This window comes from Plasmodium coatneyi, chromosome 2 (assembly GCF_001680005.1).
Source record: "Plasmodium coatneyi strain Hackeri chromosome 2, complete sequence".
Taxonomy (NCBI): Eukaryota; Apicomplexa; class Aconoidasida; order Haemosporida; family Plasmodiidae; genus Plasmodium; species Plasmodium coatneyi.
The window spans coordinates 28,526-150,225 of record NC_033557.1 but is presented as its reverse complement, the minus strand read 5'-3'; the positions used below and the strand labels follow the sequence as shown (position 1 = coordinate 150,225).

General features: G+C 34.3%; 17 protein-coding genes and 2 non-coding genes across 19 annotated transcripts; 12 read left to right on the top strand and 7 right to left on the bottom strand.

Moving 5' to 3' along the window:
* Nucleotides 1-7,129: 7,129 nt before the first annotated feature.
* On the top strand, nucleotides 7,130-10,249 carry PCOAH_00002460 (Uncharacterized protein; the record flags this gene model as incomplete). Its single annotated transcript, XM_020057061.1, has 1 exon — nucleotides 7,130-10,249. One exon carries the CDS (start codon nucleotides 7,130-7,132, stop codon nucleotides 10,247-10,249), a length of 3,120 nt encoding a protein of 1,039 aa, XP_019912760.1.
* A 2,919-nt stretch (nucleotides 10,250-13,168) lies between these two features.
* On the top strand, nucleotides 13,169-14,079 carry PCOAH_00002450 (Uncharacterized protein; the record flags this gene model as incomplete). Its single annotated transcript, XM_020057060.1, has 3 exons — nucleotides 13,169-13,348; nucleotides 13,599-13,739; nucleotides 13,924-14,079. The coding sequence occupies 3 exons, from the start codon at nucleotides 13,169-13,171 to the stop codon at nucleotides 14,077-14,079; spliced, it is 477 nt and encodes a 158-aa protein (XP_019912649.1).
* Nucleotides 14,080-15,395: 1,316 nt separating this feature from the next.
* On the bottom strand, nucleotides 15,396-23,990 carry PCOAH_00002440 (Uncharacterized protein; the record flags this gene model as incomplete). The annotated part of the gene is made up of 1 exon (XM_020057059.1): nucleotides 15,396-23,990. The coding sequence occupies one exon, from the start codon at nucleotides 23,988-23,990 to the stop codon at nucleotides 15,396-15,398; it is 8,595 nt and encodes a 2,864-aa protein (XP_019912629.1).
* A 2,956-nt stretch (nucleotides 23,991-26,946) lies between these two features.
* On the top strand, nucleotides 26,947-27,019 carry Val_TAC (the record flags this gene model as incomplete). Its single annotated transcript has 1 exon — nucleotides 26,947-27,019. It is a non-coding gene; the product is annotated as a tRNA-Val (tRNA).
* Nucleotides 27,020-28,031: 1,012 nt separating this feature from the next.
* On the bottom strand, nucleotides 28,032-28,103 carry Thr_TGT (the record flags this gene model as incomplete). Its single annotated transcript has 1 exon — nucleotides 28,032-28,103. It is a non-coding gene; the product is annotated as a tRNA-Thr (tRNA).
* A 1,938-nt stretch (nucleotides 28,104-30,041) lies between these two features.
* Nucleotides 30,042-30,620, top strand: PCOAH_00002410 (Uncharacterized protein; the record flags this gene model as incomplete). The annotated part of the gene is made up of 2 exons (XM_020057058.1): nucleotides 30,042-30,344; nucleotides 30,540-30,620. 2 exons carry the CDS (start codon nucleotides 30,042-30,044, stop codon nucleotides 30,618-30,620), a joined length of 384 nt encoding a protein of 127 aa, XP_019912744.1.
* Nucleotides 30,621-31,980: 1,360 nt separating this feature from the next.
* On the bottom strand, nucleotides 31,981-32,769 carry PCOAH_00002400 (Uncharacterized protein; the record flags this gene model as incomplete). Its single annotated transcript, XM_020057057.1, has 1 exon — nucleotides 31,981-32,769. One exon carries the CDS (start codon nucleotides 32,767-32,769, stop codon nucleotides 31,981-31,983), a length of 789 nt encoding a protein of 262 aa, XP_019912725.1.
* Nucleotides 32,770-35,727: 2,958 nt separating this feature from the next.
* Nucleotides 35,728-37,646, top strand: PCOAH_00002390 (Uncharacterized protein; the record flags this gene model as incomplete). The annotated part of the gene is made up of 2 exons (XM_020057056.1): nucleotides 35,728-35,844; nucleotides 36,138-37,646. 2 exons carry the CDS (start codon nucleotides 35,728-35,730, stop codon nucleotides 37,644-37,646), a joined length of 1,626 nt encoding a protein of 541 aa, XP_019912759.1.
* Nucleotides 37,647-39,663: 2,017 nt separating this feature from the next.
* On the top strand, nucleotides 39,664-40,189 carry PCOAH_00002380 (Mitochondrial import inner membrane translocase subunit; the record flags this gene model as incomplete). Its single annotated transcript, XM_020057055.1, has 2 exons — nucleotides 39,664-39,717; nucleotides 39,989-40,189. The coding sequence occupies 2 exons, from the start codon at nucleotides 39,664-39,666 to the stop codon at nucleotides 40,187-40,189; spliced, it is 255 nt and encodes an 84-aa protein (XP_019912607.1).
* A 2,080-nt stretch (nucleotides 40,190-42,269) lies between these two features.
* Nucleotides 42,270-45,022, top strand: PCOAH_00002370 (Uncharacterized protein; the record flags this gene model as incomplete). Its single annotated transcript, XM_020057054.1, has 2 exons — nucleotides 42,270-42,473; nucleotides 42,701-45,022. 2 exons carry the CDS (start codon nucleotides 42,270-42,272, stop codon nucleotides 45,020-45,022), a joined length of 2,526 nt encoding a protein of 841 aa, XP_019912641.1.
* A 3,269-nt stretch (nucleotides 45,023-48,291) lies between these two features.
* PCOAH_00002360 (Heat shock protein) lies at nucleotides 48,292-50,219 on the bottom strand (the record flags this gene model as incomplete). Its single annotated transcript, XM_020057053.1, has 4 exons — nucleotides 48,292-48,857; nucleotides 49,134-49,578; nucleotides 49,787-49,927; nucleotides 50,109-50,219. 4 exons carry the CDS (start codon nucleotides 50,217-50,219, stop codon nucleotides 48,292-48,294), a joined length of 1,263 nt encoding a protein of 420 aa, XP_019912659.1.
* A 3,903-nt stretch (nucleotides 50,220-54,122) lies between these two features.
* PCOAH_00002350 (Uncharacterized protein) lies at nucleotides 54,123-55,328 on the bottom strand (the record flags this gene model as incomplete). Its single annotated transcript, XM_020057052.1, has 2 exons — nucleotides 54,123-55,082; nucleotides 55,242-55,328. 2 exons carry the CDS (start codon nucleotides 55,326-55,328, stop codon nucleotides 54,123-54,125), a joined length of 1,047 nt encoding a protein of 348 aa, XP_019912680.1.
* A 1,599-nt stretch (nucleotides 55,329-56,927) lies between these two features.
* Nucleotides 56,928-57,303, bottom strand: PCOAH_00002340 (hypothetical protein; the record flags this gene model as incomplete). The annotated part of the gene is made up of 3 exons (XM_020057051.1): nucleotides 56,928-57,015; nucleotides 57,076-57,161; nucleotides 57,226-57,303. 3 exons carry the CDS (start codon nucleotides 57,301-57,303, stop codon nucleotides 56,928-56,930), a joined length of 252 nt encoding a protein of 83 aa, XP_019912701.1.
* Nucleotides 57,304-63,930: 6,627 nt separating this feature from the next.
* Nucleotides 63,931-65,779, top strand: PCOAH_00002330 (Lysophospholipase-like protein; the record flags this gene model as incomplete). Its single annotated transcript, XM_020057050.1, has 2 exons — nucleotides 63,931-64,044; nucleotides 64,274-65,779. The coding sequence occupies 2 exons, from the start codon at nucleotides 63,931-63,933 to the stop codon at nucleotides 65,777-65,779; spliced, it is 1,620 nt and encodes a 539-aa protein (XP_019912731.1).
* Nucleotides 65,780-66,560: 781 nt separating this feature from the next.
* On the top strand, nucleotides 66,561-67,644 carry PCOAH_00002320 (Uncharacterized protein; the record flags this gene model as incomplete). The annotated part of the gene is made up of 3 exons (XM_020057049.1): nucleotides 66,561-66,755; nucleotides 66,945-67,028; nucleotides 67,066-67,644. 3 exons carry the CDS (start codon nucleotides 66,561-66,563, stop codon nucleotides 67,642-67,644), a joined length of 858 nt encoding a protein of 285 aa, XP_019912750.1.
* A 5,100-nt stretch (nucleotides 67,645-72,744) lies between these two features.
* On the top strand, nucleotides 72,745-74,375 carry PCOAH_00002310 (Uncharacterized protein; the record flags this gene model as incomplete). Its single annotated transcript, XM_020057048.1, has 2 exons — nucleotides 72,745-72,864; nucleotides 73,311-74,375. The coding sequence occupies 2 exons, from the start codon at nucleotides 72,745-72,747 to the stop codon at nucleotides 74,373-74,375; spliced, it is 1,185 nt and encodes a 394-aa protein (XP_019912771.1).
* A 7,800-nt stretch (nucleotides 74,376-82,175) lies between these two features.
* PCOAH_00002300 (SICA-like antigen) lies at nucleotides 82,176-84,661 on the top strand (the record flags this gene model as incomplete). Its single annotated transcript, XM_020057047.1, has 4 exons — nucleotides 82,176-82,250; nucleotides 82,383-83,325; nucleotides 83,463-83,688; nucleotides 84,175-84,661. 4 exons carry the CDS (start codon nucleotides 82,176-82,178, stop codon nucleotides 84,659-84,661), a joined length of 1,731 nt encoding a protein of 576 aa, XP_019912619.1.
* A 15,181-nt stretch (nucleotides 84,662-99,842) lies between these two features.
* PCOAH_00002290 (SICA antigen) lies at nucleotides 99,843-100,127 on the bottom strand (the record flags this gene model as incomplete). Its single annotated transcript, XM_020057046.1, has 1 exon — nucleotides 99,843-100,127. One exon carries the CDS (start codon nucleotides 100,125-100,127, stop codon nucleotides 99,843-99,845), a length of 285 nt encoding a protein of 94 aa, XP_019912690.1.
* Nucleotides 100,128-116,586: 16,459 nt separating this feature from the next.
* On the top strand, nucleotides 116,587-117,523 carry PCOAH_00002280 (Variable surface protein Vir7-like protein; the record flags this gene model as incomplete). The annotated part of the gene is made up of 2 exons (XM_020057045.1): nucleotides 116,587-116,613; nucleotides 116,729-117,523. 2 exons carry the CDS (start codon nucleotides 116,587-116,589, stop codon nucleotides 117,521-117,523), a joined length of 822 nt encoding a protein of 273 aa, XP_019912655.1.
* Between the last annotated feature and the right edge of the window lie 4,177 nt (nucleotides 117,524-121,700).

Here is a 121,700-nt window from a genome sequence, read left to right as displayed (position 1 = left end):
TCACAGTTTTTACGATTCCTTTGACTTAATTTTCTTCGTTTAAAATGTTTGAAACATCCATATATGATACCAAATGCGGAATAATTTATATTTGTTCACGTTACGGTGAATGGGTGTGGCATAGTACAAAATGCATTTTTTTTTCTGTAATGTAAAAATGGAGGGAAATGCTTCTATTCTTTCGAGAAATTCTTACATTCTCGATTTCGAAATTGAGATAAAATGAAGGAACAAAGTAGAGCGGAAAACAAATGAGGAGCAAACCAACTTAACTCCTTTTGAAGGTTCCAAAATGTTGGCTGAGTAAAAGAAAAAAAAAATACACACCGCGTAAAAGGGCAACAATGGAAAGAAGAGAAGTTGCTTGCTAACAACTGAAAAGTGAGGCCAAGTGGTGTAATTTTATTTTTACTTATAAATTTATCATTTAAAAGGAGTTAATTCGTTGAAGAATTATTTTAATTTTGGAAAACCAGGGATGTTTGAAAATATACGTATTCACCACGGAGGGGAAAAATCCGCATAACTGCAACACTTTGGAATATTGAAAAAGGGGAAAGAAAAAAAAAATAAATGTTCTCTGCTAATACCTCTTTTACGTAACAGTTAGGTAAGTAGCAATTGTGTACATTGAAAATGTGGAAACGTTTTTTAACAACGTCGTACGATTTAAGAAAGCGCGCACTTTTCCTTTTTAAATTCCTTTTGCTTACGCGAAGAAGGAAAGTATGTGACATATTCGCTGGGGTAAATGGGCCTGTGTGGGGGGTTGTTAATTGGACGCCCTTGTTTTTGCACGAAGCATACTTCAACATTGTTAGGGCAAAGTTATGGTCTTTAATTTTATAAATAAAACTGCCGTTTTTGTGTTGTGTACGGGGGTGAGCAATTCTATGGGGAATGCGCGGAAAGGGCGAACCATGAATAAAAGGGAAAAAACAGAAAAGGAAGAAAATAGAAAAAAATGAAATTTAAAAAATGAAAAAAAATGACGAGTGGTACTTTTTGTAGTATACATATACAGGCATAATTGTGCCTTTTTTTTTGAAACATAGTTAACGCGGTAAATGCGGATTGTATTGCGGTTCCATCAACGCAGCTAATGTGAAGCTTCAATTTGGAGAAGCCATAAAGGACAAGAAAAGGTGTGTTGGGAAGCATGTTTTTTTACGTTCGTAGCTATTACTTCATATCCTCATATGTGTGTTGTTCATTGGAAAATTGGCATATGTGCATATAGGAAAGAGTGTGGTGCGCGCTTTTCTCAATACGATTTCGTATTGATTGGTTATATACGTGTATGTACATACAAGTACACATTTTTATTTATGACAGTTGGCTAATAACGCATTATGCACAGTTTGTTTTTCATTCGCGCTTAGAAAAATATCATTTCACGTAAGGTGTAAAATAGAAAACCCTATGTGCGCACGTTGCGCTGGTGAAATTTTCCTCGTAAAAGAAAAAGGCCCTTCCATTTTGACAACGATTCATTTTAAACACAATGGGGCCAGTTTATGGTGCACAAAATTTTCATCATTTTAACTCATTCAGTTTATTTAACATATATTTGCTATTAACCACTTGTGAGCGCAACAATGCGAAGATTTTAAAAAATTGATCCAAATAAAATTGAAGGAAAAGCATTTTCCTTTTAGAACAATTTAACGGAAAGGAGCATTTCCGATAAGGAAAGAAAAAAATGTTCGCGCAAAAATGTGAAGGGAACTCGTGACGAGTGCCACTCTGCTTTTGTGCACACGCCGCGTTAATATCCAACTGTAAACATTTGAAAAATGTACCTTTTTTTTTTTTTTTTTAAATCTTGCGCTGTAGTAGTTCGCTCTGACAAATTGTCCCTTTTGTGTAACGTTGTTCGGGGCATAAGATTTTGAGCCACACACAATCATACTATTTGGAAAAGATCCCCGGATTTTCATAAAAGGTGTAACAGGGGTATGAGAATGGGACTGGAACCACGCGGGGGGGTGTAGGTGTGTGCACAATTTGAGAGCCGTGTAGGGACAATGGAAGAAGCAAGTGTAAAAAAGCGGAATAAAAGGGACTCACAGATTTTCTATGGTGAAGTAAAACATGTTCCCCTTCTTTTTTCTTATGTGAAGCGCAAAAGTGGGGGGCGATAAAAGGCAGAGCAACTCACAAAGGCTGACATTTGGGAAAAGCATTTTTATACACTTTAAAAAAAAGAAAAAAAATATATTTCCCTTTATTGTAACTTTATTTATTTTTTCCTTTTCTTGCTTTCATCAGTGGCTTAAAAAAAAAAAAAAAAAAGGCACAATAAAAGATTAACTGCGTGGAACAATCAGTTTTTGTTCTATACAAAACTTGTGTTGTGGGACTAAGGAGTTACATCTGTTCGAAATGTTAAAATTGCACAAAATGTACAAAATGCTGGGTTTAAAAAAGTACAATACAGCTCTGCAAAATTTGCACTTGTAATTTAATTACAGGAGTATGTGGTGTAAATATTGGAACAGATGTGCGCGTGTAGTGTGATCTCTCGCAGGTAAAAATGAACAAAGGTATATATATAGAGCTATCATTTATATACACAAGGGTACGTACACTTATGTGTACATATTACACTTGCGAACACAGGCACCCGCCAAATTTGATCTTTCACTTGAAGCCCGTTCACGAATTGTATGGTAACTTAAACTTACACCTGTTTATTTATTATATCATGTAGGAGTTTGCCAGGAAAAAAAAAAAAAAAAAACTTCGCTTTTTCGTAGTGACAAGCTTTTAAACTTGTACGAAGGAACAGAAATGAATATATACACATAATGGTTTTTTTTTTTTTTTTTTTTTTTTTTTCCTTTTTTAACCACTACACTTTTTGCATGTTACACATGAACAACAGAAGAAGGGATTTTCTTCTTAGTTCCTCCTTTTTGCACTTTGTTTTTTTCGTTCTTTTTTAACTGATGATCTTGAAATGAACTGTTACACTCATGTTACAACAAGCACCTTAATTGTTTTTTTTTTTTTTTTTTTTTTCTCGCTGTTTTATTGTGGTTAAAAAAGCACAAATAACAACTTCATTCTCACATCCATCAAGCCAAGAACACAAGAGCACAAGAACACATAACACATAAACACAAAAAAAAAAAAAAAAAGGTAATTGTGTATTATAAAATCCGCTTTTTCCTATAATTTTACTTTTTTACAAAAGGAAATTTTTTTTTACCTTTTTTAATTTTACTTGATTTCTTCTGTTTTAACATTTACTATATATGTATAATGTATACACCTATATACATTACACTGTGAAAAAAGCGTAACTTTATTTGCGTTTTGAAAAAAGAGTGAAAACACATATGTTCTTTATCTTTTTGGGATTACATCCCTTCTTGTGTATTTATGAACTTGTTACATTTTTTATGAAGGAATTAATTTTTTTTATTGATATTGGAAGTGTGAAATGTGAATTATTGCAAAAAAGAATAAACGCTCATATATTTATATAAAATATTGTGATGTGAAAAAAAAAAAAAGAAGCAAAAATATATACATTTGTAACTGTGATCATTCTGACGAATGTTAAAATTTTTGTATAGAGCTTTTACAAATTTCCGTAAAATTTTGAAGTGCAGAAAAAATAGCCAACGAGGCGTGGGCTCTTTACCCCCTTTCCTTTTCTCATTAAACTGAGTGCTTATGTATACATAATTTTTATGTGAAATGTACTTGATAAATTATGTATATTGTGTATATTTTATGTATATGCATTTTTTTTTTTTATTCCTATTTTCTATAATATTGCATATGTGAGTTTTATGTTTTTATGCTTACATGTAACATATAGCATACCGTGTTGAGTGAAATTTAATGCATTCTTATACAGGGTATAGAAGTAACCCTTGTGTTTATACCTTTGAGCAGTAGCACCTTCGACCAAGTGGGAAGATATACCATACGTATTTTACACGTATATATGCACAAAGTTGGCACGTGTTACATACCTATATAATTTGGTATATGTATGAGCGACCCCTTGGAATCGCGTTTGTATATAATACACGTTCCCATTTATGCCTGCGCAATGCATCCTCATGAGCATATATAGGCTGTGTCATCACTTGTAGAACGTGTGATGATGGAAAAAAATTGTCATTTTCATTCTTGAGAGGAAAAAAACGCAAAGGTGAATTTTCACTCGAGAAGGAAGAAAGGTGTTGTGAAGATGTGAACGCACATGCAAATATGCTCATGTAGAAAAATAAGTTTTTGAAAGCATCTCCATGTGCTATGGTATACATTTTTGCGTACACTTTTGCTACATTTTTGTAATACACTTTTTTAACATACCTTTTGAATTTTTTTTAAACGTACATTTATTTTTACTTTTTTCTGTATGTGCCATTACAACTTATTAATAATTTTCACCATTTTGATAAAAGCATAAAGGGCCAAAAGAGAAAGATTAAAATTGTGAGTTTATACGTGTATATTCACCTTTTACATAAATGTATGTTGAACTTGTGCATCCCCCCTTTTTCTGGTCATTTTTATTCGCTTTTAAGTACTTTCACATATTTTTATTTCCTACGAACAATTTGTTTTTCATTGTTCTCCTATGTTTTTATGTATTCATCAACTTTTTACTTTATTTAATTTTACACGAATTACACTTTTCACCATTCACTGAACTTGTACTTTAAGGGATAAATTTTGTTTTTCATTTTACTTTTAAAACACGAACGCTTCCATTTCATTTCCCTTTTTTTTTTTTTTTTTTAAGGCTTTTAATTACATCCCTTATTTATGTAATTTCCGACAAAGGAGAGTAAAAGAATTAAAAGACCTGACCATTCATGACTTTAAATATTTTTTTTAAAGGAAGCATAGATAGATTGCTTATCAGTATACGTGTGCGAATGGTTTAATCATACATTTGTGTACGCGTGTGAGGTTATGAGAGTATGCATATGCACAACTTGCATAGGTGTAAGCTCATTTTCATGCGTTGGTGATCTAGAATATATGTGCGCGTGTTTACACATTTGTACAATTACGCCTGCGTATTTTTCATTTAAGTCGGATTGTTTTGAAATATTTTTAAGTTAACTTTTTTGAATTTTACCTGCCTATTCATAATTTGAATGTATTTTCAAATTTTTAACACATTCATGTATTATGTGTAGGCGTTTCTCATGTACGAATTAAAGAAAATCTTGTCCTATTATGCGAAAGTTTTTTAATTTTCCAATTTTTTTTTAATTATTTTTAAAGGATTTTATGAAAATTTCACATTTCCTTTTATTAATTTTATATTACACCTGAGAAGAGATAAGAAGTGTAGCATAGATTTTTGAAAACGCTTATAGACGAGGAGATGTAACTAGCAGTGCACTTTTTTTAACCGTGTATACACTTCCTTCCGTGCTCATATTTCTTCACGTATTGATAAGCAAGTTCCTTTGGGCCAACACATGTGTGTATTGTACTGCTTTGCTTTGTGTTACACTCTATTGTGTTAGGTCGCGTGTGCATGTTTATGGATCAAGCGAACATATCCTTAGGGGTAGATCTGCATGTTTACGAATTACACGAATACCTTCATAAGTCATAGCTGCATACGTACACACACATTACAACCTGTTTTAAAAACCCTAATTTGCCGCAAATCCTGTTATTCATTTTCTTCAGCTTTTACGCGAGGAGTTTTAATTAAATATGCGAATCATGCTATGACGTTTGGTTGTGTATAAGCAGTGCATGACAATTTGCATAAGAGCTAGAACAAAATCGTGCCTATCTGTGTTTCCATATATATGTAACATTTTACACATCAAAAAGGAGAAGGAAAAAAATGGAAAATACCATCCCCTATTAGTGAGTAACCTCCTCCCCTTTCCCCGGGCCTATTCTTTAATTTATTCATTCGTTACCACCTTCTTATTTATTCTTCCTATTTATGCTAAATTAATTTGTTTTTTTATTAATTTTTTTTTTTTTTTTGTTTTTTAAATTCTTGTTATGAATTCCGTGTGGATCCCAAATAGCATTATACGCGAGTGTAGCCGTTTATTCTTGGAGTAAATCCACGTAAATGCATATGTGCATGTGCGAACTGTGCACGTGTATGAATGTGTATGTGTTCTCATGTATACACACATATATGGTCGTTATGCTCATGAATTTAACGCCTTACATATAGGTTGCCTATATGTTAATTTATGCGTCCAGCCGGATCCAACACATACTTGGGCCGCTGCGTATATACAGTAATATATAAAATAGATGCATAATACACTTGCCTGTTTTGACCGAGAATAGGTGTATGTAGCTGTGGGTATACAAACTTGCATATATATACACACATATATATATATACATATATATGTATGCATATATATGTGTGTGTGAACCCGTGCGGAAGTGTGTTATCATTTCATTTTATGGCGTGAAGCAACCTCTGAGAGAGTGCTCCTAGTTGTGTAACTTGTTTTTTTAAAAAAAAGCTTTTAAATCGTGGAGAATATTTCGAGGGGCATTTGGAAATGGCCCACTAGAGGGTTGTGCAAATGAGGAGTGTGTACCTACGTATGCATATATACTTATATAATTGTGTGTACATTCGTATGTTCATACACGTGTAACCATTCGTACCGTTGCGACGACAGCCCCTGTTATTTATACACCAAGCCGAAAGTGAGAAACGAACACATTAGCAGCGGAAGATGGTTTTTTCAGATCATTTATGATTCCTTCAGTTAACCCCCCAATAGGAAAGTGTCAAATAAGAAAGAGCACATTCGCTCGTGTAAATTGAAAGTGCCTTATTAATTAAGTTTAATTTGTGCATTTTTGTATTTACTCGCCAGTTCGTTTATTCATTTTTTTCAATTTGCCTTTTAATTGTTCTTCACCTTATTTTAACGCATAGCAGATCGTTTTTATGCCTTTTACTTTGTCGTAATTAATTTTACTGAAGTATCGCAGCATTAGGGAGACCCCCCTCGTGTCCATACGTGTGAAAAAATAAGCACACCTATATGTATATAGGTATGCTTATCACGTACCCACATTTTGGTATACGTTTGTACATGCTTGCACCGCTACCTGACCCATTGTGAGCACAAGGAAAAGACCGCCAACGATGATACTGCTGAGACAAAATAATCTGGACCCATTTGAGAGGGCTCAGGAGTTAGCGAGCTTAAAAAAATTGGAGGAAGAAGAAGAAAAAAAAAAGCTGAACGCTAATTTTCAGAGTGTAAACATACTAGATATTAAGAAGGAGGAATTCAAAACCATTTCCATACCTTTTGTTTTATATTACTTTTTTAAATGTTATTCTGAGTTTAATTTAAAAAATGGAAGACAGAGTTCGCAGTATTCATTAGTCATTGACGGGGACGTGTACCTGGGCTATGAGGTGATACCCTCCGTCGTTGTTTTGGTTAGGGATGACCGTGAGTGTGATGAATTCTTTGTAAATAAAAACAACGCAACCGATGTGGGGGTACCTTTAACGGAAAGGTTTCCCAACAAAGTCTATGTCAGAAAATGCAAGGAAAGTAACAAGAGTGAAGTTTTAGGAGAATGTGTTTCTATGGAAAGTGTGTACCACCCGTTTGAACAGAATCATAGCAATAATAGTAGCCACTCGCTCAGTGGTGACGAACGTTTGAGTGGAAAAGATGAAACGCGCACGAAGGAGGAGACGAACGAGGTGCCAAGTGTGCACATACAGGATGGGAATCTTCCTTGTGCACCACGGATAGGAGTGGAAATGGCTGATTGTTACTCAGGCTGCTATTACGTAGATCAGTTCAGATCATACCTATTTGTTATGTTTGATGAGTTGAGCCAAAAAATGATAATAAGCGTATTCCCAGTGGAAAAGTATGGGTTCGATAGAAGCAAAAGTTTTGTTCTCAGATTCAGCGAGCACGAAGATTTAATAAGAAAGGCCATGGGAAAAAGGAGAGCTGGAACTGGTTCACCATATTTTGTGACAAATGTGCATGGGGATGGTTGCCCAAGTGGGGAGGTGAAGGATAACAACAAAGGGGAAGACATTTTGGAAGAGCTCTTCTCTAACTATTTTTCTTACCTAAGAAGGGAATTAACCTTGTCTGGTAGGGACATAATGCAAGGTGAATGTGCGTCTGGAGGATACGAGGAAGAATTTTTTGGCAGCGGGGAAAACAGAGACAACAACGATAATTCTAGTGCGTACAACCACAACGGGTACAATTCCAACGGGTATAACCACAACGGGTACAACTCCAACGGGTACAACAGCAACAACAGTAACGACTACAACAGCAATAGTGACAACAACAACAGTTATTACAATAACGGAAGCAGCAACAATGGAAGTAGTAACAGTGGGGACAACAACAGTGGCGGTAATAACGGGGGAAATAACAACAACGGAGGAAGTAATAACAACGGAAGTGACGATAATGATGAGAATGAAGATAGTAATGAGAATGATGACAGTCATGAGAATGAAGAGACGAACGAAAATGAGGAAACCAACGAAAACGAGGAGTACAATAGTAATAACGAAAACAATAGCAACGATAATTACAAGTTTGTGGATAATTACGCCTGCATGGATATGGAAGCAAAGAAGGATTTAACTGGGGAATTTTTAAACTCCAGTAAGTATACAAATAATACTAATAAAAGTGAAATAAGCACAAATTATTTTGAAAATAGCTGCAACATTAGTGCGAATAATAGTAATAACGGGTGTTATGAGGAGAACAGTAATTTATACCTAAACAATGAGGAGGGTATGACACTTACAAGTATTCACCTTCAAAATGGGCAACATGTTAATGGGGAGGATGGCGTAGCGCTGTATGACAATATCGGAGGAGGAAACAACTTAGATCACGAAAACAGCAATAGTGATAATGTGTATAAAAATATTCGAAGTTATATGGAAAACTACATGGATAATAATAATGTGCATGTAATAAATGCTTGTAAAAGAGACTCTTGCAGTACGAATGAAGAGCAGATTTCCAACAACTCCCTTAATGATAGTACCAACTTGGTGTACCATAGTGAGGGACTAAACGTGAAGGACGAAATGAACGAAGCATACGAACCGAACTTCCTGTCTCATAAGAGGAACAGTAACCTAGATGGAGATCACAAACATTTGGACACCGGGGTGCAGAAAAAAATTAACAAAAAAAGGAGTAAAACGAAAATGGAAAAGAACAATAAAAATCTGGACGATGAGAAAAAGGAAGTCCTCACTAAGGTGTCCCAAATAACCAGAGTGGGTGGAGTGTGCTTTGATAAGAATAGACAAAGATGGATTGCGCACTGGAAAATTGATGGAAAATATCATAAGCATTATTTTCCAATAAGTCAATACGGATTTGAAAATGCTCGAGAAAGAGCCATCAGTTGTAGAAAGCAAGCAGAGAAACTTTTCAACTTGCCAGAAATACAACCACGAAGTAGGTGGAACCAAGTAAAAACGAATGGAACGTCTCACATTAAGAAGGTAGCCAAGTTACCAAGATGCGAAGGCGTTGCGTATGATGAGTTGTCGCAAAGTTGGGTTAGTACCTTTGTTGTACATAAGAAGTTTTCCATCGAGGATTTGGGTTTTTACGAAGCGAGGGATAAAGCCATTTACTGTAGGAAAGCTTTCGAAAAGGTAAATATACAGGACGATTATGAGTTTTTGCTTAAGGATAGACTAGGAATTAGTAATGAAGAAAAGGAAGAACTCGGTGCCCTTTTCAACATTGATAAAAGTGCACTAGAAAAATTGGACGTGGCAAATAACGGCGGGGGGGACAGTAAGGTAAAAAAAAACGTGGAGAAAATAAAGGTGAAGGAGAACAATGACTACTCGTTAGAGAATAGCAATGGAGAAAACATGAATGGTGGTGCCTACCCGGATGTCAAAATATCCAACGAGCAATATTTAAAAATAACACAGGAAGCCATCGAAATGATTTTAAGCAACATAAAACATAAGTCCCTACCGGAAATTAAGATGAAACTAATTGACAAAGAGAAATTTGAGAATTATAACACCCTGCTAGATAAGCACTTCAAATTTATTACGTCTGTGAAGAATATCTCACAACTGCAGCCGTACATATCCCTTTTCCACAAATTTATTATTTACCACACGCTTCCTCATAACATATCGTTAAGGAAGCAGCTCTTTATTATTGAGGCGTTAGAGTGGTCCTCCTTTTTTTCGGGCGCTGCCAGCCAGAAGGTTGACTAACACGTGGTGTAAAGCCATTTGGGTTAGTTCCCCGGAGGGCGTCCCCTTTTTTTTTTTCTGCACGCATAGGTATATGCCAGTGTACGTATGGTGCGTACCAACGTATCAGCTTACCGGCGTACATAAGTACATGCTTTTTATGCACACATACAGTGCCAAGGTGCTGCACACTTTCCCATTTTAAGCGCGTGAGAGAGTTTGAGCAATTTAAGAGACGAGCACCGCCCCAAGAAAAGGGGCATACGCCCCACATATTTGAGAAGACCCCAAAAAATAGAAAAAGCAAAAAAGTAGGAAAAACAAAAATGAAATGTAAAACGCGAAAAATGGGAAAAACGCAGCATAAAAAAGTATATACACACTTTGTTTAAAGTCTTTTAATGTTTTTAAATCACCCTTTATGTATCTGTTGTAAATATTTTTTTTTAAAAAATTTTGCCAGTACATATAATTAAATTGTAAAAGGGGGAAACAGGTATTATAATATACTTGTACATGCGCATAGATACATGTGGATATGCTTGTGTGTACGTATGTGTATTTAAGAAGAAACCTCCCTTTCCCCCTTTTCTTATTTTTAAGTCAATCCATGAACTTTTTTTTTTTAACCATATATGTAAAAAAGTATGTTGTTTTATTGTAAATTATTATTACACTGATAATTTTTTTAGGATAACTTTTTACATATTTCTTTATCCTTACACATATGAGAGTTTATTTTCAAAGTTTTTTTTATTTTTTTTTATCCCTTTTTCATCAAACTTTGAAAATCTTTCAGTATAATAAATTAAGCTAATTAAAATTATAAGCGAGTAACACGAGGAAGTATTATACAGGCATGTAACTGTTTAGGGCGAGCGTATGCAGACAAGTGTGGGGGAAACTATTATAGCATAGCAGTCTAGGCAACATCACCAGGGGTGGAAAATGTAGGTTTTCGTGCAGTTGCAAAGAGGGAAGTATATACACATGGGGAATTTTTGGAGGAAGCGCATGGAGCATGCTCAGTTTAATGCGTTTTTTTTTTTTTTTTTTTAACCCTTGTTGATTTTTTCACCCATCAGAGGGCCAAAAATGCGACCACCCTAAACCGTGGAACAGTTCATGCGTAAAATTTTGTTCGCACGTAAAGCTGACCATTTTGCGAAGGAAAAGAAGGAAAAAAAAAAACGAAAAAGGAAAAAGTTAGCCATATTTTATATGTACACATTTACGCATTTATTTATCCGCCCAAACGCTCGTTGGCCCATCCGTCTACAGAATGGTGTCCCGTTTGCACACCATTTTTTTCGTGTCGATTTTTGAATTTCTTTTTACACCACTTTAATGTTGCATTTGCTGATATAAAAATAATTACGAAAATGGAAACAAATAAATATGCGTAGCTGCAGAACGTTTGACTTTCTTTTTATTTACGACGGAAATGATATGTTTAAATAGAATTATGTTTTCCTCTTCTTTTTTTGTGTTGTGCGCCATTTTGGCATTCAAAAGAGCTGTTTAAGTGTTTAATAAATAAAGTACGCCCAATTTTCCTGTTATCATCGTTTTTTAAAAAGTATAGAAAACTGAAAGAAAAGGAATGTGGAAAATAGCACTTTGGAATTTTTTTTTTTTTTTTTCTTCCTTTTTGTGTGCATATATATACGCATACGTACGAGTTGCATATACACACATTTACGGTTGTTCTTACCTTCATTTTTTCCCCTTCCCCTTTTTAGCGAACCAGCAAAATGGCAATCTGCTGCAGGAATGTGATAAACCAGGTGAAAGGTACAAATTGACAAAATTGAAAAAAAAAAAAAAATTCTCGTAAGAAGGCTGCACATAATGCTATGGGGGTATATATGTGCATATATACGTACACATTTTTGCCACTCGTATAGTAATAATAGGCTCAAAAAAAAAAAAAAAAAAAAAAAAAAAGAATTTATAAAATTGTGGCAAAATTTTTTGAATTTTTCTTTTTTTTTTTATTCTCTTCAGATTCCTTCTCTGCCAAATACGGTATAAAACGCTTTATATAACACAAAATTGTATATGTAAAGAGCAAGCAAAAAAAAAAAAAAAAAGATGACGTAAATGCAAAATTATAAATGTATGCACTTTTTAATTCCTTTAATGAAAAAGGGTTAGAAACAGGAGGCAGTTAGGTGAGCCTCGATATTGGTGTGCATAAATATGTATATATTTTCACGTTTTCATGTTTTTGCATACCAGTAGTTATATCAGTCCATGTGTAATCCACGTGCACACAAGTGAGTATTTGCGGCACGTCAAGCAGCGTAGGAGGCTGAATTTGTAAATTCAGAAATAATACTCCACAGAAATGATGTAAACACTCAAGTGTAATTTTTTTATATATATCATAAAAGTGTTTAAGAACGCATGACGAAGTAGATGAATAGAAATTTTACGATATTTTCACTTGCACCTCTTTTTGTGGCATTTAAAATTTAGGAAGTTTCTTTGTTGTCTTATGTTCATATTTCCAGATTTAATCTTTCCCATTTCTGCTCGGGCAGTTGTGTACTGTATTTATGAACTTTATTTTATCTGTGTACATTTTTACCTGCATTAGCAGTTTAGTGTGTGAACAAAATTTGGGGCTTCTGTCCAATTTGATATATATTTTTTTTTATTCTTCACGCAATTTGAAAATTCACTTTAGGTAACAACCCCTACATTTGCCTTTTCGTCTATGATTAATACGAATTTTGTATAAGTGTTTGCGCGGAAAAAAAAAAAGAAAGAACCCAGTTTTACACGTTTTCATATGTGTGTACAATTATAAGAGTGGACGAAGGCATAAAGTGATAAATTGCCTTGTAGTTTTATGCATTCCTTAGAGAGAAAAACAAACGAGCAGAACATATAGTCCACATAACGTAAGAAACATTTTTCCTAACTTTGTGCATCATGGCAGATGACAAAGGAGCATATTTAACTTTTGACAATGCGTCCAATGGATCGTTATTCATTGTGTGGAAAAAAGAGAAAGTGGACGGCGCCCTTATGTTTATAAAACCAACAAAAGCCGTGCCTGAGTTTAAATTCACTAGCAACAGCGGGAAGTCAGAGCTTATCAGGAATTTACAAGTAATAACTTAAATGTGGCGAAAATGGGATGACGGCGAAAATTGGGGAGATCTGCTACTTCATTTTTTAGAATCGTTGCCTTTTTTGTTATTCCTCGTTTGTCCGCGTTTTTAACGAGCCCTTTTTGCTTTCTCCCCAATTTCTTACTTCCTTCATTTACTTCATTAACTTCATTTACTTCATTAACTTCATTTACTTCTTTTACTTCCCTTTTTTTATGTCCCTTTTTTTTTTCCTTTTTCCTTTTCAGTCTGACAAGAAGCTGTTCTATTCGGGGGTTTGCCAGTTCATCAAAAAAGCGAAGGAGATCAATGGAGAGGTGACTTTGTTGGCGCACTTTAATGACACTTTCCCGATAAAAGTGAATGTCTATTTTTTAAAAGGGAACAATGTAAGTTTTGAGAAGTGAAGAAACACAGCTGTGTTGTCATTTGGGAAATGCATTCTACGTGAGGGCATTAAGGCAGAGCGCCTACGTGTATGTGTATGTGTATTCGCTTGCTTCTTCACAAATGGACAGCATAGTCACACTGTTCATTGTCGCCTTTTTTTTTCATCCTATTACAAAATGGCAGGTTGTGCCCCTTAGCGTCGATGTGTCTTTCGATCTAGATGGAGTCGATGCAGTGAGCGTTTTACCACACGGATCGAGTTCGTTGCAAGTCAAAACGATGAAGAAGGATATGTTTGTGAGTAGAGGAAATACAGAGGGAGCTAGCATTTGCTTCTAGGTGATAAATCAAACACCTTTTTTGAGGCAATTTTTTTTTTTCTTTAAATACACTACTTATGTACTTGCAAATTTTGTCAAAATAACTGGCGTAAAAAGAATAAAGCAAATTATGACACGTAAAAAAGACTTAGTTTTGCGGGAGTCCAATTTTAATGTTGTCATTCTATATTTTACTATATTGTGTATTGCGGGTGGGCATACAAATATAGCGCAGAATAGGGTAAACATAATGGGGACATATTCGGGGGAAGAGCAAGCGGAGCACAACTTTTTGGGTGGATGCTCATGAGGCGAAATTCCACATGGTTCTTCTCTTCCTCCGAATGCTCCAGTTGTTACTGTCCAGGTGAAGCTTATTCGCAAAAATGGGAGGGGTGAATATGCCGATAATAAAAATGCTTGTCTTTTTTTTTGTTTCAACTTTGAGTTCGTTCACAATTCATCATAAAGAGAAGGTGTGCAGTTGCTCAGTGGAGGTCGTGCGCACTTTGGTAATTACAACCACCACGTAATGGACCCAAAAGGAGCCGCTTTTCAAATGTTTGACATGTGTAAAATGGAGGCGGATGAAGGGCTAATAAAATTTAGGGGTATTCTGATTAGGGCATTTTTTTTCATATAAATGCACTCAAAACGTTGAGCTCATTTGGGTGCTGCATACGCGATGGCTGTGGTTAAAACGTTTGGTGAATATTTCCGTGTGGTTCGATCATTAAATGTAGAAGTTCCTATTACAGTTAAGAAGTCATATTAAAAAATGGTAAAATTTGTGAATTAAAAAATTAAAATGTGGAAAGTGACAAGGAATCAATTTGTCATTCTGCATAACGCACATAAGGATCACATAAGTGGTGCACACTGAAAAGGTGAAGATTTAGGCAGGAACATCGTTAGTTTGGGGGAATGTATTTATGTGCGTGTGCACAAATGGGTATTCGTTTACGCCAGGTAAAAGAGAAGCATAAAAAATGGGAGACAAAGTAAAAGGTGGTTAAGCAAATAACTACACGTAGGATAAAGGTAAAGCGGGTAAACATTAAAAGGAAAAAAAAAAAAAAAAAAATAATAAAATAAAGGATATGAAAAATTATTAAACATAAAAACGTCATGACAAGGGATGAGAGAAGAATATGTGCACGCCTGTACACACTAAATGATAACACTCAAGGGATAATTCGCGAATGAGACATTCGAAAAATTAATTTCATAAGCTTCCAAATGTGTGAAATTGTAATTTTCCTTTGCAAAAGTTTTGCATTTTTTTTTTTTATCTATCTTTTAAGATAGGTTAAAATTTTAGAACAAAACATTTTCTTATAAGGGGTTGCTTTGTTTTTCTCTTAAATTATATTTCCTGTTCGATTGTGTAGTTTGTTTTTTAGCTGCATTCTTACGAGTGCTACATTGGTAGGTATTTAACTTAGCACAGCCATTTTTTTTGTTAATCTTAAAGGGCATCTTCGATTCTGTACTCTTGTCCTCCTTATTTTCGTTTTGCACCGCGTTGCTGTCATTAATTTTCTTGTTGCTCCGTTCAAGGAAATAAGAAACGAATTCTCCTTTTCCTCTGTAAATAATGCACGTCAGTTTGGCGAACCCTTTTTTCCTGGCCAATTTGTGGACGCATATTTTAGGTATTTTGATTACGCCTTTTGCAGTATTATACTTGACCAGTCCGCTCCAGTCATTTTTGAAATTTCGCGGGGAGCACGCAGGGTTACGGGTGCTAAGCGTTTCTGCACTTTTTAAAATATTTTCCATTTCGGCGTCTTTGCGTGGGTCGCTTCTAGTTGCGGTTCCCCTTTCCTTTTTTGCCTCCTTTCCCATTGGGGAACTGACGTCATCACGACATTCGCTTTTATTGGCCACTTGGTTATTCGCTAGTCTGTCTGAAGTACGCCTTGTTCTTGGCATGTGGTTCCTGTTCATCCGTTCTGTTTTGCCACTTCTCATTATTATTCGTTTTTTGTAGGGGGAAAAGTCTTCCAATGGGTCATCATTTGGATCGTCACTTGGGTCGTCATTCGGATCATCATTCGGATCATCACTTGGACTATCATTTAGATTACCCTTCCCATTTTTGAGTATTTTCCGTGCACTATTTTGTGATAAGAAATCTGCGTAATCACATTCATTTATAATTTTATTGTACAAATCGTATAAGGAGTACACCCTTTTTACATTTGGTGTAATGGTTTTTTCTTTTCTTAGAGTTAAATATCCCTTGACTACTTTCTGTTCGGAGGTTAATTTGTTTACACAATTTAATTCGTTTATTTTTCCCTTTTGGGGATCTTCTATGGAAATCTTTTTATCGCTACGTAAGTTGATATGTTTCGTAATCCCCACGTTACTGCTATTTTGCGTTTCGTCTTTCCCCAAGTGTAGAGTAAACTGTTCGTTTTTATTTATCAGAGAAAGATCTTTACCGTCTTCATTTTCGCTTTCGCTCCTTATGGTGCTGTTCAGATGATCCCTTTTGTTACTTAACGGGATGCCTATTTCATATTGCGTTGCATCACTATACCTCTTTGTGAAACTTAGCGAAGGTGCCCTGTTGTTATGATCAAAATATTTTCCTTCTTCACCTGTTGTGTTGTTTATGTATTCATTTAGTGGGAGGTCACTTCTTTTTGAGTTCCTTTTAATGGGTTCTCCAAAATTGCCTTTTTTATATTCCTCATCCTGCGTGTCTAGTGCCCTATGAAGTTTCTCATCCAGTGAATATGTCTTCATCAAACTTTCGGAAATACTAATCAGATCATTAGGGTTAACAATTTTATCTTCACAATCTTCCATTCGGAACATCGATACGTTTTCATTATTGTCTTCATTTTCGTAAAAGTTGTGCACCTTTTGGTAATCCGCAGAGTCGCTTAGTTTCCTGTTTTGGTACTTCTTCGCAGGTGCCTTTTCGTCACTAACTTGGGCGCTAATTTGGGATATTAATTGTGCGTTCAATTGTGAGTTTAGCTTGTTTTCACTGCCTTTTCCAAAGGTTGTCTTCCCCCGGGCACATTCCCACGCCCCGAGGTCGCTCCGCTGGTACATCTGCTGTTGCTGTGCCTGCAGCGCTGCGGCCATTTCAAGCAGTTCCTCCACTGCGTCTTCTCTTTTTTTGCGTTTCCTCCCCCTCCTATTTTTGACAACCGTGTTGTTCACTAAATGAGGATGATCTTCGCACTGTATATTATTCTTCAGCGCAGAATTGTCCTGATGACACGGATTTAACAGCGCCGACTCCATTAGCGAAGATGTTACGTCATGTGCAGTTTTGCTGTCACTCTCACTGTATAGAATTTTACCCTCACTTTTTATTTCTCTCCTAATTTGCTGTAAAAATGCAACTGCTTTTCTCTGAGCCGTCATGGAGCCATATATATCAGCACTGAACACCTTCACCTGGATCTTCCCCATATAGTTGTAGCAGATAATATATTTTCTCCCTTTCGTGAGTAAGTTGCTTATATTTTTATTCGTTGATAAAAATTTTTTATTTTTTAAAAAATTCATGTTATGTTGCTTTTTGTGGTTGCCTCTGTTGATTCCTCTGGTGCCTCCTTTGGTAACACCCTTGCTCGCTTTTTTGAGAGTCCTCTTATGCATCTGTTTGTTGCTTCCTTTGCCGGTTTTCTTGCTGGCACCTTTGTGAACGCCCTTACTTTTTCCTCTTCCGGTGGAAATATTTCTCATTTTATTCGCCTTTTTACCACTCTTTCTGTAGCTACTCACTTGGTCCAGTAGCATTTCCCCTTCGTCATCGTCATGGTCATCGTCTTCTTCCTGGTCTTCATAGAAGCTCTCACTTTTTTTGGTACTCATAATGGAGTTCCCTTCTGACATAGTATTATGCTTCGGTTTTCCCTTAGTTCTGCTCCACTTTCTATGTTTAGATATTCTCCTTCTGGTGCCTTTTCTCTTCTCATTGCAAACGCACACGTCTTCATCGTCAGTGTTGTCAAAATCGCTGTAGGAGTTTTTGCGTTCGTTACCGCTGCTGCTGCTGTTCACGTCGCCGCAGTTATTACTATCGCAATTGCAGTTGCTGCCATGACCGATCCCATGCTCATTTCCAGTACTGTAATGAATGTGGTAGTCCTGGAAGGGATTTCCTCTTTCGGCGTTTTTATTTCTTGTTGTTCTTCTGCTGGTCTTTTGCGCTGTGCATAGTCCCCCTGGGTAGAGTTGACTGTGGTGGTCTTGGTTCTTGTAGAGCTTCTTATGATAGATGCTTTGGTGGTACATCTTGTCGTTGTATGTGTTGCTGTTTAGGTCTGCCAGAAGGGTTTCTTCCTCCAGTCCCCCTTTACGTCCACTGGAAAGGAAAAATATGTCATACAGTTTGGTGTCATCTGCGCTGTAGTAGCCTTTCATGAGGATGTCTTCGCCCCTGTAGTAGTCCATCTTACTGATGAAATAGTTAATATTCCCATTTGTGCAGTTCCTATGAATATCGCTATCGCAGTAGAGGTCCACCAATTGGAAGTAGTTGGTGGGAGGGTCACTAGGTTGCTGCTCATCGGTTGCGCGTTGCACCTTATGGTGTGACTGCACAGTGCACTGTTTGGACGGTTTGCATGGTGTGTGCGTCTTGCACGATTTAATTTGCTCACACATTGTTGCGAGGTTGTGGCCATTTTCATCGTACAGGGCTGATTTGACATTTTCTAAATATTTCAAATATAAAAAGTAGAAGGTTTTATTTAAGAAGAAATCATACTTATAAACTTTCGTCATTTTTACTTGTTCCATATGTAAGTTTTTTAACTTACATTCGAATATTTGATAAAACTGATCTGTTATGTAAAACAAATTGGTGTACTTGTTCATTTGTGTGTTGGCACTGGTTCCTTTTTGCATGGAGTTATTTTTTAGATTCTCTATATTGTATTTCATGTTACTAAAATAGAAGTAGGACAGGGAAGTATTATCATACACATTTTCGTAGTTATTGGAATATGGGTCCATAAATTCGTTTGTAATATCTATGATTTTTCCTTTTAAATTTCTTTTTTTTTTTTTATTTGTTAAAATTCTAATGCTCTTAAAATTTGAATTGACTTTATTAATATAATTTCGTATTTCCTCTTCTTCTTTTTGTCCTCCTAAATTTTTATAGAAATCAATGGACAGGCTAAGGGCAACATCGAAACCGAATCTCTGTGTTGAGAATTTTCTGAAGTTATATCCTTTCACTTTGTTAATCCATGAGACGATTACATTTCTCTTTTTCGAATCATATATAAGATTAATATTTGAGTTTTCTTCTTTGTCTATATATGTCTTTCCCCTTTCCACGTTGAATAGCTTACTTTTGGAGTCCTTTTCATAGGAGAATACATTATTATTTTCTAGGTGATCTGGATTGATTCCTAAAGACCTTAGAAAGTTCAGGGCAATTTTCTTAGCTGTTGCGTGTCCAAATCGTTGGGCGGAAAAATATTTGCATTTAATTTCGTCACTGCAATTATCCTTGTAGTATATTACCAAATTGCGTATATGCGAATCGTAAAAGATGAATGGAAACTTTTCCTTCTTCAGTAAATCCTCTTTCACACATTGGACGGAGTTATAATTTCTGTAATAGTCAATGGAGCATAAATTATTGCCTTCCTTATCTGCTGCTGCCATTCTTTGTCTATATGTATTTATGTTGCCTTTTTCATAGGTTATTTTACCGCTGGAAATTTTACTATGACGAAATTCTTCGTTCGTTATGTCGATGGGGTCATCTTCCATCTTTTCGTAGATAAATGGATCTCTATTCTGGTTACATAGGTCGTGGTCACCGCAGTTAATTTTTATACTTTCATTTCTTTTACCATTTGCATTACTGATCGGGGTAATGTTCTTGTTCCTAAGTTTGAAATCTTTATTTCTCCATTCCCCACTTCCTAACTTTGTGCCTTCAACGGAATAATTCACATCTACACCATTTAACGATCTCATTTCTCGCTTTTTCTTTGTCTCCTTTTGTATTAGTTTTGGTCTCCCCTCTTTTCTCAATTTGTTCCTACCTATTACTGAGTCGTATTCATATAGTCTGCTCCTCCTTCGATCATAAATAGAATCAACGCTTTGATCTGAATGGTTGTACTGGACATCTTGAATGGATTTGCTTCTCGTGAGGTAGTTGCTCCCAAGAGTTTTGTTACTACTGGGGAGTTCTATACAGCTGGTATGATTCTCCTTATCACTGCAGTTGCCTATTTCGCAGTTACCTCTTTCGCAGTTACCTCTTTCGCAGTTACATCTTTCGCAGTTGCCTCTTTCTGAGTTGCCTTCCTTGTTGCCTCGGTTATAAATGTGATCGCCACTTTGTTGGCTATAATTATCTGCAGGGAGAGTAGCTCTGGTGATTTCCACTTCGCTAGGAATTACTTCGACCACATCATCATCCTCCACTGTACAAACTTCGTTCTCGTTTTCCCCGTTGTGTAAAAATCCATGTGCGTCATTTTTGTTTAAGGGGTCGCCTCCGCTTAGTGTGCATGCGGGGGTATAGTTCACGCCGTCCATTTTATCACTCATCCCGTGATCAGGGTTTATTATTAGGTGAGGGACTTTCTGATCAACCTGGTCGTTATTTACGCTATACACGGAGTTGTCGTCTTCGATGTATTCATAATTATTCTTTTCGGTATAACATTTTGTAAAAAGGGGATTTGCATTTATCATGCTGTTCTTGTCGCTACTTTTGTTGTGAGTCATTTCTTCATTTGCATGTTCAATTTCGCAAGTTATATCTTCCATGCTGTCCTCTAGGACTATGTGATTATCTGCTATTTTGTTGTACTGAAGGGAATTATGGTTTCTATTTAGATATCCTTTCGTTACCATTTTTCTGTCCACCTCCTTTTCTGTGTTATTTCTACTCGCTTTGTTGACTTCGTGATGGTGACTCATGGGTTGAAGCGAGCTACTACGGGTGTTGCTGTATCGAGTGTCCGTTTGTCGGCTCTCCACATCCTCGGTCGGTAGGCTCGTTGGTAGACCCGTTGGTGAACTCGTTGGAAGATTCCTCTTCTGGGCCCACTGTCCGTTAGCTTTTATTCCGTTCGATATGGATGTGCTCATGTCGTCTACTTCTTTTAACTCCTTTTTTAAATAAAAATAGGAATTCATAAGTGAACTATCGAAGGGGGTACTGCTTCCTTTGTTGTGTTGTGCATATGTAGGTACATTCGACTTTTCTGTTCCTTTAAAATTATTGTACATATCTTTATTTATTAAGCTATTTTTACTATTGGGGTTTTCCTGCACATATATGTCTTTCGTTTTGGCGTGCTCGTTAACGGGCTCTGTGTGTGATTTTATATTTTCATTTTTCTTCATTTGCACGATTTTGCTGTCTACATTGTTTCCCACGTTTTTTAGTAGTACCTGTTTGGAATAACAGGTTTCATTTATTTTATTCTTATGGAGGAAGTGACTGTTGTATTCGAGCGGATCGGTTCGAGTGGTTTTGAAGTTCTCGTCGCATTGGAGGGTTGGCTTATTCGTGGAATTTCCTACGTGTATATTCTCGGTCCCCATGGGGTACATTTTGATGTTGCTTATTTTGCTGCATTCTATGGGGTTTCTATTATTCCTAAAGGGCTGTTTATCACAATCGTATTCGCTGCAGGTGGTGTTGTTAGCGGTGATGTGATCCGTGTGGTTACTTCTGAAACTGTTGCAGCCATAACCAGAGGAGTCCCCCATCTCGGGGTGATAAGCGTTGCTGCTTCTAGGCCCTAAATGGGAAGTATGTTTTATATTTAATGCACTGTTCCTGTCCAGTTGGTGCTTGTACAGATTATTATTCACATATTCCTCACTAGGTTTTTTTCTCATATTGCTATCTACATAGGTTGGAAGGTGCATAGCGTTGGTGAAATTACCATTTCTGTTTATGCTATTGAGGAAGGTGCTATCGATTTTGCTCCTTACTGCGTTGTTATTATTCTGTATAACCATCTCCTTATTCTTATAATTATTTACAAACAAGTTGCTTTTTTTTTTCACTTCACATATTATATCATTTAAGGAGTTGAATAATTCGTAGTGTCCTTTATTCCAATTATAGGTTTCTTTTTTTCCGAGGAAATTATTAATGGGTAGAGTTATATCATCACTTCTTACGTAGCTGTCCTGAACTAGGTATGTATTATTTGGGTTGTTTTCCCTTTCATTTTTCTGCACATGTAGTTGTTTTAGTGAATAGCCAGAACTGTTCATGTGTTTGGCCAGCATTTCTTTGTACAGGTTGCTTACTTCCTCGTGTTCGGCTTCTTTGGAATAGAATTTGCTCTGTTGAATCTGTTCTTCGGGGTAATCTGGGTAGACAGCCTTGTGGGGAATTTTGAAGCTATCCCGATGGGGTCTCCCTTCTGCATGAAATTCGTTATGGTCATGGTCACTTTCGTTTTTGTCATCTTCGCTTTCGTTCTTTTCATCGTCGCTGTCCTTTTTGTCATCATCACTTGCATTTCTGTCATCATCATTTGCATTTTTGTCATCGCCACGGTCATTCTTGTTATCGTCGTTTCCATTTCTGTCATGGCCACCACTGCCATTTTTCGCATTTCTGTTACGATTGCAATTATGACCGTAGTGGTTGTCATTATTTCCATTGTTGCGCCTACTGCTGTAGGCATCTCCGGCGTCGTTTCTATTGTGCGTACGATAATTGGTGCTATGGTCCTCACTGCCACAGTTGCTGGTACCGTTTCTTCTTTCTCTTTGTTCTGAGTTCTTACTCGAAAGGCGTTCTGTAAGGGTGACATTCGACTTATGTTCATCCTCTAAAATATTGTGACTTTGATTTGTGAAACTCTTTCCACAAGTGTTCACACTAACTTCATTGCTATTTTGTGTCCCGCCGTCTTCCCATATATTTTTCACAACCTCATAATCACATTTTTCACCATAGTAGGAATTACTACCTTTGGTATGATCATCATTTTTTGCATTTACTGTGTCACATTTTATCGTTGCGTCAGTCACTTCTTCGTCATCATTCGTGCTGTCGCAAATATTGGATGTAACATGACTGTCATTTTGTTGTTCACACTTACGTCTGTAGTTACTTTGAATTATGTTACTCGTGCTGGCTCCGTTACTATTAATAGTGCAGGAGATGGAACTACGATTTGTATCCAAAACGTCGTACATGTTTTTTATTTCGGAATTATTCACGTTGATGATTTTTAAATTGTTTTTTTTTTCCTTTCCAACGAGGTGCACATTTGCCTTATTGGAGGTACAGCCTGAGTGGCTACTGAATTTGTTACCATTCTGGTGATACGCTGATGGGTTTTTTGAATTTGCCACGTAAGCACCTGAACCTGAACAGGTGTCCGCTTCATTTGTGTTTGCGATGATTTCACATTCGCCTGTGTGTTGATTATCGCAGTCAACGTCGTGGTCGTCTTTGCACTCTTTCGATTTGTGTAATTGGCATTTTTTACCTTTGTGATATGTTTTTCGGTTGATTGGTCGATCCGGTCCATTCTTCGCCCTGTTTGCATGGTTCGCTTCGTTCGCGTCATTCACGTCACTTTTATCGCCTTTATCAATTTTGGCTATTTTGATCACTCTGCTCATTTTGCCAATTTTGTCGCTGCCTTTCTCTTCACCTTTCTGTTTAGTCCTATCCTTATGCCTTCCAGTGTGTTCAGCAGATTCATGGTTCTTCCTCAACCCAGTTGTCTTCCTTTGCGCCTTCACTTTATTCGCGCTTGTTGCTGCATTATTGTTGCATTCATATTTATTTTCGCGTAAATGGGCGGGTGCATTTGTAACCGCTACGTCATTATTGCACGTTATTTTATTTCTAGTACTTTTTAAAATATTTAAATTTGTCTCTTTCCTTTTATCCAAATATCTATTCCTTAAATTGTAAAATTCTCTGATATCTCTACCCATTTTTTTTCTTTTTCCTATCCTTCCTTATATGTTGAGTATCCCTTTCTGTTTATTTTATTCTGTTGTACGTTGCTATATTTTGGTTCGTCGACCAATTCTTAAATTTCTAATGAGGAAATTTTTGCATAATAAAAATGCTTGATTTCTTCGTCGAAAAAGGGGACACATTTTAGCACAGCGCGGTGCAAACGTATGTACATGCATCTACGCGTTTAATATTTTAAGAACATGGTTGGTGTGTTTCATAATTTTAGTCAGGTGTAAGAAGGTTGTATGATTAACTGCGGTGATTATTTTATGTAGGTTGGAAAAAAAAAAAAAAAAGACACTGTGTGAGGACAAAAAGAAATGAAAAAAAAAAAAGGAGATTGACTGGAAAAAATAAGCACATGTAATTATAATAGTACATTTTATTCTAGAGAATAGAAAATTGGGAATTTCCCCCGAACATAAATTTTGACAATTCGTGAATAAATAGGTTTGCACTTATAAACGCATATATATACGTGTAAAATCATTCATATAGTTTGTACGTCTGTACACAGGCACACAAATACGTGTTTGTACGTGCCGCTTACACGTTGGCCTCATTCAAGGCACATGTGGTGAAAACAATTTGGTGTAAAATTTACAAAACGGAAAAAAAAATTAAACCCTTTGCGCGTGTACATTTAAATGTACATATATAAGTATACGTGTATGATATGCTTACGAGGAGTTGCACCCCCTCCCTATAGATTTCCCTTTCACATTAGAACATTCCCTGCACTTAAAAATGAGATAACACCCATATGCTGTGTTTTACTATTTCACATTAAGGGCAGGAAAAGGACGAAAAAATGGGGTAACTACATTAAATTAAATTAAGTAAAATTAAAAAAAATTAAATAAAATTATATTAAAAAAATAAAAAGCTGAAGAATTAAAAATTGTGTAAATGTGATGGAACGACTTGAGGAATTTTCTTCGCGCGTTTCCCTTCGTTCTGCTTGACAGATTTTTCTTACAATTCTTAAAAGTGTTTTTAAAAAAAAGGGGAATATCGATAACGCGTGAAAGAAGGGGAAACGAAAAGAAATAAGTGAACGGAAATTACAAAGGGAGAATTTAAAACGGGAAAAGGAAAAGGAAAGGGCCAATCGAAAAGCTGAACTTCAAAGTTAAACGTTCAAAATTGCGAATTCGTGATAGCAAATTTAAGCTGAAAGTTGAAAATTGCAATTTTTTTTTTTACCTCATTTTTACCAGGCATTATTCCCATTTTACTCACACATTGTGAGGACATATTTTTTTACCCACTTTGTTTGCGCTGTTTAAGCCACTCCCCCCCTAAAAAAAAAAATTATCCCCTCACAATAAATAATGTTGTAAATTCATATAAGATGAAAAGGTTTTCCTTTATCCCCACTAGCAGTAACTTACTCAACGTACTGCTTCCATTTTGCAGAATTATTCGTTACGCTGTTATAATTTGTGTAAATAACGTGAAACAGGCAAACGGAAAGGAACATAAGGGAAAGAGGGGGAAGAAATACAATAAAAAAAAAAAGAAAAAAAAACATGAAATTAAAAGGAGCGGAATATTCCTTTTGTTGCAGTTTTCCCTTTTTATTTTCACAGTTAAGTGATTTGCACGAATGTGTGTATATATATATATATATATTTTACCGTGCGCATACACGGCCGAATGGATGCGGGAACCTCTGCATATAAACCAAATATGAATGCTTTCAAATGTATGACAAAAAATTGAGGGGAAAATATAACATGTGTGGCAAATTTTCCTATCCTTTGATGTTGCCTACGACATACTTTTGTGGGAATGGAAAAATGGAAAAGCCCCCAATGCTACACCTGCGTATGCGCGCATGGATGTATGCAGATTTATATGCACGTATTACGCACGGAAGAAAATACGTATGCCTCGGAAAGGTGGGCGAATGATATCTACACCGCAAGCACTTTTTTTTTTTCAAGCATAACTTGCCAGGTGGAAAAAATTTAATGAACCCATTAAGGTTTCGCTCAGTATCCCTCTGAAAGTCCAGTCATGCCTTGTTACGCTGGGCATATACAAACACATAAACACGCTACATTTGGTGAACATACAAAAGAGCATATCTTTTAAGTTTCACGTAATTACGTAAAAACAGGTAACTGGTAAGATCACATAAGTATGCCCCCCCAGTGGCGTGCAATGAAGGGGTTATATGACTGCATATCAATAAAGTCAGCAAGTCTGTATATTAACGTTTCAAATAAAACTGTCCACACTACAGAGGTGGAAAAGGGAAAATGCTACTTATAAAAGCAATTCCTCCTTTTTCTATAAACCTAAGAAAAATGTGAATCTGTTATAAACCACCAATACAGTAATATAAGATAACATGCTTACTTCGTTAATATTAGTTTAGTACCTTTTTTTAGGGAAAATAAAATTCTGTGGTTCTCTTAAAGGTGTTGCACTAAAAGTGGTGCTATTCAAGTGCCCCCTTTTTTTTCTTTTTTTTTTTGCACCATGGTGAACACATTCGCACTAAGGAAGAATTTGTTAATTGAGAAGTGTAAATTATTTTTTTACTTTTGCATATAAAATGGTGTAACCATTCCAAAAGCGGAGTAAAAAGGGCATAGCCATGTAAATCCACTCCTGTTTATTGTACACGAATCATCCTGTATAATTTACAAAGAGACGGTTTTATTGACAAAATAACATTTTGTTTTTTTAAGTGAGTTTTGGCCTATTGGGGTGAAGTTTCTGCGAATATGATGATATGCGCTGTAAGGGAGAAAAAATTAATTTCGATAATACTGTAATATGTATGCACTTTTTGCAGCAACATATGCATGGAAAAAGGAGTAAACGTACGATGGAAAAATAGTTGGTTCAGAAGGGAATTAAAGATAAAGTAGTCGAATCGGATACTTATTAAAGAAGGAAGAAAATGCTTATCATGCGGGCATGGTCTAGTGGTTATGACGCCTGCTTTACACGCAGGAGATCCCGAGTTCGATCCTCGGTGCCCGTACTTTTTTTGCGATTTTAAAAATTTTTACATTTTTTTAAAATTGAGAAAACGCCTTTAACGTTACATATAATAACGAAAAAAATACGAAAAATGAAAATAAAAATTTTCACTTTTTTACTTTATAGGACGTGTGAACATGTCGAAAAATAAGTAGTTCCGAGCATGCGCTTTGTCGTTGCTCCAGGGCAGGTAAATTGCTTTACATTCTTCTCCTAATACAAATGGGAGGAAGTTATTTATTTGGATGGCTCCTTATATCAAGAATGTTTCCAAATTATGGCATAAAATTACGCATCGCGTATTTTGTTGCCTGTGCTTCTTTACGAATGGGTTTGCGCAAGGAAGGTTGAGAAGGTGTACATATATATATGCATATCCATATGTATGCATTTGTGTCCATTTATAGAACGCATTTGTGCGTTATAAGCGTGGGAGTAAAGGGCTATATTTTGCTACGTATCTTTGCGACTTTGAAGTGACGAATATATTAATGACACGCACGTATATGTACATATGCGCATTGATTTGTAGGTACACAATTATGTATGACAGGACATATCCTTTTTAAATTATTTTTTTTGAACTCCGTCAGGAATTTTTACAGTTAGCTAAAAGGAAAACTTCCAACATGTGATGATACCTCAATAGTGGAAAAAATTAAGCACACAGCGATTAAAAAAAAAAAGAGAAAGTTCCGCATTGGAACATATCCTTATTGTTTCTACATTACGAGCGTAATAATATCCTACATTGAAGCGCTGCATTAAAATATGAAATGTTAAAAGGATGAACACCAAATGGTGGTTATATAAAAAAATGTGATAAAAAAGAAGTTTACATTTTTGTGACGATTGGAGCATAATTGCTTCATTTTATTAAAATAGTACAGGAATAATTTTGCATTCAAATGTAACTAAAAGGTTTTCTTGCTCCCCCTCAAATAAAAAAAAATTTATTGTTAATTCTTGCGCTACTTTTAAACGATTGTAAATTTTTTTCTGTAAGGAAAAAGAGCCACCTGGGAGGATCGAACTCCCGACCTTTGGTTTACAAGACCAACGCACTGCCACTGTGCTAAGGTGGCAATAGTGGGATTTCTTCCTTTATTACTATTATCATTTAGCACGAGAAAATGAACAAAATATTTAGCTATATAATGGTTTAATGTTCATGCATTGAGGCACAAAAAAAAAAAATAAATAAATAAACAAATTAAATAAAATAATGCTGCATATTATGTATGTATTTGTCCCCTTTTTTAAAGGCGCTTTTGAGAATTCTTTTTTTTCATTTCTTTGTATGTGTTAAAATTAACAAAATATTGCCACCTGAAAATGCGAAAGTGCCATTTTTTTTCTTTTTAAGGGTCTCGTAGTTGGTAAGTGTGAATTTTAGCAAGCTCTAATGAAAGCAATTAATATTTAGGGTCCATGCCATTGTTTAGAGGGCCACAATTCTTTTGCTTATTAGTACACATACATTTGTTCTTACGGCCAGGAATATATTTATTTAACGCCTTCTTTGGAGCATTCTTTAAGCCCTTACAAGGGACAATCTAATAAGAATGTGCAACGTAACGCGTATGCCGACGGGCATAGAAGGTGAAAAAACGGGCCAATGAGAATGACGTGGAAAGAATAATCACAGTCAGTGGTAACAGTTAAAATCGCCTTCGATAAGGTGACAAATGGCGAATAGGTATACATAAGTGCATGAATAAATATCCATACCCATTGTGTAGTGTGCTATCTTTAATAATCCTCCGTATGTGCAAGGTTTAAAAAAGCAAAAACTGATATCCACCAAATAGGGCAGTTCCTATTTTTTCGTGCTGCAACAGTTATTTATTTGTTTACATTTGGAGTGGTGATGAGCAAATGCGAGGGCAAGAGAAAACCTGATTCGGCGGGCTAAAAAATAACCAATAAAAAGTGAGAGAAAAAAATACATGAAAAGACTTGTAATAACTCTTGCCTTATATTCTTGTCTCAGCTCTGTTCTTTTACAAGTTAAAATTTTGAAATTTTCGAAATGAAAAAAACACTTTAATTAGTAGTCCCAATGTGCACTACAATGTTGCAGTAAGAAAAAATTAATTGCTGTAGAACAGTTTTTTATTGATTCTTCTTTTTTTTTTTTTTTTGAAGTATTAAGCATTTGGACGTTATGTATTTTTGAGTTGAACGCACAATTCGTGTTTAGTTGTAGCGGCAGAATAAATCTTTTTCTTTTCCTTTTTTTATGTAATAAAATATGGTTATTTTTAAAAACTATTTTCTTGCTACCCCGTTGTAGTATATTTTATAATGATAAAAATTTTTTTATTCTTTTTCTTCATATTACTATATTTTTCTGTTTAAAAATCGAATCCACAAATAAGAGGATTAAACATTTTGGAAGTATTCTTCGCTTTGTTCTATGCGAACGTTAATGATGACATATACTTAAATGGGCAGTATACCAAATGAACGTCAAAAATGAACAGGTGTTTCTAGGGGTCTTTTAATAATTTTTCTAACCCCTTATAATTTGTTTTAAAAAATTTTCTAGAAAAAAAGGAGTAAGTTCAAAATTTAAAAGTTAGTACCCATAATGGTTGCAGTTTGATGTATGTTAATTATTTTTTATTCAGTTGTGCTATTTTTTTTAGCATCTCGTGCGTTCATTTTACCAAGTATGAGGCTTATTCAATGTATCCTAAGGATAGAGGCGAATTAAATGTTGATCGTAACAATACATTTTTTTTATACATTTAGTAATTCACCTTTAATAGTCTTCTTTTGACTAAGCGATATAGAAATTTGTCATTTCGCTGCTTTCGAGTATTGCAGAAAAAAGTGTCCAGTTGGCGAAAAGGCATCGCGACAAGGATGAACAACCTGTCCATGCTAACACGTTCATGTAGGCATATACATTTGAACGTTTGGACGTGGGCGCATATCACACTATGCATGAACAAACGTGAACGGCAGAAACTACTGCACATCTTCACAGGAAGGAAAAGCATATACGTACACGCAAAATGGAACGAAAAGGATACAAAGGTGGAGGAAAGAAAGAGGATAATTTTTCTGATAAGAATAAGGAAATTAATAAAGACGAACTCATATTGGATGATCTTTTCACCCAAAGAATAACAAATGACAGTAACCTATTGGACGAGGCAGACGATTCCTCATCATATGTGGGTAAAGAGGATGATGTAAATATACGCAAAAGGCAAATCAGAATAAAAGTTAAAAAAGCAAACAGTACTATTAATTATATGGAAGTTAGATTCTATATATTTCTGGTTCTTTTAATTTGTTTCTACGCCCTTTTAGTGGTAAGACCTGAGTTTTCCATATCGCGAGGAAATTTGAATGCGTGAATATGTGCGTATGTTTGTCCTCTTCGCGATTCTTTTGCTTCACCCATGATTTGTTAATTGATAGATAATTAATCACAAATGAAAAGTAATAATAGGAGTCAGTCACACCTTTTTGTAAAATGGCTTCATTTTTTATTTTTCACATTTCAGAACATTATGCGGAAGGGATTGGGACTTGTTTCCGTAGCACACCGGTTCATGCGCTCACAAGACGGAAGTATATCCATGTAGGGATAAATGTGGGTTACCATTTTTGTGAGCGCAATTGATATATTGAAGGTGGGAGCAGGAGAGGGGTTGGGGGGATTCTTTTCTACGTGTCACTGGATTTAACACATTATAATTGCGCTTTGGTTGAGGGTACTGAAAGAGTAAAAATCTCAAAAGTGTGAAGAATGAACAGCCAAAATGATGGAAGGCCGTCCTGGATTAATGGAGCAGAGAAAACTATGAAAACAGCTAACATCAGCAGAATCATCAACATAAATAGAAAAGGAAGGAATAAAAAAGTGTTCGCGAGAAAATGATGACACGCGCTTCAGGCTGCTATTCATTCGTAGAGAATGAGGTTAACTGTTTTTATTTTTGCGCATTTGTGTAAAGATTGTTTAGGCTCAACTGAGCTACCCAATTGCGCTTTTTTTTTAGTACTTTGTTAACTTCCGTTTTTATGTATACCTAATTGTACAGTCGCTTGCTTTTTTGTTAACTGTTAAAAGGGGTCGAACTTAGACGTTGGTGTGTTTATACGTGCTTTTAAAGTGGAGCGCTGAGCTAGTTAAATGCGCACGCGTCTTCACATGCATACATAACTGTACACATGTTTGGCATAAAAAGGAAAAACTTCATTTTTTTGATATTAACATGTTGAAAATAGCGGTCAGCACAATATGGAAAAAAAAATGGCAAAAGGTGCAATGCTGTTGCCTTTATTTTACCCCCACATGCATGCAAGCATAAAACGATTGAGACGAACATGGAGGGTATAAAAGCGTTTATTCAAAAATGTAAAGACAGAGCAGGTAATTATTATATAGTAAAAGGGGGTCGAGAAATTTTTTGTTGAAATTGAGCAAAAATTAACAGCCAGTGCATCAAATTAGTATTGCACACAACGCAGGGAATATATATATATGTGAAAAAACGGAGCTTATTTGGGGGGCATTTTTTTTTATACAAAAAAGGTGAAACAATAGTGTAATAATGTGCGATGCGTAGTGCTCTTAAAAGTAGACCATTTGGTGCCTACATTCATGGAAAATGACAATTCTATTCGAAATTAAGTACGTTCTTCGCATTTTTCTTACTTTACTATGTTCTTCTTTATTTTCGCAAAATTAGGGTTCACCCTGATGTTTTTAAAATGCGCTATCTCCTTTTTGCATATGAGTAATACCACGTTTGATCAGTGCAACTTGTGCATATGGGAAGAGGAGAGGCACATAAAAGGCACATAGGCATTTATATAACTTTAAATTAATCATCAGGCATGTGCCCAGTGATACTTCTATGGTTTTTCCTAGTGCTGAAGTTTTTAGAGGTTCGTCCCTTTCTTGGGAATTACTTACTCCTATGGCTTCCTTTTTTGTGGTTAATTTTTCTTCTGTTTTTCCCATTCCTCCACAGATGAATTCAGAAAGTTGAAGTACTCATTTTTAAAAGGATTATTATAGGTTTTAATTAATGAGGCTTTTAAAGCATCATAGACTTCCTTGCATGAACTAGAAATAGTTTTTAAATGCAAAATTGAGACGTGCAGCATGTAATCCTTAATTTTTAGGGTGTGCAAAATATCATTAAAATAATCTACCCATATATTCCACTTGACTTTTTTCCATTGAGGATCAAAATTTTTTGTTAATTCGTTATTAGCCCAATTACTATGAGCATTCTCAAAAGCTGCATTAAATTGTCTATCTCTATATTCATAATATTCCGTTCTGTAGGTATCACAATATTCATCATGTACTACTTGTTCTATTCTTTTGACTTCATTTGTTCTTCTTAATTCATTGAGGATGTACTGAGCTGTATCTTCCACACACTCTTTTGAAATTTTAAATTTTTTGTTTTCTGCATTTTCGTTAAGAACTTTAACTAAAATGTCTTTGGAATTTAGGAGAACGTATCTTTCTTGGCTAGTGATTTTTTTAAAGTGTTCATGGGCTATTTCGACCATTTCATATTTGAACTTAATAAATTTTAGATAGTTATCAAAGTTTTCAAAGTTGTCAAAATGGTTAATGGACAAAAGTTTCTTTATGTTTTCTTCACTTAAGGGGAGGCCTGATGGCCTCTCTGCCTTTGTTGTTGCGCATGGAAAAAACGAATTGAGAACCAGATGGTACAAAAGGAATGGAAATATTTTCCAAATTGTCATTTTAATGAATAATGCATGAGTTAAAAAGGGGGAAGAAAATGAAAAAGTGATAATGTGCTACTTTAGGATGAAGTTCATATTACAGAATGAAAAAGCGACGAGTCATCATTCTTGGCGTTGTTTTCTACCGCTGAATGTCAGAAGGGGGAAATTCATCTGTTCTTCGTAATGCACTTTGGAAGTTTGGCCATTTGTGGCACGGTCATTACGGATTTGTCTTTTCAATTTATATTTTCTGCTTTTTTTTTATTCCTTTTTGGGGTAATTCATAAGGCGAATATGTTCGATGTTTTAAAAATTTAGGACAGTTCTGCACTTCGTCTGACGACAAATTTGTTCAACCTGAGTTTCGCTGAATTGGCACTTTTTTTTATTTTTTTTCATTACATTTTTTTTTTCATTTCTTTTTAGAGGACATATTTGCACCATTTTTTATTTCAGTTCAGCAAATTTTGCACTTGCATTTGTCACTGAAGTAAAGATATATAAAAAATATCCATTACGGGGGAGGCAAAAATGAAAATGTAAATATATGCAAATAATTGCAATTGATTAAATTTCATGCTGCTTTCACCAAGGGGGAACATGAATAAAGGAAGAACTCAATACTGTTCTAAGTTTTTATCATTTAGAAACATGAAAATGGGAAATGCTCCATTTTAGCAGACAGCGGAGTCGCTTTTCGTTGTTTGTGTGTCCATGCGCGGTTGTGTAAATATGAACATACGCATATATGAATAAAACAGAGCTAATTTTATTAAAATACGTTGCGGAATAAAATACTTAGCAATTGTCCAGGAGGCAATTATGTTTTGCCAAAACGTGAAACGTTATTCGCTACAGGATATATAACAGAATTTTTCCTTTTATCATTTTGTTGATATATATTTTTTTTTTATAATAAACCGCTGCATAGACATGGTTATCTAAAATATTTGCCATTTTTTACACTTAGGGAAAACAAAAATGTCGTAAAAGAGCAACATTCCTCAGACTTTTTTAATGTTACAAATTGTATACTGTTCCCAATGGTGTATTCTTTAATTTCCCCCACGATGTGGCTGCTATAATGCGCTGATGAAAGGAATATAGGAAAAAGGAGGATTTTCGTTATAATAATATGAACACACACGTGATGTTATCCACCGGAGTAGCTCGCATTGTTCACTTGGGCACTATCGAGGACATAAAACCTACGTTTTGACCTTAACATATGTACACACAGATATGATGCTAATAGGAGAGAAGTAACGATTAAATTGCTCCTTCGTTCGTTATACCATTCAACAGGACACATAACCTAACTTTTAAAGAACCAAGCGGAAATATTCCATTTGTAAAAATTCACAACTTCGTAAATGTGAATGGCGTCATATGTAGCGCGGTGGTAGTGTTCTTACATATTTTTTTTTTAAACAAAATTAGGAATGCCGCTTTGGGGATTACTACAAATTCAGCAGCCAGAAGAGGGGCCTTCTGTCCTGTTACTATTTCTACGAGTTCCTTATTTGTTTAATATTACTATTACTACTACTATTAATACTGCTATTATTATCATTATTTTATTTATTTTTTTACCATTTAAATTACACTTTTGGCCATTTATAACGAACAAATTCCCATGCAGTAAAAAAAAGATTCGTCTTTTTTCAAATGGTAAATTTTTGCCATATCGACTTTTTTCCTAGCAGTAGTCGATAGTGGTAATAGTAAGGATGATAATGGGGGCAATGGGGACGACAATGGCAGTGCTAACGCGTAAAGTCTAACTTTCCTAAAATTCAATATTCCCATGTGTAGACCACATTTAATGTGCTATTTTGCTAAGCAGCATTAGCGTACATGAAAAATGGGTTGAACAAAATGGTATCCGTGTACAATTGAACGTATAAAAAATATGTGTGCACAGATAACTTGCATGAAATGTACGAACATGTGGCACATATCCGATTCGTAAAGAAAGGGGGGGCTAATATTCTTACGTGGCACAGAAAAAAAAAAGAAATATTTTTTAAATATTGTAAAAATAAAATAATTACTTTAGCGCATCGAATATGTAAACCCTTTAAATAACCTGCCCTTGGCAAATATTTAAAAGAACAATTATATTTTTTGTGGATTGGTCCATTTTTTATAATAGTATTTTTCCATTGCTATTTCGAATTCCAAGTCTATAGAATTGAATAAGAATATAAAATAAATCATAAAATGTAGAAATGCACAAAAGTCTAATTATTGCGAATTTACGTAAATGTTAAAATGGAACTATTTGAATTCTTTATACAAATATTGTTTAGAAATTATAATAGAAGAATAAAATAAATAAATTTATTTGTGTTCCTTTTAGCACCATATGTAGCGCCCGTATATATATACTGTATTCCTTTTCAGGAAATATTTAGAAATAATGCTCATTGTATAATTATGCAAAAAAAGGAAAAAAGAAACCAAAAAAAAAAAAAAAAACGATAGAGTGCATATTCGGAACAGCTAAGTATGCAGTATAATAATTTATTTATTAACTCTTCTCAGGAATAATAGAAAATTTTGTTTATAAAAAGTAACAAAGTAAAAAATGACCATGATTTTAACATAAATAATAATTTTAGTTGAATTTTTTTCCAAGTTGAACTGAATATATATATACATTCCTTATCATAATTCTGTTGCATGTATAAATAAAAATACGTGTAGCTTTGAGGGAAAAAATAAAAATAAAAAAATTTAACATAAATTTAAAAAGAAATATATAAAAAAATAACACTCTTATTTTTTTAAATTCCTTACCAATTTAGAAAATAAAGTGGATTACTCTTTTACTGAATTTTAATATTTAAAATTTTAATTATTATATAATATTAATTATTTTAAAATTTTGATTTAAGAAGTAATCATAAATAACAAAGAAAAACTGTTACGTAACGATTTTTAGATATTATAATTTTTTCCTTAGAAAATATGGCTGCTCTAAGCAAATACAATAACAATAGGGGGAAAATGAATATCTTCCCGTTCGCCGTGAAGGTTTTCACCTTTGCGGGAATTGTAGCTTGTTCCTTCCAAAACTACGAAAATGTAAGGAAAAAGAAATTATGATAATGAAAATGTGAAAAGAAAAGCGCAAAAGGGAATTTAGATTTTCTGTTTCACATTTGCATATATACATATATACCTGTAGATACGCGTAATATGTGTACGCCGTATGTGTGCTGTTCCTTTCCTTAAGTGATGAGGAAAGAGATCATATGGCGTGAAGAAAAATGATCAGTGGGTAACCGTTAAGGTGACGCGTATTTCCTATAGATATTCCTCCAACATAACATGTGTGCATTCATTCTGCCCTTCCTTTTGCTATGTCAATTTTTTAGGACTCATATACGATGTCATGCAGGAGGAGCAACGGATACAATGCTCCGTCATATGAGACAAGGTTCAACAGAATGTTAGCTGAAACCGCCGAAGCTGCCGCTTCTTATACGGCCGATGTTGCCACTGCTGATGCTGCTGACGATGCCTCTCCTGATACGGCCTATGCTGCCACGTCTGATACGGTCGATGGTGCCACGTCTGATAAGGTCGATGGTGCCACCTCTGATAAGGTCGATGGTGCCACTCCAGATACTGCCGATGGTGCCTCTCCTGATGCTGGCGATGCTGCTACTAAGGAAGAAGAACCCAGCCAGAAAAGCATATTCGAAGAAATGATAGGGAGCTTTGTAGGTACTGCCTGTGAACAATACGAGAAGGAAGTGAAACCAAAGTATGATGAAATCGCAACTTCCCTTAAGGAAAATTTCGAGAAAGATATGAAGCCTAAGATAGAAGGAATTAAGAAAAAAATTAAGGAGAATTACGAAGAGGGCTTAAAAGCAACATTAGATAGCTTAAGAGATAAACTAAAGGAATTTGAAAAGGATCTCTCAGAATTATGTGCAGATGAGGAATCAAGTAGCAACAACATAATCGATGTAGAATTAAATTTCGATGACGAAAGTGATATTCCATCTGTTGATGACGTTGCTGAGGATGTTCTTGATCAATTACAAGACTCTCAATGGTCTATTCATTCAAAATACGAAGATTTAAGAGATGAATTTCTTACCAAATTGAAGGATATCCAAAAGGAAGTAAAACCAAAGATTGATGAACTTACCCAGAAATATTTGAGTGAACTCGAATCGGAAATGAAACCCAAATTTGATCAGTTAGCTTCCACCATAAAAGACATTCAGAATGAAATTAAACCCCAATTTGATGATATTAAAGAAAAGCTATTAAAAGATATCCAAGAAGAAGTCGGGCCCAAAATACAAGTGTTTGCTGATAAAATTTCCGATCTAGAGAAAGAAGTCATTCCACACATGAATAAATTCGCTGATAAAATTAAAGATATCGAAAAAGATGTTCAACCTAAAATTGATGATTTAAAAGCTAAATTTATAGAACTTGAAAAGGAAGTAAAACCCAAAGTTGAAGACTTCGCATCCAAATTAAACATTGAAATTAATGAGGACGTAAAAAAGAAAATTGAAAATGTTGTGAACAAAGTAAAAAATGACGTTGAAACTGAAGTGAAACAGAAAATTCAAGATTTCGCATGTAAGGTGAGAATTGATATTGAGAGAGATATGAAACCAGCTGTCGATGAATTAAGAAAAGTTGTTGTAGAGAAGTTAAGCGAAATTGATCAAGATTATGGCCCAGCATTTGAACAAACCCTAAAAGAAGGATTCGAAAAGATCCGTGAAAATATACCAGTGAAGAAGGAAGATATCATGGAAGTACAGAAAACTATTACAGAAAACTTAAAGGCCTGCAAAGAAACCGTGAATTCGGTGTTCAATGGAAAATTGTTACGTGGATTTAAATTGTTATAAAAAGATAATTATTGCAAATAAATATATGTTATATATATGATATATATATATATTAGGTGCATACATCGCAAACGTTGCATAGTGCATTGTATATATAAATATGTGTGTACACTCTTACGTGACTGGACCGTTAGCTGGTATGCACGAATATACACGTGCATGCGCGTGCACACAATTTAATCGTTCTGAGTTAGCATATTTTCACAACTTCTACTCTAAAATATGAAAACAATTCCGTTTTTTCCGTGCTCTATTTATATATATATGCTTAGTGTGTCACATATATATGACATGTGTGACTCATGTGAAAGTGAATATTTTTTTCAGTTAAATAAATAGGATGCATGGTTGGTTAGATACAGTCGTATTAACATATGTAAGAAAAACTTAACATTTCTATAAAACGAAAAAAACATTTTCCCTCAAGATACGTTCATATATATGAATGCGATCAATAGATGGCGCTTTTTATGCCCTCTCCCCCGCATGTGTGTGACAGTGCGCTATATTTTAAATCGAAAATTTAGCATAGAAACGTTAATGTGCCTATATAAATATTATGGATATATCCTTATCTTTTTATTACTACGAAGTAGCGGACGCCGTTGAAAACTTTTTTTTCCCCCCTATTTTGTACGCCTTTTTACTATACATCTTTGCTATTTAATTTTGACGGTACATTTTGCGCATGATGATTGTTGTGGTATCATGTCTGTCATTTAGTTAAATCAGCAATGCGTATACACAAGCCGGGAATGTTATACAATAATATATGTACATATTTATTTTTTTTTGAGGAGGTTCATTTTTATAACGTATATATATAGATTTATTTGTCTGGGAAATTACAACAAGATGTTAAGCGTTCCTTTCAATGACTGATGAACCACAATGTTCCATAGGATAAGGATAAAACAACAACTTTGGTTAATGCCTTATAAGACATAGGAGCAAGTTATAAAGCATGCAGTGCATATTTAGAAGCTTAAATAGGAGGACGATGAAGGTACTCTTCGTTCCATATGCACATATACTATATGTACATATGTATATTCAGTGGTATGTATAAACGCCTTAACAAAAAGGCTCTTCTTACGGAAGTGTGCTTATCAATTTGCTTCCATTCCAATGCGGCATATATATTTAATACCTTAGATGCTCAGTTTTGTTAATTAATCTGAGTGTGCACGGCATGTTTAATTTTAATGTAAAATGAGCTTAAAAATTAAATTCGCTTTTACGGTTCTCTATTTATGTGCGTGAGAAGTTGCAAGCATGTCGAGAAATGTGCGGATTGTGCTCTTAATTAGCATGAAGAGGATCGCGGAAAATGCTGGTTTAAATGATTTCACGTCATATGAGTCTATTTTTTACTCATTTGTAATAACATATTTTATTCTTTTTTCAAAAAAGGGGGCGAAAAAAAAAAAAAAAAGACAATTATTTAGGATGTTGCCTAAGGTTATGCTACGAGAATTTACATTTTCAGTTCATTGAATCTACAGCAGCTATTCTTAAAAGCATTTAGACATGTGAACTAGTGTTTTATTCTGAACTCCTTTGTACGGGTATGCCTCTTAGCATTGAGAAGGGATGTATCTTTAGGTAAAGGAAACGGTAAACTATTTTTTCGCAATTTGGGCATACTCAAATGGATGTAAATCTTTTTAGTAGAAGAGATAGCCATAGGTGAATTGCAAAGAAGAAAAAAAAAGAAAACCGAAATACGTATTTTGTAACATTACGCTTTAATTAAAATTACCTGCCTAATTAGGTAATCCTAAATTCATATTTCTAACACGACCATTTGGAAAATTCGTGTGGGTTCTATGTTGATACATATGTATTTAAAAATATTTATGCCTGTTTAGGAAGCATTTTATTATTATTTTTTTTTTTCCTACACTTTAACCACGCGGATTAGAAAAACTGGAACAACCGACCTAAAAGTGTATCCTAGGCATACATCGTTAAGCCGCGAAATAGCAACGAAGGGAAGAAACACAAACACGACAACATGAATTCGATCACCCCAACAGATGACGGCCTTGACGAAAAAAGCAGAGCAGCGGTATGATTATTAATGCGTGCGTGCTGAACAAATTGCATCGAGAGAAAGATCATATGAGTTCAATTCGGAATGATAAACGGGTCACGTGAGACATATTAAGACCTACGCGAATTAAACGCATTCTTGTTTAGCACCCCTACATAGAGCTGTGTGTATACGTGGTGGTAAACATGTTTATGCGAAGAGGATCGCCCCCTCGGGGGTATACCATACCAGTGCGAACCTAGCAGGGTGTATATGACGTTTCCCCCTACCTGTGTCCCCTTACCAGGTATTGCTAGGATTACAAGAAATAGTGCAGAGGCAAAAGGAGAACATTAAAGTGATGGACATCTGCTTCAACAAGTGCGTCCCCAAAATAGGGCACCAGCTGAGCTCCGCAGAACAGAAGTGCATTGGGGCTTACACTTCGTTTCATGTTATAGTACACTTTTTCGTAATTTGGACAAATGAACATTTTTTCTACGTATAAACAGTAATTTTTTCTAAAAAAATTAAAATAATAAACAAATGCACATAATTAGAGTAAAATAAAACATACGCTAACATTCTTCTATATTATGCTGAGTTTTATTTTTGCGCAAATTTCACAATCCTTTTTTTTAATCTAAATATATTATAACAATGTATTTCTTTATTTTTTACAAGAAGATTTGCAGCACGTAAAAGCGTTCATTCGATTTTTTTTAGCGAAAGGAATAAAAGGAAAATATTAAAATAAATTACCAAAATTTTATGTTCGGAAGGTAATTTTTTTGATCAATATAAAAGTGATAAATAATGCTTTTTTTTTTTTTTTTCTTATTCTTTATTTTTTTATTTTTTTATTTATTTATAATTTAAATAAAAATAAAATAAATAAATATATTTTTTATAAACAAATTGCTTTTTATTTCTATATACATAAAATACACTATGTTCTAAAATTAAAAAAATTTCACTCAACCCATTTTTTTAATGCAGCAATTTTTACGTATATGTAGTAGTGTATGAGCACAATTTTATTCCAAAATTGCATGTGTGTATCATATTTTCAGTAACATATTCAGAATTTTTGTTTCTTATTTTTATGATAATATATAAAAATTGCACTTATTTTATTAGAAAAGGGAAGAAGTTTTTTATTTATTATTCGTATTTCAGATTTTTTGTTAATTTTATGTAATTTATGTTATATTCGCAATTTCTTCAGGGGAATATATATTATATTTCTTTTAATATTTCTACGTTTCTTTTGAATTTTTACATTTATCACTAAAGAGCTTCTTCTATATATTTTTCAGATTTAAGTGTACGTTTAAGTGTGAAGCAAAGTAATTTTAACGTTCTCCTGCTTCTGCTCATATTTTTTGCTTTGCCTGCATTATTTTATTATGTATGCTTTTTCCGGCTTCATGATAATAATGATTCCTTTTATCTTTAATTTTTTTCTTATTGTGTATTATTTCGCTGCACCCCTTATGCGGTATTTTTGTTTTCTATTCTTGAGCATATTTTTGCCCGTATTTTTATAGGTAACATATGCATAATTTATATCTTCATTTTTTTTATCTAGGTATTTTGTTTCGCCTTTCATCGTTAATTGTACAATATATTTACATAGCACATGTACCGCGGCCAAAGTATATTTTATACTTTGTACACGTGTAAAAGGAAGCTACAATTTTGTAACATTAAAATTTAGCATCCTCTTTGTTTTTCACGTGTCGAGGGCTTGTTGAAAATTAAACCGAAGTGTACCTAGGTATATATATACTGCGTACGTATCTATATACATATATGTGCATGTGCGAAGATATGCTTACCTGCTTATATTCCTAACTGCGGATATGCGATGATTGATTTATTATTATGTAATAAAATGGAGCTCATGCCGACAATATTATTTTATCATAAAGTAAAAGTTATGTCACGAACTTTGCTTTAGCTTAAGGAAATATATAAGATACTTCTTGCATCGCGGAGAAGGATATGCTGCATGATTTATTGTATGTGCATCATCTACCATATATGTGTATCCTGCAAAAAACTTCTCTTCTGATATATATATAAGCGGAGATGTTTTTTGCAGGACATAATCAGCGCATGAAAAATAGAACACGGATATTTTTATATTTCTCGTGACATATTAATTAATTAATGGTCCATATTCTGTTACATATTTACATCACGTATATATTTTATCTTGCAAGAATTCAAAATATTTTTGGTTCTTAAAAGGGAAAAGTTTCAATGTATAATTTATTATTGTCCTTAAGAAACGATAAGGCTGTATGTGCGCTCACATATGCGCACGTAGGACATGGACGCATAATGCATATAAGTATACATACAGCTCTACAATTAAGTCTGAAGTTACAAGATATGTAGCTTATGCTTTTGTGACCCCTAGTGAAGATATAGACTTAGATGTAAATGTCGAAATTGTAGCGTGGTCTTACAATAATGTGTGTAAGGAATATCATATTGTTAATGTAAAATATATAGCTAATGAAGATTATAATTCTTCTTCTAAGTAATTATCATTTTATTCAATTTAAAAATTGTACATAATGGATCAGCGAAGATGTGTAGTATCAAAGTCTGCTACGAACAATGGTAGTGAATCGGAGATAAAATCATCAACAGATGTTTTTACATCAGTAATAGAAAAAATAATGGGATACAGTGTTAAGAATAAAGTAAATATAGTACAATTATTTAACAAAGTGTCAGTGTGTGTCCTTGCCCTATGGATCCTAAATTGCCCTAGCAATGTAAGATAGAAGAAAATATATATGTTTAAAAATTTACACTTCATGTTTGAATCTATTTAATTTTGAGTACTCATTATGCGTTTGCATATAATTGTGTGTGCTTTTGAACAGCATCAAGTGTACAAACTGTGTAAGTGCATACATTGTGCATATTAATGTAAACTAAAATGACGCACACATGTGTATAACATAATTCCATTTGCTTATGCTTTACCCATTTTTTACAGCAAACTAATTTTACAGAAAAATGGGATAATAGCAGTAACAATGGGGACATAGGAAGGACGCCAATTTTGATGGCCAATAAGAACAGATCTTTATCACAAGTGGATGTACTAAGGATGACAACGTATGACTCTAATTTTTGTAAACCATGGGATAAAGCATGTAGTTACTCGGAAGTACCAAAAGTACGGGTAGAAATACAGCCACCTAGTATGCCTCCAAAAGGACCTAATAATATGCCCTCACGTGGACCTCCTCTACCTGGTCCTCCCAATGGACACCCCAAAATACCTCCAAATGGTTTGCATCAAAATGGTCCAGTGAAAAGACCCCTACATGGTCCTCCCAACGGACACCCAAAAATACCTCCAAATGGTTTGAATCAAAATGGTCCAGTAAAAGGACCCCTACATGGTCCTCCCAACGGACACCCAAAAATACCTCCAAATGGTTTGAATCAAAATGGTCCAGTGAAAGGACCCCTACATGGTCCTCCCAATGGGCGCCCACAAATACCTCCAAATGGTTTGCATCAAAATGGTTCACTGAAAGGACTTCCTCTACGTGGTCCCCCTAATGGACGCCTACAAGTTCCTCCCAATGCCGGTCCGCAAGGTCCAGCCAAGGTATCCCCTCCTGGAGGTTCTCCCAATGCCAGTCCGCAAAATTCAATTAAAATATCCCCTCCTCGAGGTCCCCCCAATGCCGGTCCGCAAGGTCCAATTAAGATATCTCCTCGAGGTCCTCCCCAATCCGGTCCGCAAGGTCCAATTAAAATATCTCCACCTCGAGGTCCTCCCAAATCCGGTCCGCAAGGTCCAATTAAAATATCTCCACCTCGAGGTCCTCCCAAATCCGGTCCGCAAGGTCCAATTAAAATATCTCCACCTCGAGGTCCTCCCAATGCTGGTCCGCAAGGTCCAATTAATATACCTCCTCCTCGAGGTCCTCCCAGTGCCAGTCCAAGTAATCCTGATAGTGAAGGTTGGATGAGTCCACCAAGTGTAAATAAATCAAAAATACATTCAGAGGAAAACCTTCCACCATTCCCTGCAAGAAAATGTACTCCAAGACAACCTATAATGTTTGAACATAATAAAAAGTTTTTTCAACAAACTGAGGCTAATAAAAAATTAGAATTTATAAATCCAAGTTATCAAAACCTTAGAGATATGAAAAATTATCGTGATAATAATAAAATTGTAGTAAGATCTCCGCCAAGTGATATAGGAAAAAATGTTAACCCTGCTGATAATATGAAACTTGTACGTCCTCCACCTCACCAAATTAGGGTTAAAGAAGTTAAGGAAACAGAAAATGAATTCTTGACAGAATTCAAAAATACATTAATGAGCAACATTTATGAAGTTGAAATGAACCGAGATCCAGCATTAGAATTAATAAAAGAGAACATTATAGATAATATAATTTTAGCAAATCAAGGAGTAAAAAGAAATATTGACATGATAAGAGAAAATATCGCAAATACTTTGAAAACACTTGAAAACGGTGATTGGAAACCTCCCATAGAATCAATTAAAGGAACAATATTAGAAAAAATTGGAAATTTCGAACCAGAAGATATAAAACCTAAATGTGAAGAAATAGGAGGTGCTATTATGGAAAAAATAGCAACAAATATCGAAACTAACGTAAAACCAAAATTGGACAATATAAAATTAACTGTGTTGGACACATTGGACGACATTAATAATGAAGTTGTTCAGCCCAAAATTAATGATATAAAAGATACCATTAATAGAAATATAGGAAACCTTGAATATGAAATGATACCAAAAATTGGGAAAACTATAAAAGAGTGCGTTACAGATACAATAGGAGACATTTCAACTGGTATTGGAAAAACGTCGGAAACAATAAAAGACACAGTAATGACTAATGTGAAATCAATTTGTGATAATGTTCCTGTTGCTAAAAATATAAAAGAAATGGCTAATAAAGCAACCGCAGATCCAGAACTATCCATGGAACAAAATTTGATAAATTCAGTTACTAAATCAGCATTAGGATTTAGCGTTTTCGGGGATCTTAGAAATCGTTTTAAAAAATTAGGAAACACAACTAAAGCAATTGGAGGTTTCATTATATCGTTTTTATTAGCAATCGGAGGAATCGTTGGTATCGTTACTGTCAATCCTTGGGCTGGTGGTGGTTTTTTCTTCGTAGCTCTGCTTTTTGCATATTATGCCATAATGAAACAATTAGGAAAGTCACTTTTCTCCAAGTTCAGCTTTAAAAAAAATTCTTCTTCCAAAAAAAAGTCTAAGGAGAATAAGGACGTGAAGCAGAAAGGTAAAAAATAGTATATTCCTCGAAAGCAAATTGCATGGAGTCATAAAGGTAATATATTAACTTAAATATATTGTATTATGTCTGTCCTTAAAAGGTTTTTATTATATAATTTGTTGTTTTTTTTTTTAACTATTTTGTAAATTCTTTTTTTTAGTATTATTAAATAATAACATTTCCAACAGAAAATTATATTGTACATTTACCAAAATTAGTTAATACATATATAAATGTCAAAATGTGTATTCTACTTTTACAATTTACCTTTTTTGATGTATGCACATATTTGCATTAAATATTACCTAAATGCATATTTATATATATGTGTTTTAATTAATCTTAAAATGTACTATTGATTTTCTTATTATTATATTGGAATAAAGAATTATTTTCTATTCCTTATATTTGAATAAACATAAAACATTTCCATTATATAATCCCAATCAGGATTATATTAAATTATTAATTAATTAAATTATTTTAAATTTAATACAGAAAAAGGAACTTTACATTTTGGTGTAAACTGATGAAGTTATGTTTTTTTTTTTTTTTTTTTTTTTTTTTTTGCCTATTTTTCCATTTCAACGGTTTATTCATAAAAGTTGGGAGTAAGCTTTGTCAGAAATGGGATCAAGAAAGCTTACTTCATGCTTGATGGTCAGTTGTGGATTTTTGCCATTTTTGAATTCACTATAAGTGCATGCTTCTCCATATATATAAGGTATATATACATTATTTAGTTATGTTTTATCACGGCTAGTGGATTTACCTAATTTATATTAGCACATAGGAAAGAAAGAAAATGGTGGACCCTTTCCTAATTTTACACCGTTAGAAATTAAGATTTCCCTTATTTTAAGTATATGAAAAGGAAGTACTGCCAACTAATCATAATTTTAATGTTTGTAGAATTATGTCATTTTTCCATAACTGTAAAGTTACAATAGTGATAAAATGTGAATAAGCGCGTAAAATTTGCATAAACTAGTAGAAAGGGAAAGGTTCGCTCGCTGTAATTGGTGCATATAATGGGGGGTGTAAATATGCCCACGTGTACAAATATATTGGTCTGTCCATATATGCAATTTAATTTAGCACGCCTATGTTTCATTTGCTACGAACCATTTGTAGAAATATCATTAGGATCAAAATAAGGCATGTGCTTTTAGGCCATTCTACAAATAGATGGTTATTTTGTAATAGAGAATGAACTAGATCTATGATGCAGAAAGGGTACCTAAATAAGGATGTAATGTGTATTTATTCAATTCCATGCATTACTGTATGTTTTGTTTGACTTTGCCATGAATGAAATTTATATATTAAAGGCTAGAACTCAGTCATGAATGAATTAATGTTCCTATTTCATTTTTATTACATGGTTGTAGTTACACATGTTGGTGTAAAAACACAAACTGTTAATTCGAAGAAAGGGTGAACTTTCTAAATTGAAGGAAGGCGATCATACTGAAGTGGTGCTAATCTATTTTTTCGAAGAAATGTATTTGTAATTACTACACTTTGTAAATTTTAAATTGTTAATAAAATGGTAAATGAATTAATATACACCCGTGAAAAAGAGCCATTTTGTCCTTTTACGGTGCGGAAAATCTACGCACATATTTAACTAAAAATGTGCATCATGTTCTTAATTATACGATTATATAGCAAACTTAGCTTAAAAAGAAGAAGAAATTATAGTAGTGTTCAATTGTGTGTAAATAAACACACATTAGCTCTCTATGTAGAGAAAAATTAATTCATCAGATATGATCTAATTGTTCCTGTTAAAGAGAAGCCCCCCAATAGGAATTCTCGCTTAGCTCACATAAAGCAGCAGACATAGAAATGAAAGCATACATTTTATTATTAATTATTGATGATTACGCAGTGAATTGCATTATCATTTCGTTTTAAGTATAATTCGTTCAAGTGACATTGCAATTACTTGATTATTTAATGGGAATGCAAAAAGGAAAAAAAAAAAAAAAAGAAAGGAAAATATTTTCCTTTTTTTTATAAAATTTCCGTTTCACGAAAAAATAGCTTTATCGCTTTATATAATGTAATGAGCGAATAATTATAGAAACATTTTTTCTTTAAGAAACATGTCTCATGTTGGAATACATGCAAATTGAACGTTTCTGTAGTAATATGAATTAGGGGCTACCTTAAAAAGTTGTGAAAACGAATCATAGATTTTTGGTGGTGCATAAGGGGGGAGTCAATGAAAATTTTATTAAATTCCAATTTTAGCAATTTTTCTGTAGGCGTCTTCAATTGTGAATTGATATGAAAAAAGGTAGTTTCTAATAAATTGTCGGTTGAATAAGCGCAAGCTGAATGTATACTCTGAGCATTTTATACTTGGCTATGTAGGGGAGAACGCGAGCAGAAATGATAATCCACATTTCTAAACATACAACTGCGCCTTAAAAAATGAATGAAGCCTAATTATACGTAGATATAAAAGTGTCAGACTATATATAGTGTTACTCCCATAATGGGCATCCTTAAAAAGGACTACATTTGAAGTACCGTTTTTCATATACATAAAATTTATAGTAGCACACCTGCAGCAGCAGCAGCCATCGTAGTAGTGCATAACTCAAATGTCTTTTCGCCAACCACTCTGGACAACTTGCAAGGTGCTCCTTTAAACCCACTATGATAAACGTTAACAGAACCTTTTAACATATAGAATGGCATAATACGCTGGATGATTAATTAATTTATGATAAATCATATATTGTATATTATACTGTATATTTTGTTATAGTCATAAAATTTGTTATAAGAGAATTTCCCCTCTCCTCTTTCCTTTGTTCAAACAATTATGTAAAATTAAATTGTGCATATGCAGGTATGAAGACATTTTTGCACAATTTAACTTTCTGATGGAAGCACCAGTATATGTAAGATTTATACACAAAGATATATACATATTCTAACATTCCAAAGGAAAAGGGCAAAAAGGAAAATTACACGTAAAAAAAAAAAGAAATAAAACGAAAAAGACCAAATAAAAATGGAAAATATCATTTAATTAAGAGTTGGTATGTGTACATAACATTTTACAACAACTTTTTCCAGTCACAACTGTGACACTATATGGAAATATCACAATGCAGTTGTATTTTTGTCGTACGCATTTCATTTTGGTAAAAATTAGGAGAAGCTTGTATATTTGGCAGTCATATGGTTGATATATTTATCAAAATGTCTGTCTACCAATATGTAGGATTACATTTTCCCCTCTATATTTCGCGATTCCTAACTGCTTTCATCCTTTATTACATAAAATATCATTCAGGGTATCCCTTTCTTCCGGGCTCAAATTGGTGGGGAATACAATTACAAACTCAATTATTAGATCCCCCCTTTGTGATGGATTATTTAAAATAGGCATTCCTTCGTTGGGAATTGTTCTTCTAGAATTGGGGGCAACAATATCCTCTACTCGTATAACTAACTCTCTATTATCTAATGTTACGAGCACAAATTTGAAGCCATTTAACGCTTCATCTAAGGTTAATACACACCTAAAAATGAGATTATTGCCCTCTCTTGTATATATGCTATGTTCTTTCGTTACTACTTTGAAAATTAAATTTCCCGGTTGTTGCCAAGGCGATACCTGATCTCCATCACCATAGAATATAATTTGGGTTCCGTCACATAATCCTGGTTTTATATCTAAAGTTAGCACTTTTTCTTCGTCATAAGAAACGGGTCCATTATATCTTTTTCTCGTAACTTTTATTTTTTTTTGGCATCCATGGTATAACTCTTCTAATGACACATAAAGAGGCGCTTCGTATGACTTAGGCGTGTTATCCCAACTACTGCCTGTAGCGGAAAGGGGACAGAAGGGTACAGGGGCATGAATCTAATCTATGTGTCGCATACATATTGGCGTGCTTTTTCTATATTACAAATAAAAGGAAGAAGCGTTACACTTAGCATAGTAATCATTCAACATGGTAGCTTTATCTTTGCTATCCATTTTTTTTGTTCCTTTTTCTCATATTTCAGATATATCGTGCACGTGTATAATTTATATATATGCTGTTGTTATATATGTTCTCATATATACGCGCACAATGGACATCTCAGTTGTCCTACCTCCTGGGGTCGCGGAGGAGTTAATCTTGGATTTTATGTTACTAAAAAAATCTGAAACTTGCTGAAATTTTTCATTGAAGGTTGACTTAACTGAGAAGTTCTTAACTGGATCTATAATTTTATTCAACATTTCAGAGGCATTTATATTCGTTTTGTAAAATGAAAACATAGGAGGTTCACCAATAACTCCTGCGTCATCATCTCCGTAGAATGTGTAGTTTTCTTTTAACACTTGTGCACCATAGAGATCATAAATTTGTCTTTTATTCTCATCTGATAGAACCTCATATGCTTCGAGCACAATCTTGAATTTTTCTTCTGCAATTTTTTTATACTCTGGATCTACATGTCTATCTGGGTGCCATTTCATGGTTAACTTTCTATAGGCCTTTTTTATTTCAAGGTCTGTAGCATCTCTAGGAACTCCTAATATAGCATAGTAATCCTGAAGAGAAGATAGGCAATATAGCAAATACATTATGTGTGTATATGGCTTGCCCACCAGAAGTGAAGCTTGATATTATCATTATGCTTATATATTGCGAAGACGTTCACTTGTGTTATGTTGCTACAGTGTCACGGTGGGTATCGTTATTGTGACGATAATCGCGCAACTTTAACATCATATTTTCTTTAATCGTTTTTATTAGAACCTCTAAATTTGCAAAGTTATCCTCCTCAGGTGGTGGTTCACCATTGCTATCTTTTTCTGCTAAGCATCTGTTATTTCTGAGGTCTACTTTTTCTTTCAAACTGTGGTACTCACAATTACCCCATTTTCTTGCAGGTCTTCCCTAAAAATTTCATAAATGTTATAAAATTAAGCAATATAAATGGCTATTTAAGTAGAAATGTAGCAACACGATATGCACATTATTTAGGATGAACGGGGGTAAACGTTCATATATGTCCCCAAACATTTCCGGGACATTTTCGAATATCCTCTCTTTGTTTCGTTTCGTTTCGCTGTCTTACCTGGTTAGAATCGGTTATAATCCAAATTAGGAAAGAGAACAAAAACAGCTTAACAGAAAAGGGGAAAACACTTATTATTTCTTTCCTATAGTGTTTCATAGAGATTGCCATCTATCTCTATATCCCTTTCGTAAAATATTAAGTTACACTATAATGGTTTCCATAAAAGGAACTGTTACTCGTCATCTAAATAACTTTTCCGTAACGTTTTCATTTCATAATTTAAAAAAATATACAGTGGATAGTCGTTTTGTAAAATAATATAATATACGTATTAAGCAAGGTAACGATTGTAGCACATATATATATACATGTATACACATATACATACATATACATAATACGTACAATGGAACAGTATCAAGACTACACGGTTGATTCGTCCAAAAGGACATTCAGTAGCTGCTTAATGTTATAATTATGGAAATATATAACGTCAGTATATGTAAAATATAACTAATGACAAATGGTATTAATTAAGTGTTTAATAACCCAAATGAATAACTTCTCATATTGATAATCAGTATCATTTTTAAACAAATTAGAAATAAAGAAAAATGGGGAAATCTTTTAAAATTTTTCTCAAGAAGTTACTAATTAAAGAAAAAATTTTCACAAAATTAAACAGTAATTTATTTTAAAATAAGGAAAAAAATTTTTAAATTCACAAGCGTTTATGACTTTACAGTGATTATTAAAAAGAAGAAACAATATATATTTTTGGTACATATAATGTACTGTTATAATTATCTCAATATATGGACACTAGTAATAATTTGAAGAACAGAACTAATATACAAATAAAACAGTAATTTCTTATATACCATCAGTATGGATTATACACTGCCTGCATATTGCTGTTATATTATAGGAATATTACATAATTTCCATATAATGTACTTATAATAACATAATAAAAAAAAAAAATTTAAACCGTTAGCGTTTTACATACAATTTTTAGATTCAGCACTGCGAGAAAAAAGAAAACATATTTTTTATTAGTAGAATATGAATCCGTTTAATAAATAAATTTCGAGGCCACAAAAGTGAATAATCTCTTTTTTGTTATATATTTTTAAAATAAAAAAAAAATGATAAGGTCAGTCGGGGTTTTCCGTTTTATTCTTAATATTTATGTAATAGATATTCATATGTTTTGCCTTTTTTTTTTCTTTTTTAACAATGTGAATAACATTTTTTAAATTATAACATTTTATTGTACGAATGGCAACGTGGGTATTCCTTATGCGTCGTAGTACAAAAGTCGTACCACGTTATACAAGCCAAAAAAACCGTTCTGATAAATTAATAAAAAAAAAGATGCGAGTTCTCAAAAAAAATATTCTTTACCACACACCAAAAGGAAAACAATAAAATAAAGATGAAATAGAAATAATAATAAAAAAAAAAAAAAGAGGAAAAAGAAGAAAAAAAAGACAAAATTTAGCTTCAACATACACAATAAGCAAAGAAGTAGCACACGAATTAAGCAGATTAATTGGATTACGTCGTTAGAATTCTATGTTGACCATATTAAGGGAGTAATTATGAAAATTGTATTAAGTACGAAAATTTTATATGCTCGCCTTTTCATTTAAAATGTCTTCAAAGTTGACGATATTTTTGTGTCAAACGAATGAATTAGCTAAATTAAGATACCAAATGAATTATCTTGGAAAATGTAATTCCATAGCTGCTCTTTTTATTTTATACATAATATTTTTCTTTATGTTTTCTCTCTTATTCTTCAAAATTTTAAATATTTCAAAGCCATCAATTATATTTAAAATCATAATTAAAGAATTCATTCAAGGAACATAAAATAAAATTATTATTAAATCAAAGTATAATTGCATGAGTACATGTTTCGTGCACAAGTAACCATAAAAACTGTACAATATTATAGTAAAAGTGAACTCAAAAAAATGAGCCTTATGGATTTATGAGAAAAGTTTATAAAAGAATAGAATAGGCACAGTACAACAAGAGCAACAAAATGATATTACTTTTCAAAAAAAAAGAAAAAAAAAAAAAAAAAGGTTAAGAAACATATGTATATATAATAAAAATTGAAGGCGCCGCGTTATTTTTCCATATGTCGATCAACACATTTTTTTTTTGTCTAATTTTACTATTGTTCCTTCAACATTATTAACTACTATAAGCGCGGCATATTAGATTGATCGTAATATTTTAAAGTGTGTTGAAATTACGAAAATATTATTTAAGGACTGGGTGCAGTGATGAAAGTTAATATTTGGTTTAAGAATATATTTCCACTTCGATTATACATTTTAAGTAAACTTTGCACAGTCATAGTATATAATTGGAAGAGGTTACCTACGAATTTTTGGCATATGTATATATAACATGTCAGAAGTGTTTATCGAATACTGTGCCATGTGTGTTTTCAGATGAAAAAATAGCACTACACTATGGATCGTAGCAATGCTTTTTTAATAAAAAAAATGGATCATTTATAATTATATATCCAAAAGGTCTTTTCTCCATCATTAGTTTATTAAAAAAAAAAAAAAAAAAAAGACACAATTTCATTATGTATGATTTGTCTAAACGTTTTATATTTGCTTTTGTAATTTACGATTTCGTTAAATTGTTTAGTTCCTTCATAGCATTCTTCGGAAGGCGGCCTCACGAATAGGAGATTCTCATAGGAGACTTGTAAAAATTTTGATATTAGCACGGTTACCTGTATAAATAGTTCGCACTACTTTTACATAACTTTCTTTTTTTAAGGCAAATTTTACTGTTTCGTGTGTATTCAAATGTATATGTATTTGCACCAATTGTGCATTCTGCTCTTTCCTAAATGAAAAGACATTTAAAAATAACAATCTAAGCATTTAAGAAAAAGGGGACGCAACTGCAATACGCGTTATTTTATCCTATTTAGCACTAGCTACTTCTATTTTGTAATGTAGAAATAATAACGCGTTGGTAGACCATGTCTTCGGTTCAGCATAAGCAACCTTCTGCCTTTCGTGTCATGGTGTGATGGAAGAAAGCTTAAATACAAATGTAGGTGAATAATTAATAATATGCAAAGGGGCTATATATAAATTGCGCGAACTTTATTTCTTCAGAAAAATGTCAAAACGTAGTAGGAAAAATAAAAATTTTTTCCTTAAAACACGGCACTAAATTTTTATATGTGTAATGCCAAGAATGAACAAGACATGCAAATGCGTATTACTACAAATTACGCATTTGCGGAATGAACCTAAAAATTGTTTTTATCCTTGATTACTTTTTCCTTCCTGAGAGTAGCGTTACAGAACAATTTGGAAAAAAGTGAAACCTCCAAATGGACCATAATATTTTGGTTAACTAATAAGTGTGGATAAAACAAATTTCCCATATAACTGGAATATCTTTAAAATTGTGGTGTCTCTTGCTTGAAATTGTTACTATGTATATATATGTCTGTCACATATGTGTGTTAAGCATACAAACGCACCATATGAAGGGTGACTGCAGTTATACAGATGATAGTATAATGTGGTTCATAATTTACATATCTAAAAATATATTAAGAAAAAATTATACGTATAAATAAAATAGATAATAAATGGCAAATCATAAACGATGGATTGTGGACTATGAAACGAAAAAAATAACTGATTTGAATGTTGCCGTAATGTGAAAATTAAAGCACATAAACACGTTGGTAGGTATCATAAAAATATATATTAAAAAAAAAAGAAAAGGAGGATACTGTAAAAAAGCTCACTTTATTATGACAAATGAACAAGATCAATCCATGAAGTAGTCATAGAATGTACATATACATTCGTGTAGGGAATTTATCCTAGGAGGAACATGAAAAAAATGGTAGGATTTATTCCTTAAGACGGAAACTTGAAGGGAGCATAATTCATCCGCATTACGTCAACATTTCGGTTATATAAGTAGAAGTGCGTATGCCATTAACTGTTTACCATCTAAGAGTAATAATTTTTTTTGCAACAAATTTAATGAGTAATAAAAAGATTTTTATCTTCGAGTAGCACTCAGCTCAGAACGTCGTTTCTTTTTTATCTTGTCTAGGAAGGAACATTTTTTGGCGGCATTCATCGTTTTATACAACACGTAAAACGCAATTATAAAATATAATACAAATGATAAAACAACACCTAAGGGATAGTTTATTGCAATAGATACAAGAACAAGAACGAAGGGCGCCAAAAGTGGAGAAAGAATATTAAAGTACATTTTATGTTTTGGTGATATTTTTTTGCCTTGCGAACTACTACGATCATACGTCATCAACTTCATTAATTCCTTCTCGTACATTGTGTCCGCGGATTTTAAAAATTTAAAGAAGGAAGAGAAAAGGCCGTTTCTACTGTGTTTATACTTTAACCCTCTATATGTATCTCTTGATTTATATAATTCTTTGCCATGCGTGTTCTCATATTTTGATCGGCGGCGTCCCTTTCTGTACGAATCAGATTTTTTTAATGCACCATATGCTCTATCATGGGCATAATCATATTTGCTATCGTCAACTGAGTGGATGTCTTTGGAGGCATCCTTATCATATAATGTTTCTTCACTGTCCCTATAATTATTGTCGTCGTCATCATCATCATAGAAATCATAGAGATCACAACCTTCTACGCTGCTATTACAATTATTATGGTTCTTTAATGAATGAGAAACCTTTTTGTATGTTTTTCTAAGTTGCACTGGATCTGTGTATTTCGGCGCATCATCACTTTTCATTGAGGTGCTAAAATTATTGTCAATGTTATGGTCACGTAATAGGGAAATTAATTTTCTTTCAAAATTGGCACCATCTTCGTTTACCAACTGTTTTATACTTTCTCTCAGGAATGCATACTTTGGGCTCCCATCTTGCTTTGTGTCTACTCTCAGCAATCTGCTGGTTCGTACGTGTAATGAGCTGCTTGACTGGTTTACCTGGCCATGTGGTTCTCCAGGGGATGTGTCCTGAAGAAGGAGGAAACATGTGGAACATTTTGTGACACGTGCTAAGTATACACACATATATATTTGCATATTTGTGAACGAATATTTCCGCTTAAACTGCGCCAGTGAAACGGCAGACCGCTGTGGAGCGCTTAAATATCATGTGTGCATGCCTCGTACCTTATCGGGATAGTTCCATGTGCATATTAAGAGGGCAAGGATGATAAAACTAAGGAAAAGTTTGAGTTTCTTGGTTTTTTCCCTCATAATGCATTTATTTTGGAGTTTGTAAAACATCCCTGTGGTAAAGGAATTTTGTGCGAATCATAATTTCCTCTGTATACAGTGTTCAAATTGCCAAGGACACAGAAGTATATTTTTTATTCTTCACGTTCGCACTTTATAAAATATCAATTACTTTTGGAGTTAACTAAAAATGTTTGAACTATTGAAGAGTACCAAATGTGTGAAAGTATATTAAGCTAAGGGGCTGATTAAATATTTTGCGCCTAATCACTTATGCATTTCTAGGAAGAAAAAATATTCTCAGAGTGTGCATTATGTGTACATATATAATCTTCAAGCGTGGAGCGAATAATATATGCCATATGCGACTATATACAATAAGTGCGGTGTGCGTAATAAATTGATGGAAACTTTTATTCATGTAGAACTCAATAGCAATTTGAAACAATGAACAGTTTGATTTCTGCTATGCTCATGTATGTGGGATTGTAATTTAAATAAATCTCTGTTTATTATTTAACACATTTTTTTTCATATAATGTGGTAAAAATTAATATCCCGCCTGAATTAAAGCAATGCAGAGGTTTGAAAAATGCGATATATGCAATGTACTCTATAAAATTGTTTCCTAAATAATTGTAATAGCTAAAGAGGGGAATAATAAGTCAAAGGAAAAAATGAAGTACACGAATGTAAGGAAGCAAATAAATAATGAAGCGAAGAAATAGAACGCATAAATGAAAAGGCGAAAAGGCCTAAAACTTAATTGTTATATATATTTGCACCTGCGAATGCATTAATATTGACATATGCAAATATGTCAAAAAAAAACATTTTCACGAACAGTACACAAACACATTTAAATTTTGATTCAGCCATATTTTCGTTTGTGTCATTATATGTATGTTACGCATTTACAAACAATTTTAATACACATAAAGATGATGTGCCAAAGGTGCCTTCTCACGATATTTTTATTTGTGTGTAATGAAATTTTACTAAATCAAACGTGCTGCGCATAAGAAATATAAAATATGTAATATGTATAATGTGAGAACAAATTCGAAATTTATTTTGCAGACAATCATGTTACACTAATGCGAAGAAAACGTAAAAACGCTTTCAAATAAATAGTAGTAAGTTAAGAAAAAAAATTTATTTCTTTAGCAGTGATTTAAGGAAAATGTTGATAGAGTTATAATTTTATAGAAATAAATGTGAATGCAGAATTAACACTAACGGATGACAAAGAAAATTAATTGGAAAAATATATAATTTAAGTAAATTGATATTATCGCAAAGTATTGGTAATTTATTTTGTGTAATGCTTTATTTCACCTTTTTAAATGCTATTCTTTAATTGTAATGTAAAAAGGTAACCATAGAATTAATTATGGTTACACATAAAGGGAATACAGTTTAGAATTAAAAGAAGTAATACTTGTTAATGAACGACGTGTTTTCTTTTTTAAAAGGTGTGCCTTTTATAGATCATTATTCAGTGTAATTGGAAGGATAACTTATATGTGAGCAATAAAAGAGCCACTTTGCAAAAAGAAAGTTAAACGTTTAAAAATCAGGTGGTCCAATGTGTTCCAATTATTTTCGCATAAACGGAAATTATATCATTGGATAATTCTTTTTCATCAGGTTGATAATTGTGTGTCCTCCTTTAAATGAAGAATTCATAGAATTTTTCAATTTTAGACTATTCTATATTAGTGCTATAGACTGATCTACACATGGCATAGTGTAAAATTCATATTACCTAGCACAGATGAACAAATCGGGCACATTTTTTGATAAATATTTATGCCGATAATTTACTTCATTGCATAAAATGCGTGTTGTCTTCTTTGAATGTCGTGTAATAGAAATATATTTTTATGTTCAGAATGATATACTACTGTAACGTTACACTTAATGATAAATAACAGCGCCTTAACAGATAAAAATTGGAATCATGTGCACACCTAGTAACATATCGGATTAACATATCGTTTGGGTACTATTATATACGCTCGTCTAGATCAATTCACGAATTCCCATTTAATGGTGCGCTCTTCGGGTGGAACACAGCTATAAATGAATGAGCACAGAGCACACCGCTGAATTGCTTGAAGGCTTGGAAAGAATGGTAAGTGAGGGACTCTCCTTAATTTTGTCAACATGCTCTTGTTTCTTATTATCACATGTTACATTTTATATTTATTAATGAAATTATTTTACTTAAAATATATTTGACGTTATAAAAAGGGAATGTTATGCATTTAATCTAAATTATTTTTTTATATTCAATCGCCTTTAATAATTACACTTGAGGAACGGATGCATAATATGAAATTACTATCAATTAAATATGCCAACGTACCATCTGTTCAAATAAGTTGAAATTATGGGGCTCTTTATGCTTCGGGCAGTCAGGAATATTCCTTCTTATTTCATATTTGTGATTTCATCTTCTTTGTTTTCAAATGAAATACGTTCATTGTACAGTAGCCGTGTCAAATTGAACAACTACAAAAATGGATCATACGGAATGGGCCTTATGGAGCTGTGAAGGAAGTGCTACTTTTCGACTACCTTTTATGTAACGAAGAATATACCAGAATAGAATAAGGAAAATAAAATAGAGAACTAAAATAATGCATATGTCGCTCTTTCGTATATTTATAATGTTTCAATCAGAATTTGATATTTAAATACATCGGAAGGTTAGGAGCAGTCAAAATACAGTACAATTCAAAAGCAGAAGAATGACCCTTGGCGCTTATTGGGTTTTACGAAAATTCCGTGTGGATAATTTAGACATGTGTGCAGGGGCATACCTGTGTGTTTCTTTTAAAAATTCTTAATTGATATGTTCTTCTTCTATAGAAAAATTCTATAAACTGCTTTGTTGATGGGTATTATTATGAGGTATAAGAGTTGCAATGCTTCAAACATTTGTATTTTTTTTTTTTTTTACAATTTTATTATCTTCTTTTGTTTTAACATGTGCTATGCATTTTTATGCTTTTTATGTTACACTTTTACAGCACGCTGGACCTTTTTGATCTTATTTTTTTTCAGTGCAAATAACAAAAATACACAACGTATTTTTTATTATTTTTGTTATATACTAGGGTATATGTATGATTTATCCTGAAAAACTTTTGGTATGTGCAGGGATGAATTCAATTTTACAGTACTACCGTTTCTTCTTTGGAACAAAAAATTTGGATAACATCAATTTTTTTTCACTCCATTCTTTATTTTTTTTTCCTAGAAAACTTCCGGCATGTACTGTAATTATTTGCAATTCATATTACTGTGGTTCCCTCAATAACACAAAAGAAGGGATTAGGAAAAGTTGAAAAAAATTACTCTGTTCATTTTTTTTTTTTTTTTTTTTGGAAGAACTCTAGGTGTTCACAAGAATGATTCTAATTTTATAGGTGCGGTTCGTTCATAATTTAAAATAATTGAACAGAAGTGGAAGAAATTCAAAAAAAATGAAAGGAGTTTTAGAAGAATTACTCTAATTCTATTTTTCTCTTTTTTTAAAGAACTCTCGATAATTGTAAAAAATTATTTTAATTAGCTCTATAATACTTCGGTTCTTATAATAAAGAATTAAGGAAAATTTTGTTTTCTTTTGTACAATTTTTTTTTCACTTTTCCGTAAAAATAGTTCTCACCTTAAATAATATATATTTTATATGAAATACAAGGCACGAATGTTATAAACAACGGAACGCCTTGAAGTTTAAGAAAGAAACAATATAAGTGTGTTGCATTTTATGAAAATAAAATTGTCCTATATCTATAAATTTTTATACTGCTTGGCATGAACATACTTAGGAATTATATAAGCGCATGTACCACATGAAGAAACAAAATAAAGGCATCTACCTTTTTAAATATTCTTTACACGTTTGCTATGTTAGCAACACTAATGAAAAAAATTCCGCAGAGAAGATATGTGTGTTTATTGAAAAAATCAATTTTAATAGGTTCTGTGTTGTCCATATTTTCTACATAAGTATTTTTTTATATGAATATTTTCTACATTACACCACCTCCTAATATTTGGATGTCTCACAAGGTTTTATTCCATGAGAAAAAAATTATTCATATTTAAATAATATCCTATGATTTTGAATAGAAATAAAATATTTATTACACCCTAATCCCGGAATCTGAAATTTGAACCTGTTCCTTAAGAACATTACACCGTAAACCCGGAATCTGAACTAGAAACTTCACCCTTAAGAACAAAGGCTTCCTCCCTAAACACGGAATTTGAACTTGGAACCTGCTCCATAGGAACATCTTCCTAAGGAACACTTTCCTTAGGAACAAAATCTTCCTCCCTAAACCCGGAATCTGAACTTGCAACCTGTTCCTTAAGAAAATGTTTTCTTTTTATAAATTCGCTTCCCATAAATTCCCGAACCAGAATTTCAAAAAAGTCTTCTTTTGTCAAATGTAGGTCCCCTTTTTGACATTCGTCTAAGACTTCTAAATGAATATCTATAATCATGCGGCGACGTACACCACGATGACGACCAGCACGACCAACAGCACGTCTTTTCCTCCTTCTCTTTGGTGTTGATCTTGGTTGTTTTCGTTCCTTTACTAATGTATATGTGTGTGGACCAGGATGGTCCACATGGTCAACAATCTGCTGTTCTAAGGACGGACCACGTAATTGATAAGCCCTTCTGTAACGTTTTCTTCCCTTACCAAGCTTACCAAAATACTGAACAAAAGAAAAAAAAAAAAAAAAAAAAAAGGGAGAAAATGTTTCTTTAATGGGGGTGTGAAATGTTGTTCACTTAACAGTAATTACTACTTCACATCCTAAAATGCGAAATCCTACATACACACACCCCTAAAATGCTAAATCCTACACACACACACCCTACTCATTCATTCATCTTTATTTTTTTTCTTTTTTCTCCAAACCAATACAAATATTTTTTACGATCGCGCAAATCCGGAATTTTTATCATTTTGTAAAATAATAAATGCATTTTCTTTCATTAATATGAGGGGGCATACATATATACATTTATTCACATTTTGACGAATACTCCTGTTATGCTTTTTGCATTCCGACCAGATTATAAAGTAACATATAAAAATATGATTTTTAGGAACACGCAACAGGCTGACCGGTATATCAAACCTAACCCTTGAACCCTGCACATGGAACACTGAGTCTTGAACCCTCCACACAATAAAAATGGGGACATATCGGAATCATTCAAATAGTAGGACGCCTGGAAAATGAGAACAATTCACAGAGTGCATCTCCCCATATATGCACGCTGTTCACACTATATCACCACAAGCATATCAGTGCGCTTCAAGTAACTGTGCTGCAGAATGTCTGCAGGGTTAAGAAGATTTGGTTCTTCAAATGATAAAAACCTAACCCCTGAAACCCTAAGCCTGGAAAACTGGAAAGCATATTTAGGGCGCAATATTCCCCAAAACCGTGAATCTTTAAACCAATGGACAAATCAACAAATAATACATACACAAAATCGCTGTATCATTTGAAACGTTAAAAAAAAATAAAAATTAACAATTCATGTATTTATATTGTGCAATAGGATATCTAGCGTGAAAATTTTAAAAGGAAGAATGTCCATATGAATAATACGGAAAAATAAATTCCTTGAATATGGGAAAGAATTGAGATTCCTTTTTTTCTTTTTTTTCCTTCTTGATCCAATTTACCACTTTTATATGTATTTTCATTCTATTTACGTTTCGCCTTCTCCTTCAAAAGCATCCTCTTTCTCTCCAGCACCTTCTTCTTTACACTAAACAGATTCTTCCTCAGTGACTTCCCCTCCTTAGCATCAGCAAGTATTTACATTCCCTCATCACCAGAGTGTATTCTTCCCTGTACAACCTTTTCCTCCTTTTTTGAATATTCTTTTTCTACAGGAGCTACTTCACTTTCAGCAAAAACTTCTCTTTCAGCAAATGCTTTTCTTTCAGGATCTTCCTTCCTCCTCCAGCTCCTTCCACCTACCACTTTCCTTTCCTCCCCTTCTCATTAGGAAGGTTCCTTTCCCTTCAATGGGAGCTTTTTCTTCCCTTGTATTGTCATGTTTTATTGTCGATTCCTTCTCCGGATATACTTCCTTCTGTTGTACGTCTTCCTCCTCTTCTACCTTTACTTCGTCCTTTACTTCTTCTGTCACTTCTTCCTTTACTTCCTCTTTTACTTCTTCATTTACTTCTTCTTTTACTTCTTCCTTTACTTCTTCTTTCACTTCTTCTTTTATTTCTTCTTTTACTTCTTCTTCTCCCTTTACTTCTTCATTTATTTCTTCTTGTGGAACTTCTACAGGTGCCTGTGGTTCCTGTTGTTTTTGTTCTAACGGCGTCTTTGCTTCTGCATCCTTAAGGTATTGTCTAAATGAATCTTCGTATTCCTTAATATGCTCATGCGCCATACTTCCATCAACAATGAGTGAAAATAATGCGTCATAGCTCATAGGATCTCCCATTGTTAAATCATCCTTTGTATTATCTATTGGCCCCTTTACGTTTTATTCTTTGGGTATTTCAGCTGATTTTAAGGTTTCTTCCCCTGCGTGATCTTCATCTTCTTTTTCTTCTTTTTCTTCTTCTTTTTGTTGTTTCGCTTGCTTATTGGAACGACATGTATCCCGAAAGGATCTCCCCGTGTGTCTTACATTGAATAGCATAAAGGAGCAGCAGGTCTCTAAATCCTCCTCGACTTCTTGTACAATTGGTCCATTAGCTTCTTCACCTGGTGCCAATTCGAGCTCCCCCTCTGATGGAGTTGCTGCAATTCCTTCTAATTCAAAGTTTCCGCTTGAAGGATCCGCCACCCTTACAACATCATCCGGAGCATTTCCCAGTTCTACATCATTCTGCAGAACAGAAAAAGGAAAGAACAGAAGGGAAGAAGTTTATTCATTATTATTTTGTACCTAAAATTAAGCAATCAAAATTCACCAATAAAATTTACAAATATATACATATAACATTGTTCTTATATAAGGTGTAGGGCTTATCTTACCGCTGAAGCATGAATTGAAAGAACTGCGAAAGATGAAATAAGTAAGGTTGTGTACAGATGCCAAACTATAGTTGTAAGCTTTACTCTTCTTATATAATAACTCTGGGTTCTTCTTTTTTTTTACTCTCAAATTAAAAAAAAAAGAATGTTTCATTAGGTAATATAATTATATTCTTCCATGTGTACTTTTTTTTAGCTATTCAATAGAATAAATTTTTTCCTTATATTTAAAATTAGAAGGTATTCTGTGTATACGAATATCAATATAATAGTATAATTAATAACTGAACCCATATATTTAGGTAAAATAAATTCATTATTTCTTAATTCTTATTAAATAGTAAGGAACAGAAAAAATTAAAAAATATGAATTATTACATAATTCAAAAAATTATAAAACAGTAAAAACATAAGGACTAAAAAGTAATATGAAAAAATATATAATTGTAGATATTTTTCTAATATAGAAATCTATTTATGCAGTTATTATCAAAAATTTCAAAATAAAAAAAAGAAATTATATATTGAATGGACTAACTTTCTTTTTATTTTTTAAAAGATTTGTTCTGTATAATAAAAACTTTTTATACCATGCGAGAGAAAAAAAAAATTATTTTCGGGGCAAATTCACATATATTTATATTTTAATAAAAAATTGCATGTTCATAGATTGTTGTGCGTACTCTTAATTATTTATTCTATGAGTTCAGTGTATGCATTCATACAGTATATATGCACATATATAAATTACTTAGTTCCTTCAGTTTCTTCTTTTTTCATTAATTTAACATTTCTCTATATTAAAAAAAATGTAGTGGTCTTAATCCTTTGAATGAATGACTGCATGCAAAAGAAGAAAATTTTAAATAAATTATGCACTTGCAATAATTTTATCCTTCTTTTCTTATAATTAACGACAGCTAGCCGATCCGTGCATAAAAAAATCCACCTACCAGTATTTATCTATCCCTAGTTTCTTCTTTTTTTTTTTTTTTTCTTTTTTGGACATAAAAATATTTTTTTTAATTGTACGGTCCATTAGTTTTAATTTAATTGTTGGTAAATATTTTTTTCTATCTACTACATAGAAAAATATATTATAGAAAAAAAAAAAAGAAAGAAACGGTCAAACTGATAGACACTTTTTATTTTTATTTTTTTTTTTCATCTACTATGAAAAAATATTATATTATGAAAAAAAAGAGAGTAGAAGAACCATTCCTATTGGTAGACACTTCTTTTTCTTATATATTACAATAAATATTGTTTTTAGAATAAAAAAAGGAAATGTCGAATTGATATAAAATTTTATATTATATTCTTTCATACTGTATTATTCCCTTTTTTAAATTGTACCTTTTGCTCATTTTGTTTTAATTTACTTCGGACTGACATATTTTATTTTTGTATTCCTTCTTCAATATAATTTGTTTCTAACTACGATTTAATTCAATACTCACAAATACCTCCTTTTGGCATATATAACATCCATAACACAACATGGTACACTCAAAAAAAATAATCTGCTCCGCATCATCAGGAGCGTTGTCATCCCACAGTGGTAAAAACGAAATGTCAGTACGAAGTTCAGAAAGTGGAGTGGGTGCAAAGAAGAGCATACGAGGATCGTTCTTCACCAAGAAAGTTGCTCTCCTCTCTGTTGTTGCTGCTTATATTTTTCTAAAGGTGAGTCTGGCCCCCACATACAGAGGCAAAATAAAAAAGGAGAGAAGCACAATAATATAGGTGGCACAAAGACGTGGAATGTTGCACGTGCTATGCACATGTCCCATACGAATAGTACGTATCGTACATACTATTATATGCATATTTACTCCTTTTCCTTTTTTTTTTCCTCCATTTTTTTTCTTCTATTTTCTATACATGCACCTTTTACCTTACCTGTACCTCCCAGCACCAAGATGACTTTGGAAGACAGAATGGTCCTGCGACATTAAAACCAAATAATAGAGTTGCTAGGAATTTAACACTGGAAACAGAGGAAGCTCCATCACAAAGTAAATCCTCACTTAAAGATTTATTTCAGAAGCAGGGGAAAAAAGAGAAAGTTCTTGAAGTTAGGAAAGAGGCCACCGGCTCCGGAAATAAAATCCCAACTGAACCGGAGAAAAAAATCCCAGTTCAGACCGGAAAGGCTACAAGTCAGCTAGCCAAGGGGACGCCTAATAAGTTAGCCGATAAGGTGGCAAAGGACCCCCCAAATATGCATACAAACAAGACCACGGATAATAATAATAAAGTAGAGCATACTGACATCCTGAAGACGGGGTCCTTCAAAAGTCGAGACGGACTAGAGCTGAAGACATACAAGTGGGTGGTGGACAAGCCCGTCGGAATTATAATACTAGTACATGCCCTAAACTGCCATGTGAGATTTGAGTACCTAAAGCATAATGCCATCATAGAGAGTAAGGAAAAGGCCACCCTCATCGATAGAAATAATTACTACCTTTATAAAGGTAGCTGGGTAGAACAATTTAATAAAAATGGCTACTCAGTCTACGGGTTAGATATGAGAGGACATGGAGAGTCCGGATGCGTAAAAAATGTGAAGACCCACATAAATAACTTTCAGGATTTAATTCGCGACGTGGTGCAGTATGCTAACATTGTATACGACTCATTATGCGAACCAGGGAAAAAGAAGAAAAATAAAAAAGCAGCCAATGGGGGTGTTAACACGTCTAACGATGGGGAATCCTCCGATAATGAGGAAACATCACAGGGAACTTATCCCTCTCCTGGCAACACTCCATCTAGTGGGGAACAAACTCCAAATACCGTGAACAATAGCAGGAAGAATGGCGTCCCTCCATTCTACTTCATGGGTCTATCAATGGGAGGAAATATCGTTTTAAGAATATTACAATTGAGGGAAAAAAAAGGAGATGAATCAATTAAGCGCTTAAACATAAAGGGAGTGATTAGTCTAGCGGGCATGATTTCTCTAGACGACCTGAAGAAGAAGCCAGAATATAAGTACTTCTACATACCTATGGCGAAGGTTGCAGCCGCACTTCTCCCCACCATGAGACTGGGCCCTTCCCTGAAGTTTGAGATGTTCCCTTACATTAATGACCTGTTTAGCTTTGACCCCCACTGTTACAATAAGGCCATAACGAACCGTTTCGGGAATGAACTTTTAAAGGCAGTAGATGCCTTACACAAGGATATGAAGTACATCCCGGAAGACGTACAAATATTGTTTGTCCACTCGGTGCTGGATAGCGCTTGTTCGTACACTGGAGTGTCCAAATTTTTTAATGCACTTAAAACGAAGAACAAGGAATTGTTTACCATTGAGGACATGGACCATATTCTTCCTCTGGAACCGGGGAATGAGAGAATCCTCAAGAAGTTTATCGACTGGCTGGTTCAGTTGCAGTCCGTTAAAGCGTGAACGGAATGTTTTTTTTAGGAGAGATGACTCCATTTGGGTCCTCCCCCACCGGTTGGGGTAAAAAACCCCAGTTGTAGTCACAGTACTAATGTATTACTACCCTGATTAATCTCCCCAAGAAAGCAAAATTCCAAGCACACTTCCGTACAATCTGCGCGTTAGCAAAACCCTGATTGGAGGACAATTCACGACACATCCAAACAGGTCGCGTCGTACACTGTGGGGAGACAGAATGAGTGTAACCACCCATTAGCCCCTGTTAGCTTCTTCAATGCATTATGGGCTTTGGATCTGTGGAGCTCGCCACTTAACTGGTGTAAGTGGAGCATTAGGTATAGTCAACCACCAGCAGCGGCATCGCGACGCGTTTTACGTATCACACTGTCCATACTATGACTCCCTTTTTTTTTTTTTTTTTTTTTTTTTCATCTACTATTGAAAAAATATTATATTATGAAAAAAAAGAAAGTAGAAGAACAATTCCTATTGGTAGACACTTCTTTTTCCTATATATTACAATAAATAATTGTTTTTAGAATAAAAAAAAAGAAACCGCCGAACTAATTATAATATTTTGTCTTTTTTTCTTTCATACAACTCCTTTCCAAATCGAATCATAATTTAAAAAGAAAGAAGAACCTACGAATAGATATAATTCTTGTATTTGAATTTCTTCAATTATAATTTGTTTTTAAAAAATTGTACCGTATTTTATTTCAATTTAAAATACTGATAAATTTTTTTTCCCCACTCTTTATATATATAAGATTCCCATAACAACATGGTACATTCGAACAGAAGAACAACAAAAAACGGCGCCCTACCGGGAGTGTTCCCATCCCAAGGTGGCAGAATCCCAATTGCACAAGCTAGTCAAAAAAATAGAATGGACGGAAAGAAGGCCTCAGGATCGTCCTTCTTTTTTACTAAAAGAAATGCTATGTTATTTTTTGTTCTTGCTTTTATCTTTTTAAAGGTGAGTACTACACCCACACAGATTGGCAAAATAGAGGGGTGTGATGCTTAATAATATAGATACGCATCACTATGATGTTGCAAGTGTTGTACACATGTCCCATACGAATAGTATGTATTGTACATACTATTACATGCATATTTACTACTTTTTCATTATTTTCTTTTCTTCCCTTTTCTTCCATTATAGCATCAAGAGGATTTCAGAAGACAGGATGTGAATGCTCCATTACAACTGCATGACAGTGTAGGTAGAAAATTAGCAAGCACAGAAGTAGGAACTCCATCAAAAAATAAATCCTCACTTAAAGATTTATTTCAGAAAAAGGGGGAAAAAAGAGAAAGTTACTGAAGTTAAGAAAGAGTCCTCGGGGTCCGGGAACAAAGCACCGAGTGTTGCTGGGAACAAAGCGCCGAGGGTTGGTAGGAACAAAGCCCCAACTGAAGTAGAAAATAAATCCCCAACTGAAGGAGAAAATAAAGCTCCAACTGAAGTAGAAAATAAATCCCCAACTGAAGGAGAAAACAAAACTCCAACTGAACCTGAAAATAAGACTCCATTTAAAGACCTGTCACGGGAAACTGAAAAAAGGGAATGCGCTAAGGTTAAGTGGGGAGCTTCCAAGTATGGGAAGGGAGGATCTAGGGCCGAAGAACATAGGCGCCGATTAAAACAATGGTTACAGGAAACAGGGATAGACCCTGGAGAATATCTCACCGGAAGAGAACCCCCAAAATCAACTAAACAAAAGGTCCAAGAGAAAAAAGAAACTACCGAAAAAGGAGGATCTCAAAAACCAAGTGAACAAAAGATCCAAGAGAAAAAAGATTCCAGCAGAAAAGCAACTAAAAAAACAACTGGACAACAAGTAATGAATAAAAAAGATTAGGACTTCAGGTTCAGGACCCTATGGTAGAGATTCAAAGTTCAGGGTTCACGGTATAGGATGCAATAAATATGTTTATTTGTGCGAAATTCCAACCATGGCCAAAAAGAATTGAACTTCTATTTTATACGAATGAAATTCTTCCTTTTGCTCAATTATAACATAATTGAAATTTATCTTTCTGTTTTTATTATTTTTACCATGAACAACCGTAGTTATTATTTTACGGAATATTTTATAATGGCATGCATGTCAAGCTTCACGCTTATGGGAAGCTTATATTTTTGAATTAAAAATATTATGCACGCTCTATACATATTTTTTTCTTTCTTTTTTTTTTTTTTTTGTTGTGCCAAGTTTTTGTCCTTATAATTTTATTTTTTTTGGTATACACACACACATGTGTGACATGGTGTAAAAAATTTGTGTAATTGATATACAGTTCCTTTCTTTTTTTTTTTTTTTTGTAAGAACACACTTTTTTTTTAAGACACTCTTTTTTTGTAAGAAACACACTTTTTTTTTTTGCGGAGAAGAGGAGGAGAAGCGAGCATTATGAAGTGATGTGATGCTGGTGGGAGCTAGAGAAATGGACCCTTCTTTGCGCAAAAAAAAAAAAAAAGCAGTGTAAGCCAAGCCCCTCCTTTTTTTCTCAATATAAACCAAAAAAAAAAAAAAAAAAAAAAAAAGGGAGGGGGGAACTATTTTCATGGAACATAATTTTATACATTTATTTATTAAAAATGTAATCATCCGAATGTGAGACATTACTTAATACGGAAAAATTGTGTTACCTGTTCTTCCCGCGAATCCTTTATAAATATCCTTTTTCTTTTTTTTTTGCGCAAAAAAAGAAAAACTGGTTAAGCAAGATGCACAGCTGGTGGTGTAAAACAGAACATGCATGTTGCCACATTATCAGAAGCACATTTTACACTCATTTGACAAAAGGGGAATTAAAGAACAAAACAAGGAAAAGAGAAAAATGGGCAGCCATAATACCTTGCGTTCTATGGTACCTTCCGCGTTGATTGTTTTCTCTCTGTGTGTGGAGAGACGAGTCGTGGGAAGTCGTGCATGCCCATGAAAAGTGCACATACACATATACAATACACATAATTATACATACACGTAATTACACATACACGTAATTACACATACACGTAATTACACATACACGTAATTACACATACACGTAATTACACATACACGTAATTACACATACACGTAATTACACATACACGTAATTACACATACACGTAATTACACATACACGTAATTACACATACACGTAATTACACATATACATAATTATATTTATATACATACACAAACGGGCCCCCCCCCCCCCACTTCGTTTTCTTCTCAATTAAAGGAAAACAAAACATAGACACACAAAGCATTACGCTCCTTCCTGATAGGGCAGGCACAAATTTACCCAGCTTGACAGAAGTAACAATTACACAGTAATCATTCTTTTCAATTGTGCTCTTTCTGTATGGATTGAAGCATATGCATAAGGGAGTTAAGCAATGTAGTAAAGAATTCTTCACCTATGCATAAATCATGCGATCGAAGGAGCTACACTCTCTGGCAACTTTTCTTACCACGTCCATACCGAGGGGGAACGCTGAACTAACTTTGTACGAACGCGCACACGTAACCTCCTTTTAAGCATCGAATAGGCATTTAACAAATAAACATCTTAAGCACAATTATTTTTTTAAAATAGTGCAAAAATTGTATTTTCAAGTTGTGAACTTTTTTCCTATCATCCTTTATGCAATAATGTAAAGCGCAAAAAAGGGGCGAACCATTGCGGACCCTGGAAAATCTTCGCGAGAACTAGCGGAAATTCTCGCAACTTGCAAACACTTTTAAAATATCCATAATGGGAAATAGGAAAAAAGAAATTTTTATGTTAAAATAAAAAAAATTACAAAGATAAAAATGTATAACAAAACAAATAAATATCTTGGATCATCAATAAAAAAATTTTATCAAACAAATGAACATAAAGTGAAGGAAGAAAATTTTTTTCTTTTTCACTTCCATTTATATCAGGTACACATCAACGTAAACAATTTAATACCCAAAACGAAAAACAAAAAAAAAATAAAAAAAGGAAAGATATTTACTACACCCTAAAACCCGGAATCTAAACTTGGAACCTCTTCCTTAGGAACATCTTCTGTAGGAACAAAGTCTTCCTTCCCTAAACCCGGAATCTGAACTTGGCACCTGTTCGGCAGTAACACATTCCTTAAGAACTTCCTCCTTAGGAACAAACCCTTCCTTCCCTAAACCCGGAATCTGAACCTGGCACCTGTTCCGCAGTAACACACTCCTTAAGAACTTCCTCCTTAGGAACAAACTCTTCCTCCCCAAACCCGGGATCTGAACTCAGAACCTCTTCGATAGGAACATCATCCTCCAGAAACAACGTCTTCCTCCCTAAAGCCTAAACCCTAAAAACCTAAAACCTGAACATTAAACACTGAACACTAAACCCTAAGCCCTAATCCATTAATCCTAAATCCTCAACTCTAAACCCTAAACCCTGAACCCTAAACGCTTAAACCTAAATCCTGCAACCTAACCCCTAAATCCTAAAGCCTGAAAGCTAAGCCCTAAACCTTAAACACTAATCCCTAAACTCCTGAACCGTAAATCCCCAATTCTAAACCCTGAAACTCTGAACCCTAAACCCTAAACCCTAAACCCAAACCCTGAACCCTAAACCCTAAACCCTGAACCATAAAACCCTAAACCCTGAACCCTAAACCCTGAACCCTGAACACTGAACCCTAAATTCTAAAACCTGAACATTGAAGCCTAAATTCTAAAACCTGAACATTGAAGCCTGAACCCTAAACCCTAAACACTGAACCTTCAACCCTAAACCCTGAACCCTGAAACACTGAACCCTAAACCCTAAACCCTGAAACACTGAACCCTAAACCCTAAACCCTGAAACACTGAACCCTAAACCCTAAATTCTGAACCCTAAGCCCTGAAACACTAAACCCTGAACCGTAAACCCCTGAAAGCTAAGATATGAACCCTAAACCCTGAAGGACCATACTATTTTTTATACATTTAGACTAAATTCAGACAGAGGAACTATTTAGTTTTTTTCTACAGTTTCTATATCGATATGGTGCTAAATGTATATTCTGCGGATTAACATTTAAAATATATGAGACTTGAAAATTTCATTCTTATATAAATAGTTTTAGCACAAGGCATGTGAATTTCTTTTCTAAAAACCCCATAGTAAATTTTTTTACCATTAAGAAAATATTTTTAATGGGTATATGTTATAATCAGTTCTGTACAACACATAAAAAAGTGTTATTAAATTGGTGGTTACACTACAGAAAAAAACGGTTCATTTGTTCCGAGTATATCTATATTAATGCCTTGATAATTTTTATGTGCTAATGTTGATGAGGGGCACAAAGGATCGCTGACTATTTCTGCTGTTTTAATTAATTAGTTTTTTAATGGGTTAATTGATTAACTTAATTGTTTAGTTGTTTAACCCCAGTGAATTTTTTGTCTAAATAACCGCCGAGTTGGATCTTTTTTTTAGTAGAAAAGGTACAAAAAAGTGTTAATTCAGTGTTGAATGTTTTTAGCTGGTCCAAAGAAACAATTCTTATTTTTACTCATTCAGATATCACTTAACGCTTTAATTAAAAATCGATAATTTGATCATCCAGTAAATATAACTATGTATATAATGAGTTAAATGTCACATATGTGTGATATGATTAAAATAAAATTATAATATGAATTTAATTTTAAAATTCTTTCAAAAATGTGTTTACTAACTTTTTGGTATTTATTCTTATGTATATATGATATATAGGTTATATACTTGCCCGCCTCGAAGCGGTTGTCGCATTCTCTTTCACTTTTCCTTTTATCTCTTATTTTTTAATGCTCGTTTTTTTACTTATTTTATGTTATAGTAATTATATATAATGTTAATCGTTCATACATAAAAAAAAACAAGAAAAAAATGAATAAACATGTGAACTTGTTATGATAATACATTGGCTCTTCATGTTGGAGCTTCTCTATGTAGGTTATTACGTAATAACACGCCCTCTCAGAATAGCAAGTAGTATATAACACTAATTCGTCATCATTTTTTAAAGAAGAAGCTATATATAGGAACAAGTTTTATATAACAAATAGCTATTTCATTACTAACCGAATGAATCAAATAAAATAATTTTTTTTATAGAGCTATATAGCCCCTCAGAATGGGCTCATTTAGAAATAAAAGCAATTAAAAAACAAAATATAATATGTACATGTAGTAACAATTAAGAAAAAAAAAAGGGGGGCTAGCAATTAGCTATTATTAACAAAATTCACCAAATTAATAACGCGGACCTTATTATATATATTTCCTATTTATTATTATATAGCCCACTGTTTTTATTTTTTTTTCTATAAAGCTATTCATTTCGGATTCCATTATACAATATGTAAGAGCAATCATCTTTTCGCTGAGAAACAACTTTTCATCCTTATAAATCTGTTCATTTCTAGCCAAAATGGTGGTAACAACAGATTTATTCTATGCTTTTTAAAAGGTGGCTATTTATAAATCCGTTTATTCTTAGTTGCTTGTTTTTTATTTTTCTTACTATTCAGTATATATGCATAACTTTTTAATTTTTTGAAAAAAAAAATATTTTTTAAAATATAAATTATAATTTTATTTTTTTTTTTTTTTTTTCTTTTTTGCAAATTATAAAATATAAGTTTTTGTACAAAAGTTAATACAAAATTATGATTAAACCTTAAATATTATAAAAAATAATTTGTAAAATTTTAATATATAGTAATTTTATGACCTTATATATATTTTTTCACATTTTTTCAATAGTCATATTTTTTTCGTTTTTACTTCTAATTCTAGATTTTTGTTACTTTCGCACTTTTAGAGAAATATATATATGGTGTTCAATAAATTTTGAACCGTACTTAGCCTAATTATATTAATTGAAAGAACGAATTATTTCTAGTAATTAATAAGAAATATACTCTTTTTTTTTCTTACATCTTCTAGCATATATCAACAAAATGCCTGTTGCAACAAGGCACAATAAGAAAGGGAAAAAAGGAGGCGGCATGGTTTTTCGCTTTTGCACAAAAGCTTCTTTGTACACGCTTCTAGTCTGGATTGTAAATTGCTCCAATTCGGTAAGAAAAAAAAAAAAAAAAAAAAAGGAAAAATGGACAAATGAACCAACAAATGAATGAACGAACGAACAAACGAATGCATATTATCTGTAACCGAACAAAAAAAAAAAGAGATCGGACACCCTCCGGGAACCCCTGAACAACCCTCAACGCACATATATATTCCTCTGTACACTTGTCCAAGAGGAGGGAGTGGTGTTCTTTTTTATTCGTTTTTTGCCTAAAAATGTGTTTTTACTTTTATTTTTTTTTTTCAAATATGAAATATGATTTTTGTCTTTTTTTTTTATTTTCTTTTTACACTATTATACATATGCCGCCATTTTTTCACTACATGTTCACTGTCTTTTCATTAATGTAAATATAAAAACTGCTTTTAACATTTTATCTAAATTTTATAAACAAAATTCATTTTTGATCACATCTCCCCCCCTTTTTTTTTTTAGAGCCAATATGGTGGTAATTCGTACAATGTGATGAACAATGGCCTCGGAAAAGCCGTGGATTCAAGAACTCTGAGGTTATTAGCAGAAGCTTACGAGGAAGCTATAGAACAGGATGGACCTATAGTGTACGACGAGGAAGATATAGAACAAGATGGACCTGTAGTATACGACGAGGAAGCTATTGAACAAGATGGACCTGTAGTATACGACGAGGAAGCTATTGAACAAGATGGACCTGTAGTACACGACGAGGAAGCTATAGAACAGGATGGACCTGTTGTACACAATGAGGAAGCTATAGAACAGGATGGACCTGTTGTACACAATGAGGAAGCTGTTGAACAAGATGGAGAAATTTCAGAAGTTGCAGAAGAAGAGCAAGTTCTGCAAAAAGCTCCTTCTGTATCCTCAGTACAAGAACAAGTTATGCAGAAAGCTCCTTCTGTATCCTCAGTACAAGAACAAGTTATGCAAAAAGCCCCTTCTCTATCCTCAGTAGAAGAGGAAGTTGTACAGAAAGCTCCAAAGAATTCAACGGAAGAAGAAAACATTGAATATAACCCTGAGGAATACGCAAAAATACTATCTGCATATAAAAATCGAGAACAGAAGATAAAAGAGTATTATAAAAAAAGGAGGTTAAATTTTCATGAAAATTTTGAACCAACAATAACGGCCAATTTTGATGAGGTATTAAAAAGATGTATTGCATCCAACACACGAGAACAAGGCATGGATGGAGAGACTTCAGCTGGTGCTTCAAATCCAGGAGGAGATGCGGACCCAAATGGTGAATTACAAGAAAAAAAGAAAGGAGCCGTGCAAACAGGATATTTGAGAATGTATCAAAACAAATTTCGAAATGTTCCATTCATTGATGATTTTAAATTTAATGAAGAACTAAAAGAACCATACATCGAAAGAAAATACGGACGCCCAGATCTAAGGTCTAGTCCAAAAAGACCAACTGCTTTAACAAGAAACGTAGAAAGAAAAATAAATAAACCAAAAGTACAAGAAGTAAAAGAGAAGAAAAAGAAAAGAAGAAGATTCTGCTGTTTTTAAAAAGTCTTATAACAGAACGAGTAATAAAAAGAGCAAAGGAAGTTATTTATTCTGCTGTTACGTAGGAATCCAAAAGGTGTAATGAAAATGCTACCTGATAGTGTGATTTATATGTGTACATATTCGAATTAAGAACCATGGAACCAGGCTTTTTTTTTTTTTTTTTTTTTTTTCACCGCTTGAAAATAAAGGAGCAGAACGGGGAAGTTCACCCCCAAAATATCGGATGAGCCGCATGATAATATAAGAAAAGTGTGTAAAATGGGAAATATTTTCTACGGGACTATAAATGTACCAAAAAAAGAGGAGTTACTTTTCTGCTAATATATGCCCATGTGCTTTACATACTAATCAGTACGTGTATATATAATTGGTTCACCATGAAAATTATGTATTTTGCAAATTCTTCAATTAAATAATACGTACTGCCTAGAAATTGATCTTTATTTTTGTACAAACAGTTTTGTGCGCTATATTTCTGGATCTTTTCTGTAATTTGTTTTTATATATCCATATACAAAATGGCATTTTTATTATTTTATCATGGACTTAGAACAGGAATATAGAAATTAATAAAGAATATTTTTTGGAAAATAACTTTTAATGGTAATAATTATATATTTTTTGCAAAAATCAAAGGGCTCTAATTTGTGCATGAGAAAGAGAGTCTTCTTTTTTCTCTACCTCGGTTTGACAAATATACAGAGCAGCATATTTGCAAGTCAAAAGAATTAGCCTTTAAAAATCTTCAAATTTTTTTTGCATGCCACCCCTCATCCGCCATATATACTGTATAATATAATTAAAAACACACCAACTATTGGTTCTGGAATAAAAAGGAGCACAGGAAAATATATAACCTCTGTTTTTTCATTTTAATGCTATCATTTTTTTTCTTTCCTTTAAATATTCTTCTGAAAAGGTCGGCACTTTTCTTTTTTTCTTTTCGCGCCTGTTTTCAGAGTATCTTTCCTCATGCATTTATTCATACATACAAATGTAGAAAAAAAAAAATAAATTCTACCTCTAAAATTTTAAAAAAAGAATGGGGCAAGTACACACAACAAAAAGGGGGAAGCACAACAACCCAAAAAAAAGAAAGGGTTTTTACTGCTCCTTTTGTGCGCAAAGTTGTCCATTTCTAGCGCCCACCAGCACATCACATCACAATGCGCTTCTCCTCCTCCGCAAAAAAAAAGTGTTCTTAAAAAAGGGGAACTGTACAATTACAAATTTTTTACCATGTCATCAGACGTGTGTATCTACAAAAAAAAAATAAAATTATATAAGGACAAACACTGGCACAATAAAAAAAAGAAAAAAGAAGAAAAAAAAATTTTTAGTTCATCATAAAATGAAAAAACAAAGTATCAAAAAGTGGACTAAAAAAAATAAAATGCGATTTCGTATAAAAGGTCAAGGAAAAAGCTCCTCAAGGGAACTCCTCAAAGGAATGTATATATTTAATTACAATAGTGGTACTTCAAAAAAAGAGGAGGGGTTATGGGAATTTTCCTAACTTCTGCTTTTAACTGTACCACATTAAGCCTAACCATAAAATGGGCATTCACATCCCCTTCCTCCCAGGGTCGCCTTCATTCGGCAATTACTTTAAATACACCATCCTATGGGAATTTGGACAAAACACTATTTCTTATTGGAACGTACCCGTGTACGTGCACCTCTTTTTTTAAAAAAAAATTATTCTACCTCTTGTTTTTTTTCCTTTTCCTTTTTTTTTTTTTCTTCTTTTTTTTTTTTTTTGGTATTGTACGGAAGTGCTTACCCTCATGTGTAATGAATATAAATGGAAAAATTCCTTTATTCCATTCTTACTTGTTTTCAACTTCCTTACTGATGATCCAAAATGTTCATTTTCTTTTTTTAAAAAATTTTTATCTTTGTAATTTCTTTCAACTTAACAACTTCTTTTTCTTTATTTCCAATTATGGACATTTGAAAAGTGCTTCCAAGTCGCGAGAATTTGCGCGGGTTCTCGCGAAGGTGATTCGCCTCCCTTCTTTTTTACGTTATACACATCATTTAGATGCACAATTCATAATCAAGTGCAAAATTACACAATGTGTCTTCACAGAAGAAAGGGGGAAAGTTGCGTCCTTTCGCTTCTTTTTTACCTTGATTATTTAAGTATAATATTAGTCAAAAAGAACTTACAAATAAAAAAGAAGCGGCACTAATTTTGTTCCCCTCGGAAAATTAATGGGTACAACACTACGCCAAGTATATGATATCCATTTTTGTGTTCATACCCCTTTTTTTATTCAGCATGATGAACCCTTCTTCTTGATGCAAATAAATGAGCTTAAAGCGCTCAAATATAAATTTTATTAATAATGTAAGGTTAACACATGTAAAAACGCGCAGCGCACTTGTTCTGTTTCCTTTTCCGTGTGCGCATACTAGCTAGGTTTTTACACATTTTGTCCTTATTACACAACACCTATGCCTTCCATAATTCAAAACTTATGAATATGAATAGAATGAATGCGTAAAGAAGGGTCCCTTTCACAGTTCTTCTGTTACATACGGTAATTCATAATGGCGAAATTTTGTATATAAGCAATGCCTCCGCTGCCTCCAAGAGATAAAAAGAAAATAAAGCAGAATGGCACAATTTAGGTCTTATAAGATGGAATAAATGGGGCCACTAGAACCATTTGCTCCTTATAATTTTGTAAAAAGAATAAAATCCCCCCCCTTTTTATAACTTGTTCTTATGCTTCCCTGCTGAATGGGGCGCTGACAACTTCCTTCTTTTACCATATTATTCAGGTAGCTTTAATAAATGGTTCATATTTCAAGTTCATTTGTATGCATAAAATAAGGAGGGGAGGTTGTTACCTTAATGAGAAGGATGGACTAGGAATTATTTATGCTCATACAGAACAGAATATACACTATTTGCTCGTATTGCATATTATTCTTGCAATGTGCAAAATACATAAGGTTTTATAGCATATTTCCAGGTTGCGCTTATATACAGCGCTATGTTTGTGAACATGGAATTTATATCAAAAAAAAATTAATTTTTTAGAGCAGTACACCCAGGAACCTCACACAAATTATAATAATATAAGGAGAAGTAAAAGAAGGAAGGAAAGAAAATCAAAAAAGGAGAAATATATACCACATAACACAACACGCGTTCCATATCCTCTAACTTACAAACTTACCAACTTACCATCATCATCACCATCTTCCTCCCATCTTATGTATATTGAACGAATTTAATATACTTCACAGGCAAGTTACATATAAACAATAATATGTACATATTCGTATAATCTAAATTTTCCAGTGAATTATACATCATAAAAAGCAAGGTGAGAAGGAATATATAAATATTTAAATAAGAAGGAGGAATGGAAATTCCGTATGTGTGTTCTATTATAGAATGTAATTATAGTGATGAATTGAAGTAGTATACTCATTTTATATTCATTCAGAAATAGGCGAAGAAAACAAATTTAATACAGGTGTAAGAGTGACTATATATTATATTGGACAATATACTCATATAAATTAAGGAGGACAATCTATACAAAAAATTTTGGAAGAAAGAAGAAAATGGCAACGGTAAGAATAAATGTTATAAAACAATAAGAATAAACGTGGATTGTCTCATATATAAGTATTTCATGTAAATATGTAATATATACTGAAGCATATATCAGTATATGTATATATATGCGCCATATAACGCATATGTGCACATCCACTAAATACTGTAGGAAAACTGCTGGTGGGAGGGAAGCTCCCAATCCCGATATAAAGAACTTGAGGAGAAAGCACTGAATAATAATGAATGTAAAGGTTGCAGCGTCACAAGAAAAAGCGCTTTACAGGCTGCAGTGCAAAGATATCCTCCAGTGGAGAAAGAAGTACCGAAAATGATGAATGCCTGGTGTTATATACATACAAAAGAAGGACCAGAAACGCCTATGTACTGTGACCTCTTTTACTACTGGCTAGGGGAAATACTCTTCAGTAAATTGAATAACGATGCATCGGTCCGCCGGGAAGTTATGAAAAATATTTATGAGAAGTTACAGATATGGAAAAATATAGACAATTGCACAAAGACCTTCCCAAATGTGACGCCAGAGGAGTTCGGACGCCTAAAAGCTCTATACTACTATACACTGGACTACAGTCAAATGGAGAAGAAAATAAGTAAGGAAAAAGAGGCATGTGCTGAAGAATACAAAACATTCCTGAAGAAGGTCCATGATACCTATACGGACAAGGAAGGCAAGTGTAAGCGTCCAAACAATAATAGAAACGAATACTGTACCAAAATTGAAGAAATATTACATAACGTTGGTAAGACACCTAAGGACCCATCAGAATTATTACCCGAGTTGAAAGGTAGGCTGAATCCTTTAGAAAGTGAACAACTAAAGGATGCGACTGCAAAAACACCCGCAGGTCAAAGAAAAAAGAAAATTAGGGAAAGAAAGAAATACGAGGAGGTGCATTAAAGATGAACGCACCGTACCCTCGGTTTCAGTGATCCATGATTACATATATGACTGATAACTATTATTTACTTCTTAGGTAATGATGAACAAGCACAACAAGAAACTCCACCTGCAGAAGGAATACCCGAAGCAACAACCCCTGCAGCACCAGCACCTGCAGAAACAACCACTGAAGAAACATCACCTGCAGAAACAACATCTGAAGCAACAACAACTGCAGAAACTGGCCCTGCTGAAACCGCTACTCCAGCTCCTGTAGAGAAATTCCCAGCTTCAGGACCAGGGAACAGCCTCGATGGTAAAGGTGATTCCAGCAGCCACCACAATGGTGCAAAACCGCCCTTTTTGGCACCGGAAGTTCAAACAACACAGCGCGTTACTACGGAAGCCCAAACAACACAACTCGCAGTAACGGAAACTTGGACATCTGAAGAGAGTAGTAACACTGCTGTAGATCTAAGCATAGGTCTAACGGAGGGTATAACTATCCCAACCACTCCTATTTTATTTGTTACATGGGTTGTGACAGTATTTATCTCCATTGCCCTTCTCTTGTGCAAGGTAAAATTGCTATTGTACAAATTCCTGTATGAATAGTACCATATAATTACATTATTCCATTAAAAAGGGTGAAGTTGCAAAATAAGTTATTATGCGTGCGTAATACATGCTTACCACCTCTTCCTTTTACCCACATTCTTTCTTTTTTCTTCAGTACACTTCTTTATTCCGTGGAAAGAAGAAGAAGTCCCCTAAAAGGAGAAAAAAAAGATCGACCATCGAAGATGAATTGAACACATCATTAGCGTGCAGTGATTCAGCAACAGAATATTCCACAGAAGGCAGTTCCATAGCGTCTTCCACAACAGTGGACAACTCCGTAGCAGAGGACTATTCCATGGAGGACGATTCAATGGAGAATGATGTTATGGAGGACGATTCTTCCTCTTCTTTATACAGTACAGCATCATAAGACGGGAAGAGAAAGTAAGGAAAGAATTCCATGCAATGTGCATATGTAATATTTGATGTGCCTCATCCCAGTTGAGAAAATACACATCAGCGGTTAAAAGAACAAAGAGGAGGAAGGAGTAGTTTGACCGTTTTTTTTTTGTTTGCTTCCACGTCAAGGATATACCCATACCCCCGCTTCCCGTACGGGGTACGGGAATCGCATAGCAACCCGACCGTTGCATAATCTATCGCATCCCCACCATGGACATTACACCTTATGGGTTTGCGTAACAACCTGACCGGTGCACAACTTAGGTCGCAACCGCGTAGGCTGAGGAATCATCGAACGACGAAGCTGTATGTGTACTTTCATGGACACACGTTTTTTGCACTAAAAAAATGCAGCGATTAAATTTTATACCTACTACACAGTTCTGCAATAACAATATCAAACATTGTTTAATAATGTATAAAAGTTCTTAAAATGTGTACGCATAAACAATGCAGAAAATTTTTGTTTGTTTGTTTCTACTTTTTTTTTTCCCCTCCATTTGTATGTATTAATAACTCCGGATGAAGGGAAAGGAATACTCCACAAAAAAGGGGGGGCCCGAAGAACAAAGTGTACTGACCTTTGAAAAAGTGTTTTATGCATATTAAAGAACGAAAAAAAAAAAAAAAAAAATATTTATACTACACCCTAATACTCGGAATCTGAACTTGGAACCTGTTCCCTAGGAACATCAATCACAGGAACAACTTCCTTGGGAACAAAGTCTTCCTTCCCTAAATCCAGAACCTGAACTTGGAACTTGTTCTATAGCAGTAAAGTCTTCCTTCCTAAACCCGGAATCTCAACTCGGAATCTGAACCTTCAACATCTTCCTTAGGAAAAAAGCCTTGATTCCCTAAACCCTAAACCCTAAAACCAAAAACCTAAACCCTCAACCCTAAACCCTAAAAGCTGAACCCTAAATCCTAAACCCATAAACCGTAAACCATAAATCCAGTACCCCAAACCCTTAAGCCTGAACCCTCAATCCTAAACCCTTAAACGGTAAACCATAAATCCAGTACCCTAAACACTTAAGCCTGAACCCTCAATCCTAAAACCGAAATACAAATTCCTATACCCTTTTATCCTAAACCGTGAACCCTAAACCCCAAATCCGGAAGGCTAAAACCTAAACCCTGAACGCTAAACACTGAACCCTAAACCCCGAACGCTAAACCCCGAACGATAAACCCTGAACCCTAAATCCTGAACACTAAATCCTATATCCTGAACCCTAAATCCTAAATCCTGAACCGTAAAGCCGGAATACCACAGTATGGTATAATTTCCGTGTAGTGCGACTTCGCTTTTAAAGCAATTATTGGTGGCAATTTCATTTTTACCACTTTTCTTTTTTGGAATTGCATTTTTTCTATTTATAGTTTAACAAACTTTTCTTGGAACAATATTCTTTTCGTTTTATTTGTTGGAAGTTTTTATGTGCAGCAGCTATTTATTTAACAATTCTGTTCATGATACGCAGGGGGAAATAGAATGAGAGGGAAAGGGAGGAAAAGAGGATTAATTTTGAGAATAATTTATGTCGATCAAATGATTTGTGCACCGCATATGTGATAAATACTGAGAGGATAATGCAACCAAATGTGATATAATTTTTTTTTATTCGGGTTATTTTCTATTTCATGCGGAAAATGTAAAATTGGTGTACAGCAGACATACACTTACGATGGTGCATAAATCCAGTGGAACAACATTAGAATGTATGCATTTTTCAGTGACAATTATTTCCTGTCGTTGTGTGAGCATTTTTTTTTCTGTTTTTATAATTTATTTTTTAGCAATATGTTGTTGACATTCTCTATATAGGAAAATTATGTAACGGGAAATTTATGTGTTTATATTAGTATTTTCCCGTGTGGCAATAATTATTCGTTCATAGTTTCCTACTTCCGTTTGGGTTTAATTTTTTTTGTGGTGAACAACTTATACTAAGAAGAAACTTTTTTTCTGTGAATTACATTTTTATATTATACGGAAGCAAGTTCATGTAAAGGCACTTTCTATGGAAAAGGTTGTTCGCAACAGGTGGTGTATACTGCATACAGAATGAGTAATGTAACGAAAGGAATGTATAAAATATATGTACAATGATTATTTTTAAACATGGATGAAAGGAAAAAAGGGAAAATGTGGAATGCTTTATTATTTAAAGGGGACCGGTGAAAAAATGATGGCTTAGGAATAGATCTTCTGAATAAGAATGGTAAGACGAATATAGGGACTGTAGGCTTAACAAAGGTGTAGCCAATGTAGAAAGAGCGGGTAAACATGGGGGACTTCCAGTACTTTACAGAATTCATGAAAAAATGGTTAACGAAAAAAGGAGCATCTAAGACGAACGCGGTAACAGAAGTTGTAGTATTCCATAAGTGGATGTGCAATAAGTGAATTATTGTATATGGAAGAATAATGAAGAATGAATAGAGTCAGGTATACATATATATATTGTTATATTGTCCATATTCACCGACTTAGGATGTTTTATTGAAAAGAATTGAAGAAGGTGTGGACCATATGCTGCAAAATATATACCAGGACGCAGACCTTGAGGAGAAGGTATACTGCAATGAGCTCGATAATAACAATGAACCAATATTGAAGGATGAAGAAAGTAAGGAGTTATGTAAAATATTAATAAGAATATTCTACTGGATAGGTGGATTAAGACAGGTGGGAAAGAAAGATGAAGGAATATGGGAATGGATAAAAGAAGTGCTGACCGATTCAGCTGAGAAGGAACTGCAGGATTATCTAAGATGCATAATGGGCAAAGTAGTTATAGTAAGAATGTTCGGAAACCATTGTAGATTGAAGAAAGTTATTCCAGTTGTGAAACAAGCAATAAACAAAACCGTAGAAAAGAAGAAAATCAAGGCGGAGCATGAGAAATGTGAGGAAATGGATTTTAAAAGTTTGAAAATTGGCGGGAAAATATTTTGGAAAGAAATAGAAGATTCAATAATGAAGGATGAGGTGAGAGGGGAAACTATTAAGAAAATAATAGAACAGGGGAAATGTGAAGGTAAGAATGTTATTAAGCGAAAACAAGATAAGAACGCGGAGGAAGGATGGAAGAGTATTGCTGAATTACTTCGATTGAGTAGTAAGGAAGAACTCGAAGAATTGATCACTGATAGTGAAACGTGGTCAAAGGGAGGATTAAACAAAATACTATGTTACATGAAGGATAAGAAGGAGATTAAGGAAGTAAGAGAAATATTAGTACAGAAGCATGATCAATTGGACGAGCAATATAAAAAATCAGTAAAGGGAGCTAAGGGAAGTGAAGAAGACAGGAGTACAGTCACTCTTAGCGGGTGCGAAACTAATGAGGAAGATAGTTCACCTTCATCCGCCACCGAAACATTTAACGGCGGACAGAGTACTAAGTCTCCCGCCCCCGCTGATCCTGAAAAAGGTAATCACGATCAAAGAACGAACACTTCAAAAATTGCGCACAGCAGGATACACTCTACAGAAAAAATTTACCTGTGTCCTACCTCCCGCCCCCTTTCTAGTCATACTTTAACACATTCTTTCCTATTTATTTCTTAGTTGAACAAATTGGAGAAGAAGTCCTACGTCCCTCTGCTAGTCCTAAGACTCCTGAAGGTGGTTCAGGTCAATCTGTTGATACTACCCAAGAGGCTAAGCCAATGACTCCTCACGTAGATATGAAGGGTCCAAAGGTGGATGTGAACGCCCCTAAGGCAGAAGATACAACACCTCTGAAATCATCACAAACGACATCATCCTTACCAGGGCAGAAAGGAGGAAAGGGGTTACCATCCGCTTCCCCCAGGGGGAAAGGGCATGGTAAAGGGCACGTCTCTGTCGTAGACAGAAGCGTCCCTTTCAGTATCTTCCCTTCTAATCATACTCCTTACCTTCCATTAATTCCTGTCTTCATTGGAACGGTCGTTATTGGTTACCTCCTCACCAAGGTAAGAAAGCACATGTATATATAATCGAGAACACATCCATACTATATTAACACACCGTATGTGTTCTATACATGAAATGATGCGTATTCTACATTTAATGATGTGTGTAACGTATTACATATACAACGATGTGTGAAGTGTTCTATATGTATTGTATGTATTGTGTGTGCACACAAAATACCACATATACAGCACATAAAATATATATAAAACGCACATCATTAAATGTATAGAACACTTCACACACATCATTTAATGTGGAGCACATACAATACATACAATGCATATATATGATATAATTATCATTACCGCCCCCATAATAGCTACATTCTCTTTCACAGATTTTTCTCTTCGTATTTCCTTCCTTCATTTCTTCCCTACGCCCTTTTTGTTGTACAGTATTTCGGATTGTTCGGCCGACAGAAACGGCGTTACAAACGTATGGCACAAATACCCGGTCCTCCTTCAGGAGCACATATGGACGCAACGGATCTAACGATATCCTACGCACCTTATGAATATATCCTAATGAGAGAAGGAATAAAACCACAACTTACACATACTACAGAAATGCAGCAAGAAGAACATGTCAATCGAAAGACTATTATTGATATTCACTTAGAATTACTGAACGAATATCAAAACCAAAACCAAAACGAAGATCCCGAATTAACGAACAGAGTCGATTTTCTAGAAACTATCATGGTAGAAGAATTCATGAAACAAGAAAGCACATGTAATAATGTACAAGATGGTCCCTCTGTAATTACGGGTCCATCTGACCCTGATTCCTTAGGAACATTTTCCTAAAGAACACTTTCCTTAGGAAGAAACAATTTGTAGCCAAATTATGGTGCTAATCCTTTGGCAACATTTGTGGTGTTTTTGAAGAATGTGTGTGAAAGGGAAGAGAATGTGCATGAAAAAGAAGTATATTTAGATCATTTATTACAAAATGTTTGAAAAAATAAAAGAGCATAAAATTGAATGTGAAATATGAGAACAATATTTCACTTTCCTTCCATTAAACGCAGACACTATGTTTCACTACGTTTATATTTCAATTTTTTATTCTTTTTTTTGTTTAAAAAGTTACTTTGTACACTTTCATTTGCTCCTTTTTTGTTTTTTATTTTTGTGTTGTACTAAAATGTTTATGTTTATGTGTAACTAATATGAGTCAAAAGAATTTGTGCACTTTATTTTGATTTGTTTGGTAAAGTTTTTTTTTTATTTAAGGATCCAAAATATGTTCATTAATTTTTTTTTTTTGTTATAGGCCTCTTTATCTTCATAAATTTTCTTACTTTATTGTTTTTTTTTTATTTTAATAATTTTTTTTTTTTCGTAATTCCAATTATGGACATATTTGAAAAGTGCTCCAACGTTGCGATAATTTGCGCGGGTTCAAGATGATTGTTGCGCATAGGTTCGCGCAAGCCTTTTCTATATGGTATACATCTTAAATGCACAGTTCATAATAAAGTGCAAAATTACACAATGTATTCACAAAAGGAAAGCTGCGTCCTTTCCTTTGTGTTTATTCGATTTTAAGTGTAATTTAGATCGAACAAAGTTGTTGGAGAAAAATTGCCCTAATATAAATTTGTCACACAGAAAATTAGCCAAAAAAAAATGTTGTCAATAAAAAATGCCCTAATACAAATTTGTCACACAGAAAAAACTGCGAAAAAAAAAAAAAAATGTCAACAAGAAATTGTCACAGAAAATTGTCCAAAAAAAAAGAAAAATGCCCTAATATAAAATTTTGTCACACAGAAAAAATTGCAAAAGGAAATTTGTGAAAAAGAAGTCCAAAAAAAATGCCCTAATATAAATTTGTCACACAGAAAAAATAGCCCTCCCCCCAAAAAAATTGCCCTAATATAAATTTGTTACAGAGAAAAAATTAACCAAAAAAAAAAAAAAATGTCGAAGGAAGAAATGTCCTAATATAAATTTTGTCACACAGAAAAAAATTAGCAAAAAAAAAAAAAAGAAATGAAAAAAAAGGAAAAAAAAAGAAGGAAAAAAAAAAAAAAAGAAGGAAAAAAAAAAAGCAAGGAAAATGGACAACGACCGTGTGTATAAAATCGCGCAGATGCAAAAATCGCAAATGCAAAGAAGAAAATTTAATAAAATGGACGTTCTATATATGAATAGAATAATCATGTTATGCGTATAAATAAATGTAAAATGCAACGTAAATTAGTATCTTAAGCAAATCTTTACTGTACACGATGTAAGGTGGAGTGAGAAATCCTCTTTAATTTAAAGGGAAAAGTACTACGTATATATATAATTACCAGTAATAAATGTGAGCAGCAGTAAGGTGCAAATTTAGCGCGTGTAATATAAGTATAATACTTTGGGAAAAGAATTATAATCATATGTAAAAAATAAGTAATATATATATAGAATTATAATGCTAAGGATGGAAAAATGGAATGTTGTGTAAGTGTAGGAGTTAAAAATATATGATTCTTCCTTCTTCTTATATTTTTATTATGGACGACCCTTAAAATTATGGAAGAAGCCAATTATGGGTGAATGAATAATGTATGCAGAACTTCAGTACATATGCCCATGTGTTATATTTAATTTCAATAATAAGGAAATAACTGCTACAGGAGGAAAAAAAATGTACTGTGTATAACCATAAGTATAAATGAAGCGCAGGAAGGAATAATCAAAAACGTACTTTCAGAGGAATATATACGGAAGGTATATACAAATAGGAGGATGAAATTATTATAAAACAAAGTATTACAACAGGAAAATAGGAAAAATGTCAAGTGAAGTTAGTAAAAAGATAATATTAGTACAATACAATGTATATATAATGTATTGAACTGATGTATGTGTGCATATAGGGTAACGTGTATATTATGAATATTAAATTTGTAGAAAGCATGTCTTGAAGGAAGGAGCTCGCAAGAACTGTACTATAAAAAACTCGATGACGAATCAAGAAAGAGTGACTGTAAGGATGAGTGCGAAAAGATACAAGGAGAGTTGGAGGGTGTACTAGCAGATTGTGAAGATCCGAAGAATGTAAGCAGGAAAATTGGGCAGGCCTGGTGCAGTATGAATAAGAAGTGTGGAAGAGCAAGACCATTCGGAGTGGACTGTTATACTTTCTACTATTGGATAGGACAACTAGTGTCAACAGAGTTAAGGAAGGATGGAGACTTCGAGAATACTATGAGTAGCATCTTCAGTGAAATGGAAAATTTGGGCAATACGAAGAAGTGCCCACAAATATGCCTGCACATAAACAAAGACCAGTTTTGGGAATTAAAGAAATTATACGATTATACCAAAACCTTCAGAACCCTAAAGGGTAAAATGCAAACTATGCGCAACGGCTGCGTAGGGCCATGTGCTGATTACTGGAGGGAACTGGTTACTACATATGCAACAATACTGAGAGACTGCTCAGGGGGAGGGGGGGGAGACTACTGTGAGGAGTTCCGTGGAATGACCGGAAAAAGGGTAGGTGGAATACTTACGGCACCTTCCGATATAAAGTGTGGTGAAGCGAAGCCTGCGGAAGCTGCGCGCGTATTGCGTCCGCTGCATCAAGCTGGAAGTCAGTCAGGACATGCAACAGCCTCACATACTCAGTCAGAGGAAACACCCGCACAATCATTAAATACAGAGGGTGAAGCAGATGATCGGGGTCCAGATGGTCCAAGGGGTCCCAACGGTGGAGAAAGTAACCAAACTGAGGCAGGTGCAGGAGGTAACAAATATATTATAATCCCAAAGTATGTATTATTACTATGGAAAGAAAGGGGAGGGGAAACATAAAATAGAAGTGAAACGATCCCCACGGTGCACGCACAGGGATGCACCCCTGTTATGAGTGCACACATCACACCCTCCCTAGGTTGATAATATTTTTTTCATTATATTTTACATATATTTTTTACTATTCATTCTTTTTAGAACCAAAAGGTGAAAAGGGTGATGGGGGTGAAGCGGGTCCACCTGGACCACCAGGTCCTGAAGCAGGTAAGACAGGTATCATTAGTTAAAAAATATTTTAAGAAGCAAAGAAAACAAAGGAAACACACACACATATACAAAAAAAGAAAGGGAAACACCTGCACCCCGCATGGTGCACATACAACCACCTTAAACACCACCCCATCCTAGGTGGATAATATATTCTTCATTATATTTCATACATTTGTTGCTACTTTTTTTTTTAGGTTCAGGAGGTGAAAGAGGGGAAACTGCTCCAGCGGGCCCCGTAGGTCCAGTAGATAAGGAAGGTGAACGTGGACCAGCAGGTGACCAGGGGGAAAAGGAAGGAAGAGCACAATCTCTTGGTGCAGAAGCTCAAACAACACCTCTCGCAGCTACTGAAACTCAAGCATCTGGACAGACCCATAATGATCAGCAGCAGGAAGATTCTGGTGCTAGTGCAGCAGCTGCAGGAGCACATTCAGCGGATCCACCACTTTCCACTATTATACCCCCTGCCATTGGAGCAGCAACCCTTCCTTTGGTGGGTTTCCTTTTATACAAAGTAAGTAAAATAACACAGCGATAAATTTAGAAATGTAGCGCTAATGGAAACATTTTATTAATATTTTTTTTTCCTACTTAAAATAAAAATAGAATGTAATGTATTACATATATATAGGGGTATGTACATATATAAGTGTAACACATTTCTATCCTTTTTCCTATCATAGTATACTTCATTATTCCCTAAGAAAGGTAACTCCTCTAAAAGAAGCAGAAGAAGATCCGTCCGGCATAACTTCAACACACTGAAGGACGATACAATAACAGACGATTTAACGGACGATTCAGAAGAATACTCAGAATCGGACCTGACAGAAGACGCAACAGAATATTCCACAGCAGAATCAACCACAGTAGATTCTGTTGAATATGATACACAACCTCCCAGGAGACCAAGGAAGGGGGGTCCACGGAATATTGGTTATCAAAACATATAGAACGTCACATCGTAATGTAACACTTAGAAGGGGAAAGGGAGAATGTCCTCCCTGCAGCAACTACAGTGACTTCCACTGATAAACGAATTAACTGCAGTAATTGTACAAAATGGAGAAAAAGTTATATATATATATGAATACCTATATTTAATAATGAACGAAAAGGGGAAATACTCAATATAGAATAAAATATATATGTACTGTGTTCAGAAGTTCTAGCAAGAATGTTAAATGGGTGTATGGAATATGCTTCCATAATGCAAATAGCACAATTTATAAAATTTTCACTTTAGGGTGAGAAAGGAAGGGAAGAAAAAAATTACATTTTAAAAAGAAGGAATAAATAAGTGTATAGAAGGTGTAATATAATAATACACAAACTAACGCAGAGCGTAATAATATAGAAAGGAAAAGTAATAAATAAGGAAATTGAGTCACTCCTCCTAACACCATCTTCCTACAACTTACCACCTAATAACATTCCTTCCTTCTTTCATTCTTAAACCTTCCTTTATACTTAGTACATCATATTTTTACGTAAATAATGTACGTATAAATTTATATGTACAATTCAAGTTTTAGAAGAAAATTGTGATTCCTTGAAGAGAAGGAAGGGGAATACATCCTTAGGAAGGAGAAGAAGGAATAAATCCTTAGGAAGAAGGAAAAGGAGGAAGGAAGGTGAAGGGCGGGTTTGAATACTTTTAAGTGTGTGTGGGTGGAAGGGATTAGGAACTTAGTATACATAATGTTATCGTATGTTTATAATGATGTGTGAGGAATTGAGGAATAATTGCATTGCTTCCCAGAACTGGTAGGATAGACTAAAAGCAAATATTAAGATAAGTACACAATGTACAAAGAAGTATCATGTACAGAAGAGGTTTATGCATTAAAAATATATGGAAGCAAAGCCAAATTAAGGGAAAAAATGGCGGTAAGTGCAAATGAGGGGGGGAAGAAGAAATGTGGGTTGAATATGTTCCATATGTATATGTATAAAAATGTGCATATATATATGCCCTTACTAATTCCATATTTACAGGCGGAGGGCGATCCTTGTTTAAATCAATTACCTTCACAAAAAATATATAATAAATTGAAGCAGGGTAACGGGAACTGTGATGAAGTGAACTCCATGAAAAGAGTGAGGACCGCCTTAGGAGGAATTGATAAACTGAAAGAAAGTGTTACTGAAATCATGAAGGCACTTTGCTATTTGGAACAAATCGAGAGGAAGGGAGATGAATATAGAAAAGGATGTAAATTTCTTTATTACCATGTGGGTGAAATATTGTCTACAATATATTCAAATGATGATGATAATTTCAAGGATAAGATGGATGAAATACATGGGATAATACAGACCCATGGGGTTGAATTGAGCACCTGTTTCTCGGACACTTATGATGGTATTGAAGTGTTCGAAGCGTCGAAAATATTGTTTGATTATAAGGAGGATGAAGATACTATAAAGCAACAATTAACAGGGGAAGGAGGGGCACCGAAACCGTGTGATAAGGAATATCAGGAGTATCTACAGAGAATAGAGAGCGCTTATAAAACTGAGAGGACGAGATGTACAGACAACAGCGGGAGTGCGTCGTGTAAGACTTTTAGAGAATATTTCCCGTGTTATGAGAATAACGCTAGTTTAGACCTAGAGTGTAAACTGGTATGTACGGCGGAAGATGAAGGAATAAAGGATGCTGACAGTACACATCAAGAGAAGGAATCACAGGAAAAGGTCCAGGACAGGGCTGGTTCATTAAATGCAGCAAATGCAACCTCCCCCGAAACAGCGAACACCCCCACTGTTACCCCTATTGTATCTACTGCAGTTGCACTAATCGGACTTACTACCATCCTATTTTTTTTATATAAGGTAATTATCACAATTATAGTAAAAATATAAATAAAATAATTTTTCAGCATTATTTTTAAATGAATAATAAGTATAAAAAAAAGGTTCCTACAGTTATATATGGTATGTGGTATGTATTTCATTCCTCCCCTCCTTTCTTTTATCCTTCCTCTTAGTATACCAATTTATTTTATGGAATACGTGGCACCTCTACTAAAATCAGAAAGGGGAAGTCCGTCAGGCAGGAATTAAAAGCTTTTACGGACAGTTCAACAGAATATTCCAGCGCAGATTATTCAACAGAGGAAGGCACATCAGAATATTCTATTCCATACACTACTAGTACACGACCATCCAACAGAAGAAGGTAAAGTAAGGAATAGCAACAAAATAAAGGGCGAAGAAAGCATATAAATTACTATAGCATATAATTATCCCTTCCTTCCCGAACTGTACAAGGACTTGCAATGTTAGGGTGAATTATCTGCGATAAAATTATGAAATATAAAAGAAGAGCCTTACAAAATACTAAAATAACGAGAAAAGAAGAAAAAGAATAAAAAAAAAAATTGAAGTGTAAAAGAATGAAGGAAAAAAGAAAAAGACTAAGAAATTATTTTCGAAGAAGGTGATCAAACTCCGCGTAATTAGGCGGAGCGTAATTTCTACATTAGCTATTTTTGATTAGTAAATTTTTTCTTTTAATCTTTAAAACTTTTTTTTTTTTTGTGCGTTGAATTTTTAATTTTTTTTTTTTCGCAACATTAATTTTTTATTTGATGGTTTTCGCTTATTATATTTTTTTTTTTTTTGTAATATTTTACGCGGTGTAATTTGCTTTTCGCGCGCTTGCTGGTAGTGCACGTTGCACTTTTTTCGCAGAGCAGCGACCACAAAAACGGAAATCATCCTTGCACTTTTATGCTTCACGATTGTTAATTTACTGTTTCGAATTTTCGCAATTTTCATTTTAACTGTTTCACATTTTTACAATTTTCATTTTAACTGTGTTCACATTTTTACAGTTTTCATTTTAACTCTGTTCACATTTTACACAGTTTTCATTTCAAGTGTGTTAACATTTTACACAGTTTTTCATTTTAACAGTGTTCACATTTTATACAGTTTTTCATTTTAACTATGTTCACACATTTTGCACAGTTTTTCATTTAACTGTGTTCACATTTTAACTGTCCACATTTTTATAGTTTTCATTTTAACGGTATTCACATTTTTAACTGTGTTCACACTTTTTACACAGTTTTCATTTTAACTGTCTGTTCACATTTTTACAGTTTACACTTTACAGTTTCCGTTTTACAGTTTTCATTTTAACTGTGTTCACATTTTTTACAGTTTTCATTCCGGGTTCACACATTTTGCACAGTTTTCATTTTTAACTGTGTTCATACTTTTTACACAGTTTTCATTTTAACTGTGTTCACACATTTTACACAGTTTTCATTTTAACGGTGTTCACCTTTGGACAATAAAACTATCAGTAATTCCAGAACCAGGAAGGAAAGCGTACGGAAAAAAAAGGAAAAAGAAGAAAAAAGAAGAGGATAGGTGAAGGAAAAAACAGTACTCCACCTTCCTCCAAACTCCATGAACTTCGCTGTTCCTTATAGTTCCGCCGTGATGCATTAATTCAATGTTCTACATACTATGATAACCTATATTCTGACGGCGATCCGATGCAGTATTTGTTCTTCCTGCTCCTGTTTTTCCTCTTCGGAGTGGTGGTGATGGTGGTGATCTACCACCATTATAGATGGTAGATGCTCCATCTGTTGTGGAATCATACTCTGTTGTAGAGCCTAATGTTGAACCTTCCGTTGTGTATTCCGTGAGCGCATCGAAGTTGTGGTGTCCAGTGGATCCTCCCTTTCTTCTTCCTCTTCTGTTCCTTCCTGCTGCTTTATTCTTTGTAAAGGAGTCACTTATCCAAGAAGGTAAAAGATTATACTGTGTTAAGAAGGAAAGAAAGGAGGGACGAAGTTGATAGATGGAAGGAAGGTTGTTGGAGTGGGAACGTGTATCACATAATATAGTTTATTCTATATTTCCCCCTTCCTAGACTAAGACAAATGTTAGTAAATATTGTTATTTATATTTTAAATGTGCCCAAATAGTTACCTTGTAAAGGAAGAATACGATTGTAGGAAGTCCTACTATTGCACCGAGTGTGGAAGATACGATTGCTCCGGCAGCACTCTGTTCTACTTGTGCTGCAGTTCCATGGTGCTTCTTAGCGAGTTCCTGCATGTACTGTGCTGTATATTTCAGATCTAGGTTAGTGATCGTGTAAACTGCATCCTTCCCTGGAGTTCCCTGTATTACAGTAGCTGTTAATTTCAGTGGGTTCTGATTATTGTTGCTGCTCAAATCAAATGTATTTTTGAATTCCATACAATACGGATCTTTGTCCCATTTGCTGTTGTCCCCTTTGGGACCTTTGACCTCTTTGCTATTACAATCGTCAAGTACTTTTTGAAATGCCGTTTTAGCTTTTCCGAGGTGTTCATAATAACCTTCATCACAGGAATTTTTAAACGGGGCTAGTTTTTTTTTAATACCTTCGTAGTCGAAGGAGAAGTCGTGAACTCTTTTCCATTGATCAAAAATGTCACTAGTAATGTTTTCATTCTCTTTGTAAAAAAGTTGACAATTGTTCGTAACACCGAATTGTGAAAGTGCAGCATATATATAGTTCATGACACTTAAAAATGAACTACCACTTTCCACCTCATTCCATACTTCATTTCCAAGCCAATAATAGAGAAAGTAACACCACGCAATACCCAATGATCCGTCCTCCCCTCCATCCGCTTCTTCCCCTTCCTCCGTATCTTCCTCCTCTTGCTTTTTCATTGTAGTTACGTAACATAATACTTTGGCAATTTCATCGACCTTATCTTTAATTTCAAGACATTCTTCTAGTTTCTTCCTTGCATGCTCTTTTTTCCTCTCATAACTGCAGTAATCTGACTGTTTATCGAACCTATCATAGAAACGTGACTTTGAGGCCAAAATACTTAAGTTCGCGCTCTGTAAATACGGTTGGCATAAATATACATATACACCCAATATATACATTTATTTTCCGTACAATATATATATAAAGCATTGTTCATTTAATATTTATGTATATGTACACTTTAAATAAAGAAGAGGAAATGTACATTTAGGTATCCACCCTGTGCTGGTTTTGCCATTTTTCCTTTGTGTACGTGCGTTTCTTCTGTGTATATAATACACTTATGTTAAAAATTGTTCATTCATATATGCATATGTAGAATGTGTTCATGTGTGGAGAATATGTGTGTCAGTCGTCCCTTCCTTCCTTTGTTTGTTCTGGTAATGATTATGAAGAAGCACATATTAATATATAAAAATTTCTATTCCTACTTTCTTCTTCCTTTATCAATAATGATACACAGTTTACTCAATTATTCAAGTAATAATAATACATTATACACATATATATATGTATATTGTTGTGTATATATGTACGTAGAATTTATTATATATCTGCAAATAATAGAAAATGATGAAATATAAAATAAAAAAAACAAAAGTATTCTTCAAATAGTAAATATACAAAGTACAAAAAGAATAAATGAAACTTGTTGAACACATTCCTTATTTATTCACTTCATTACTTAACAATATGTGATCATCGGCAAATATTACATTGCACTCCTTACTAAGCATCCTCCCCTTTTTCTATTATGTTCATATAGGGAAGGGAGTATGCAATTTTCTCTCTTAAAAAGTAGAAATTCCTATTTGAAATGTTCACTTTTTATGTTCTACTGTTATTTGTTAAAGGAGCATTATTAAGGAAAATTTCAGAGCATACATATATTGTATACAGTTCACATATGAATGCATGCATATGTACATGTGCATATGTGCATGTATAGAGAGAGGGAGAGTGCATAAATTTTATCCCCTTCCCCTTTTTTGACGAATTGTGTATATTGTATATACCATTATTTTTTGAGCTATTCCATATTTCATTCACCATTGCAGATATATGTGATCACTGTTTGTAATGAATAAAAAAGTGAATAAGAAATTGAATGAAATGTGAATAAAAATTGAATAAAATATATGAATGGATACACCTTATTGTGTTGTATGTATGTATGTATACCTTCCGCCGCCCCTCCACTTCCTTCTTGGAAAAGCTTTTGAATGAATTAACATGTTAAAAGTGGAGTATATATATAGATATAGATATATAGATATATAGATATAGATATATAAAATGTACGGAATAAATTCAGAAAAGAAGTTTGTATATATTATGATCCTAAACTTTTTTTTTATGGAGAGTGCACACTACTCATTGTTCAAATTATTTAGAACCGTCTTTATATATATTCATTCATATGTACACAATAATGATGATATATTGCATATCACATTAGGATGGGTTGGATTGATTGATTGTGCATATCACACATTAGGGATTGGATCGTTGGGACCATTAGGAATTATTCTTTTTATTTTTTTTTATGTATGCATGCATGGTTTTACATATATATACACTAATTATAATGTCCCATACAAAGTATACTCTATACATAGTTACATGTGGGAAATAATTATTTCGCTATAAATCAATTATGTTTGTAAAGAAGTGGGCAAAACATAAAAATTTTTCGCTAGGAATATGCATCCCCCACCGTAAGAAAGTTCATCAAAAAAAAAGAAATTTCCAAGAACAAATGTTTTAGGAAAATTACTGAATTTTGAACCACATTATTCATGCCAATATTTCATCCGTAGTCCCAAAATTTGTTCAATGAGCAATTCTGTATAGGGTATAAAGAATGTTGGGGCACTTTTATGTAACTTCTTAATATAACAGGGAACAGTATATTCTATGTTCATAATATTCAAACACTAATAGAGTACAGTAACGAATATGGCACATACACCACATATAGTGGACGATTCGCCTGTCCACCTCAATCTTCCTCCCTAACAGTTCCTACATTCGTAGTGTTCTATGTGCTTAATGAAAGTGCATTGACGCCTCTACTTTTTTTCCTACAATCATTTTTATTCTAATATACCTAATAAGTTATAGCCCCATGAAATATAGTTTAATAAATGGTGTCCGCATTACCTATGTATCATGTATATACACAAACCATCATCTACCACCAGAAGGGGAAAAAAAAAAGTACAATCATTTCTCACACATATATCGTTTAAAAACACATGTGGACGGATTGTATTCATAAAATGTGGGTTCATATAGGGGTTCACATGGTGCACATATACCACAAATAAAATGTGAGTGGCCCTCCACCCCTCACTCCTCCCCACACACTACATGTGTGTGCTGAATTATAAGGCAAATGGTGGCACCTGTTCTGGTAGTACATATTCTGGTAGTACCTGTTATAAAAGCACGTGTTATAACAGCACAATTCGTTCATTACAAGGGATAGCTGCGTAGATGGCACCTGAATTGGTGACACATATTCTGGCAGTGCCTGTTATGGCAGCACAATTCGTCCATTACAGGGCACAGATGCATCGGTGTCAGCTGAATTGATGGCACCCCTTCGGGGCGGAGCACCTATGTGGGTAGCACCTGAATGGGGGGCACCTATTCCATATGTGTGTAGAAAAGTTTAATGTGTGTTGTGTTCTACACACATATATATATGCATATATATGTTCATATTTATATATTAAACAATGAACTCTAATTATAACAAATGGAATGAACGAATGGATTAGACGAATGTAGAGTGACGAATGAAAGAATGGAATGAACGAATGGATTAGACGAATGAACGAATGGACTAAACGAATGGAATAAACGAATGGAATGAAAAGAATGGATCCATTAAATTAGTGAATTAATATGTGTGTTGTGTGGTTCTGCACACATATAAAATATTTTTCATATATGTGTGTGTGTCGGGGGAAAAAAAAATAATTACTTTGTATTTTAGGAAGTATGGTGAATATAACATATATATATGTATGTATGTATGTAGAACTCATATTTTTATGTCCTTCCCCCGAACACCCCATTTTTTTTTTTTTTTTTTTTTTTTTTTTTTTCCTTTAATATAAGCCACATTTCTTTAATATGAATAACCACTCTGGGGGAGGGGGCAAAAGAAAAAGAAAGGAAGGTTATTATTATTGGAAGCTTATGGGAAAGAGGTGTATGGCAAGTTACTTTTGCAGGAATACACATATTTCCTTATTAATAATGTATGCAGTTCTTTATGTTATATATTTATTGTACTCTGTGAGTTGAGCTATTTTACTTAGTCTGAATAGGTGTTCACAATAAAGAGAGGGGAGGAGATAGAATGTATGCTCTCTATGCACATGCATATGACCTGTATAGTACACATATATGTACTATATATGGTGAAAAAAATATTTTATTAATTCTTATAGCACATAAAATAAACACATTAATTAATAAATGTATCATGATATTTTTGTTCAAAGGGAGGAAATATTATGTTCTTATGTAAGAAATAACTTTGTGAGGCAAATAATTGTATAGTGTTCCAAATAATCGCATAAGATTAAATGATACGGAATGTGGAGGGTGTATAAGGAATATACACATCTCTTCCTTCCTTATTCTATTACTTCAGCACATCTGCATTACTTTTGCATGAACTATATGAATGAGTATTTGATATATATGTACATAGTATACTACTGTGCTACTTTGAAAATTGAACAGTGTGTACTAATTAAGGCAAGTGAAAAATTCCATATACTAACAATCATAAAAGAAGCAAAATTCTTATATACTTCCGTTCCCTATACTAAATGTATAAATAAACAAAAAATTTCAGTACATAAATTCTATTACATGTACACAAAAATATACATAAACAACAACAGAAGAAGAAAATATATACAACACACATAAACAATGTCACCAGAAGCACAGGGTACACCATTAAAGGTTAGTCCTCCCCTCCTTAGACCCCTTCCTTTTCCTTACCCTTAGACCCTCCTTTCCTCCTCCTTCCCCTCTTTCTTCCATTCCATTATAAATAATGATGTGTATATAATGTATACACATTATTCTCTATGCAATAATACACACACAATATGAATGAAATAAAAAGCATGTAGATAAACACATTGGAAATACACATATTTATGTATTCCACTCTTTCTTGTCAACAACTATATTTGTAGGAGTACCTTTCAAAGCAATTAAATTCAGCGGTCTACTTCTATAATTTCTTTGAACAGAGCGCACTGGCCTGTAATGATACTTGCGTACAGAATATAGGACGACTCAAAGGTTCATATAGTAATATAAAGGATGACATTGATAAGATCGTGAAAGGTGTGTGCTACGCATTAAAAATGGATAAATGGGATGGCAGCTTATTTAGTAGTGTGCGCTGCCATTTTCTATATTATTGGATTGGGGAAAAATTATTTAAAAGTGGTATAGGTCCCCATTTCAAGAGCACGCTAAGCACTATTTGCTCATATTTAAAGGATTGGTACAGGAGTCCAGGATGTACACTTCTATGCCCTGATAATGTTGACAAGGAAATTTTCGGCCACATGAAAACCATATATGAATTCCTTTATGATTATAACACCATATATACTTTTACACGGAACTACAGATCTAAATGTGAAGAAAAATATAGAACTTACTTAGAAGAAATTTCTGAAGCACATAAAAAAGTTGAACAACACTGTACGGACAAACACAATGATGATTACTGTAAAAACATTTGGACAAAGCAGAAAGGAGGAATTCTGGAGAAATTATCACAATTGAAATGTGAACCACCAGCTGCGGAGAAAAAAAGTCAAGCATGTCCCTCTGCGGACCAAGAACTACAGATATCCTCTTCCACCCTATACGTACCTAACAACCTTCCTTCCACCACTACCACTGCTCTTTCTTCGATCTTTGGCACCCTAGCAACAATAGGTGCCCCGTTTTTATTATACAAAGTAAGCATCTAAAAAATTTAAAAATTTAAAAATTTAAAAAAAAAAAATTGAATCATTTAACAACCTTCCTTCTACCCCTAACAAAACACCTAACACACCTTCCGTCCTTAGACATTCCTTTCCTTCCTCCTCCTAAACCCTCCCTTCTTCCTTTTTCCCTTAGACCTCTTCCTTCACTCCTTAGACCACCCTAACAACCCTCCTTCCATCACCCCTAAGAATCATGCTTCCACCCTACAACCTAACAACCCACCTACCACCACACTAACAACCTAACAACCTTCCTTCCACCAACCACCCTAACAACACCACCCTAACAATCCACCTACCACCTACTGACTAACAACCCTAATAACCTTCCTACCAGCATCCTAACAACTTTCCCTGCTTCCTCCTTTTCTTTCAGTATAAACCATGGTCTTCTTGGTTAGGTAACCATTCTTCCGGAGGAAGAAAAAGGAGAAGAAGGTCCACAGGGCAGAAGTTTGACGAATTAACAGAAACTTCAACAATAGGTCCAACAACAGAGGATGATTCAACAGTATATGGTGTACAGTCTCGAAGGGGAAGAACAGGAACAAGAACCAATAATAGTACAACAGATCATCGGAATATAGGCCGCCAGAATATTGGTTACCAAAACATGTAAGACCTGTAAAAGAATGTTTGCCGTCAGAGGAACATAAATAACACCGCACACAGAATGAATACAATGTAAGAAGCAAAAATGACCATTCTTCCTTTCTTTCGCTCATTATTCTTTTTTCCTCCATTCCTTTTCTTTCCTTCCTTCTTTTCTTCATATTTCATTACTTTTTTTTCTCTCCTTCCATTTGTATGTTTAAATAACAGCTTGACATAAGGTACTCCCAAAAAGGGGCGCGGAAAAAAAAAAAAAGGAAGGTGCTGACCTTCCTTAAAGAAATATTCTTCTATTTTAAAAAAACAAAAAAAAAAATATAGTGAAGTTAAAAAATTTTATAACAGAATGAATAAGCATTTTTTAATTCTTCAATAAAAAAAGAAATTTTACCGAACAAATCAAAATAAAGTGAAAAATTTTTTTTTCACTTCCACTTCTATTGTTTACACATGAACATGTAAACAATTTAATATAAAACAAACAAAAAAAAAAAAAGTGAAAAATATTTACTACATCCTAAAACACGGAATCTGAACTTGGAACCCGTTCCTTAAGAACATCTTTCTTAGGAACACCTTCCTTAGGACCACCTTCCATAGGAACATCTTCCATTGGAACAAAGCCTTCCTCCGTAAACCCGGAATCTGAACTTGGAACCTGTTCCTTAGGAAAATTTTCTTGTTTTATATATTGGGGTCCAATAAATTCTTCTACAATTATTTTAAGGAAGTCTTCGTTCGTCAAATGCAGGTCCCCCTTTTGACATTCGTCTAAGACTTCTAAATGAATATCAATAATCATGCGTCGAAGTACACCACGAGGACGACCAGCACGGCGACCAACGTCCCGTTTTTTCCTCCTTTTTATAGGAGTAGAACGAGGTTTACGTTCCTTCACTAAAGTATATCCATGTGGACCATCCTGGTCGTCCGCATGGTGAACAATCTGCTGACCTAAGGAGGAACCACGTACTTGATAAGCTCTTCTGTAACGTTTTCTTGTCTTACGAAGCATTCCAAAATACTGAACAGAAAAAAAAAAAAAAAAAAGGGAGAGTAAATGTTTCTTTAATAGGGGTGTGAAATGTTTGTTCACACGCAACAGGAATTACTACTTCAAACACCCAAAAATGCAAAATCCTACACACACACACACCCCTAAAGTGTAAAATCCTACATACACACATCCCTAAAATGCGAAGATCCGACATGCACACCCGCCAAAAATGTGAAATCCCACACAAACACCCTAAATGCGAAACCATAGAGCCACTTACTCATTTATTGCTTTTTTTTTTTTTTTTTTTTTTTTTTTTTCTTATATTAATGTTTTTTCTTTTCTTACCTTCAAGAGCAAGTAGCTCATAACAAGAATACCAGTCATTGAAGGAATTAAAGGAAGGTATGATGTAGGAAGGTCAATCTTGCTAGTAAGTTTGGCAGGAGCAGCAGGATCCGGAGCAGGAACCTCGGGTGCACCTGAAGTAGTGAGAGAAAGGAAGAAAATAGAAGGTGTGGAAGTGTTGTTTCCATATAATGTAGTGCGATAGTATGACCCTAAGTTGTTGTAGGTGTACCCTTCTTGGGTGCACTTCCTTCCTCCAGAAGGTGGAAGGAAAGAAAGGAAGTATTCACTTCACTTCCTTCTTTCCTTCGTCAAGGAGGAATGTTATTCCTTCCTTCTTTCAAGAAGGTAATGTTCCTTTCCCTGGAAAGTTGTTCACCTTCCTTCCTTTCATCCTTACGAAGGTAATATTCCCTTTCCTTCCCTTCAGGAGGAGAAGGAACCTTTTTATTTCCCCAAGAAGGAATTTTGTTCCTTCTCTTCCTTCCTGTTAGGGATGTAACCTTCCCTTTCCTTAGACCCTTCCATTCCTTTCTTAGACCTTCCTTTCCTTTCTTAGATCTTCCTTTCCTTTCCTTCCTTCTATAGACCCTTCCTTCCACCTCTAACACCACCTTTCTTCCACCCCTAGCAACCTTCATTCTACCACCCCAAACAATCTTCCTTCCACCTACCACCCTACCACCTAACAACCTCCCTTTCACCCTACTACCACCCCTAACAACCTTCCCTTTCACCCTACTACCACCACCGTAACAACCTTCCTTCCACCAACCACCTAACACAACCTTCAATCCACCAACCACCTCGAACAACCTTCCATACACCCCTTCCTTACACCCCCATTACAACCCCCCTTCTACCTCCCTTACATCACCCTAGCAACCTTCCTTTAACCAGTCACCACCGTAACAACCTTCCCTTCCACCTACCACCCCTAACAACCACCTTCCGTCCACCTACCACCACGCCTAAGAACCTTCCTTCGACGCCTTAACAATCATGCTTCCTTCCACCAACTACCACCCCAACAACCTACCTACCACCCTGTTCTTAAGTAAGTTTACTTTTTAGGGGATATTGTACTTTTACCTTCTTCAGCTGGATTAGGATCCTCCACCTGTATTTTTGGTTGTGGTTTTTCTGGTATAGGTACTGGTGGTTTCTTCTCTTCAGAAACTGGAAGTTCATTTTCAGAAGAAACCTCCCCTGACTCTTCCGTTTCATTTGATGTAGGCACCACCCCTCGCCCTTCCTCTCCTCCACTAACCGTTTCGGAGGGTTCGAGGGGTCGTGGTTGGGGGGTGGACTGTGAACCCTTCTTTTTTTCTTCCTCCTCCTGCTCTATTTTTTCTATTTTATCTTTCATATTTTGCACATTCCCTACCCATTCCTTTAAACCATCACTCAGCTCCTTCTTATTCTCGTTATCCTTCCTCTCTACTCTTCCATTAGGAATGTACATATTCCTTACCCTTCTACACTCACCATACTTATCAGCATGTCCAAAGCACTTTGCCCGTATTTTTTTCCTTATTCCTGTAATAATTTTATTTAGTGTTTCGTCATTATGTTTGTATAAACTTTTCATGGAACCATATACACACTTTACACTTTTATTCCCTCCCTCCATATGTTCTTCTATTTCCTCTATACCCCTAAAAATCTCTCTAACAATTTCTAGGGGTACACAATATTCTTCCAACCCCAATAGCCACATATTCAGTAGGTCACACTTTGTTACACATGGCTTCGCCCGTGTACTTGCTCTACCCTCAGTTGCACAATCATATTCACTGTCCTTTACGAACAATAAATTCTTTACAAGGTCCTGGCAGAACTCTTTATGCCCTTCCTTTTCGAACATAACTTGATCATCCTCGTCGTCGCATATAGCGGACAATGCTTCATACTTTGCAAAATCATACTTCCTAATATTATATTCTTCATCTTCATTAACTGGATTATTAAAAAACTCCGTGAAGACTTCCTCCCATTCCACTGTAAATGTGAATGTTAAAAAATAACATGAATATGAATATAACTTCATTCCTTATTTATTCTTTGTACTATAATTATAGTGGAATATACTTCATTCCACATACCACATGTATACTGTGTGTAGATTCTAATTATGTAGAATGGAAACTTTCTTTACCTTGTTCGTCATCGTCAACACCTTCAATTTTTATTTTATAACAACCCGACCCAGTGGAAGTGGACGTGGGGGGTATGGCACTCTGAACGGTTTGTTCTAACTCCTTTAACTTCTTTGCCACGTCCTTCTCTTCTTCCTTTACTTCTTTCTCAAATTTTTCAATAATCTGCTGTAAATTTTCTGAACCGCTCTTACCACTTATCACTTGGGAGTTCACTCCTTTTTCTCTGCGCGCAAGATTCGTAACTTCCGGCTCCTCTTCCCTGGATTGCCCTTTACCCTCTGTGCACCATTTCTCCGTGGTTAATGCTTCCATTTTAGTATACAACGCATTTGTGCGAAATAGGTAGTACAATTCATCTTCAGTATCTCTTTTGTCTCCGTCTCGGTCAGGAATGTTTGGTTCACCGTATGTACATTCCGCATAGTTCTTATGTGGAGGCAGTGAATCCCTTATCAGTTTCACCTTCTCAAATGCGTGCTTTATAATTTCCTTAGGAGCACAGAACCTTTGCATATAATATGTCCAAAAATTCAATAAATTACATACAGAAATTCCCTTTACGATTTTTTCACATGGTGTTTGTCCCTGAGTCTGGTTTTTATAATCCTTCCCAACATCGGTCACTAACATTATATTTCTCATCAATATTTTACAGAACTCTTCATACTTATTCATGCCACTTTTAACACTATCCAAATCACCACACAATGCTAACGTACTTCCCAGCTCGTCATACTGTTTCTTGTCCTCTTCAGATACATCCCTCGAAAAATGAGTGAACCATTCCCAAATATTGACTGTGTAAAGAAAATAAATAATATGTAATTGCAATGTAATCGTTCTTCCTTTACTTAAGCAGAACCTTTATTCTATATGAAAAAAAAAGAAAAAAAAAACAAAAAAAGGAATAACTTCCTTTCATGTCTACATTCACTGAATATGCGTAATAAATTAGAATGCTCCCTTACGGTCTACCCCTTCTTCAAATTCTCCCTTCTCCTTCCCAGGACATTCATATGGGGTCTTCTTTTTTTTTATTTTCTCTCCTAACGTTTGTATTACTGTGCCCACCTTATCTGTAGGCACATATTGCTTGTTCTCTACTATGTTTTTCATTTCTTCCAAATTTCTCTCCTGGAGCCACTTTGGCTTCTCTTTTTCCGGCAGGTTCTTCTTTTTGGTGTCTATTTTATTGAACCTCTCATCAGTGCAGCTGCCGATATGGGCGTTATGTATATTACCCTTTTCCGCGACATTTTTGATTTGGTCCTTATTCCATTCTGCCAAGACTGCACCTACAAATTTCGTCCCTATTTTCATTTGATTGAAGTCCATTCCTGCGCATAGTGCAGCATGATTAGGGAATTTGCCCATTGCTCTCAGCCCCGGCATACCATAGGTTACATAATCTATATATTTATGGAAACAGTTGTGATACCCAAATATTTGATATAAGGTGGTCATTCCAACTACACATCTTAAGAAGATTCCTTCTTCATCCATTTCCTTAATTGTCGTCTGTTTCATGCCCTTTATCGGCATTCCATTCATATAATAGTAAACCTTAAAGAAAGCTTTACATAATGCTTTCTCTGGTCCACGAATATTAAATCCGGCATCCTCCCCGACTTTGTCATCACAGAATTCTTTCATTTCGTCTCCCCCAACCCTCTTTAGTATATTTATCAGTTCGTCCCACATTTCTTTCATTTCCTTCCATATTCTTTTCTATAGGGTAAAATAGTGAGAGTACGCACACACCATAGGTGCCCCGTATTATAATTCTATATAATCCATGCCAGTATATACATGTGCGCACATATATACAGTAGTTTATTAGGAACAAGGTATATTACGTCGAAGGCCTGGCTCGAGTGCTTTCTCATTTCCTGGTGCCACTTCCGCACCAAATTCCAAACAATCCCGGCCATGCTGATATAAGTATTATATACTAAACTTCCGTATTTCCTGAATCTTTGTCTTACTTTACAATTTTATATAGACTTTTACATACTTCTTAATCTATTCTTACTTCTTCCTTATTTTTTTCTTCTTCCTTTTTTTTCCTTAAGGGTAATAACCTTCCTCCCTTTATACACACTATTGCGTTAATAAAAAAATAATACAAAGGAATTACACACCTTCCCCGCTTTTTTTTTCTTTCTAAAACCTTTTCACTTTTTTCTTAGAAACTTTTTTTTTTTTTTTTACCGAAAACTTCTTCTTTACCTAAACCTTCGTTCTTTAAACGTGAAAAATTACTTCTTTACACTTTTTCTTTAAACTTCTTTTTCTTTTTCTAAACATTCCTTCTTTACATAAATCTTCTTTTATTCCTTAAACCATCCTTCTTTACACCCTAAACGTTCCTTTTTTTTTTCTTCCGCAATCCTTCCTTCTATAGATCTTTTCATTTTTTTTCTCCCCTTAAACCTTCCTTCTTTCTAATCTTCCTTCTGTACACCTTCCTTCTTCTTTTTTTCTTCTTCCTTAAATCTTCTTTCTTTACACCTTTTCTTTCTTTTCCTAAAATTTTCTTCTTTTATTCCTTAAGTCTTATTTTACTTCTTCTTTAAAACTTTTTTTTTTTTTTTTTTTTTTTTAAATACACCCTTCGGGTGTACCCCTACTTAAAGGAAGTGACCTTCTTTCCTTGAACCCTAATAACATCATTCTAACACATCTAAAATCCTTCACTTTAATATCTTTACACCCTACCTCTACATCCAACACCCCTTCATTCTAGCACCTCCGAATCATCTAACACCCCTTCCTTCCACCCCTAACACCCAAAACTGCACCCCTCTGCACACCTTCCTCCCTTTCTTCAATTTTTTTTTTTTTTTTTTTTTTTATTTTATTCTTCTTTCTCCTTAAAGGAAGTGACCTTCCTCCCTAACGCTCCTAACAACCATTCTTTCCACCTGCGACCACCCTAGCAATCCGCCTACCACCTTCCACCTAGCAATCCACCTATCACCCTACCGCCTAACAACCCACCTAACAACCCACCTAACAACCCACCTAACAACCAACATACCACCCATCTACCACCCACCTAACAACCAACCTACCACCCACCTAACAACCCACCTACCACCACCCTAACAACCCACCTACCACCACCATAACAACCCATCTACCACCACCATAACAACCCACCTACCACCACCCTAACAACCCACCTACCACCACCCTAACAACCTTGCTTCCATCAACCACCCCTAACAACCCACTTAGCACCTTAACACCCTACAACCTCTAACACAACCTTCCATTCTACCACCCCTAGCAATCTTCCTTGCACCTACTAGCTCTAACAACCGTACATTTACCACACCTAAGAACCTTTCTTCCAACCTTCCACTCGTAACAACCTTCCTCCCTCCCCTAACAAGCCATCTGAAGAATCACCACCCAAAGATTCAACACTTAACAACCTTCCTTCCACCAAAGAACCTTACAACCCACCTACCCCCAAGCATACGACCTATTACCCCCCAGCCATACGACTACCTCAACACCTCCCAATACTATTATACCATGATTATAATGTATATGTAGGCACCAATCCTCATGGTCCATATGTAGAACTGCTATTCTATTCATTGTACTTTACTGCACAGCATTGTATTGCATTATGCACTATGGACATTCTATTCATACGTACATATGTTTTTCCCCATCATAATAATGTGTGCATAGCTCATAATAATAGGGGATAATGTTCTTCCCCACTACAACCGCCCCCCAAAAAAGGGGGGGCATATTCCCACTACAACCACCTCCAAAAAAAGGGAGATGTTCCCACTACCACCTCCTAAAAAGGGAGGGCGGATGATGATGTTTCCACTATAACCTCCCCCAAAAAAAGGGGGATGGGGATTGATGTTCCCGCCCACTACAGCCACGTCCTAAAAGAGGGGAAGGTATGATAGGTGGGAAGGGGTGATGCTTCCCCCCCCACTGCAATAATCTTCCAAAAGAGGGGAACATTACGGAGGGGGGACCATGGCTTCCCTACAACCTTCCTAAAAAAGGGGAAAGATGGGATGGAAGGGCATGATATTCCCCCTACAACGTCCTACAAGGGGGGTTTCCACACTCCAAAAAAAGAAGGGGAGAGGTTGTGAATGAGGTATGTTGTTAAGTACCCCCGTTATATGTGGGGAGGATGTGCGTCCCCATATATACAGGAGGAACATGCCATATGTGGGAATATCCCATATGGGGCATCTATATGGGGAGCACATCCCATATAAGGGGGTATCCTATATGGGGAAAATCCCATATAAGGGGGTATCCTATATGGGGAAAATCCCATATAAGGGGGTATCCTATATGGGGAACATCCCATATAAGGGGGTAGGAACTCATATAGGGAACATCCTATATGGGGACCAGCACCCCTTCGCATTATATTCTACTTCCTTCTCATTTAATTCCATAAAAATGTACACGCTCCTCCCTTCACTAAATATGGATGCATGTTCAAATTTAGAAGAGGGTGGGGGGGGAGAGAGGAAGGGAATTTATTCTCTGTGTGTATAAAGTATACTACATGTATATGTGTGGTAACAATTTTTTTCTAAATGAACAACCACCACCTCCTTTCCCTTCTCCACACACATAACAATAATAAAACATAAATATAGTAGTACATATAATAAAATTTTTACCCAGGAAAAATTGTACCCCCTCCATATATAATACCTTAATAAGGTACAAATAATAATATAATGTATGCATGCTGAATCTATAGGGAATTGGGGTTCCCTTCTTTCACATTTCATTATTCGTGCACATTTATTTATATTTTACTCTAATTTTTCACATAATAATGTGATGTATATAAATATAGTGCATTGTCATTTCTCAAAAATAGAAGAATGTATACTGAATGGAAAAGTAGAAATTTTGATATATATTCGTTAGTTGAAATCATCCTAAAAATTGGTGAAAATCCTAATATATGCACACATTTTTCATAAATGTAGAAAAGGAACAATTTCCATATATACTTATTACATAAAGAAAAATGCACACATAGAAATCATGACAGTGACGATGGCACCGCAGGTTGGTCACTCCTCATTCGGAGTAGATAAATATTATAAATATAACACTCTATGTGTAATGTAATAATAGAAATGTAAGGAATGTACACATGTATGGTAAGGACTTACTTATATATTCTACTATTTCATCCTGCTCTTACCAATTCTATATTTATAGGTGGAAGTTTCAAATATGTTGCCCTCGGACGAAATGTATGCCCCTTTTGAGGGGAAAAGTACATGCCTAGGAAGAAGCAATGGGCAGGATTGTAACGAAATATTAGCAGAAAATGTGAAAGCAGCACTGATACCACGCGGAATTAGTGATCAAAACTTCGCCGAAAAAATCGTACAGAACTGGTATTATGCATGTAAAAAGGGGAAGGATAGCGACCCAGCCGACAGTACACTTTGTTATTTTTTATATTTTTGGATAGGTAAAAAAATAAAAGAACAGAAGCCTGATTATGAAGATTTTAGGAATGCCATGAAGGCAGCTTACCACCATCTGAACAGTTCACAATGTGATAATAGGTGCACCAATATATACTCTGATATGAGTGAAGTCTTTTTCGACTGGGCTAAAGACCTATTCGACTATTATTATAACAGTAAAATACTAACGACACAATCAGCAAATTATACATATTCCGACAGAACGAAATGTGACGAATGTCAGAAGAAAGCTCAAACAGCATATGAGAAATTAGAAAGTATGTGTGATGATAATAGTACATACTGTAAAGAATTTAAAAGGAAAAAGCAGAGCAAAGAATATCCAGAACCGAAGAAATTAGATTGTCCTGGAGCACCTGAAACGGAGCCCGAAAACGAGGAAGAAGATGAGGATGTTTCATGCCCCCTAAAACTAACGGACGACTCCCACCACGACGCTATTCCGCCGGAAGGAGGAGTGTTAACGGTAAGTAAAAACAGGGCATAAACGGTTCCCAGCAAGAATTAATGTGCAAAATGAACATATGTAAATGTTGTGCATGCACGTATATTATTTTTCATATAATATGCTTTATACATAATGTACAATAATGTAAGGAAATAAGGCACATATATATACACGTGCATATATAAATATATATATATATATATGCACATGTTCCACACTTTTCTTCCCTCCCCCTGCCTAATTGTTTTTATAGAACGATCATTTGGATAAACTGCCTTCAAAATTGTTATATCAGAAATTCGAAGACCGTGCTGGTAACAATGATTGTGATGACCAGAACATGAACAACGTGAAGACGCAGTTAGAAGGAGCACTGAAGAAGCACGATTTTAACGACATTGATGAGGAGCAGATTATATATGCCTGGTGTTATGTGACTAAGGCAATGAAGAGGTGTGATGCCCTCCATGAGGAACGTTTAAAATTTTTTTACCTATGGTTAGGACATACACTTTTCGAAAAGAAGGACCAAATTAATTTATTTTCTGACCTTATGGATGAAATTAAAGAAGAACTGGATAAAGTAGAGGGGGGGGGTGATAAGTGTGGATTGCTATGCAAAAATGTTAACGACAAAACCGCTTTCGACAGGAGGAAACTAGCATATGAATATTATACAAACTATAAACGTATGGAAGAACAGTTAGCCCAATATAGTAAGAAGTGTGATAACAACTATCACACCTATCTCAATGATACTTATCAAGCTTGGGAGAAGGAACGTACAGAGTGTAGCGGGATTACTACGTCTGGTTCATATTGTGCCCAATTCAATACAGACTGTACAAAGCAGGAAGATAAGAACTTAACACAGTTGACTTGTATTCAGGAGCATAGAATAGGCGCTAGGGAAACGGAGGAACACGAGGAAGGTTCTTCTATGGGAGGAGGACCTGTAACCGTCACCCCAATCATATCTTCCGTGCTTGGAATAGGTGGAGGATTAGCTTCCATTGCTCTTCTTTTGTATAAGGTAAATAATTACAATTATCACCGAAACCACCACCATTCTACCACTATTACCACCACTAACACACTTAAAAATATATAAATAGGAGCATTTATTATGAATATTTCTTCCTATTTATTATTTAGTATAAAAGTTGCTCCGTATTATGTATACATGTGGGACACATTTCCACTGCTCGTTTTTTCCTTGCTTTTATTTTAGTATACACCACTATTCCATGGGATACGAGGAACCACCCCTAACAGGAGAAAAAGAAAAAGAAGTACATCTGTCAGCAGGAATGATTTTGATCTACGATCAATGGACAACAGTTCCACCCTATATTCCACAACGAACTCATCATTCGGTTCTATGGAGGAAGATTATTCTCCTATATATAATGTACCCTCAAATAAAGGAAGAAATAATAGTAACATGGAACAACAACAACATCAGCGACAAAGAAAAAATGTAGCTTATCATCGCATGTAGTACACATTGTGGAATGTGTAATGTCCCCTCTCCCCTTTGTAGAATATAGAAAACCACACAGTTCATAGAACATAAAAACAAAATGATATTTCCACATTCTTTCTTTCCTTATTCCTTAAAGGGAAGAAAAAAAAAAAAAATAAAGGAAGAAAGTGTATACTTTTATATGGAATGTATAAAGCACAATAAAAAAGAGGGGGTACATATAGCTCAAACCATATGAATTATGCACATTCTTCATAGGTGAATGAATTATTTATAATAAGTTATTCTTTTAAAGGGGAAAGAAGAGGAAAAAAAAAAAAAAAGAAAAAAAATGGGAGAGAGTTACCATAACTTAAAAGTCATAAGCAGAAAAAGTGTGCATACCATAAGGGGAGCCCTATTGTGGAATTGTATATATTTCTTATTCCATATATATTTAGTACAGTTTCCCCTTCCTTTGCGTGCGTCATGTATAATGAATTTTTCCTTGCGAGTTGAGCTATTCTAATGAATATTAAAAAATATATACACATAAGGCAAGGGGGAAGGAAAAATGCTCAATATAAATGAACTACACTACATATCTATTAACAATTCTTAATAACCCCCTTTTATATAATATTAAGCAGGAATAAATAATGCATACTAAATTTATTGCCAAGAGGAATAATGCTACTGTACACATAATAACGAAATCGTGTAAGTGATAATAGAATGTTCCGTGGTAATAGATTAACATCCAATAATGTACAAATAAAATGTATAAAGAGGAACGTATGAAAGAATTCAATTCCCTCCCTTCATCCATTCTACTATTCTTATTTCATTATTCCAATACATTTTGTTCCAACATATTCTTCTCCCTACATTATTTGTTCCAACATATTCTGCTCCCTACATTATTTGTTCCAACATATTCTGCTCCCTACATTATTTGTTACTACATTATTTGTTCCTACATTATTTGTTCTTACATTTTTATACCTTAATTATGGCAGCACGACGATTTAATACATACATATATGAACATATATATATATGTAAAGGAAAACAGCACAGATTTCTAACATGAACTTATTGTTTATAAAGAGTTACATATGAACAATGGCTCCAGACGAAGCAATATTAGCGGTTCGTTCACACCCCAACTGCCCCCCTTCCTTTCTTCTATTATTCAGTGTGAATAATTATATACTAAACATAGAGCATTTTATATAGAATACTGTAAGTTGTATGGTGGATATATATAAACATACATCTATTTTGTTCCTTATATTTTTTTGTAGGATGAACTTTTAGAAAGTTTACCTTCAAAGGAAATGTATAAAGAGATGGATATGAAGGCCAAGACTTATGGGGATGCAGATTGTAACAGTTTAGTAAAAGAAGTATTAAAGAATAAAGTTACAGATCAGAATATAGTAGAAAGGATTATGAAGGTTCTGTGCTATATACAAGAAATAAAAGATCAGGAGAACGAAAGAAAAAAGTGGTGCGATTTCTTCTATTTCTGGGTAGGGGATATATTATTAAAGAGTTCGTGGGGGAATGATTTAGAGTTTATAAATGCTATGACTCAGTGTTACAATAAAATGGAAAGAAGTAAAAGGGATTATGGGTGTGATTTTATATATATTAGCAGTAAAGAAATATTCGAAATATTAAAAAGAGTGTTCGACTATAAAAAAGACGAAACAGCTATAGAAGCACAATTAGGAAAAGAACAAAATAAGAAGTGTACTGCAGGATATAAAACATATTTGGAGAATATAAAAACGGCCTATAAGGAAGTAAAGAGAAAGTGTACAAAAGGGAACAATAGACCGTGTTATGACAAGTTAAAAGAATTATTTCCGGATTACGACACTAAAAGTGAATTATCTTTGGATTGTATATTAACAGAGCAGAGAGAAACATATACACACACAGTGGACTCCGCTGTCGAAGGAACTGGTACTGCTTCCATTGCAGTTACTTCTTCATTAGGAGTAGTAGGAATTGGATTACCAACAATCGCCGTTTATTTTTTATATAAAGTAAGTAAAGTAATTAACATAATTATTAGCACCACTATGTACTTACATACATATATATATATATATAAATACATAGTACACCTTTCCACCATTACACCCCCTCTTTCCACCTATTTTCTCTTATTTTAGTACAATCTTCTACCGTCTTGGTTTGATAACCAACTTAATAGAAGAAAAAAAAGAACATCTGCCACCAGGCGCAACTTTGATGACGACACATTAACAACAGCAGATACTTCAACAATAGAAGGGTCCACACTTGGTTCAACAACAACAGACAATTCTACTATATATAATGGCGAACGAGAACGATCACCACCTAGGAGAGGGATAAATACTAATAGAAAAAGGGATAATAGAAATATTAGTTATCAAAGTATTTGATATAACACATTGTGGAATGTAATGTTTCCTTTTTTATTAATTATACATGACATATAATTACCCCTCCTAAAGAAACACATATAAGAACACCACACTCTAATAATACACCACTCTAATAATAATACACCACCACCCCTAACACAACACCACACCACACTAACAACAACATCACACCACACTAACACCACACACTCTAATAATACACCACTACACTAAACTACTACACTATACTACACTACACTACTACAAATGTGGAACTAATACTATTATAGTGTGACAAAAGATGTAATATATATATGCGTAGAAGCGGAAGCAAGGAGGGAAGGAAAAAAAAAAAAAAGTGATCACCCTCCTAATGTGCAAAGAATTTAAGTTACTCTTCCTCTAAACTGTTCAATTAACCATTATCTCTAAATTATAACAACAAATCTTGAGCGTATATACATAGAATTCTTTAATGCTCAAAATATGAACAAGTTTCTCCTATTGTACACCACTAGATGTTCGACACATAATGAGAGAAAAAAGTGCTCATATTCTTTTTTTTTTTTTTTCTCTCCCTTCCTATGTAGAAAAAAAAAAAATACGAACCACTTTTTCAACTGAATTTTTGAAATACTGTAATTAGAATCAATTTATTTTTATTATATTAAATTATCACATCTTTTGCATTAATTATTGTGTACATTTTAATTACTTCATTTTAAAATATATATGTACACACTCAGAAGAAGAAAATTGAATCGCGCACGCGTAGAACATATGATTGAATGAACAAATTCTATAAGCAAAAGAAAGAATAACATTCAATCATATGCGCCCAAACGACTTAATAAGAATTTCAAATTAAAGAAAAAAAAAAAATAATAAAATAAAAGAGAAAAGCAAACAAAAAAAAACAGCAAAATAAAAATGGCACCTTTAACCTCTACAAAGCTGTTCATACTCACCTTTGCTGTGTTGTTCTTGTGGCAATGTAACCACCATGTATGACAATAATCATAAGAACTATTAAATTTGTTAAAATTTGATACACACACATACATACATACATTCATTTTTATTATGATTATGAATGAACATTTTATTCATTTTTGCTGAGTGAAGGAAGAAAGAAAAGAAGGAAGGGGTGCTTAGGGAAGGGGTGTAAGGGAAAACCTTCCCCTTCCCCCCGCCCCCTTCTTTTCTTTTTTTGAACCGTAATACTTATATATATTCCACATGAATTATGAATTCACCCCTTCCTCCTTTTTTTTTTTAGGCGACTGCTATAAGCACATCATCAAAGAAAAGAGGAAGTAATAATAATGGCAGGGGAACCCGTCAATATAACAACGTAGATGGTAGTATGAGCACATTATTAACACGCTCAAACCACATACCAACACCATCAGAACAGGAGGATGATTTCCTTTCTAGTCTAAGTTCAAGTTCGCTTGAGGATGTCACATTAAAAGAAGGAATGAAAAAATTAATTTCCACCAACAGCAGCAACAACAGGAACAATAATGATCCGTCAGGAGGGACACGACCCGGGAGGAGGGATGGAACACAAAAAGGCGGAGTTGGAAGCAAATGTAAAAAATTCTGTCGTGGACTGTCGCGTTTCAGGAATAATCACAAATGCGCATTATTCCTAATGTCGGCTGCTTCAATTTTTTATCCAATGACTTTGATATATATAAGTCCTATGCTAATGCTTATACGGAGTATTTCACACAATGATACTGTACAGTTTATACTGATGCTCGTGATACCAGCCATTCTAGGACTAATCTATATGGGCATACTGTTCTGGTTCTATCGTTCAAAAACATGGATTCGTTGTATTGAAAAAAACATCAACCTACAAAATTGTTCATTAGAGGAATAACAAAACAATAGCAAACAATGTGCACTAAATAGACAACAATAGCAAAATTTGTTCATTAAAGGAATAACAAACAATAGAAAACATTGTTCATTAGAGGAATAACAAACAATAGAAAACATTGTGCACTAAATAGACAACAACAATACAAAAATTGTGTATTGAAGGAATAACACAAGAATACAAAAATTGTCCATTAAATGAACAACAAACAATACAAAATTTGTTCATTAAAGGAACCACAACAATAGAAACTGCGTATTGAAGGAAAACAATACAAAAATTTGTCCATTAAAGGAATAACAAACAATAGCAAACCTTGTGCAATAAATAGATAACAACAATACAAGAATGGTGCACTAAATAGATAACAACAATACAAGAATGGTGCACTAAATAGACAACAATACAAAATTTGTGTATTGAAGGAACAATAGGAACAAACACAAACAAACAACATAGGGAAGAAGTAAGGAATCAACGGGGAAGGGGGAAAGTGCATACTTTATTCGACTTATTCCCCCCCTTTTTAAAGGGAATGTGGGAGCATGGTTATATATGCATGTAATATCACCACGCTCACTGTTGCTGAACCCTGGTAGTGTTCCATTTGTACTTACATATATATATAGATACTGTAAGCAAGCACATAAAATTTGGTCCAACATGCATTTTCTCGCTGATAGGGGCAAAATATGAAAAAAATGGAATGTGCGTATACAATAACGGGTGTCTGTGTATGCATGAACGGGTATCTGTGAATACATTAGTGAATGTCTGTGCATACATGCACAAAAGAGTTACGCACAGAAAACGTACGTACAAAACACTTACGTACCATACTTAAGTACAAAAAACGTATGTACAATACATAGAATGTACAATACTTATAGTGCAATACTCATATTGATTGGAATACTCATATTGATGGGAATACTCATATTGACTGGAATGGGTACAAATATAAATGAGGAAGAAAGGTACCATGTGCTCTCTCTGCCTGCACATGCATGCATATAAATTAACATAAAATGTAGAAAGTATTTATTCCGGAGCAATTAAATAGGATTAATGTGTGTGAATCCTTTCTTCTTTCTCCTCTTAAATACCTTATAAAGAATTCGTCCTTCCTTACACATCCATTCCTTTCTTCGTTTTCCCCCTCCTTTAAAAAGAAAAAGTAATAGAGCAAAAGTTCATAATACATGCACAAATTTTTATTAAGAAAAGGAGGGCTTAAGCTCTCTATGTACACAGTAGGGAGGAGTTCATAAATAATAAAAAAGGGGAGAGGTAGAAATGTGCTCCCTCTCTGCTGCATATATGTATGAACTGTGTACTATACATGTATGTAGATGAACTGTATACAATATATATGTGAACTATACAATACATATATGTGGTACGTGAAAAGGAAAAAAAGCTCTTTTAATAAATTCTTCTTAATAATTTTTTTTTTTCTTTTTTTTCTTCTTTTGAATAATAAAAATACAAAAATTAATAATACATTTTAGGAATTGTACATTTAAAAAAAAAGAAAATTGAGCTCCCTTCTATATATACACGTAATAAGGGAAGCGTGCGTGTAATATACATAATAATATAATATTCCCCTATTAATTACGCTACAGTGCAATAATACAGAGTACATAGATAGAAGATGTATATGAAGAATGTATATGGAGGAATTCATTTTTTTTTTTTATGACTCCTCATCCCTTCCCTTACCTTCCTTCTGTTTCCCATTTTATGATTTCCAGCATATTTATGCTTACGTTGCCTAAAGTAAATATATGTAATGATTTTAATGTACATACATATGAATAACTTGTTATAGTTACCTAGAAATGGATGCATACTATATAGAAAATAAAAATTTAGTATTCATAAATATAGAGGAAGTCAGGAATTCCCCTGTTTCCCTGTTCCATATAAATATACAATGAGCATACTTCAATATGAATGAATTATATACATAAAAATACGCACATTTGAAACCACGTCACCAAGAGCCACCATGACAACAGTGGAAGAAATACTCGGGGTGAACGCGTCTTTCTTGGAAATTAAATAACTGAATAGGATGCATGTAATGTTTTATATGTAATGTAGTAATGAATGGAAAATACATATGGGTTCTTTGCGCATTATATTTGTAGGGACTGAATTTAGATAATTTACCCTCAAGATTATTTTTTTACGGTCTATTTGAAGGGAGCACAGGGACCTATGAAGATGAGTGTGCGAGGAATATAAAGGGGATTCTAAGTAAAGTATCTGGTGCAGAAGGTCCTGATGATAAAATTATGAAAGGGGTGTACTATGTATCCGAAAAATACGGGAAGCACGAATGGTTTAATGCAGATCGTTGTACACCCTTATATTATTGGATAGGGGACAAATTATCTCAGAGCTCAAGATATGGTAGTTCATTTCCGGATATTATGAGTTTAATTTGCGAAGAACTGCGAAATTCGTATGCTGCACATGGGTGTAGAATTACTTGTAGCACGATAGGCAGGAACATTATGGGGAGTAGGAAAGTAATATATGATTACCCCCTGGATAATGGAACTATTCAGGGACAACTACTTATTGATGAATCTCTTTGTAATGAGAAATATAGGAGCTACGTACAAGTCATTGCTGCCGCTTATAATATTATAAGTAACGATTGTACAACGAATGTTGATGAGTATTGTAAGAACTTTAAAGGACAGTATGGAGAAAATAGCCATTGGGAAGTATCCAAATCAGACTGTAAATTAACAAAAACTTCAAAACCTGTAACAAGTATGGATGTCCAAGTTTCTCTTGAGGGACAGGGACCAAAAGGAACTATTTCGTCACCTGAAAACAGCAACAACATCACAACCACTGTTATATCATCCATACTTCCCATAACAATAGGCCTTCCATTCGCTGCTTTTATGTTATATAAGGTACAATTATAATAGTACATAATTACATAATTAAAGTAATAATTACAACAATTATTCCCCCTTATGATTAGAAAAAATATGTGCTCCATGTACATATATATATATTTTTACATATACATATATATATGTACTTATATAAATGTACATATATATATATATACATATTCTTACACTTTGTGCCCTTAACAATTTTCAGTATAATCTTTTACCTGATTGGTTCCATAACAAATTTAAAGGAGGAAGAAGAGGAAAAAGATCTATTGAACATCATTTTCATGCGTTTACGAACGACGACTCAACAACAATAGGAGGTTCTACCACAACAGAATATTCCACTTCAGATTACACAGACAATTCTACTATATATGATGGACGACGATCACGAGCACCTCAAAGAAGAAGAACGAAGAATAATCTCCCTCAAAAGAAACAAGGAAGGAATGTGGCTTATCACCCTACATAATGCCTCTACAGAGGAAAAGAAATAAATAGAAATGTTCTGCACGCTCCAATTTATAATTAATATGTCCATCCCCTCCTCCCCCTTTTGTTCATAACTTACCTGTGTACAAACACTCTTCTATATATATATATATATACATATATATATCTATGTGTGTTTTCAGCAGGATAAGTGTGCATAGTGCATTCATTTGGTTTAAAATGTTCTTATTTCCAGGTAGTCAACCATACGAAATTCTATATAATGAAAGAATACTGTGATGATCACGTATACATATATCTAGTACGAACATACTCCTGTTCGGACAATTCACAAATTCTGCATCAGACCCCAATTGGGGGCTCCTATATATGTATCCGCAGGAGGAAAATGGGTTCCTTATTCCAGCGGATACATATATAGGAGCCCCCAATTGGGGTCTGATGTCGAAGGGCATGGTTTCAGCAGTTGGGTGAGCAGTTAGAGGGATGTAAGGCAGTTTTTTTTTTTTTTTTAATTGGGAAGGACACATGTAAGATTTGTGCAACTTGATAAGTGCAACCTGCTACTATTGGAACTGCTATTTTAGTGGAACCTATACCTATATTCCATAATGGAACTCCACCACCGAACATATACATATATGTGATCCTAATTTATCCTTCCACCCTTTATATGTGTGTATAATCTGTTATTTCCTATTTTTATTTGTGACACCCCCTGAAAAGGAGGTAAGAAGAATATAAATATATAATAGTTTGAACTTCATTTTCTTCCCATTTATAATTTACCACCTTATATTCTGCGATAGGTAAATATGTGAATAACGACCGTGATACATACATATATAATCATATGCACCTGTATTTATGTTATATACTCAGGAAATAGCACAAATGAAACGTTGTGTAGAATTTCCTTGAATTTTCGGAGCTTCATAAAATTTCACGAAGAAAAAAGGAAAGAAGGAAGGAAAGGGAAGGAAGGAAGCAGGAAAAAGTAGCTCAAATGGCACAACATATATACATAACGCATACAAAAGAGGAACCATTTGTGGTGTTCTCATTAAAGAACGAAAAAAAAAAGGGAAGAAAAAGAAAATTTTTCATATTCTGAGCGAATATAAATAAATAAGAAGGGATTTATGATAAAGGGAATGACTACTATTATAGTGCTGCATGCGCACATACAGTACACTTTTCATTTCTTTCTTTCTCTATCTTCTTCATATATATGTATAATTAATATATATACATATATACCAACATATATATATACATATATATATATATGTATATTAAATAACCGAAACGCACATGTGCATAATAATAAATAATTATAATACTTCCTGGGAGGTTGTACATAATGCAAAAATAATGGAATAAATGAATGAAGGAAGGAACTGTATATAAAAAGTTTATTCGTTCCTCCCTTCGTCAATCTATTATTACAGCACATTTATTCGTACTTATTGCCTTAATTATATATATTTGTGCTAATTTGGCATATATGTGTGCTTGTTCATAATCATTACCAGAACAAACAAAGAAAGTACCCTCACATATATGTAGCGAGCATAAATGCATGAATAATTCTGCAATGAATTTATTTTTAAAAGAACTAATATACAGCATCAAGCCATGGGAAAGGAAGTACTAATAGTTGTTTCTTCTGTTCAAAGTAGATACATATATATTGTTCATACAATACAGCTGTCCGCGATATAATGAAGTAACATATGTAGCCACATTAGAATACATATATTCCACTTAATTTCACTTATAGGAACAGTGCAAGGTGAATGATTTACCTTCGAAACAAATCTATCAAAAATTCGAAGAAAACCAGAATGGCGAGTATGGTGACAAACATATGTGTCCGGATATCGATTCTTGGGGAACAGGAATAGGAAGTATACTGGTAAATAAATTAAAGAACCTTGAGGATCCTAGTAAATATGGTATAGAAATTGCGAATTCATGGTGTCTTTTATCTAAAGTGCAAACAATTAAGCAGTCGTCATGCACGGAGAAGCTGTGCAACTTTTTTTATTTTTGGGTAGGGGACAAATTAAGTAACAATTTGCTAACACCTGGTCAATTTGGAACCATTATGGGGAAAATATGCACTACATTGAAGAGCTTGGGCAGCCAACAATGCACCTGTAGAACTATGCACAATAATGTTGCCTGTATTGATTTTCAGCGAAGAAAAAAAGTATTCGACTATTACTACGACTATAGAACGATATGGAAAGAATTGAAGGATTGCCCGTCTGATGATTCCTCCTGTAAGGGGAAATATGACGCTTACCTAACTGGAGATAAGGGAGCTGATGGAGATCGAGGAGTTGATGGTGCTTATGGACCAATAAAAGCAGGTGGGTCATCTAATCTAGATGCGTACTTTAAAAAATTCTGGGACAAGTTCGAAGGTAATGGTGGTGGTGGTACTATCCCACCACCATCACAACTAAAAGGAAAGGCAATATCCAAAGAAGAGGTCCCTCCACCAGACACAGAAGACGAGATGGATGAGGTAAATCTCCTTTCCTGTTTAGAACAGCTGTCTTCAGGAGTTTCTTCAGCAATTACTTCATCATCACCACAGGAAGCGTCAGAAATTCATTCATCTCTACAGGAGGGGGAAGCTGGTGGTGCTGCTAGAACCATTGTCCCTTCCGCAGTGGCAACCATCATAGGATTACCAACAATGACATTCCTTCTTTACAAGGTGAGCAATAATTATAATATATATATATATATACAACACACATTTTTACACCCTTCCTTCCACCCCTCCTCCTTCTTCGTAGTATAACCTTCTACCCTCCTGGGTCGGTAACTACTTTGCAAAGAACAATAAAAGTAGAAGAAGAATGAAAAGAACAACATCAATGGGACGTCATCACTTTGAGAACGACACACTAACAACAGACGACACGTTAAGAACAGAATATTCCACAGTAGCGTCCACAGCAGGAAGTTCCATAACAGAAGACAATTCTACCATCTATAATGAGCAACACAGAAAAGGGAAAACAAATACTGCGCCAAATAGGCGAAATAATATACGTTATCAAGGAATGTAGAACATGTTGTTCTTCTGGATAACTTTGTGCGCAAAAAAAAAAGTAGTAAAACCTCTCCCCTCCTCCTACTATTATTATTATTATTGCTACTCAGATTATCATCATCAAAATCATAAAGAAGAAAGGGCGGAAAGGATCGGTGCATGTACATATTACACGAGAGGAGTGTATATATATTACACGAGAGGATTATATATTACACGGAGTACTATTATTATTGCACAAGTGCAAAAGTATGAATATATAATATTTCTGTTCCATATAAATAATTCCGTATAATTCCATATATTATGTGTAACTTCATTCATCCAAAAAATAATTGAGCTATTTTCAATAAATATTGAATAAATGTACACTAATAAATGTGTACACATGCACAGAGAAGAGGAGAAAAAAAGTGTTCTCTTTGTACATGTATAAACTGTACAATACATATATATATGTATGTATTAGCAGAAATTTTGAATAATTCCTTCTGTTTGTATAATAATAATAGTTGAATATAAATTAAAAGTGCACAAGCACGGAAAAGTTTTTTTTCCCCTGCTCAAATATCTGCTTATCAGGGTGATGAAAAGAAGAAAAGAAGAACATATTACACTCCTATACATATATATGTATGCATCATTATTTAAAAGGAAAGAAGGAAGGAAAAA